Consider the following 144,179-nt stretch of genomic DNA (forward strand, 5'->3'; position numbering starts at 1 on the left):
CAAAATCAGTTTTGGATATTTTTTTTAAAATCCATATCCACTCCAGATTTTAATTGGATCAGGTATCCGAGGGATCGGATAAAATTGTCATTTCTATTCCTTTCTTTCCAACAATCTATACCATTGCTGCAAGGAGCAAGAGAACAATATATAGGTTGTGCTAATTTAGAGAAAATGACCTTCCAAATAGCGAGCTGATATATATTGAAAATTAATTTTTTATGCGCTTAGAATACACAATCGGGTCTATCTAGGTGGTCGAAGTCCAAACCAGACCACACAATCACCACAGATTACCATTTAATACATACAAAGTTTGGTTAAACCATAGAAGAATAACTTTTCATAAGAAGGATAGAAGAGGAACAAAAGTTTTCTTTTTTGATATTATAGAAAGAATAACAAAGATGTTGAAGTGATTCATTGATGCAACTAGGTATATGTAAACATTTTACCATCATGTGATGGACTAGAGGTCATTGTATTTTCTTTTTTCTAACTAATTAAGCTTCATCAGTTCATTTGGTTCATTTCATTAATTGAATCATCAAATATATAAATGGAAAAATTGGATGTCATGCTCGCAACTTCTTGGTAGATTGATGCCTTCTATAGGGTCAAATTAAAACATAATTATAGTTTCTTGCAAAATGTAAATAACTAGCGGCTTTGTAAGTTATTGCAACTCAAAATAATCAAGAACCTCTCTATCCAAAAAAAAAAGAAAAAAAAATATAATTGAGAATCTCATAATTATTGTCAACTATACCTTCATTGTCTCATGAAAGATGAGGCAGTTTCATGAGTTCATTGGTTTGAGAATCTTATTCTTATCGAACATTATTAAAATATTTATAGAAGAAAAAATAAAAGAGATAGATAGAGTGGAAAAAATGTTATTATTTTTATTTTATTTTTATTCGGTACATCTCAAGGGTTATATATATACTAGTGTATAGACTTCATAGAAGTAACAAGAAAAATAATATTAGCTGACATAGAATCATGCTAATTAACAAAGAAAAATTATACAAAAAAAATGCTAACAAAGAAAAATATTTTGGGATCACGTTAACGAAGGAAGATATTATAGATTGTCATGTGATCATTTAAAATCATGCTAAAACTCTTCCTCAAACTCAAGGTAGTACTGTAAGTACCAACTTGACTTTGGAAATTAAATCACAAATGTGCTCAGAAGCCAACATGATAAACTAACGTACGTGCTGGTGTGATTGATTTAGATGATGTGACTATGAGCAGATACAGAAGGTGGCGATCGCAGTAAAACTGATGCTCAAAGAAAAGACAGTCGAAGATCGATGATTTTTGTTGACAAAAATATCATAGAAGAGAAAGCTGGCGTTCAAAGAGTAGATAGTCGAAGGCCAATGATCCTTGCAAACAAAAACACCATAGAAAAGGAGATCGGTGCTTCAAGAGAAGACAACCGAAGGCTGATGAATTTGACAAACAAAAATATCACATGAAAGAAACTTGATGCTTAAAAAGAAAATAGTCAAAGATCGATGATGGAGAGATATTTGTCGAGAGATAATAAGAAGAAACGATCGAATATCTAAAGCTAAGGAGAAAAGCGATGGAGAACAATTGTGAATTCATCTAAAATAACAAAAAGGATCTTCAGATATTAATAGATCAAAACTAGATGATCTACAGATCTACTAAAAATAGAATATCTATAGAAAAATAAAGATTAATAGATTGATAATGATGGCTACAGTAAAGGCAGAAGAGATGATGATAGCATATTAAGAGATTGATAGCTCTGTAACTATATTAAAATATTTACAAAAAAAAAAAGAGACAAAGATCAAGAGGAAAAGAGATTTATTATCTATTTCATTCAGATACGACCCATCTCAAAGGTTATATATATATATTAATGCATAGACTCCATATAAGAAAAATAATATTAGCTGATACAAAATCACACTAACAAAGAAAAATTATACAAAATAATGCTAACAAAAGAAAATGTTATGGGATCACGTTAATGAAGGAAGATAATATGATTATTATATTATTCTAAAAATTATATGATTATCTAAAATCATGCAAATTGACATTGTGTTAAAAGTCAATTACATTAAATAGCTTCCGGCATGCAATGCTAATTAACCTTTTCTATAGAATATATATCAAGTTATACAATATTTCTCAAAAAATATCAAATTATGTGAGATATAGAATAGAAATAATTTGAACAAATTGCAGACCATTTTTCAGGTATAGTTCGTGGAGTTAGCCTAAGGTATCAAAATAAATTAATTGAAACTACATTTTTGTCATCAAAATCTACCCTTTTAAGGAAAACATCTAACATAACCGCTAATCCATCCTAAGATTCAATTTCTTAGTTGCTTATATTCTTTCTACTTGTGATAATTTAAAAGAATATATATAGAAAAAGAAAAATAATCCATTTGCATATAGTGGCACACGTTGCCACTATATGCTCGGAAAGAAAAAAAAATGGAATGAAGCAGTTTAGCTCACAGGTGCTTGCGCTTGCAAAGCAACTGAAATAGACTCGGTGCCATGATAACTCTATAGGATTTTGTTACCATGTCTTCCATTGGATAACTAACTTTGCAGTTCATGAGGTTGCTAAAATTTTGCTATGTAGCCCGCATTGCATAGATTAGCAAAGTATATTTAAGTTTATTTCTAAGAGGTATGTCCCTCTTCCAAATTTAGTACTTCCACCAAAGAGATATAGCCAGATAGGATGATATTGAGATTTAACCTAAAAGACGTTCAACACCTCTCGGCTTTCCTTTAGCTCTCATGACTCCAAAGGCAGCATTCACCTTAGTTAAAGGAGCTGTAACCCGATGCACTTCAGTTAGCCTTTTTTATTTCCCTTCTGTCTTATTTTCTTGCATTGCATCATGCATCGTTTCCTATTCAAGCAATTACTTGCAATTCCTTTGCCAGAGAAAACCACGAGAATGAATTCTACAAGCTTAAATTAGCTATCAATACCATCTAAAAGTATTAGTCCTTTTACTTACAAAAACAGTAAATAAATTAATTAATTAAACGGGTAACACTTGTTCCAAGTAAGTCTATTTTGATAACTGTTAAATGATTCAACGAATTGACCCGAAGGCCCAGTAAAGCGACAACCGTTATCTCATATAAACTTATCTTGTAGTGGGCTCCAAAGTAGAAAGGCCGTGTCAAGCTTTCCTTGTGGATGTACCCAAGAAATGGTCAAGTCCTCCGGCAGAGAAACGCAGTCCAATTGCGCAACTTATCTATAGCAAGTGAACCACCCTCAACGAATCCCACCAACCCACTGTCCCAAAACAACCTTGAGAAAAAGCCTATCCCTCTTTCTTATACCCATTTATAGAAAGAGCGAAACATTCTTCCATAGCCATCAATATTTCATGCTATTTCCTTGTTTATGAATCATTGTTAGTGAGTGTCCCTTCCCTGCAGGTTTTCTTCTGCCTTGGTTTTGGTTAAAATGGTTGCAGGTGAGAAGAAAGAAGTGGTTGTAGAGAAGGAAACGCGCGAGGAAGTGATCACTGCCGTTTACAAACTCCACCTCCATTGCAAGGATTGTGCTCGTCATGTTGAGAAGACAATTATTAGAACACAAGGTGAGTGTAAAGGATCCTGATATCTTGCATCTTCTTCATTGTTATTTTAATTATTGTCTTGATTTTGAGTCATTTGGTGGTAATATTATAAAATAATAGTTCTTAAAGATGTGATAGGCACTTTAACCTCCAAATCTTATTCAACAGGCATTCATAAGGTGGATATCGAAGTTGAGACGGGAAAGGTTTCGGTGAAGGGTGTGTTCGACCCAGTGAAGATTCACAAAAGAATCGAAAAGAAGACCAAGAAGAAAGTTGAGCTGATATCACCCAAGCCGAAGGAAAAGGTGGATAAGCCACCAGAAAAGAAGGAAGAGAAGAAGAAAGAGGTAAACTTTCCGTACGCAACCTTTATTTTCTTGTCATTTTAATTCGAGAACAAGATTCTCATGTAACCTCAACGGAATATTCAATCAAAATAAAATAAGGATCGCACTTCTGAAATTTTCGAATATATTACCTTCATTACCACCATTCTTTTCCAAGTTTTGTAGCCAATTCACATAGTTAATGTTTACACTCATCCCAGGAGGTTGTGAAAACCACAGTCATAAAGGTTCACATGCACTGTAAGAACTGTGAATATGACCTCGAGACAATATTGCTAAAACTCAAAGGTATTGATCTCTGAAAGAAAAAAGTAATTTCTTTTCCAACCTCCTATGATTAGATATCTAATTCCCGTGGTTGACAAAACAGGTGTTCACACGGTTAAAATGAATCGAGATGCGCAGACTTGCACGGTGGTTGGCACCATAGAGGAAAAGAAGTTGATCGAGTACATTCGCAAGAAGGCACACAAGCGTGCAGAGATTGTACCCCAGAAGATCGAGAAGAAGGTGGAAAAAGAAGAGGAAAAAAAGAAAGTTGAAGTGAAGGATGGGAAAGAAAAAGTAGAAGTGGTTAAGGAGAAAGAGGAGGTGAAGAGCAAGGAAATAGTCGTCCCTTACTTCATCCACTGCACGCATGCACCTGATTGGCTTAGTGATGAGAACCCGAATGCTTGTTCTGTGATGTAGATGTTAGGAACATGATAGAACGGAGAATTACTATTTCAGTACCTCAACAGCTAAAATGGGACATTTTCATACTAATTTGGATGAACAGATCGACGGCCTTGTGGTCAAAATCCATATGTATGAAGATATGCAAATGTTTTGAGAAATGGAAACACCATTACCAAATATTCCCCTTAAACTTTTTTCTGTCATGTATAAATGAGATGCATGATGAACAAAAGAAGCGTAGTATTTTTTTCACCGAGGTTGATCCCACTACCAACAACAAGTGAAGGTGATTATCTTTTGCATGGATGATACTGCTCTTTTGGATCTCTATATTTTTCAAAAGACAGTGAGAAATTAAAACAAAAGCATATTGCCAAATATCAAGCCCTCACATGAAAACCCTAAAAGCAAAAATATTGAATTACCTAATAAAAATCACCATAAGTGGATAATCTTAAAATAAAGCTTATCCAACTTCATCACAATCATAATTTATATAAGCTTGCAAAGCTTGTTTAAAATAGCACATGCATCTATAAGCAAATAAATTTAATTGAGTGGGCTACTGTTTAACCGTAATGTGTACTTAATCAATTTTGAATTTAATATAAATAAAGTGAATCACTTATGAATCAATGTAAACTTTCCGTCCCACCAAGCTTTGGCAGTCAAGCTTCATGGTATCCATTCTATCTAGCTTAATGTCTCCTTATGTACTTCAAAGAATTTATACCACAAAAAAACAAATGGATAAATGAACCAAATCCGTTGCCCCAAGAACACATATATAGGTCAAGTCATATGCTTAATTAATTGCAAAATAATTCAGCAGAGGGAGATTGCAATAAAAAGTAAGAGATATGAATTGCTTCCTTTTCTTAGTGATGCAACGTTTAGACTCAAAGGACTTCATGCCGCAAAGGTTAATTACCTAAAATCAAAAAGAACAAAATAGTTTACAAAATACCACTAGATTCATTAACTACTAGAATTTCATTTGGTAAACACCAGCTACTCTAGCGGCGTTTTTTTCATTGCTTACTTGGAACTTTTAAATCTGATCATATCAAAGTTAATTTGAATTAACATGGGACAAACTAGATTAGCTTCAATCTCTGATCTACATCACATCCATGCAAACTGATTCAACGAAAGCTCAACATCTCCTTATACCAAAATACTTGGATGTATATGTTATTGGAGAGACATGAATATCAACTGGAATAAGTTAAATGTTGTACCTCTTAAGGAATAACAGTACACTGCTCTATTTGTTAATTGAACAATTAACAAGATAAAGCAGAAAAAAAAAACATGGTGGAACGATGTATTCCTTAAGATCCCATTCTTACAATCTCTTGTTGAGAATTTTCAAATAGCAGGCATTTAGGTGTCCAGTTTATCTTTTTTTATTTTTTATTGTTCATCTACTTACCTACATTGATATATAATGTTTGCAGGCATCGGGCTTATTTTATCATGAGATTATTTTTAAACAACTAGTGCAAAGCATCAAATATCTACTCAAACCAGTTGTTAAGATGAAATTGATTTATACTTTTCTCTATACCAGTTCATTGACTTCTTTTGGTAAGTAGTTTATCTATGAGGACTTGCATTAATAAATACTAGAACATTGAACTGGTTCTATAAATGCCATAATCATCCTAATACTTACGAGATAGGTGGCAACAATTTATACAATTATTTTAAGAGAACATTTATATAATCCTGAACAACTTGGTTGGGTTTTAGTTATATATGAAGCCCATCGAATGGTTATATTTTTCATGTGATCATGTGAAGACAAGAACTGCTCTTCATTATTAGGACGATTTGTCTGTATATCTATATATCTATGCATGCCTACATATATCCATGCATATTCTTTTTAAAGAAATTGTCACATCCTATTGATCATACATAAAGTTTTGATATCACTTCATAGTCTCAGTGATCTTAAACCTAAGTTCTGATATTATTCTATTATATCCTAATCACTTATATCATAATCCCCAATGATCATAATCTAAGCTCTGATACCATTCTGTTATATCCTAATCACTTATATCATAATTTTCAATGATCATAATCTAAGCTCTGATACCACTCTATCACGCCCAAAATTCGGAACATAACACGGTCATGTTACCGAAGGATGGAGCCTACGATAACACGAAGCCAATCTATCATAATCATCTAAAATTCATCAAATAAAAAGATTCAATTTCTTTATTCATCAGATAATTAAATCAATATTGGTTCAGAGCATCTAAATTCGAAAGTAAATATAAATTCATATCTCAAAATTCATAATTATTTACTATAAGTTCGTGATCATCATATAAAACTTCATCTACAAAATTTTCAAGCTTGCATCACAGATCTCCAAAGCCTGAATTTTTTTTGCCGGTCCTATATAGCCCTATTTCTCTGTATAAGAAAAGAAAAATAAAAAAAATATGAGCTACACTAGTCCAGTAAGTAGAACTTGCACTTCTTTATTGGATCAAACATAAGTTTTTCATGATAATGCAATACTTAGAAAGTAATAGATAATAAAAAATAAAGTATTTCATAGAGCATATAATAAAACAAGTTATAAACTAATCATGCATACATAAAATTATGTATATTTTACAATCATGAATCATAAATCATTCTTGTCATGTATTCATGTCAAATTTCAAAACATTGCTCCCAGATATTCATGCTAAGGTCATTATTATATCCATGACAGGATCATATTTCTTAATCGACAGAGTTCTTGTTTTGTGTGCCAACTTTATACCCGTTGGTGGGGCTATGTTTCATGTGAATGCTAGCTCCGGATGTCGACCTTTCCGAAGAGATTTGTTCATAGCAATCTGAGAGCCTTTAAAATTCTTATTTTTTTTTTTAAAATATACATATACATAGATAGAAAATGATAAAATTTCATGCTTCATAATCATGTAATTTTCATAAAATATATTCATGGAATCAATGTTCATAAATAAACATGCTTTTTCACATCACATATGCCGATCCTTAATTTACGAAAAATATGATTTCATCAATAATAATTCTTTGCATGAAAATATGATTATTTAAAAATAAATAAAAAGTATAAGATCCACTTACCCCAATCATCCTAGATATTTAGTCTTTCTTAAATGAATCAGATAATCCTATTTAAAATATTAAATCAGGATCAATTTTTTATTTCATATATTCAAAAAAATTAAATAATAATAGAAAGTGATTGACTGAATGACCAGTCAGATAAATCTCCTAGGCACTAAATTGATTCGAAATCATAGGTCCCTAGAAGGAGAAAAGATGGCTTGATATGGGATCCATAGATCTTCTTAGAGAGAGAAAGGATGAGAGAAAAAAATTTTAGAGAGAGAAAGTGAAGTGAGAAGAGAGGAAAAAGGGAGGAAGAGGAGAGAGAGAGAAAAAGAGAGAGAGAGAGGAGAAAGAAAATCCTCTCTCTTCTTCTTTTTTTTTTTCTTTTTTCTTTTCTTTTCTTCTTCTTCTTCTTTCTTTTCCCGTTTTCTTCTTTCTTCCTCTTCTTGGCCGAACAGAGGGGGACCAGAGGGAGGCTCGGTGGCTCAGGCTCCGATGAAGGATGATGGCACAGTCGGAGGTCCGACAACAGATGAAGGTGGCGGTGGAGCCAAGGATGGCCGGCGACGAGGTTGGATCGACAGAGATTCGGAAACAATGAAAAATAGAAAACTTTTTTTCTGACAAAATCCGACGGCTCCGGTCACTTGTAATCGTGCTCACAGGCACGGGAAGGAAGGGAGAGAAGAGAGGAAGAGAGATCGCGGCTTACCTCGAGCTCCGATGACCTCTCCGGCGAGAAATCGAGGTAAGCACGATGACGACTTCTACGAGCAAATTCCGACGATCCTCGCCATTTTGCTCCGGGTTCTTTGGTGGGAAGAAGGAAGAAGGGTCTCCCCCTTAAATAGAGCCGAAGGGAGGAGTTTGACTCCTTCCCGGCAGTATTTCTGACTCCGATTAGGAGCTGATCGGGAGGAAGAATGAGACTCCTATAGGGAGTCTTCTTCAATTTTTTTTTTTTTTTTGTTTTGGGCTTTTAATGGGCCTTTGAGCTGGGTTGAAGGGAACAGTATTACAGAAATAGGATGGCTATCTATATCCATATCTTTATATATCTATCTACACACACTGATTATGTGCATGAGTGTGTGAGCATGATTTCTATAATATTTTTGCTTCATAGTTTCTTACTCGAAAACCAAATATGATCAAAGATAAATATAATACACAATGGAGGCAAAATAAACAATCACCTAATATTATACCGTGTTCAAAATTATCTCAGTTGACATTGTTTAAAGAGAACCTGTTCTATTAGTAATATTTACTGTACTTCCAGTATTGAAGTATTCATTCTGTGATCATGATGTGGCCGAATCTTAGATAATAGAAACACTTCTTTTATGTTAGCATATCCTAGAGGCATCGAGAAGGACATGTTTCATAACATTGACAAAAAGTATTTTCTCGGATGGTAGAATTAAAATTCAAATTGATCCAAGTCTGACTAGAGTAGTAAATATCGAAAAGAAACAACTAGATCATAATGAACAACAATACTTAAAATATTTATTAATGGTATCACACATAGTATACTAGCTCAAATATCTGCAATTTTATGATGAAAGAACTATTAAAATTACAAACTACAAGTGTCAAGACATAAGAAGTCATACAAACAAATGAGGATCCATATTAACACCTTGGTTGTTGTCATTGTTTCAAGATCAGAGAATTGTTCATTTGGAAAACATATCAGTAAGAAGACTATGATAACTAATGCTTGGTACAAATCTTATTTTGTAGTTGCTCAGAAGTCTAGATGGCTGGCATGGCTAATTGTGTACAATCCTTTTTCAAGAGCACAATTTTAGTACAATCTAACATTCATAAAAGAACTTCCTCGAAATGTCTTTTTAATTATTCTTTTTTTTTGTTTCATGTCACTGGTTGACTTGCAGTATATGTAGATCAAATCAAAGGGCCACAAGGAAAAAGAAAAGTGTATAAGCCAGGAATTCCTCACATTGTCAAGGATAGGCATAAAAATATCATGAGGTACTTCTTTGTTCTACATCTTAACCTACCCCAATTTCTTGTGACTGTCATTCAATGCTTCTTATGGCTCAAGTTATCTCTATTGAGATTTAAAGATGTCACAAGATATACGGTAAGATGTTTTACGAAATATCGGGACTTTTGTGACGTTCACATTATTTTAAACTTCGTCCAATCTCTTTTGATGGACTTCAGCAAATAGCTTTATAGGATCCTAAATCAAACCTAACAATAAGGCATAGTGTGTATCTTAGAAAATCTCAAAATTGTCCAATTCTATTCCAATTAGCTGATAGAGTCTAATGACTAGTTACTTTAGAAGTGGTACAACTGGTTCTAAACAATTATCAAGAAATCATGCGGCAAAGCACTAGCATAGAGGCCTCTCAAAGAACGGATTGCCTTTTCCCCTGAAATGGTGGTCATCAGCATAAATAGTCCTGCCCATTGCATGAATGTGCAACTATTGAAAACCTTCAAACATTATTTGATTTTGATGATAAAAAGAAATACAAAGATTCAAATGTTCAGAAAATGATAGTAAAAGTATCTTGCATAAAACCCTAAATTTAAAGAAAACAATCAGAATAACCTCATTAGTTTTCAGGGTGAGAAGATGCACAACATTGATAAAGGCAAAAATCAACAATTGTTATAACCTAGTGCAAGTCCTGCCATATATATGACATGCTTGGTGTTATTACTATTAAAAGGTAACTTGAAAATGATCACTTATTGTTTTGTGTTGCAAATGAGGGGTGACATGATAATCCAATTTCTATATATGGGTTTTTCTAGGCTACCATTAGAAATGAACAAAATGAGCTAAACAATAAACATTTTATAAATGTAGGAGCCGACATTTCCTTTTTCTTGACATCATTGCCTTCCATGCACAACTTAAAGGAATCTTTGAATGTGCTTGTTCCAATATTTCATGGAGGCCAACGTTTTAGATTTCAGATGCAAAGACGGAGAGCCAGAGGGTGAAGATTCCCTAGGAGCTTGTTCCAAGAAAGTAAAAGCTCTTTCTATCAAAGACATGCACACGTGAGATTAATTTAAGGTCTCCGTCTCAATTCCCAGGGAAGAAACCCAAGCCCATCATATCCCACCTCTTCTTTTTATTATTTTGGTCTTACTGAAGCAACTCTACGCTGTAAATAAATACCAGTCTACCATTTCCTTATTACTTTGTTTCTTCAGTTCTTATATTTTATTCTTCTATTCTTTTAATAGTAATAAAAGCCTAGATATCACTTGATCACCCTCCAAACTATACCGGAGAGACCCATATCAAACACCAAATAGATAACGTAAAAATATGTGGATATGAAAGTGAAGTAGAACTTCTAGTAGTGGATGATAATGATAGAAAACGGAGAACAACTAGTGGATATACATATACGTGAGATGATAACAGTAATCAACAAGTGTCCAAGAGAGATTTTCCATGAATAACAACAACAAACAAGATCTGAGGGAAATGAAACCTAGAAGAAGAAGAAGTAGAAACAGGAAGCCCAAGAAACCAAAATATGAAAGCAAGGGAAAGCCAATTGTACATGGAAATATCCTCAAATATGCGTGCTAACCTTTGCAGCTGCCAGATCCATCAGATGTCCGGTGCCATCTCCCTCAACCTCAAATATCTAATAGCTAATTTCTTGATGCACAGTTGCACCACCATCAGTACGGGGGCCGCCCAGTCGCACCCCCCGCCCAGCCATGCCCATCCACCGGAAACTGGCAATTGGCCATGTTGAGCGGCAAATTGAAGAAGGGCAGCCCGGATGAAGGGTCCGGGAATCCTCCGCCGCTGCCACCGCCGCCGCCGCCATCGCCGCCTGAACCCTGGGGAGCAGGTGGCTGCATCTGCAGTGGCGGTTCCTCTTCCTCGAGCGGGAGCCGCTCGTACGCGACGTTGGTGAATGAGGCGGCGATGACGATCACCGGGCCGGCGGCGAAGAGGGCACCGACAACGTTCCCTCCGACCACCTGCCCCTGGCCTCCGGCGAGGAAGATGGTGAGGCTGGTGGCGCCCGGGGGAGCTGGGGGAGGGAGGAAGGAACCCGAAAGGGACAGGATCTCGAAGCGGCCGTGAAGGGTGACGACGGAGCCGGTGGCGGAGGGCTGGCGGAGGCTGACGTTGGTGACGGTGCCGCTGCCGCTGAGGACGCAGATGCCGCGCTGGCGGCGGCGGGCGTACGTGGCGACGCAGTCGAATACGTCGCAGCCGCCGCCGACCTCGAGGATGTGGGCCCGGAGGGCGTTAGCGCTCTCCCGGGTGATGATCACGGGGGGCCTGGGCTTGTTCTTGGAACCGGGGGGGCGGCCCCGTGGGCGCCGAGCCACCAAATCCCCCGGCCCGGGAGATGCGACCAGCTCCAGTCCCTGGTTGCCCGACGACGACCCATCACGCTCTGCAGTGCCGGCGAATTGGCCGTTGCCGTTGCCGTTGTTGTTGTGGTCGTCATCCGAGTCAGGGTTGTGGCGCTGCTGGAGGTGAAGGTCGGGGCGTTGGTGGAGCTGGTGAATGAATCTGGAGGCGGTGCCTAGATCCAAGCCAGCCATAGCCTCATCCAAGAAAACCAATAATATGGCACAAAAAAAAAAAAAGAAAAAAAAAAAAACAGGAGAACTGTTTTTAATTAAAAAAAGCAAGAAAAGGGAGGGAAATCATATTTAAACTGAGAGTTTTTTTTTATGTTTATTAAATTTTAAAGAAGAACGAGGGTAGGAGGAAAAAAAAGAAAGAAATAGGAGAGTGGGGAGAGAAAACAAAGGAGGACGCCTGTAGAAGGGAGTGGGAAATATAGAAAAAGAACGAGGATCGAGTGCAGAGAAAGGGAGGTCGAAGGGACAGAGAGAAGAAAGAGGTGCGAGGTTCCCCAGAAGTTGATGAAGACATAAAATAATAGAGTGAGAGGAAGGGGAGCAACGGGGAGGGATGATGATATGTGATATAATGTTGATTGCAATGTCTTTGGGTGGTTTATTAAATGTCTTAAGCTAGGGTTTATTGGGTGTTAACCAAGGGTTTATGGCGGCTTGACCTAGGGTTAGATTAAGAGTGGAAGCAAGGGGGACGGAGGGTGCTGCGGCGGATGGGACCCACTCCCCTCACCCCACCCACAAACTTTTTCTTACACGAGGAACCCAGCTCATTGGCTCGGGCTCCGCTCGGCTCCTTCCTCGACTACTCCAGCTGGGGTCTGGTTTGCAGTTTTTGTAGTGTTGAAATATACACCAAACGCTAGCATAAAAATTTCTGTGCATATCCTTGACCTGTTGTTAGCATTATCATTTGAACAGATCCTTTCCATCAATCCAAGGTGTCACTTTCGTTTGTTAGTTCTCAAGAAAGTAATATCATTGATGAACAATCTGCATACCAAAAAAAAAAATTGGAGAGCAATCTAAATGACTTCGACGTTTTTTATTGATTGGTTCGTATCTAGAAATTTTTATATGACTGCATATAAAAGATAATATTGCTAGCAATTCAGGTCAATTAATTGTTGATGCTGACATGGGCTTCGAAGATGGTAGTGGTTTTTTTTTATGGATATCATATGTATCCTGGGGTTTGTTGGAGGTCAATGGTATGCTCCTATTGCAATAGATGTCAAAATAAGTTCATCTATGAATACAATGAGGCTTGATGAAGATCTAATTATAGAAAAGAGATAGAGAGTTTGACCAAAATATTTTTTTCTTTTTAAAATGATTCATAGTATTTTTTATAGATAAATACTCCTGTTAAATTAAATATTTTCACAACATTTATTTCTACATGCATGTGTTTACCTAATGCAAGAAAACAAATGTAAGTACATCTACCAAATCTGAAGTACCGCCTACGTAACATGTGGAGTAAATTGACATAACAAATAGGCAATCGACTCACATTCTCATATAGGAAGAATTCATTATTTGAGGAACTTAATTGTTTATAACCCCATAGGTTTTATTATATTCAACTAATGATCAATATTTTTTAAAACTAATTATTTATTTATGAGTTGATATTTTTGGCTCCTTTAACCAAGCTTCTCTCACTAGGCAAGAACTAATAAAAATAGCAAACCTGCTGTCCTATAAATGTACGCATTCATGTGGACAAGTATGCTTGCCTCTCACATGATTAGCCACCATTGAGTGATGGCAATTGGCCCAAAAAAAAAAAACCCGCACACACACAATAATGGATCACATGTCAACATGTACATCTAAAAGTATTCAGCACTACAACAAATAAATGACTTATTTTCATAGAACTCATTCAAATTTGGTGTGTGAAACATGTTTTACCAATCAAGAAAAGATTAGACAAACTAATAATGAAATTAAAACTTACCTCACTAATTGTAGAAATTGGATGACTAGACTCACACATGATATTGAGAATGACTCAGTCCAAGAAAAAATAAGACAATAAATTACTTCCAACACTCAAAAAAGTTCATGAGGTTATGCAAAAAGTCCTCATATTTACTGTATTTTTTTTGAAGTAAACATATTTATTGTAAAACTAGAATGTTGAATTGCAAAATAAAGACATCCAAGATGTGGATGGGAGGACATTTCGAGTCTGTCATAGCATTTTGTTCAGGTAAGACAAGTTTTCATCATCCTTTATTTATGTTGAAGTCATAGCGGCAAGGTTCCACAGTTTCTCATACCTATGAAGATAACCAAGCGCTCTACTGCATAACAAGTTCCTGCTCCTTAGATTGGAAACTACTCTAGATTGTTGATTTTGTAGGATGATCTCCATGTTTATCCATTGTTGTTCGTTAGGGTTGTAGTTTCGACATAAGGGACCTAGGGGCTTTGATCTTACAGGGATATATTAAAAAGTAAAATTATAAAAGGATTAAAAAGAGAAAAGAGATTGCATAATATGTAGAGCAGGCATATCTAATTATATAGATGTAAGTGAAGTGGACTACTTGATTTAATGGGTTGCTATGACCCATTTGCTAGCTTCTTAAGTCCTTGGGATTAAGTAGATGTTAACATGATATAAAAGCTAACACTACTAGAGATTAATATTGACTTATGTCCCTTCGAAATACATTATTTATTTTCTTATATACCACTTGCTTTATGTCTTGCTTATATCTCCATATTTGTACTCAAGATCACATTGCACTAGAAATGCTGCACATTACAGATCCATTTCCTTATAGTTTAAAATTTTAGATTTGATTTAGGAGGATCATCAAACTCAATGCCGATCACTTTGGATAAAATTTAACAAGTTCACGAGAAGATCTATTACATTAGAAAACTGAAACATAAACAAAACTTTTAGAGGCCATAATTAGATTATTTATTAAAATGATTTAAAAAAAAATTAGATAATTTTTTAAAATCTATGCCGTGATGCCACTTTATAAAGAGGTGGTGTAACTAACAATTAGGCTTAGATTCCATTATTTATACCCCAAAATGGATTGATTAAAACTTTTTTTTAAAAAAAAATTTAACCACATATACCTTCCAATTTAGAAGGAATTAAGTAAAGCAATAAAAATCAAAGTTGATATAAAAATTGAGATCTATATCTTATAAGATTTTAGCTTTTGATATTTATTTTTACTAATTATGCCTATTTTTGAAAAGCTAGTCTTGTTTAGACTAAAAAAATAATCCAATTTCAATTTTACAAGATAGTGGACCTCATTATTATAAATAAAGTCTATATATCTCAATTTATTAATTATCAATAAAAGAAAATAAGATGTGACCCTACTTTCACCAATCTTTTCCACTTTTCATAGTTATTGAGGGATTTAAGTTGAACAGAATTAAAAACAAAATCTTTCTTCTCTCTAATCAGATTAAGATTCAAATAACTGGATAATTAACTTATTTAAAAGTGTGATAGAACTTATATACTAGTTGGGTTGTGGAGCTCACAACATATGCAATGCATTCTGCCTATTATGGAATGATCAATATCCAAGCAGTAGTCAAAAAATATACAAAGAATAAAGAGATTATTTGGTATCTAATTAATGAAGGGGGTTGAAAAACAGGAATATAAATCACTAGAAGTTCATTAATGCAACGAAGAGAGACTTGTCGTGCTCAAGAAGTAATTTAATGCACTCACTTTTGCAAGACAAGAACTAGGTGTAATTTCAGCATTCTCTTTTAGCCTACAACATAGGTTGTCCTCATTGGTCATAGTAGGTATCACCTGTGTTAGCATTTTGTTGATGTTGGGGCCAGCCTAGCTGCTTCATAATACGTGAAGAATGACTTCAAGAGCAAGCTTACAACCAACACCAACTTTTTCTCAAACTATCATGCCACAGCAGGAGTAGGACATGTTGGTGCTCATTACACTATTTGGCAATTTGATACAGTCTCAATTGCGCATCATGCACCAAGATAATTGAGATGTAATTAATGCATGCATTAATTTTAATGCCCAAGTAACATACATTTCAACATGCTTCTCACATATCTCAATCCTTGATGTGCACTCAATATGATCTTATTTGCAGTCAATAGCCAATATCAAGACCTACTATAGATCCCACGTGCGAACTCTATGAAAAATGCTAGAATGATCATTCGCTGTCCTCAGATGGTAAGGACTAAGGACATCCAACCAACCACTCCGTAGAAAATTTTTCCACACTCTTATCTCAATTCAATGAAAAATTATTGGATAGACTTGACCTACAATAAATACTGTAGACTAAGCACTGACGATATCCTACACTTATGACTGGGGGGAGCACTCACCTCTTTCCCTGCTTCGCCCTAAATTTCTCCGCCTGGGCTGCCACTGGCCCGCAGCAAATTAATTGGAACTGCCATCTGGAGTCGTCTTAATCCAATCTCAAGTTCCCAAGCAACCAAACAATTCCAGTCCAGTTGGTTGCGACAGGCAAATAAAGCATGATCCTTGTCCTAACGTGGGACTAAGTTTTTTTACAGAGAGTTGTAGGAAAACGCTCGTTTTTTCGAATGAAGAAATTTCTTTGAAATCATTATAATTTTCTACTCCACGCATCGCATAGATCGGGTCATGTAAACACATTTTTCCAGAGAAATTTTAACCGCAAGCAAAATCAAAATCAAAATCTAACATCCGCTCAACTGCCTCAAGAACTCTGCCGGCCTCGCCAACTGCCACAAGCAAACGCCGACAGAGACGGATCACGACAAGCCACCTAACCCGGTCCGGAGCCGAGCCGCCGGCTCGACCAGGCCCCGACCCCACGCCTTCCGGGTTAGCCGGCGAGGCGAGGCGAGGCGCGGATCACGTGCGGCCAAGCAAACACCACCCGCCAGAAGCCGCCGCGTGGCTGTCGGCCATGGGCCGGCTGTCGCTTTCCTCGGGAATCCCTCCGCCCGCTGCCCGCGTTCTCCGGGCAGCCGGAGACAACCGCCCATCTACCTGTGGATCCCCCCACCGCCCTGCCCGCCCAGAACCCTAACCCTAGAATAAAGAATAAGGAGAGATAAGAGAAGGAGACCCCCCGGGGTTTTAGGGCTCGGCACGCTCGCCCTCTGACACACCGGGCGGAGCAGGGGATGCGGTCAATCGAATTCGACAGGTCCGTCACGGCATCCTCCAATCAACGTCGACCACGTCACCATCTTATGTACTTCTCCCCACGTGGCGGGGACCGGGTCGTATGGTACGTCTCTCCGCGGTACAACTACCGACCCCAGGCATAAAGCGTCCTCCACGCTCATGTAATCGTGCAAGTTTTTTCTTTTTTCCTTTTGAGCGCAGCTGCAGTCGTGCAAGTTTTCATGCATATATTTATAGCCTGAGTAACACCAGGTTTAGTTATGTAATTGATCTCTTGTCGAAGAGGATAAGATTTGTAGACCTAAAAGATAAAGTAGAAGAAATGGATAGCAAGGTTTGCGTAAAAATAAATTAATGTGCCTCGTACAGCTGCTAAGAAATATATATATATATATATATATATATATATATATATATATATATATATATATGTAGACATGCATAAAAGGATTGATTGATATAGAATAAAGAGTTGAGGTGTTAGTAGTTAGATAAGTGATATTGGATCTGGGAATGGAGTTCCCTTTTTTGTTTTGCTCTTCCTTTTTTTTAAAAAAACTCTTGGATTATAAAACTGTGTTTAAGTGAATAAATAATGAAGATATTAATCATAAGGTGTGGAGTATTTAAACATAAAATATAAATTTAATAATATGCTTCTCTTGAGGGGGTTCATATATATTGTGCAAACTTACCTCCCTCTAATAAATACAACAGCTTACAGTTAACGTAGTTTTCACGAGTGTTTAAGTAATGTGCTTGTGCAAAGGATGTGCTGCTTTGTTTATTCTCATTAGATGTCGATGATACCGCCAACTTCATGAGGGAAATAAAAGATTAGAAATCTCGTCTGATTCGTGGTTGTGGCATTGGAGACAAATAAGCCAGGATGGCTCGAGATCTTAAGCGTGCGTCGTTATACGCTTTTGACTGGTTTCGGAGATGCCTTGAAATCCTGGGCTCTTAATGGTGGTGCCATGGAGGGGGACTTGCACCCATTTGTCACCTTTAGTTTTAAAAAAGTGATTAATATATGTTATCAGTAATCTCTACAATCGATGTCTCTCTCAGTCCACATGAGAAGATTAACCACTATTAATTAACTAGCTGAGTCCGGATAGTCTCATTAGATTGCCCTGAAAACTATCTTGCTACTTCCTAACTTGAGTTCCACTACATCACTTTATTTCCTAGGGTTATTTCTTCCGGTTAATTACTTTCTTTATTCTCTAGCTCCCTCTTCAGCTTCTCATTCCCGTAGGCTCAACAATGATCGGTGTAACAAGACCAACATGGTAGGCATCAAAATAAAAGTCAAAGAAGCACATCCACTTGGAAATCAGTGGATTAATACAGTCCATTGAAAATGGTTGCACCTATATCATTTAATTTATAGTCATCAAGTTTTTTAAAAACACTTCAATGAACCAATGGACATAATTAATCCTAGATTCCGTTTATTAAAAAAATAAAAAAGGCACTTGAAAGGTATCCAAACAAAATTTTTAAATAGGCACTGGATGGTAGTGGTGATTGAAAATTTAAAAGAAAGCTGCTCTCTTTTATAATTGTTGTCCTTTACTTGTTTACCATGCAGTGTGTTATACAATTGAATGACTAAACCTTGAGAAGATTCGCCCATTTATTCAATGATAAGTACTTGCCTATGGCTTCATAGGGAACAACCTCTAGGTAATGGCACACTAACCTTGATGCTGGTGCCAGAAAGTAACTTCTATGTTTGCTTCTTTTTTCCCTAAGCTTCAGCTCTTTATCTGAAAAAAAATTTAATTAGAACTAGGTTACTGTTTTACAAGCATTTTTATATTTATCGAGCGGGAAGCTTATATAATGTTCTAAAACCACGTAGTAAAAATCATTAAGTCAAATAATAGAATATCTCAGGATCCATAAAGAAAGCTTGATAAGATTATCTTAGGAAAATAAAAGATGACTACTTACAAGGCCTGTTTGTTGTCTGACCCTTGGTACATATTTGCGTGATATACTATTCTTTAATTTAAATGTTGTTGATGCTAAGCGAAACAAAAGGGAATCATATAAAACTTTTGAACATTAAATTAGATTATATTCTACCAAAAACATTGTATTTAAAACATATAGATAGACTATATGTGTGTGTGTGTGTGTCTATATATATATATATATATATATATATATATATATATATATATATATATATATATATATATATATATGTATATGTATATGTATATATCAACAACAATTGTATTTAATGTCCAACCGTCAATATCATTCCTTTCTGTTGTTTCTGACGATCTTAAGTTACAAATACTCACCGCTGACAGAATCTCAAATCTATGTTCTTGGCCAAATAAAATGAAACAATATTAAGCTCCCTGAAATTAAATAGCAGCACTAGATCCCCATGTTGACATACTATGTGGAGTGGATACCTTTATGAGCCATGAAAAGATTAATATACGATGCACGGAACAGCCAACTGGCTAGCAAATGAAGGTACATAAGCTTAGGCATCACTACCAAGTAAATCTATGAAATGCCCATCGATTGTAACCTTCCAGAGGGGTTTTGGACCAACCTTGAAAGAGAGAACAATATTGTCGATAATTATTTTGAGAGTCTAAACACTAAAGATTAGGTAGGGGCAGTTCAAATCCATAGAAAATTAAGCAAACTTAGCTAAACTCAAAAAGCTTGGATGTACCCTCCTCGATCACCAAAGATCCACATAAATCACCTTCCGCCATGTCTGGCGGCAGCTCCACCTAATCATGTCGCCACTTCAACCTCAAACAAATCATAAATTTAGCCGACAAACCAAGTCTTTAATTATATTTTAGATCATGTTTGCATCGGCCAGGATGAAAACCCATATATTGCACAATTTAAAGCAAGCTTGCAGTTATATAATGTTCCAATAGGCGATTATTTTATCATGGCATGGGATACTACAATGATTATCATACACGACACCGATGACAACATGGATGTATACAATTTTAATCGACAAAAAGTAAAAAATGAAAACTTTAGATAAGCTGGGATTGGTTGTGATCTTACCTTCGTGATTGATAATGATTGCTTTGTCACCTTATCGCCTTGTTTAAAGGAGCTCCTTGTATAGCTGGCATCTCCCTTCCTCCCTCCCTCTCTCTCTCGTTCTCTTTCTCTCATAAACAAAGCGCAAACCTGGAGTCTTAGCTAGGATGACTACTTCAGCTAACTAGGATGATAGCTAGCTGCAATTAAGCTTAAGTGCTCAGAATTTCTTGCGACTTCGGAAAAGATGGCAGTGCTGGTAAACATTGTGGTTATGTGTTCAGTTTCTTAATTGTCGATAAAAGCTTAATTGAAGTGTATGATGAAGACCGAGGGTTGCAAAAATGATGCTAAAATGACTCCACCGGGCAATAATTTTCCAAGTGCATTTGGTTTGGTCCAAAGCTCAGTTTAAGCAGTATCAATCAGATTTTGGTTAAGAAGAATTTAAACTCACTGTTTGCATGAAAACAAAAACACCAGATTAGCGTTTCGGGATTTTATTCACCTATCAAGTTGATAACTATCTGATGAGTTTTCTTGGTCCATCTTTCCCGGCTGGTATTCCTGCAAAGCTGCAACCATCTACATTGCAAAAAAAAAAAAAAAAAGAAAAAAAAAACAAAAAAAATCTTAGGGGTCTTTTCAACACAACCGACCATGTATGGGATCAAGTTTGGGCCTCAGATATTGTATTAGATGGACCCCAACTACATCATAAATGGTCCCAACCTGATCCGTTTTCAGCTTTATTCTGATGGCTACGGAGCAGAGGAGTAGAGGAAAAAAAGTGGACGGATGCGAGTCGAGGATGGGGATGAAGTCCAAGTGGTGACATGGGTTGCACGCCTTCACGTACCATCTCTCTTACCACCCCCAGGGTCATCCACCTTGAGGCGAACCAACGCCCCAGCAGTCGAAATATTCGATTTCTTGCGCACGTGCGACTCACCAATGCACAAACTTTTATGAGAAAGAGCATGTGCACCCACCCGCTCCATTATGTCTTGCCGGGGCCCACCCACGCTCCCACGTGATGGAACAAGCCAGTGGGTGGAGCCTTGCGTTGCGTTTATTTTTAGTGACATATTCAGGTAGGGCTTAGCAGGATTTGACCATTCGGACCCATCCAAATGTGACCGTTGGATTTTGTTTTGTGAGGACTTGTGCATGGGCCTTACGCATGCTTACCACTGGACTCCATTAAAGGTAAGAGGGTTGTGGGAGTTGCATTATTTAGTATTAGAAAAAAAAAAGGGAACTGAAGACCGACTCTCTTCCTCATGATAATAAAGGAGATGATGCGCAAGAGCTCTATACGTATAGAAAGGAGCTGGTCCCCATCTCATCTAGCATGCACTTTTGTGGCGTTGGGTCAGGTAAAGTTCTGTTTGGAGTGAATTTGAGTTGGATCACAAAAATTGATCTGTTTGTAATTCAGGTGAATGAATAAATAAATATGCAACCCATTTATTTTATATAAAACTGCTAAATTAATTGATGTTTCACTCATCGACCGGATATATGGAAAATATAATAAAATAAGATAAGGTCAAGAAGAGGAGATATAGGTGAAGAAACTAACGTGAAAAATAGCAAATATAAATCTTGAACATGCTGTTTGTTTTGCATTTATTTTTAGCATTTCTTTTCCCTCTTAACAATGAACTATGTAGCTGTTCAAGTTAAAGTCTTGACGAGACCATGACTCATTGTACTATTATCACAATCTTAAGGAGCTAAAGTTAGATTTTTATGGTCTTACTCAACTTACAGTGGCTTGCTAGGTACAAACTAAAACTCAGGCCATTTATATTAATCTCCTTGAATCGATCATAAAATTAAAGACATCCCAAGTGCTCTAGAAATTTGAGTTCAAGTTATAAATTGCCACTGCAAGTCTGCAACTTTCCATTTGAGGCAATGCAGAACGGTGATAGGAAACCAAAGCGTTTATCGAGAACGAACGACCGAGGATATAAGGATTGCATTCAGTTCATGTTCTTGTATCGCAACCTTCCAGCATTCAAATGGCCTTACTTGTAGATGAAGCTGACATTTTGCCATTTAACATTTGCTAGCTTTCAGCACTTGTCAAGCAAAAGAGTAAACCATAGGAGAAGATTAACATGGATGAGAAGGAATTTGTGACCAACGGAAAAGATCGATAACCATGCAAACTTTCTCATATGATAGGAGGATCTGGACTCATGTTATGCGCGGCCCATGGAACAACTGGATGCAGCATATACATAGCGAGCTGTGATTTGAAGCAGGAAGTAACGGGAGTCAGCATCCATCTCTTAGGCCCCGTCATGTGGGCCTTGGGCTGTACAAATTCAAGCTATGCTATGTAAACCTTCTTGTTTTGTTTTGTTTTGTTTTGTTTTTTTTTTTTTTGATGGTTGTAGATTTAAGTATCCAACAGACTAAAAAGAAATCGTGCCCAGCTACATGGGCCACATTGGTCGGACCCAAGTTTTCATGCTCTTTCTGGGTAATAAAGCTCGTATGGGGGATCCACATCACTTGTAAACTAATCTAAATACATTCCCAGTGTTTTGAGTAGCCAAGCTAGTCTCAACACTTGGAAATGGTTTCCAGCCTCAAGAACTTGGTCACTTTTAATGATGATATTGAGAGGTTGAGAAGCATGGAGGATGTTATTAGTATATGACAAGAAAGAGCTGCTTTCGAACCTTATGAACATGCTAACTCTTGTCAAGTCTAAAACTTGCAGAATTAAAATATCAATATTACTCCATTATAGAATCTATAAATTGGTCAAGTTAGCTAAAGCAACACATTGAACTAGCTTGACCTGGATTCTAACTGATTTGAATGTGGGACTTCAGGTTTAGATGTAGGTTGAGGAGCTCATCCATTTACCGTGCAGCTTCTAGCTAGATCCATTTCGAGGCTGGCTTGATGTCGGCTCTAACATTTAAAGCATAGGCCCTACTCTGATCAAATTCTTTTTGGAGTTCTAATTGGTTGATGTAGCTCAGTGATAAGATAACCATACCCAACCTTGATGATTCTAGCCCCCAATTCTGGACCTAATCTGATCCATGGACATGAGACAGGTCTGCTAACACGCACCCCTGAAATATATATTGCCACGTTATTGGAACAGTTTCATTGCTTTTTTTAAAGGTGTTTATTGCTAAAAACATTATGTATGCAAATTATAGAGATACATTATTGGGAAAATGTAGAACGATCATGTTGGTACCCATCAATAAATCTTTCAAGATATGTTCTATATATTTATTTTAAAGACATGTCCATGTGAACAAGTTGAATCGGACCTTCAAGGACAACGGTCGTTACGGTTCAACATCAAAGTGCTGTAGTATCCACCAGCATGCATGCACTTTAGATTGCACGAGGACAAGCAGTTGATCATATATTATAGCACCCAAACACCGATATTGTAGTTCCCTGACCATGCAAAAATCCCTAAAATCAAAACTAAAACAACCTCACTTTTCAAATGTTCCGTGTTTGATACGTATTTTATGCAATACCTTTATCTTTCTTCATTGTCTTGTAGTCCTAATTATCACTTGTCATTAGAACATGCATGTTAGGGCCAAGAATATCCTTTTGGTATGATCGATGATTAGACTAATATAGATTAGTATATCCTAGTAGTTTCACCAATCATGGGAAGAACAAAACTAATCATGTTGTCCAACTAGTCTAAGTTAATTGGAGGATTATTGCACCCACCCACCCGGCCCCTTAATTCCCTCGCATATTATAAGGTGAACAAATTAAAAACTCTTCTTATACCAGTAGGATTTCTTTATGTTGTTATAGATCACTTGGCTCTGAACTAGGACTAGGAGTTGTTCCACCAAGGCAGGCTTGTCTTGGTTGATGGAGGCAAAGAACAGAAGGTCCCAGGAAAGTGAGATTAGGGTTTTGTTGGGTACAGGGAAGGCGAAGGAAGCTAGGTTGGCGAAGCAACTTTTCAATGCATTGTTGGCTAGCACAAGAGTACGATAGCTAAAAGCCATGAAAATGACAACAATGAAAGATGGTAGTACAAATTTATCTTGTAGTACCCATGACCGTCTTCTAGCTCTAACATTTTATAACGGCTATGGAAGACTTCAATATGCACCGTGGAGTCTTAACTTTTTTTGTTTTTTTTTTTGGTAGACCGAGTCTGGCTTTGTGAACAAGAAAAAAGAGAGGGTGGAATTCAATAGAAATGACATGACCGTCTAGCTTTAACATTTTATAGTGAATATAGATGACTTCAATATATATGCACCGTGGAGTCTTGCTATATGAACAAGAAAGAGAGGGTGGAATTCAGTAGAAACACCCAGAATTAGAGGATAGGGCTCTTGCTAATGACAGTCCATGTCCAAGAAGATGGAGAATAGCTCTCTTATTCCATTGGAATTCCCAATATATATAATCGAGATTCCAGCTTTGTCTGGTTACTCCAGGGTATGTTTTTTTGTACGTTTCATATTAACCAAGCGCTAACCGTTCAAGCGGACATGCTGGAACAACTTTATTCCAAGTACAACCTTTGTTATATTTTGGCTACAATAGGATAGTATATATTTTTGTCTCTGAATATTGCTGAAATCCTTCTTTAAGGATTTAATTATATATAACTGAACTAAATAGATTATCTCAAAATGCTATGAGCATAAATTGTCCAACACTTCTCAAGGTTGTACTAATTTTGTCCAACAATCTTTGCATCAATAATCGGTACAACTAGAATTTATTTTCATTTCCAATATTTTTGAGATTTGATTATTGCTTTCCTTCCTAGGTCATTGCATGTTCTCCTTTCATAGTGTCTACGCATATATACGAGTAGGAACTAGCATGGAAATTATTATTTTAATAGCATTATCTTATAAAGGTTATCATAGTTTCAAGAAGTATATATTGATGACAGCGCTAGGGAGAAGAAGAAAGAAGAAGACAAGGGAAGAAAAGAAAAGAGAGCATGCAGAGCGAGCGAGAAATGGAATATCTCAATATTCTACAATCTGAATAATTTAATGTTAATAATACAAATTGTATTCTCAAGTATCATAGCAATGAGTTTATTTAGACAATCCAAACTAACTTCTAATAAAAGTCTGCATAAAAACAAAAATCTCTAATTCTCAAATACAATAAAATTCTCTAATTTCTGAATTTGTGCTCATATATAACAGAAGTGCATCTAGGTTTTTTATTGAGCACTCCTCCATCAATTTTTCATATAGCTTCATTTATTATTTCTTTCTCTAAATGAAAGTTGGATGGATTTTCACTCATTATTTCTTTCAGGAAAGAAAAGATCTTTTGATAAGAAGGAACTTATGTGGGCATTACATTTTTCAAGTTAAAATTTGGTACGGGACCACAATTGGAGCTGCATGGGTAACTTCAGACAGATGTATCAGCCTTGGTTTACTTGGGTATCTACCTCAATGCTGTATTCATAATATCTTTTGAGTTTCCATTGTTTCCATGGTTGACCGACCTTTCAACCCCTCCGAAGAAGATTTCGAATCTTGGGTGTTCCCATGAATACTCTTTTGCCTTTTAGCGGAAGAAGAGAAATACTTCTTCTCGGTCTTTGGCTCTTGCATGTTGCATGGTTAATTTATTACGTGGCATGCCAATTATATCAATAGCCCTCCGAATTCTTCCCATCTGTTTGTTGTATTCCCCAAATGCATTGTCCATGAACAATAACTAAAAATATAAAGCCCAAAAGGATTACAAGGATAAGTTAATACACTGATGCTTCGTTGCACGATAAAATGCATCCCATGTCACACTGACATGGATCTCCAGTGCTGGTCCCACCGGGCATATTTGTTGCCCAATGTTCATGGAACAATAGTCATACTTTGGGATGGTCATCAGTACACACCATGAACCAGTTTAGAGTCAACAAAACCAAGTATATTCTCTCTAAGAGCCTCTTCTTCCAGCTCTCCTTGGTTTCCTGCTTGCCCTCCTGCGAGAGGATAGAGTAGTAAACAAATTAAAGAGAGTGGGCGTTCAAGACAATGCATGGGCTTGTACTGTTGTGGAAGGGAGATATTCCACTTCCGTGTGCCAGTAATCCTGTATTATTTTTAACGAACCAACACCTCCCTTTCCCTCGACTATAGTCCAATTGCTTAGTTCCCAGCCCCGGTGATACACTCCATGCAAGCATTTTCTGTCCCATATCGCACCAAACCGCTCCCTTGGTATATAACCACCCCAACCCGACCCCTTCCGAGCTCATCATCCGCTTCTCCCTCTTGCCATCTTCTTCCTAATCCTACGGTTTCACCAGCCCTCATGGCAGCTGAACTTAGCCTTCCCTCCCTGAACCAACTCCAAAAGCTAGCCATGCAACAGCAGCAGCAATTGAATCCTAGCATGTGGAATTGGCCCGGTCGCCGACCGGCCGAAGACGATGACTCTTGGGAGGTCCGGGCATTCGCCGAGGACACGAGCAGTGCCATGGGCACGACATGGCCGCCACGCTCGTATACCTGCTCTTTCTGCCGTCGCGAGTTCCGGTCAGCCCAAGCATTGGGTGGTCACATGAACGTTCACCGACGTGATCGAGCTCGGCTCCGGCAGTCCCCTCAAGGATCCGACCCGTCTCCTTCGGCAACTCCATCTCCTCCCATTATCTTCCCACCACCAATACCAGAATTTGTTGCCAGTGGTGGCTACTGCCTTCTCTACCCTATCCCGAATGCGGGCACGGTCTTTGCACCGACCGGGGATTCACCCTCCACTCTCCTATCGATTGCTCCGTATTCCGGGAGTGGATTAGTCGCCCCTTGTCCACCAACACTTGACAGCGGGGTTGGCAAAGATGGTGGAAAAGATGGAGCCGTTGTTGAAGAGCTGGATTTAGAGCTTCGACTTGGATGGTGATAAATTTTGAGGTTGGATGGAAAGCGTATGCTGTGATATTTGTAATTTATGTGTTGATTTTATATATATGCTTGTGTTATTCTTCCAAGTGTGGACTAGTCTTCAAGTACTGCAGGTGCTGTAAGATATCAAGCTGTTCCTATGAGGAGAGGATCGAGCCAAACATTATTTTTGATTCTTTCAAATTTGATGATATGATATATTGGGTGTGCAATCGTGAGAGTAAGGGAATTGAATGTAACTGGAGCGGTAGTTGTGGACGCAGAATTCCATGGATATCTATAAAGAGCAAAATGAGGGGGAGAAGAAGAAGTCATTCACGATCATCACCAGGAAAGACATGGAAAAGGACAAGAAAATGATCGGCATTCGTGAGGGAATGTGTCCAGTCATCCAGTTAATTTAGTGTGGCTTTCTATGTAACATTTATTTATAAGCATGTTGTTTTCATGTCGTTGGAGTTTAATTGAAAGCCCTGCTAGGATAAGCGAAGAGATGTGATGTATTCCTCTGCTCTATATTTACACACACACACACAAACACACACACACACACACACACAAAAATAAAAATAAAAAAAAATTAAAAAAAGAAGAAGAAGAAGAAGACGACCCAATTTAACAGAATTTATGGTTTATGTGTCTTCAGAACACCTTTTTTAAGAATTGCTAATGAGTCGATATATCTATGGCTTAAAATAATAGGTTATAAAATGTATTTATTTCATATAAGTGAATAAAAACCATTTATTCGGACATGGTGAATGTAACAAAAAAAATAATTTGGAGATGCATGTATGTTAAAATTAGTAAAGATAGAGTCAAGAATAAGTACAACGATGGGCATTTGATGGACTAAGAATTAAATTACTTGAAAACAATATCATGTGTTAAAGCAACAAATTAAGATGCTATAGCCAATTGCAACAATGAATTATTGGACAAATAAACTTAGGATGCATTGATAGCTGGCAATTTATCTAGATTGCTGATAATTTAATATGGTAACTTGGATTACTGCGTTTGGTATATTTTTTGGACGGTAATTTAGATTAGTTTGGTAATCCAGATTCTCCCATGAGACAATCTGGATTGTCTTGGAGAAGAGTGGCTATCCAAATTATCATTTTGAGATAATCTGAATTGTTTTAGGGAGAGGTGGCTATTCAGATTATCACTTTTTTGATAATGTTGTAATAAAAATTTTGGACAAAATTATCTTTCGAAAAAATCACACAAAATTCATGGCCCAAACCCCCATCCCCTCCGCGTGTGTCCTCGGCCCGCGGCTCCCCCATCTCTCTTTGCCTGCTCGTGGATTTTTTACCCTTGTCCCCCACCATCCCCTCGTGGCTCCTCCACGCTCGTCTCCACCACCTCAATGGCTCCACACGCACCCACCCCCTCTCTATTCGCCCAAGTACCTGTGGTTCTCCACACCTCTCGACCTGTTACTTCTCCGTATCACTTCTGTTACTTCTCACTAAAAAAAAGAGGAGCATCATGGCAAAATTATTGAAAATATTTTGAAAATTTGATTTCATATTATCGATAATCTAATTGTCATATCAAAAATGTCGATCAAGATTTTCAATAATTTTATTGTAACATTATCTGTACGTACCAAATACAGTAATTAATATTATTGATAATTTAATGATGATAATTTATCCTGAAGATAATTCATAATATCTTTCAAGATTGCTAGACAATGCACTAAATGCAACCTTAATATTATATTGTTGAGAGTTGGGATACGGCGCTGGCTGTTGAAAGTCAATTGAATTCTCACATCGACTTGATGTTGAATGTCAAAAAGATATCGATGATTTCAGTCTCTTATGCAACCACCGTAAGGCTTTACCAAGAAGTATAAACTTGCATCTTCATCAGGATCGGGGCGGGGGAGCAATCCTTGTAAGCCATAGACCTTCTACCGAATATAGTTCAAATATGTTACCAAAAGAATTAAATAGATAAAACTCAAATATCTTCTCTATATTTTTTTTATATTTTAAAGTTAGGCACAATTATATATTCTAGTTATGCACGGCTAAGGAAGTACGTGCATTAAATAGAACATGGATAAAAAAGGTGGATGTGCAGAGGGATGCACGTGCTTGCGCATGCATGCATGTGTCTGATGCCAGAGAGAGAGAGAGAGAGAGAGAGGGGGGGGGGGGGGGGTGACAATTCCTCTATAAGAAATGATGGTTGCACCATCTATGGAAATAGAATTATTTGAGCACGAATTTTTCCTTCTTTTTTCGGTGAGCATCAAAGTTGGGTTCAATTCATGAAAATTTTCTAACTCCCGTCATTATCCTCAAAGAAAGTCATAATACTGTTGTTGTATGGCTAATGAGTCCACTTCCCAAATTAATTTATGTAATAACTCAAAGGATTTAATTAAACATTTGTTCGTTAAACCTTATATTGGTAATAACTTTGTCCAGAGTTGGTATTAAACTATGAGTAGAAGTTACTAGCATATATCCTCCAAGCTATTACTTCAAATTATAAAGCTTTCCAATAAATATTAGTGAAAGCTGGCATTTATATATTCTTTGTTAAAAACGAAGGCTCAATTCCAAGGAGGTGATGTAACCCCAAAAAAAAAAAAAAAAAAATCCAAGGAGGGGAATCTGAAAATTGGATTTTGATGCCACCCACTATATGTCATGGCAGTGGTATCTGTGCCTTTGCTCGTATTAGCAAAATTAGAAAAAAATTTTTATAATTTTTGTGGGGACATGAAGGTCACCGAAGGAGGCTACATTTGGTATCTTGGTCTCAGATTTATTTTTCAAAATTTATATGGGGGTTTGGCTTGCAATCCTTAAGTGTTAGGAGGCAAGCTTTGCTCGGCAAACTTGCAGATCTTCTCCTTAATCCTTCTTCCTGATAGGCGCTAGATTAGTGGGTGCTAAATGCAAATTTGAGTCATCCTGGGTCTCTTATAGCAAGCCTTTAAGATGCTCTCTAATTTGATCAGCCATTGCCAAAATGCATCAATATCTTTGGTATCAGTTTATTTAGAAATAGTAAATCTATTTATGCTTTTTATGATTCTTAGATCCAACCAGTTCTCTTTTGTGCTTGGCCGACTTTCATTAATATGGATGTGGAGTGGGATAATATAAGGCTCGATCAATTATTATCTAATGTCTATGGTTGGAATATTAACATATTAACCACCTCGGTTTTGTCTAATATGATGACCATCATTAAAAATATCCCTATTGCTTATAGATCGTGGTCTAACCAGCTTGAGTGGCATGCTTTCAGATCTCCACATATTTCTCTTAGGACTTGTTTGATTGACGAAAAGTGGAGAAAAAAAGAGACACTTTTTGAAAATGGAGAAAGTGCCTCTTATTTGGTTGGAGTTTTGAGAAAAGAAAGAGTGAAAAAAATATTTTCCATGAGAAGTGACTTTTCACATTTTATGGAAAGTAAAAACCCACGGGAGAGGTAGATTTTGACATTTCTCGTGACATGAAAAGTAGTGGTACTTTTTTCTTTCCTAAAATATCCTTTAAGATCCATAACTAAAATTTAGTAAAATATCAATGGATGGTTAGAATGGAATACTGAATAGTAATATAATATTATATTAATATTATCGTAATATTTATATAAGTATAATATTAATATTTATTATATTTTAATATTATTTTAATATTTACATTAACATAATATTTTTATTAATATTAATATATTAGTATTATTAACACAATAAATTATTATGGTCTAATGTTATATTATAATATATTTATATTATATTTATATTAATATAAATATAATATTAATATTTATATAATATTTATGAGTAAAAATGTATGGTTTTATATCTATTAAAGGTATAATAGGTATTTTATATAATTTTTTCAGAAAAATAGATGTTTATCCAAATATAAGCTATTTTATAATAAGTCGCTTCTCATGGTCAACTAAACATATCAAAATCTTATTTTTAAAAAATAATTTTTTGAAAAATTATTTTTTTAAAAAATTATTTTCTAAAAAAAAAATTTTTTTCTACGAACTAAATGGGTATTTAAAGAGAGGTCATGGCAAGCCTCAATTTTGAAACTCCGATTATCTCAAATCTTAAATGTGCCTGGATATGGAAACTTTTGGTTCCCGAAGAGTCGAAACCCTCGGTTGGTAGCTCTTTTTTTGTAAACTTCCATGCAAAAATTTGTTGGTCGACACGGGTGTGCTATCTTCTGAATTTCAATCATATGATTTTCATGCTACTTACTTAGAAGACTGGGAACATGTGATTTTCCAATGCTCATTTGCTGCTAGTTGTTGGGGGCTTTTTGCTAATTAACACGTGTACCAAAGAATCATATCCTCCTTCCTTAACCTGTTTGATTTGACTTCTAATGGGTCAGGGGAGACGGGGTATCAAGCTTTATATATCTATTTAGCTTGGCTTATATTGGAGGCTTATAATACTTGAATATTTTAGAATGTTTCTACTAATTCCCGGGATCTTATGTGTCAGCTAGTAGTGATGTATCATACGGCCCCAAATTTGTCAACCACTGATTGTGCTCCATCAAAAAATTAGGATTGTCCATATTCTATCCCTATGAGCCATTCGACCTCTCCCTGTTGTTTAGCTACCCCCTCTCTTAGGAATATTGAAGTTAAAATTTGGTGGTATTGTACATGTGTCTACAGAAGGTGCTGCAGTAGCATTCATCGTTAGGGATTATCAAGGTCGACTCCTCAAAGTAGCTGGTCACCAACTACCCAGATGTTCGATGCCATATATGGAATTGGTAGGTGTTTGGATGGGTATTCATAAAGTCTTATTTTCCTTGCATGCTGACCAACTTTGGATTAAGGGATACTCTCTCATGGTCATTAACTAGATTACTCAATCCCATACTCATAAAAATTCTTTCTGGCCTTTATTACGGGATATTCTTGCTTAGAAAGCTGCCTTACAACATTGGAAGGTATTGCGGCCAACTCTCCGTCGCCTGTCGTCGGGAACGAACACCTACAAGACAACATTCGCACTGATCGGATTTGTGTCCGGTGGAGACCCTTCGATGCTTAATTTAAAAAGAAAAGTTGGTGAACATATTCAGAATAGCAGAGTTCTGGTCAGAAGTGATTTATCAGCCCTGTTTTTCTTATCCCCTTTTATAGACAAGGTTCTTGTAACCGTCGGATGTGGTCTCATATTTTATGACGCTAAATCATCGGGTCATAATCATGTAATGGGTCATTAATTTTTCAATTATGGCGCCGTAATGTGCGGTCGGTAACCGTTTGTGACGGTTAAGGCATATTGAACAGATTAGTCGACTATATGCCGGTAGTAGGCACGGTCGTGAGTTGGTGATTCTACTGTATCGTCGGTCACCGGTCATAAGTCAGTGATATTTATTTAGTCAGTTGATGAAGAGTCGGAGTCGTCAGTTCGGCAGATGCTCCATTGAAGTTGTGCGTTCGGTTGGTCGGCTATTGTCGAGTCGAAGTCGTGGAGACCAAAATCGAGATCGGTGGTTTTCCCCAACAGTTGCACCCCACTCTCAAGTCTAAAGTGATCCAACATGTAAATTGTCACGTGGTTTATCACATTAGATGAAGAGAGTTCTATCACATCGAGCTCCGATTTTGACGTCGTTTCCTCCGAGATGTGGGTGATCGGCTATTTTATCGTATTGACAGGTACAGTCATCAGTTATACTGATCGGACGATTTGGTATCAGTTGTCAGTATCAGACATCATTTTGGGAAGTCGATTCGGCATCAAATGATGTGATTATGACAAGTAGATTTGTTCCACATGTCTGAATGTTATTGGGTCGAAATTGTTCATGCAGATAGGGGTGACGTAGTTTAATCTGAAATAGGTGCGTCGAACCGTCCGACTAATGATCAGTCTAGATGTTGTCATATGTCGTTATCTGGTGGATCTTCGATTTGACCGCTTTCACCACGACCGTTGAGGGACCCTATATATATAAGATCGCTCTCAGCCAAATTTTTACTTTTTACTATTTTTGGTGGAGCTGGGCTCTATCGGGTTGTTGCTCCAATGCCCAAAATTATCGTTTCCAGCTTTCAGATCAACTTTACCTTTCTTTCAAGTCCTTTCTTCTTTCTTCTAAAGTCTTCTGTCTTCTTTAGAATAATTCTCATGGCTAGAGCTTCTCCTTCTCAGGAAGATCGGTTGGAGAATCCGATTGATGAGTCCCAGTCGAGTCCAGATATGGAGCCCTCTTCACTTTTGGGATCGAATGTCGAATGGCTTTGGGAGCAGTTTTGTATCTCGAAATAGTTTCAACTTTTTACCCCTAGAGCCGATGGTCGGGTGAATAAGCTGTCATTATGTGCTTCATATCCTCATCTAAGCCACACAACCAAGGATGCTAATGATGGTGGACGAAAATCTGAAGCTCTCTTTGTTTCCATACGAGTGGGTTAGGCTGTTGATGTGGTCGGCCAAGTGAGATGGTCGGAGAGTTGTGTCCAGATCTCGATTTGAGCAACATCATCCCTCCAAGATTGGAAGATGGAGTTGCTAAAGAAGAAGCCACTCTAATTCAAGAAGAAGCACCGACTGAGCCCAAAATCGTTTAAGTCGGGGATACTACACCCAAACAAAGGAATGACGACGAAGCTTAGTCGGTGTATTTTGCTTTCTCTTTTTGTAATTTGACACTTGTAGTTGGACTTCGATCCAATTTTATTACTCTTTTTGATAATGAATGAAAGCATCTTCTTCCAAATTTTGTCTCTTGTTTTGCTTGTTGATAATGCCTGCAATATCTGCGATATAGAATAATCACCGAATATTAATCGATTGTCTGATCATTCGATAGCACTTATAGAATATCCATTAGTCGTATAATCATTTTGATGTACTTAACAAAATTAGGATAATGATTGTAGGTCGAATATCCCATGCCCGATGTTTGATCGGGCATATACGTCAAATTATCTGATAATCGATGGTAAGCCAAATATCTTTCGACTGATCGTAGCCTAGTCGGTATAATTCTAATCTGACTTTGATCGTTTTGGCATTTTTCATTCCGCTTAGTTGGGACTAAGTTGGCATATTAGTCTTTCGACTATAGTCAGCTTTTGCAATAGAAAGCTGACATTGAGAATCGAAATATAGTCGGCAATTCAGTTTTTGTAGTGAAGCCTGTAGTCGATGTCGGTTATTGTAGGAGAACCGAGATACAGTTGTCACTGAATCAGTTGATTCTTTGTGTCTAAGTATAAGAAACAACTCGGCTTTGGGAATCAAAGTCGACATTCAGTTAGTAGTTGATAAAACTTGTCAAAGACTTGTGATTCTGAAATTCTGATTGTATTTCAAATAATGTACATATCGATGACTTTATTAATAATATATCTTCAAATTGTCGGCATTCCACATTCAGAGAATCGCCAACTCTTCAAGAGTTTCCAGCCGATATGCACCCAATCTAAGAGTCTCGAATATTCTGTAAGGTTCTTCTTAGTTCGAAGATAGTTTTTCTTGGTCCAAAGGCTTTGATACTTTTACTTTTCTTAAGACCAAATCTCCTGACCGGAAGACCTCCGGCTTGACTCTTGCATTATAATACTGGGCTATCCTTTATCGATATGCAGACATCCGAATTTGAGCTTGCTATCAGAGTTCTGAAAGGAGATCTAGATCGGCTCTCTGACATTCAGAGTTGCTCGGTTCATAGTATTGTTCGACTCTTGTTGATGGCAATCCGATCTCAAGTGGTATCATTGCTTTCATTCCATAAGCTAAATTGAAGGGAGATTCTCCTGTCGGTATGTAGAGAGTTGTCCGATACACCCATAAGATCGGATATAGCTCTTCCATCCAAAGGCCTTTGACTTCATTCAATCGAATTTTCAGCCCGTGCAGGATTGCTCGGTTGGTTACTTCCACTTCACCATTTGACTGTGGATGGCCGACCGAAGTGAGTTTGTGCGTGATATAAAATTTTGTACAAAATTTTTTAAAATTTTGATTGTCAAATTATCGATCATTATCGATGATGATGGTGTGTGGCAAATCAAATCTGTAAATGATAAATTTTTGAATGAAGTCTTCTATCTTACTTTCGGTGATTTGTGCCAGAAGTTTGGCTTCTACCCATTTGGTAAAGTAGTTGATGATGATCACTATGAATTTTTTCTGATCAGATGTCGAGGAAAAAGGAATAAGTATGTCAATCCTCCATTGTACAAAGGACCATGGTACTACAATCGATGTCAGCTAACTAGCCGGCTGATGTTGTATATTCACATACTTTTGACATGGTTCATATTTTCAGATGAGTTCAGCTGTATCTTTTTTCATGGTGGGCTAATAATATTCTTGTCATAGGACTTTATAAGCTAGAGACTTACCCTCCAAGTAATTTCTGCAAATCCCTTTGTGTACTTCTCTAAATACATAGTCGGCATTTGTAGGTCTCAAACACTTCAGCAAGAGGAGAGAGAAGGACCTTTTTGTATAGATGACCACTTATCATCACATATTGAGAGGCTGTCCATTGGAGTCGTTTAGCTTCTGAGGAATCCACAGGAAGGGTCCCATCAGTCAGGTATTGGACGATCGGATCCATCCAGTCCGGTTCGATAGTAAGTTGCAATATTTTTTCGACTTTGTCAATGCTTGGCTGCTCGAGACATTCGACAAATATTCGACCCAACGAGTTGAAAGCAGTAGTGGCTAGTCGTGAAAGTTTGTCGGCCTGAGCATTCTCAGTTCTGAGGATGTGAAAGATCTCGAAGTGTTTCAGGCTCACCGTAACATCTTTCACCTTTTGAAGGTACTTTATCATAGTAGGATCTCGAACTTCAAATTCATCCTTGACTTGTCCAGCAATCAGTTGTGAGTTGGTAAAGACCTTCAAACTATTAATCTCGAGCTCTTTGGTTATCTTCAAGCCGGCCAAAAGTGCTTCATATTCGACTTGGTTATTTGAGGCTTTAAAATTGAATCGAAGGACGTATTCGATGACTACCCCTTTGGAATTTATGAGTATAAGGTCAGCTCCACTACCCTGTGCATTAGATGCTTCATCAATGTGCAGCACGCAGGTCGACCCTAGGTCAGGGTCAGGAGTCGTATTCTCTTTTATTGTGTTGCCATCTATGTCTTCTGGCTTATTATTGGATATGGTACATTCGGCAACAAAATCAGCTAGGACTTGTGCTTTCAAAGACGGTCGTGGGTGATATTGAATGTCGAATTCACCAAGCTTTACTGTCCACTTTGTCATCCGACCTGACGCATCAGGCCAATGTAAAATCACCTTCAGTGGCTGATCTGTCAAAACTACAATTTGATAGGCTTGAAAGTACGGATGAAGTCGTTGTGCTGATATAATCAGGGCGTAGATCATTTTTTCTGTCCTTGAGTATCGAACTTCGGTATTGTGAAGTACTTTGCTGGTGCAGTAGATTGGTCAATGAATTCGATTCTCATCTTTCTGGACAAGCACCGAACTAACGGCTTCTGCTGAAGTTGTCAAGTAGAGATACAATGTCTCTCAGACCCTTGATTTTGTAAGCAAAGGTGGAGAAGCCAAATATTGTTTCAAGTCTTCGAAGAATTGTCGGCATTCATCCAACTATAAGAAATCTTTCGTCTGCTGTAAAGTTTTGAAAAATGGCAAGCATCTTTCGACCGACGTAAAAATAAATCAGCTGCGCATGACAATCCTTCCATTGAGAATTTTTTTTTTTGAACTCGGGTGCTTCATATCGATGATGGCTTTGATCTTTTCGGGATTAGCCTCGATCCCTCATTGTGAAATAAGAAATCCAAAAAAATTTTTGGAGGTTACTCCGAATGCACATTTGATCGGATTTAATTTCATCTGATGCCGTCGAAGTGTGTTGAAAGCTTCCTCCAGATCCCGAACATGATTTGAAATTTGGAGACTCTTCATCAGCATGTCGTCCACATATATTTTCATGTTCCACCCGATTTGCATCTTGAAGATCTTGTTGACAAGTTGTTGATAAGTAGCGCCAGTATTTTTCAGACCGAAAGGCATTACTTTGTAGCAATATATGCCTTTGTCAGTCATAAAAGCTGTGTGCTTCTCATCTTCTGGTGCCATATGGATTTGGTTATATCCGGCAAAGGCCTCCATAAAACTCAGAAATCGGTGGCTGGAAGTCACATCGACCAATTGATCAATCTTTGACAAAGAAAAGCTGTCTTTCGGATAGACTACATTCAGATTAGTATAGTCGATGCAGATCCTCCACTTTTTATTAACTTTTCTCATCATTACCACATTGGCAAGCCAGTCAGGATATGTAGTTTCTCTGATGAAGCCTACTGCAAGCAGTTTGTCGATTTCTTCATCAATGACCTTTTTGTCTTTCAGGAGTAAAATGTTATTTTTTCTGTCTCACCGGCTTAACATTTGGGTTGATGTTAAGTCAGTGAGTTATTATTTCTAGAGAAATTTCGGACATATTGGTGGCCGATCAAGCAAAAATGTCAGCATTGACCCTGAGCAATTTTATTAGTTGTTGCCGCTCTGAGTCGGACAATTGTGATCCGATTCGGACTGTTTTCTTTGGATCTTCTTCTTTTAATGGGATGAAAACCAGTTGTTCCGCCGGTTCACCCCTCTCCTGATTTTCTCTTTGGTCCAATTTGTCAACAGGCAAAGAGTCTTTAGGTTTGTTATTTTGAGTGGAGACAAGGAAGCAACGTTGAGCGAGTTGTTGATCTTCACGTATTTCTCTGTCTCCATGTCTTGTTGAAAATTGAATTAACAAATGGTATGTTGAAACCACTGCTTTCAGGGCGTTAAGCCCAGATCGTCCGAGTATGGTGTTATAAGCCGAAGGTACCCAAACTACTGTGAACATTATGAAAACAGTGCTCTATTGTGGTTCGATCCCAACGGTTAAGGAGAGAGAAATTTTTTCTTCCACTGTGATAGCATCTCCTGTGAAGCCAACCAATGGTGTTGAGACTTTTCTGAGTCGATCATTCAGCAGTCACATTCGAAAGAAAGTCGAATAAAATAAAACATCAGTCGAGCTTTCATTATCTATAAGGATTCTTTTTACATCATAGTTTGTTATTGTTGTTGAAACAATAACAGCATCATCATGAAGAGTCTGAATTCTCCAAATATTTTCTTCCAAAAAAGTTATTACATTATCGAGTCGTAGTCATTTTACCGACTCATCTTCGAAAGTTGCCCCCTTGTCCAGTCGTCCGAAGATCATGTTGATCACCCCTACAGTCGGTTGATTATTTATAGCCTCTCCAGTTTGCAGTTGAGGTCGTTGATCAGTAGGAGGTTGAGTCGGTGGATCTCTTCGGTATTTGCGGAGGTAGCCTCATCGAATCAGGGTTTCTATCTCATCCCTGAGCTAAATACATTGTTTGGTATTGTGTCTGTGATCACGATGGAACCGATAATATTTCTTCTAGTCACGGTTCCTCGGCAATGCTTTCATCGATGGGGGGTGTCATAGATATTCCGCTCCTTCAATTTTCATGAGGATCTACGCACGAGGAGTGAAAAAAAGAGTATAGGAGTCATACCTGCCGTAACTCAGTCTTGGACTCCATCGTCGGGGTGAAGCCCGCTTATTGGATGGTGGCCAACTTGATTCGATTGAAGCTCCTTCCTTCTTTTGCTTCTTTTTCTTCTGACTTTTGTCTTCTATCTAGCGCCAGTCAGAAGCTCCTTCATTTGCGTACATGTATTTGTATGCGCACTCCAGGAGTTCAGCATAAGTTCGAGAGAGAGTTTTGTCCAAAAAATATATAAATCAAGATCCTCTCAGATCTTTTTTATGACCGAGATAGCCATATTTTCATTGAGATCTTTGACCTCAAGCGTGGCCGCATTAAAGCGAGCCATGAAATTCTGAAGTGTTTCAGTCTCTCCTTGTTTAATTGAGAAGATACTATTAGAAGTGCGTGGCAGCCTTCGACTGGTGCTGAAATGAGCCACGAAAGAATGTTCTAATTATCCAAAAGAATATATGCTTTCTGACTGAAGTTCGGAGTACCAGGCTCGAGCAGCTTTTCGAAGAGTTGCCGGAAAGTCGATGCATAAGAGGGCGTTGGTGGGCCCCTAAACTGTCATGAGAGCTTTGTAGCTCTCAAAGTGATCGATCGGATCGGTGGATCCATCGTACGGCTCCACTTGAGGCATCTTGATCCAAGATGGGATCGGTTGGTCCAAGATGTACCGAGAAAGTGGCTGGACGGTGTGGAAGTCGTAGTCGTTGGAGGACTTCCGACCTTCCATTTGAAGCTGAGCAAGTTGACGATTGATCTCTTGAAATTTACGTTCGTAATCATCAAGTCACCATTGAAAAACTCCAGGGGTGGAACCCCCCGATGAGTTAGAGGGGGAAGCAGACGGTGTTCGCAGTCGCTTTCCTTTCCTTGCTTGATCCAATTGAGAAGGAGAAGGATGCCGTGAATGGTGGATGGCGTGTCGAGAGTGCTGCGAGTGCTGCTGCTCATCCCGATAAGAGAGTCGAGATGGTCGCTCTGGTGAAGGAGATTGTGATCGTCGTGGATGATGGCGATTGTGTTTGGATGGCACCGATTGTGCTATCGGTTGCTCCACCGGTGGCTGTGGTGGCTGAGTTTGTTGCTGCTGGAGATTTTTGACCGTCTCTGTGAGAACAGTCATCTGCTGCACGAGTGCAGAGATCTGGATATCCGTGGTGACCACTGGACATGAGGAACTAGGCTTTGCTATTGGAGGAGGGGGAGGAATCTCTTTCCGGTGGGAAGAGTGTCTCGCTGATCCTGTTGTAGTCAAATATTGGGCTCTAGTTTTCACCATGGTGAATATTGTCTCTCTTCGTCCTCCTACCTGACGCGCCAATTTGTTGCAGCTAACTCCCCGTCATCTGTCGTCGGGAATGAACACCTGCAGGACAACGTCCGCACTGATCGGATTTGTATCTGGCAAGGACCCTCCGATGATTAAGTTAAAGAGGAAAGTTGGTGAACAGTGGATGTCAATATTCAGAGTAGCAGAGTTCTGGTCAGAAGTGGCTTACCAGCCCTATTTTTCTTATCCCCTTTTATAGACAAGGTTCTTGTAACCATCGGATGTGGTCCCGTATTTTATGACGCTAAATCATCAAGCCATAATCATGTAGTGGGTCATTAATTTTTTAATTATGACGCCGTGATGTGCGGCCAGTAACCGTTCGTGACGGTTAAGGCATATTGAACAGATTAGCCGACTGTATATCGGTAGTAGGCACAGTCGTGAGTTGGTGATTCTGTTGTATCGTCGATCATCGGCCATAAGTCGGTGACATTTATTCAATCGGTTGATGAAGAGTCGGAGTCGTCAGTTTGGCAGATGTTCTGTTGAAGTTGTGCGTTTGGTCGGTCGGCTATTGCCGAGTCGGAGTCGATCAATTAGAGTCATACGTTCAGTCGGTCGGCTATTGTCGAGTCGAAGTCGTGGAGACCAAAATCGGGATCGGTGGGTTTATTCCAACAGAAGGTCTCTCACATCTTTCGAGAGGTCAACTAGACTGCTGATTGGTTGGCTTCTGGTTTTATTTTTGGAGTATTATATTTCTCACAATATGATGATGATTTACCTGCCTAATTGTGTAGCGTTTTGCAGGCGGACGCTTTTGGTGTCACTTATCTCAGGCAGATTTAAGTTGTACTGATTCTAACTTGAGGGTGATGCAGCTTCGCTTCACTCATTCTGATACTGGTACCCAAGTGATTTGTAGGCTGCTAATAGGGTGGCTTTCACAGTAGGAGGCGACTAAGCTATTCTTAGCTTGGTTTCATCTGCATCCTATGGTTCTCTTTTCATGTACGGGGGCCAAGCTGGCTCAATGCCATTCACCTGATGTATCGTTTTGCTGTGATGCTGCTTTTGTATTGGGAGCTGATTCTGTTGTGCGTATTGTGATGATCTATTGGGCCAGTATCTTCCTCAGTGTTAGCCCCACCATACTTCAAAAGTTATGGAGTTATTCTCTGGGTGTTCCTAATTACTTGTTGCAGGTTCATCTGATGATTATCACTATAAATCTCATTCGAATTAACATGGTTGTCGACAGCAGCAGTCTCTGCGTGTACCCATTTCAGAAAAAGACCTTCTATTTCCCACATTTTCCATGCTGCTGTGATGTTTCGGCTACTGTTTACTGTTTTTATAGTATTCTTGTCCAGGTTTAGTTTACAAGTCAGAGGTCTCAAATGATGCTAGGAGTTTTTCCAAGGTTTCACAGGAATGCCTTCTATCCCAACATTGCAGTTTCTGGATCCGGCTATTTCATGTTTACCTTTGTGGAACTTGGCTCTGTTCATCACATATCATATTTCACTCAGGTGAAGCAGGTTCTGGTTATTCGTTATGATCCTTTATACTTCCTCAACGCAATGCATATATATCCCATATATTTGGTGTCTCTGGCGTTTGAGCTGGAGGAATCTTCTTAAACTACCGCCCCTATGTTGGGTTTAAAGCTCTACATTGTCACACTGGAGGACTGTCACCTTACAACTTTCTCATGGTTACAAAGTACTATTTAAATGTTTATTTGTCAGAATTCTCCTACAGTGGTTTCCTTGAAGGATCATCCTTTTATATTTACAGACCCTGCTTCTTCAGTTTGTTGCTTCAATACATTTACTTACATTGTTGACCAACTTATTTTTCTTACAGTTTCAGCTTCACTACAGTTTCAGCTACAGGGCAACATACTTTGATCACTGGACTCTCGGCACTTCACATCTCTCTCTGTGTTTGTTTATTTTGTATTTACCTTTGTATTAGTGCTGCTTTAACTTTGTTTCTATTTCTGTATGCCCTTCTTTTGGTTGTTTCCCAAATCGGGAGTGGTATATATGTGTTACTTACAGTCTTCTCCTTTTAATGTAGCTTGGGTTTTGTTTTTTTACCCAAAAAAAAAAAAAAAAAAAAGAACAAAGGTCACCAAAAGCAAGATGCCCACACAAATCAATAGCCACAGCTAAAGAGAGGAGAAAGAAATAAAAACGCCAGCAAACCATCCATCAAAGGGGATAAAAAAAATGAAAAGCACTATGACATCAAAGAGGAGCTTGGCACCCTGTTCCTTTAGCCTAGCCAAGTTGAAGGAAGGGCTGCAACATGGGCTTAGCTTAGCCTGGACCCAGGAAAGAGTGCACGCTAGCTTCCACCTGACACGATTTTGATTACCTAATGCCTCAAAATTTTGTCAGACACTGTCCCTTTATAAATTAATTTTTTATAATTTAAGCCAATTCTGATCCAAAAATTTAGGAGGATATTTAGATCGTAATCAAAATTAAAATGAAAATAAAAATTAAAATATTTTGAAATCGAAATGATCAAATTTTTTGAAACATTTGATTCGTGATCGGAATCGAAATTAAAATTAAAATTTAAATTTAAATTTAAATTTATAAAAAAAAATAAAAATTAAATTTCATATAGATTGAATCATTTTTATTTTATTTAAAAATTAAAATTAAAATAATTTTTTTATTAAATAATTAAAATAAAAATTTTTATTTTTATTTCAAAATTTTATTTTTTTTCAATCAAATATTCTTTAAGTATTTATATTTTATATAAAATTTTATCGTGAGATGCACGTGTTTGTTCCTCTCTTTCTTTTCCTAGGGAACCGAACTAGGTTCGACGATCCTATCTCCACTCCATTGTTCCCTTTATTCTCTCTTCTCCCCTCACGCGGAAAAAACCCAATCCAAATCCAATGGCGGCTTCCGTGAAGGATGTGCTGGCCGATCTCGACCGGGACTCGTACGTCTCCCTCCTGACCAAGATCGTGGGCGAGGCCCGCCACGTCCAGAACAACCCCCCCGACCTCATCCCCAAGGAGGACCGCGTCGCCCGCCACGTCCTCGACGCCCTCCTCCCACTCAGCACCACCACCGGCGGCGGCCCTCTCATCGTCTCCCATGTCGTCTACGCCGAAGGCCGCGGCAACGTCATCGTCGAGTACCCCGGCTCCGCCCCCGGTAAAATCCTCTCCTTCGTCGGCTGCCACATGGACGTCGTCACCGCCAACCCCACCGACTGGGTGACCGCCTTTCTTTCCCTATTCTTGTTCTAGTTTTTGATTCCCTATTCTTGTTCCAAGTTTCGATCTTTCTTACCCTTTTTATTTTTGTTGAATGACATGTGTGTAGGACTTTGATCCCTTCTCGCTGAGCGTGGACGGGGACAAGCTCCGGGGCCGGGGGACGACGGATTGCCTCGGGCACGTGGCGCTTGTGACGGAGCTGATGCGGCGGCTGGGGCAGACCAGGCCGGAGCTTAAGAACACCGTTGTCGCGGTGTTCATCGCCAATGAGGAGAACTCGTCGGTGCTGGGGATCGGCATCGATGCCCTGGTCAAGGACGGGTTGCTCGATAAATTAAAGGCAGGACCTTTGTAAGTATTGGCCCATGTGATCTATAGTGTATATTTGTAAAAAACAGAGATTTTTGTGTCTCTAAGTTCCAAGTTGGGCGCTTTTTTCATGGATTTGTATAGATTTTGGATTGATACGGCTGACAAGCAACCGTGTATTGGTACTGGGGGAATGATAGCGTGGAGGCTCCGAGCCACAGGGAAGCTTTTCCACAGCGGTCTTGCCCACAAGGTTTTGTTCCGATTAAATGTGTTTAATTAGAATGTTGCTGCTACTACGAAATATAGATGTTCTGCATGATATGAATTGTTTTCTATTTACATAGCTTTTGGGTCATTAACCATAGACAGGAAGAAATTTATGTCAAACCTTCTCTTTTTTACTCAGAATTTCTAGTTTCTTGCTGAAATGTGGAAGCATGGTCCAGTCCAAATGGTTTCTTTCTTAATTGATTTAAAATTAATTGACATGAAAATATATAAGATTGTTCTACTCAAAATTATATCTTATTACATGGGTCAATGTGGAAAGTTAGCAGATGATGGAATACATAATTCCATTCACGTCAAGTTTCAATGAGTATTTGAACAATTTGTCTTTTAGGTATCGTAGTTTAAGAACAAAGCTTTCCCACTCAACACTGCAGGCTATCAACCCGCTGGAGTTAGCCATGGAAGCACTTAAAGAGATTCAGTCACGATTTTATAGAGACTTCCCTCCACATCCTAAGGAAGAGGTTTATGGCTTTGCCACACCATCAACAATGAAACCAACTCAGTGGAGTTGTAAGTCCTATATTATCCTATGCTATGTTATTTGTGCTTTAAGTAATAGCTAGCTAGAAGTTGAAAGCTGATTGTAGTGAGAAGAACGAGTCTGTTTTTTGATAATATCCTCCATGCATCTGATACATGGTGCATTGCAGATCCTGGAGGTGGTGTCAATCAGATTCCAGCTGAGTGTACTATATCGGGGGATGTAAGGTATCTCTAAGAACAGCCTTTTTTAAAAATCAAATTAGCATTTCACAGATGACATAAAAACCAACTTGACTCCGAAAGTGAAGTTGGTATGCTGTACCAAGCTGTATAAGTATCTCTATATTCCACCATCTTTATTTAAATATGTTGGCATTATTGATCAAATTATTAATTGATCAGATATAGATTCTTGGTGTCATGTGATAATAGCACTTATTTGAATTGAAATTTTCTTAATTAAGGGCAAATATTGAATGCACCCAATGCATAACCTCTTTGGTCATTAGGGTTTTTTGCTAAATGCAATAGACCTACCTAAGGATTTAACAAAGACTTATCTAGTTATATTTCTCAGGCATGTTTTAACTGCGAAACCGGAGATTTTTTTTTGGCATTTAATTGTTTTTTTCCCTTTTTGGCTTGCTATCTTGTTATCTTTGAGATCAGGCTCTTGAAATGCTGCAGCTGGCTTTTATAGTTTAGTTTTGCTGGTGGTGCTTCATCACTACCGGTTGCTTATGATGTTCTTTTAAAAGTTGTGGTTGTGATTTCTGTTGTGCATATGTAATATGTACATGCTACTTTCGCATAATTCTTAAATCTATAATCTTAACTTGTTGAGAGGTTTAATCTGACTCGGTGTTCCTTTTGTTTTGCAGGTTAACTCCTTTCTATAGGTGGGTCTATCCCTCTTGATATTCTAATAATTTTCCTTTTTGGACTCATATTATCTTATATTTCTTGTTTCAATCTTGAGACTTTCTAGGGCTTGAAGGATTTTATTTCCCTTTCTTGTTGCTGCAGCACAACAGATGTGGTCAAGAAATTACAGGAGTATGTAGATGATATAAATGCCAACATAGAGAAGCTAGATTCACGTGGCCTAGTATCAAAATATGTACTTCCAGATGAAAATCTGAGAGGAAGGTGAGAATGCTATTCGAACTTAACACATCTATTGAAAGAAGGTTTTGTCCTAACAAGTTCTGAAAGAAGAGTTTCATTTTCTTTTAGTTTTTGGGATAATAAGATTCCCCTACAATGAACTTGCTTGTATGGTTCTTGTTATGCTTGCAGTTAATATATCATAGACCATACTTTGGTCCCTGTTATGAGATTTTGGTAATGATTTCACCCTCATGAATCATGATGGAAGTGTGCCTAGCAAGTAATGTTTCTGGGAGCAAATGTCAGTTTAAAGGAATTATTTAACACCTCTGGTTCTATTTGTGTGAGGTTCTTAACATACCGGACTAATTAAATTTCTTGATGCTTTTAGGCTTACAATCACTTTTGACGAGGCTGTGATGTCTGGGGTTGCTTGCAATCTTGATTCTCGTGGTTTTCATGTCTTATGTAAAGCAACTGAGGAAGTGGTTGGCTATGTGAAGCCCTACTCGATCACGGGAAGCTTGCCATTGATTCGAGAGTTACAGGTTCATATTTTTCTTTTTGAAGTTGATAGCCTTACAGAATACTTGTTTATGTTTTGACCCTGACTGTCTTTTCATTATGCTAGGATGAGGGTTTTGATGTGCAAACTTCTGGATATGGTAAGTGCATCTTTTTAGTTAACCAGTTTTTATGATAACAATTGTTTTTCTTTATGTGAAGCCTTACTGCTACCAGACAGCTCTAAAACTATTTCATGAGTCACATTTCCTTCTTAGTTGATTGCAATTATGTTGACAAGTTACTCTTTTCCTGTTCTTTCTGGGTGAGCCCACTCTGAAATTTGGGGACAGTTGTACAGAAATTTTAAGTGATGATAATGTGTACCAGCTCAGGGATTAGCATGGAGTTGCCATCTATGTTTCAGAGAAACTCGAGAGGAGAGGTCGCGAATGGTGCTTTACTTGAATCGCCTTCGCAAATGGGTCTTTATTAGCCTTTGGGTTCTTTCAGAATGTATATGAAATTGAGGTGTAATTGGTACATGTCAAGGAAGAAGGCATTCTATGAACAAAGGAAGTGAAGTAGGTAAAGGTGGACAAAGAAATGCTAAGAGAAGTGGCAGTCGGGCTTTCTTGCAACTTGCACACTTATAATTAGGTTTGTCTTCTTGATGTTGGATCTTAGGCAGTTAGGATTATGTCATCCTAAATTAAGTGTCTGAACAAAGGTAACAGTGGATCTTCATTGTTCTTAAGCAACTCTGGATGATGTGAAAGTGTTCAAATAGATGAATTTGATTGGTGGATATTGATTTTCTTTTCAAAGTTTGTATAGGATTTTTGACTATCAGGAATTCGTTTTAAGTTTAGATGATATTTGGTTGTTTTCTTAAAAACAAATGACTTTGTTTCTTACGGGCAAGTTATTTGACTATATTGTGGAAGACCCAAATGTTTAAGCCTTGAAGTAGTGCCTTTTAAGAGGGGGGGAAGTAATGAAGAAAACAAAGCAGGAAAAGAGAAGCAAAGAGAAGAAATGGGGTGGGGGACAGAATGATATGGCAGTGGTGCTTGCTCAAAGTTCGCTATCTTCGATTAACTTCGAACTATTGGGAATGTGTTCACGAATGTGTTCACCATCAGAAATAAGTACTGGGTTTTTAGGTTTGGTATAGTCTGGAACAATTTTAACTGTGATGAAGATAAGAGTTTGGAGTAGGAAAGGAATTATTTGGTTGAAATTAGAGGCTTAGAGCTATTATTAACCTTCTAGGTGGAAGTTTAGTCAATAGTCTTCTTTTGATTTCTTTTGAGAATGCTTATCTAAGTTAAAGATAATCTAAGAGACTTGTTGAAGTTAGGATATAAACTAATTCAACTTGAAAAGGCTCTTGTAAACTCAATCTGATGACTATTCATTAGTTCGTAATAGTATTGGACATATGAATATGCAGAAGTGATTACTTCTGACCTAGATGCTTGGCACAGGTGCCAAGTATCCAGTACTTTAGCCTCCAAAAATCCCAAGTCTGGACACTGCTGTATATAAAAGATATATATGTTGAAATATACTAGGAAGTGGGTACATTTACTTTTTGTGAGACTTTTAAATTGAAAAGTATTTACGTTCATCACATTATGACAATAAATATAAGAACAAATTGGTGTGGCACTGCACCTGAAGAGTTTGGAAACACTAGTATTGTTTCTAGGTAACATAATAAAATGTTTCAAGTGTCGGCAATTTCAATAATGTGTTTTTTGACAGGCCACTCCAAATAAAAGTGTCAAGGTGCTGGCACTTCCAGCTAACGTGTGCAGGAGTGCATGACACTTTGTTTTTGGAGTCTCGTGTCATGCAGTGTTGTTTCCAACCATCCAAAAGTGTGGGCACTTCCCAAAATCTCCAAAAACTGCAGTTCAACGTAAGACAGCACCAAGAGAGCATGTTGTTCGGTGCCCAAACTATAGGTACTTCCCAAATCAGAACTGCCAAACTGCACCCAAACCCTTTAATTACAAAGCACCCTTGTATATTTGACCGTAATCACCTTTGAAACTGTCATGTTTATACGAACCTAGCCAATCACTTCTTAAAGCTATGATCCTTAAACCTTACCAACTTTTGACATGGTCATATTTTAGCTCATTAAGCTAGCTTATATAAATTCACATTTTATAATTCCTAACATAATATTTTCATCATAGACCATGTTGGCAAATTTGTTTGTGTTTTAACATATCAGAAACTCGCAGAATGACTTGAAGATAATAAATTTGGTAAGATAAAATTCATATAGTACAGTGTGTGCTGAAATTGTTTAATTGGATAGAGCGAAGTTTTTGCATCGCATGGTGAAAAGCCATGTAATGTGGGGAGTTGCAAGAAGAGCCTTGCTGGACCTATTGATGATTGACATTTTGCTGGAGTGGTCATTTGGACTGGCTAATTTTTACTTGGCTTTTGCATCATTATGGAGCTTTGAGGAAGTCTGGTATATCACTTAGATCAGATGTAGAAAGAAGAAAGGAGATGGTTGGCTTATGGAGTTGAAGTTTGTAGCTTCATCCATTTATTGAAAAGAAACCTAAGCAATGTTATGGTTGCATCATTTGATTTCTTTATCGGAAAGGCTCTTATCAAAGAATAAAATAGATGAGGCCAATTTGAGCTTTGCACTTGGAAACACTATGATAATCAACAGTTATGACTACTGTCACAGGTACCTAAAACTAAAACACTTGACCTATTGCTCATGGAATGAGAAATATTCAAAACCTGTAGTAGATTTTTGTTGTACATTCTTTTTTGATGGTCTATGAGTTCATCATGGCGATCTTTGCTGACAAACAAGATTTTTTTTTCCCTGATATCCGTAACTCTTACTAATTTAAATCTTATATAATCATAAGATTGATCGATGCCCCGTGCCCTTACTGCAGGCATAATGGCTACATACCATGCAAGGAATGAATACTGCCTATTTTCTGATATGTGCCAAGGTTTCCGTGTGTTCGTGAGCATCATCTCCCAATTGGAAGAGGATAGCAACTGACAGATCCACTTGATTTATTTTCTGATATGTTCCGAGGTTACACCGTTTTTGTCATAGTGAAGTTTTATGATAAACAGATTATTCATTATGTAGGCTGAATCCTTCTTCTATACCATGCATATGGCGAGACTTTTATGATATTGCATTTCATCTGAATTCTGTACAGACAACAGTTCTCGCTGAAAGCATGTCCTAGTTCAAGATCCCATCAAGAAAAGAAAACATTGTATGAAGCACCATAAAGAAATTAATCAACAAATGTACTAATTCGATAAATCGCCTGATGTTTTATTAGAGTAAGACAACCATGATTTTTTTTCTTCTGAGAAATAGAACCGTCAACTTTTGCTAGCTTGAAAAATGTCTTATAGAGACAAATTGAATCAATTTATAGGGGTTATATATTTTAGTGCAGTCCAGATCAAGTCAAAAATGCACCAGGAGTAAATAAAAGCATGATACTTGAACTTCTGGGTGAAAAAGGATAGCTTTCAGAATTATCTCTTGTTTGTTAGTAGATTATTGTTGGTGAGGTGTCAAGATATGTTGTTTGAAGATGCCTCAGTGTATCTTGTGGGATTGGCGTTAGTGCAAGTAGGTTCTAAACCACCGGAAAAAAAATAAAGGGGGATTACATCAATTTATTTCGTATGTGGGTCGTGGAATGCATCTACGCTTCGTAATGTTTTTCCGAAGGACAGCTATAGAGGTGCCGAATCCTCTCCCAGTGTGCTGTGATTCCTTCAATGCCACTACCAGAGAGGAAAATATAAATAAGGTTTTTGTTGATGGCTGTTCTGTTCCTCGTTCGATTCGATAGTCGGCAAGCCTCTATCGTAACACAATTCTTGTGCTGTGAAAAAGTGGGAAGGGCAAGAAGAGTGGTTTTTCCAAAAATCTCAGCCTCTAAGACCAAGCTAGCATCTCCCTTAACCAATCTATTGTTTCTGAGATAGATAGCAGAGTAACTGACATAGGAAAGGTGTAAACAAGTGGGAAGCAGGTGAACTTGCCAACTAGAAACAACTCTCTTGAATGGAGAACGTAAAATCTGTAAGCTGGGGAGAAAAAGGTTTACACCACATAAAAGGCATGAGCTTTTTTCCTTTTTTTTTGGATGCATTTAAAAGACATAAGTTTGCCTTAAGATGGAACCAAGCCCCCTTTTATATCTGATACAGTATCTGTATACAAAATACCTCTCCTTTATACATGTGCTTACGTGATTAAATATTTACAATTGTAAATTAGAGGCTGTTCTTGATATCCGCTCTTTGTTACATAATGTGCAGTCATTCCACTGCAGAGTTCTAGCCCTGGGCTCGTGTCAGTTCAAGTGAAAGCACCCCTTCTTTCTTGCAAACATTGATGATTATCCGTCTTCGTTTATGATTTCTTTGAATTCCTGGCTTCCACCCATACTTGCCGGATTCTTTGGCGCAGCCTACGCCTGTGGTCATGAATTTTCCAAAGTCCATGCCCCAGTACCACAGCAGAGTATATCCCATGTGTGATCATAGGAGCAAGAATATTATCCGTCTATAAACATCAAAAAGATGATAGGTATGTTTATTATTTCATACTCTGGCAGTGATAAGTGAAAATAAGACAGTTGATGAGATGCTAGAATACCTGAATCCACTCAACACCAAGATAAAGAGCCAGTAGTCCTTCCAAAAGGGGAGAGTATATCTTCTTCATTTGTCTCTTTTCATGCCAGACTGCATAACAAAAATTCACAGAGATTCAGTATCATTTGCCAAGTTCATCTTCTTTATTTCTTATCCTATGTCTGTTCACCATAACCATTTGCATCCATCAATAATGGCACTATGCCAAGAACAAAAAATAATGACACCATGCAGCTCATGAGGAATTGCATTCAAAAGCACTTTAGTAACACAGATAAGTGAGGCAAGGCGAAGCCATGTGTAAGTTGTAATTATTGCCAACTCAGCTTCCTAGTGGAAAGCAGAATATATAGAACCCTAGTTGTTTACAGATGAAAACAGACATTCATTTGGATGTGGAACTTCTTTTTAGTGAAATCCATGAAAACTATGCTATCACCAATTCTTAGTCAAATAACTCTTTGTTTAGGGGCCTGAGTGTAAATGAACTTGCTAACCACCTGACAAATGTAGCTTATACCCTTTCTAATTACATACTAAATACATCCTTGCCAATTGCATACTAAAATATGTTAAGAATTGATGCACACAAAAGGACAGCAAACACAGCCACCTATTTCTTATGAGGTATATTTTCCCACAGAACTCTTCAATTTATGACAACTAGTTTAAAAATAGGTGATTTAGGATGCATATTCTATGTACAACAATTGGGTATTCAGGTCGCTAACCTGCAAAAATCTTCTTAAGGTCTTCACGGCCAGAACAAGACTGTAAAACTGGTGCAACCACATAGGTAGGTTCTGCAGCAAAATACCAGAGATATGATTAAACATATAGAGGATGAGACAGGAGCTGTGGTTGCTTGTAAAGAGTCAGTGGAAGCAAAGATACCTTCCGGAGCAGTTGCAACATAGTAAAGTGATCCTGTAAGGGCGGCTGTGATAACAGCTGCAAATGCTTGAGCAAATGGGACAAAGAGAGGCAGCATACCAGTCTACAATGATTTGAAACATTAGAACTGTGAAAGCATCTAGTTCAGAAATCGCATCTGAATTAATGATCTGATGTTTTTACAGGTATTGCCAATGAACTTGGTGCTTACCAGAGATGCGATTCCACGTGCATCTTTCATGAATTCTGTGCTCGCCAAGAACATATCAGCCAATGCCCCCTGTATCCTAGCAGGAATTAGATAGGATTACAAGAAAGATGATATGAGAAGAGAATGTGGGGAAAAAGAGGGCGCTTTTAGGGGTAAACATTTTGTAGTCAGATGTGAATAGGTTTTGTCATCAGGAACATTCACTTGGGAGGCCATAGATTCAAGAGGAAATATGTGCGACTCTTTACCATAGGAGTGTGTTAGATTTGACTAAATGGTTGAGATCATATAAAACAGCACCAATGACTTGGAAATTAGCTCCATATCATCCCTTCTTCCATCCATTAATTATGACCAAAAAAAGGATCGGTATCCAGAGCCTGCCTCTTTTCTGTAGACATGATAGCTATTTTTCTTTTTAGGTGGTGTTTGGTTGCAAGAAAATAGCTGAAGCGAAAAGTGATCACTTTCTGAAAATGGAGCTTTTAGAGAGTGTTTGGTTGCAGGAAAATGGCCGAAGTGAAAAGTCATGACTTTCTGGAAAATGTCTTTTGGTGAAAATGGAGTTTTGCTTTTTTTAATAGCAAAAGAACAAAAAAAGTAGAGTCTCACTGTTTTGATGTCTAGAAAGCATAGAAGTACACCTTCGAAACATTGAATAAATAATATTATTTATTATCAACTTTTTATATATAAATATATATAACATTATTTTTAAAATAAATAAATAATAAATTATATTGTTAAAGTTATTGTTAAGTGAAGTTAATTAAATTAGATTATTAATATCATTCATTATGACTCAATAAAATAGTATTACTTAAATAGTGTTATTAATGTGCGTGTAGGAAAGGTCATTTTGATGCTATTTGTGGCCTTAGATGGTGAAAAAGGAAGAACTGGCTTTTTCTTTTGGGGGGATAGAAGAGAAGCAATAGTCTTAAATCGACCACGTTATTTCCCCAGAGGCCTTACCTGAACAGCAACACGATAGAAAAGCTCCTCTCCCACAGAGCTTGCAATAACCATGAGTATGAACTGCAAAAGCCCACAGGTACCAGATTCTGTTACTCATCACTAGAGGATATCAGAACAATATACATGTAAAAAGCAAATGTTGGAAAATACCTGCCATGGTGACATGCCATAGAAGAAGCTGCGAAGCTCCTCGTCCTCCACATCTCTAATGGCACGAGCATGGGGTGAGTACTTCACCACCTCATCCTGTGTAAAGCTTGTCAGTTCACATCATCACTATGATTTTTCCCTTTCTAGTTTCTACATCTTAACATTTCAGTTCTCAGCCAAATACAGCATATTTTACTAATTTGGCATTAAGATACAATTGCAAGCCATGAGATTGCATCAGTCAATCAGTTAGGACATGTAGAACAACTATTGTTATTCTAAGAATATGAAGCCATGGGTCCCATCGTGTAGAAGTATCCTATCATTTTAACTTTACCATTGGCAAGCCCTGTTGATTGCCCTAGATTAAAACTGCTGATTGTCAGATGGGCAAGTGATTGCAGAATATGTTGGTTTTTTAATAATATATCTAATTCAAAATTTTGATGTTTAAAAATAGTCCCATATTGGGTATAAAACTAAACCAAAAAATCTTTAAATATAAATCCTTATTTTAGATGCCTAAATAAATTGGTCTTTTAAGGACATAAGATTTAATTTTTATGTTTGTTTCTCTCCTCTTTAAAATCCCACAGATGCGCCTCTCTCTCTCTCCTAAGACATCACCAACAGATGCTTTCGCATTGTCAAAATGCCTTGGGAACATGAAAGGATGCCTGATCACCTATTCACATTCACAATTTCACATCTTTAAATAGTGCCTTTGAGCATTTGAGAAAAGAGGATCGTGCCCATATAAAGAGAATAAAGAGAGATTTCTTCAATCTAGTTTGCTGATTTTCACTACATCTAAATTTGGCTGGTTAAGGTTCGCCGTTAATTCTCTTTCATCAAAGTATATTTCAAGAAGAATGCGAAGCAGTTTCTTATATCTTGGGAGTAGACCACCATCAACCGTTTGCATTTGAATAAGATGAATGCTATTCTGAAAGAAATGTCTTCCATAACGTGCCTTGAACCACATAACATCTATAATTTATTTTTATTTTATTCATATTGTATAGAAAACTATTTAATAAATAATCAAAATTAAATATTAATATTGAATTGAGACATTTCCGAATAAGAAGAATTTTTCCAACAAACTAGAGATGTAGCTAAGTAGAATCCTTAGTTCCATCTTAGGCCTAGTCTCCTTTGATCAGAATAACTGATGGGAACACATGGTTGAAAACCATCAAGGATTTTGAACTAGAGGAGAACTCTACTAATAGGAATAATTTCTAAATTAGGTGGCATAAGTTTGTGTAAGAAACTATTAGAAGAAAGATTATGCAGACAGGTCAAGACAGAGAAGAAAACCTTGGTAGGTACTGCACATAACCATCAAACCCGGTCTTTACTTCTTTTTTTTTTTTTTTTTGATAAGTGGTCTAAACTATTTGGTTGAAGTTTCATGAATTCTTGTTGGGCAAGCAATTTAACCAACATTCTTAGAAACAAAATTATACTACTGTTTTAAAACAAATGAGAATAGGATTTCAAAATAAGCCATCGAAAACCAGCATATTGGAGTAACCCAATTTTGAGACAACGAATAGGATTCGGTTAAAAGAATACTTACTAAATTAGGTAGCATAAGTTAATCTGGAGAACTGTTTAAATAAAAGACTAAGCAAACGGGTGAAAAAAGAGGATGGGGACATCAAAGCTGGTCCTACTTGTACGTCTACAGTTTTAGAAAGTAACATGTTAGAGTTCCAATTAGTTCGCAACATAAATTAACAATTCCAAAGAACAAATAAAACAGAGAAAATATGAGAAGAGCAAAAACGTGCATACGTCTAAGATGAAGAGTAGAGCCATGATTGGTGGAGCTGCATAACCCAACCCCTCCACGAAAGCTTGTAGCGACGGATGGAAACCTCCCGTACAATCCACCCCTGTGATCGAACATATAAACTTCCCCGCCAGCGCCATAGCCCCATAAATTCCTGATTTTTTTTCAAAAAAAAATAAAAAAATCAGTTTTTTTTTTTTTTTTGAATTGTAATGCCATCTGATTCGAACTAGAGGAAATTATTCTCTGATTGCAGGCATAAATAATATCAAAATTCCTAAAAAATCAAACTTTTATGTGCTTGTAGAAACCATTAAAATTAAAGATTCTAGAAGTTAGTTTAATGTACTTTTTAGAAGCAAATCACGAACTTGAGTGATTCCAGAAGTAGAATTAAAAGAAAAGGGCTAAGATAAGACTCACCAATTCCGTAGCTGAGTCTTACGATGGCTCCCAGCTTCTCCCAAACGGGGAACTCGGAATCCCCGCCCCCAAAGCTCCAATCGGTGACCGTCGTGCTGCTTGTCGTCGTCGTGGACGAGGAGGAAGGCGAGGCTGAGGTGGAGACCTCCATCGCGGGACGTCCGCCGGCGAACCCCCTCCGCCTGTGCTCACCGCCGTTCCCGCCATCGATCCTTTCCTCGCTCCGCTCCGCCGAGGCCTTAACCCTCGCCCGACCGATCCCCTTCCTCCCCTCCCGGGACCAGAATCCCAAGCCAACGCTCGGAGAAGAGGAAGAAGAAGAACAAGGACAAGGAGATAGAGAAGAGGAGGCGGCTGAAGAGGAGACAAGTAGAGAGAGCGCGCGCGGAGAAACCCAGCTAAGCTCCATGAATGAGAGAGAGAGAACGAGCGGGTGGAGATACAATTTAAGGCATGGGGAAGGCGAGAGCGAGGCGACGCCCGCAGTATCGACAGAGGCTTTGTCGTTTATTCTTTGCACGTTCGCGGGAGAGGCGTCTCCCCCCGCCGTCAGTTTTGTCCCGCGTTTTGTTGCGCGGGCGCTGGCGGTGGGACCCGTCAGGGGCTTAAAAATCGAGGACGCCCGGTGTGGAGCGACCCTGTGGGCGTCGATTGTGGGAAGTGGAAGAGTAAGGGAGACGGTGACTGAAGGACAAGAGTTGTATCTTTCGCGCGAAAGAAGGATTCACCTTCCTTCTCGCGAATCCACCGTTAGATCGCGCACCTGTTGTATGAATGCAGGAGTTCGGAGTGCTTTGATCCGTGCATGACAGGATCCAACGGTCTACGTAGCGAAAGGAAGTCATCGTTCTTTCGTGCGAACGATACAACCCGGACCCGTGACTGCATCACTTGCTTGGAGGCTTCCCTGGCTGGCTGCGAAACGGAACTCTCGCTGTCTGGGAACGGACAGCAGACAGCGTTAGCCATGAACTGATCCAGAGACAGTGCTCGGCTAACTAGATCGGGTTGAGTCCCCATTAGCCTCGGATAAGACTCGAGAGCGACAGCACTAAACCGGAGCAAAAACTAAACTGTCGCTTAATTCAGCGTCTGCAAATATGATGCTAGGAGGAAAAGAATTTGCAAAGGATGATTCAAAAGCTTGGAGAAAATTTCAAAAAATCGACCTGGTGAAATAAGCTGAATGTAGACATAGATTTTTTTTTTTTTAATAAATTCAAATATATCTCTTTTCAATTATCCAAGGCAGCAGTTCCGTGAGACACCTGGCATGAGTATGGCCAGATGAGAGATTACCTCCCCAGAATCTAAACACGCCCGTCTGTCTCTCCCTCACACCATTACGCTGCTTTGTGTTTTCTTGAGACAGCTGATCCCATTATGTTGTATCCTACCCTTAGGATGAGCCCTCTGTCCACGGGAATTCCCCGGGCCAATGGGTTTATGCCAGGTAGGATAGAGATAACAAGAGAATCAGGCAAAGTAGGACCCAGCAGGACGCTCCGACAACTGGGGCATCTGCGGCCCAAAGGTTCGGAGAGCCCCCCCGAATAGGCCGTCCAGTTCCCTTATAAGTCAAAGCCTTTGGATTTTTTGGCTAGTTCTCATAGCCCGTCTCTGTGGCAGCTTGACCTCGATAAAGATATCTATCACCAGCGAAAACCCTACTTGTGGGTGCTCCTCCGACACACATCCATATCACTTGCCGTTCTGGTCTCAACCTTTTGTTTCCCCTAAGAACTAATCTGGTCTGAACTGCATATAAAATTTAGATCACTGAACATTCTCAACTTGTAGCGACCATTTCCCTCGTAATCGATAACGAGAATTTAAATAATGATATTAAGATAACTATTAGTCGGTTACAATGGTTATTCACCCACTTTCATTGTTCATATGAACAAAACAGCATTTTTAAACTAAGTTTTATTTGATAGGTGGTATTTAAATAAATAATGCTATTTTTTGCTGGTGTTCATTGTGTTTTGATGTATAATGACACATATCAGGAATTATGATGGCCACTAGTTTATTTTCCAGCTTGCCCAGCAAAGAATGGAACTGGTTATAACAAGGGTCATTATTTTTGTTATAGTAAAAATAACCTATCCGTAGGGGTTTTATTTGGATATATCAATGTTATTGAAACCCTGTTGTGATGTACATAACAGAACGAATGATGCGGCTTAGGCTTGTCCACCAGGCAATGTGAACATAAAGGCTTCAAAGACTCCCTTCATCGTTGAGATGTTGGCATTTACAACGTAAAAAAATGTGAAGACGGTAGAATATAAATTATACAAGTAACGTACAACTTAGCACTATTACAAAATGAGATATTTGCTGCTATATGCGTATTTATGCATCATTATAATCAATAATATTATAGTGCAGCGAGAAAACAAGGTAAGTATGTTTTAAATATTTGGCAAGAAGTGGTTCATTGTAAGATTACATGGTTATTGATGCTTTTAGGATATAGCTATTGCATAGTCTGCCTATAAAATCATGCTTCACGTGCACTTTCTTAGTTAGATGGAGTGACTCTAGCTTCATAATATCTATTGTTTGCATGAAATCTTTTAAACATTATAAATTATGGACTCGTTTGGTTGATAGTAATGGAAGAGAAGAAGTGTAGCCAACAGAAAAATGAAAGAACCTTTTTGTTTTATTGAAAATTTTAAAAAAAATGGGAAAGTGACATTCATATCGGAGTACACTTTTTATATTTCGTGAAACATAAAAATTCATATTAGACATGAGTTTTAGCCTTTTTAATAAGAAAGAAATTGAAAATTTATTTTTTCAGAAACATCCTTAAAGCCATGAATAGAAATGAGTAATTTTTTTTTTATTTATTAAGGATATAATGGGTATTTTAAATAACTTTCCCAATAAAGTAAATGCTCAATCAAATATGAAACACTCTGAAATATGTTAATTTTTTGTGATCAACCAAATATGTCAAAATCATTTTTCAAAATATCATATTCTTAAGAATCAACTAACTAGAAAAAATATTCTAGTGAAAGAATTTTCTTTGCTGAATCAAAGGAGCCCTATGCTTATTGGTTTCAAAGCATAAAAAACTTCATCCATTTCTTCGTAATAAATACTATGCTGTAGAAGCCTTGCATACCTAGAAATCAGGTTTTTATTTTTATCAGATCTTACTTTCACATCTACTGTTCGCTATTTATAGTGGGAAAAGGTCATTATTCTCACACAATTGGCTTAAGAGTATGAAACCATGCTATGCTTTGTGACGAGTGAGAGGCTTTTCGGGCTACAGTTGCTATCTCTCATCAAGTTGTGAGATTTGCTTACTTTTATGTGTTAGGCATGAATTTAAATTACAGATTTGTGCTGCATGAAGAAATCGGATCGTTTCTTTGATCGATTCTCAAGGAGACCTTCTTAGTGATCCTGAAGCTATTAAGGATTGTATGCTTATCATTTTATTCTTAGATGGATTGAAAAGGCTATCTTACCATCACTTGAATACCCTTGTGTGATATCTTAACTTTCAAAACAGCAGAATAAAGCCCTTATTCAGCCAATGATAGAGGATGAGATCCTTGTGGCATTGAGCATGCATCCTGATAAAGTTCCTGAGCCAGATAGTTTTCCACCATGTTTCTTTCACTAATATTGGCCCTTAATTAAACTAGAGGTAATTTTTTATGTTCAAAATTTTTTCCTCTCAAATACTCTTCTGGCACCTTAGTCTAATACTTATATTACGCTAATACCTAAGAAAATAAATCTTAAGTTTGCATCTGATTATTGACCTATCAGTTTATGCAACACTATCTATAAAATTCTTGCAAAAATTATTATTCTTAGGTTGAAGCCGTTACTTTCTACATTAATATCTGATGAGCAAAGAGTCTTTCTATCTAGTAGACACATAACCTCTTCAATTATGTTAACATAGGAATTTATGCATTCTGTTGCTCGAGCTATACGGTTTAAATGCTTGATGATGTTAAAACTTGGTATGGAGAAAGTTTATAATAGAGTGTGTTGGAATTTTCTTTTGTAGATCCTGTCATAATTTGGATTTCATCCTCCATTGAAATATGTTCAATGATGCATCTCCTCCCTACATGTGGCTTTACTTATCAATGGCTCACTTACTGAACGGTTTCCCACCTTTCATGGGCTTAGGCAAGGCTGCCCATTATCTCCATATTTAGTTATTTTATTTTCTGAGTTTCTCTCAAGGCTTTTACATTATGCAATTCAATATCAACTATTGAAAGTATATAGGCCGTGTAGAGGACTCCATTTCTCACATTTATTTTATGCTGATGACTGTATTTTGCTTGCTCAAACTACCATTTCTAATGCTGCTTGTATTGTTGCACTTATTCATACTTGTTGTTTGTATTTTGGTCCAGCAGTGAATTATGACAAATCATATATCTCATTTAGCCGTGCATAAATGTTAAAGCTTCTATTATTCAACTACTTCATATTCAAGATAAAAAATCAGCTTGGCAATATTTGGGTGTCCCTTTATCTGGATATTTTCTTCGACCATCAGATTTTCAATTTATCTTTAATAAAATTAATACAAGAATTGCTGCTTGAAAGTGAAAGCATCTATCTTTAGTTGGTCGGAGTACTTTTATCCAATCTGTTTTGTCCTTGATCTCCCTTTATGCGCTATCTTCAGTCCCTATTCTTTTGACTATTCTTCAGAAATTAGAAAGAAAATTCTGAGCTTTTCTTTAGGGACATACTTCTGATCATAGGGGTTTTCATCCTTTATCATGGGAAGTTGTATGTATGCCTAAAATGCCAGGTGGATTGGGCCTCTCTTCCTTAATATGTAGAAGGCATAATATATTTTGCAAATTAGCTACCTAGGTGGCCTTGATTCTACCTCGTTATGTGCTAAATTAGTTCAGGCTAAATACCATTTCTATGGGTCTTGGGTGCACTATCACAAACCACAACACTCTTCTACTAGTTGGGCCAAAATTTGTAATGCTGGTCACGAGGTGCAATTTCAATTCCAATGCTTATTGAGATCTGGTGAAAAATTAATGTTTACACTCACCCATGGATATCTACTACTCCCCTCATTGTCTCACCTACTTTTTTGAACATTGATGCACAATCTCTTGATCTAAAAGTGGGACAGCTCATTTCACCATCTCAAACTTGGAGATTGGAACCTGCTTCAACCGTTGTTTTCTACTGAAATGATGACACAGATTCGAAGAATATCCATTCCTCATAGATTCTGATTGGATCAACTGGTTTGGGGACCCACTCAGATGCCTTCTGCTAAATTAAAAGATATTGCTAAATTATTTCCTATTCAGCAACATTTGGTCCCTCCTTTTCCTTGTGCAGCTATTTCGAAAATGCCCCTTCAACCCCGTGTTAAAATATTTTGGTGGCAACTTGGATGGAGAAGGCTTCCATGCAAAGAGGTTCTTGCTCCTTGTAGTGTTGCTTATCTTACTTCTCAAGATTGTGATCTTTGTACATCACAGGTGGAGCACTGCAACCATGTCATTGTCATCTATTGTTTTACCCAAGCATATTGGAATTTGATGTGCCAAACGTGCCAAGTTGGGTTTGTATCGCTGAGTTTGCCGAAATTGTTTGATTTTATGTCAAATTCCATGATGGAGCAGCGGAAGAAACTGCTTGTTGTGCATTTGGGAAGGCTATTATAGCAGTCTAGATGCCATAGAATTTTTAACCAAGTTCAACACTCTGCACAGCAACTCATTTGTAATGCACAGATTTCTACTAATGCTCTACTCACATCTAACCTTTCTCTGAGTGTGCCGGTTAGGCACTGGAGTGGTTGTACTTCTTCTATTCCTTCTATAGCGCCTTCTGCAATTGTGTCCTGGCTACCCCCATCCTATGGCACACTGATAATCAATTTTGATGCCTCGATTTTTCATGATAAAGCTGCGGCAGCCTATGTAATAAGGGACCACAATACTTGTGCTGTTCGAGCTGGAGGTAAATTGTTATCTTCCACTTCTGTGCCTATTGCTGAATTGAATGCAGCTTGGTTAGGTATCTAGGCTGCTGTTCAGGAGCTTCATGCCACCAATATTTGGCTTGAGGGTAGTGATTCGGCCACAGTTATCTCCTGGATTATCAAAGACTCAGCTGCATCTCCCACCCATCATCCACTTCTTAATGACCTTAATTTGGTATTGGAAAAACGCTATTGATTCTTTTCATGCTTTTCGTACATATTGGGAAGCTAATCAGGTGGCTGATCACTTAGCAAATAAAGCAATATTTGCTGATTTTGTGTGGTCCACCATGGATGAATTTGATGCTGTCTGTCTTCATTTACTTATGCAGATGATTATGGCATTGGTTTCTTGAGACATTTATAATCTTGCCGAGTCTCTATCTTCTGTGGCAGTGATTTCCTATAGCTTTTTTTTTTTTTGCTCTACACTCTTTGTTTCAGGAGTGAAGGGCAATTTAGACAACCTAGGAGAGTTGAGGATGTTGACTCATATGCAGGGGGTAAGTGGGGGCTTTGCCATCCGGATACTTCTGCTGTTTTCTTTGAGGCTATCTCCTTTGACTATATTGAGGTGATGCGGCTTTTGAGCACTCAACATCATAAAAACAATATAGAACCTGCTTCTTTGCACGAACACTGCCCATTAGTTCAGCATGGGCACTATCATCTACAAGCTACTTGTTTGTATAGCTATATATTGCCCATGGAATTTTCTTGGGGAAAGAAGGATGCAAATGCTATATCTACCTGTCCGAATTACAAATATCACTTCCCAGGGATAATGATGTTGTTGAGGCATTTCATGTTCAGCTTTGTGCACCAAATGCTGGCCTGCTGGTTCCACTTTGTTATTCATTGGCTCTCTATTGAGTGATTGAGATTTTACCTCAACCTCCTGGTTTCACTTTGGCTGTTATGTTTCTGTCAAATTTCTTGCCTATATCTCAGGCCGCCGCTGATACGGCCAAATAATTCCTTGCATACAGATGTTATGTGTTATATTCTATGGTTTTTCCATTTATGTTGTCTGGGTGCAGCGTATAGCAGTCTGAATCCACCATCTCTCTTTCCCTCTGCTGCTTTGCCACACAGTCTATACTGGGGCCCCGATGTTTATGTTCAGAAGGCTGTTACTTCTTCAGGTTTTTTGGCTCCTGTGATGGATTATTTGAAGAACATTTATAGTTTCTTCTCTATCTATATTACTTCCATATGCTGTTATATCCAAATCTCTGGAGGAGGATCGATGCATTTACTTGATGCTTTATTCTATATTATAAATGTTTTTTGTATAACAGCATTCAACACAGATCTCGGGCCTGTTTTGGGTTTTTCTCTTACTTTGTAGACCTTCTATGGTTCCTCTAATATGATGCTCTACCTTCTTACCAAAAAAAAAAAAAAAAAGCTGGGGTAGCCTCATTACAAGGCCTTCTGGCCAATCAGCCACCATAACAACAGTGACATGGCCGCTCCTCCTAGGGCTGCTGCTAGGTATGTGATTGAAGATCACAGTGGTCCAGTCTAATGGGCTGCCAGTAGGATCTCACCTTTTAAATGTATATCATTTGTTCAGCTTGCAACTGTTTGGGATGGTATCAAATGCGTTGTAGCTCGATTTCAGCCATCACAAGTATAGTTGGAGAGATATTCTTCTACTATTGTTTCTTATATTTTTGTAGGTGGTCATTTACTGGAAGATACTACCCCAAAATTTTTTTTTTTTTTTTTGGGTATGCCGGGGGAGGAGGGGGGGGGGGGGGCCGGGGCGGGGGAACCCGAGAAAAGGAAAAACTTAAAAACGAAAGAAGGATACTCTGGCCAAGTCTGCCAAGACCAGCAAACAAGTGGTGCAGGGAAGAGAGTAGAAAGACCAGAAGGACCCATCGGAGGGACGACCAGCCAAGCTGTCGGCCGGTTGGTTTGCCTCGCGGAAAACATGAGACACCCGGAATGAGTCCAAAGAAGTCGCGTAGAGAATCATACTACCCCATTATTGATGGATATAAGGCAATGGAAATGTGTGTTCTTTGCATTCCAGATATCCCACATCTATCAAGATAGAAATCAGGCTGCCGACTGGGCTGTAGCAAGAGCTCTTGATGCTGAATTACGTATGAACGTTGATATTGCAGTTCCACTGGATTTTGCTTTTGTTTGGGCTTCTGATTGTACTGCTGTAACTCAATATAGTTGCCAGTTTGGCTTAGCTCTCTTGTACCGAGAAATAAAAAAAACTGTTTTAGTTTCGGAGAAAAACACAGTTCCTTTATCAATTTTTTTAGTTGTTCTTTCTAAGAATTAAAATATATTTTTCAAAGGATCAGCTCTTGCCACCCCCGCGGCACCCCCCCCCCCACCCACCCCAACAAAAAAATAAAATAAAATAAAATAAATAATCTCTTACATATGTGCACGTACAAGACTCCAGTCCAATAATAATCCAATAAATAGGGATATAAGTGAGCTCCATTTAAATCAGAATCTATGCAGGATCCAGACTCTAGATAGGTTATATGGTCTGGTTTAGACTCTAGCCGGCCCCAAATCTGATCGGCCGCGGTTTTTCCTGTTGACTAGAAGTATACATTTTTTGAGAATGGGTTCGATTCTGTTACAGCCAACTCCCAATCGTCTGTCGCCGGTATCGAGCACCTGCAAGACAGCGCCCACATAGATCGGATTGATGTCCGACGGAAATTCTCCGATGCTTAAATCAGAGAAAGTTGGTGAACAGTAACTTTGATTATATAAAGTAGCAGAGCTTTGGGCCGAAGTTAGCTTACCCCAACAGTTGTCCCTCACTTTCAAGTCCAAGATGAGCCGACGTGTGAATTGCCACGTGGTTTATCACGTTGGACGAAGAGATTTCTGTCACATCAAGTTCCGATTTTGATGTTGTTTTCTCCGAGATATGGGTGATCGGCTACTTTGTCGTATTGGTAGGTACAATCATCTATCACACTGATCGATCGATCTGGTATCAGTTGTCAGTGTCAAACGTCGTTTCGAAAAGTCGATTCAGCGTCAGACGATATAATTTTGACAAGTAGATTTGTGCCACATGTCCAAATGTTATTGGATCGGAGTTGTTCATACGGATAGAGGTGACGTGGCTTGATCTAGGGCAAGTACGTCGAACCGTCCGATCAATGGTCAGTCCAGATATTGCCATTTATCGTCATCTGATAGATCTTCGATTTGATCGCCTTTATCTCGGCCGTTGAGGAATCCTATATATATAGGATCACTCTCAGCCAAATTTTTACTTTTCACTGTCTTTGGTGCCGGGACTTAGTCGGATTGTTGCCCCAACGTTCGAGATTATTCCTCCCAACTTTCAGGTCAAGTTCGTTTTTCTTTTTAAGTTCTTTCCTCTAGAATCCTCGTCTTCTTTAGAGTCGTTCTTATGGCTAGGACTTCTTCTCGGGATGATCGGTCGGAGAATCCGACTGATGAATTCCAGTCGAGTCTGGATGTAGAGGCCTCTTCACTTTCAAGACCGAATGTTGAACGGCTCCGGGAGCAGTTTTGTATCCCGGAGCAGTTTTAACTTTTCACCCTGGAGCCGATGGTCGGGTGAATAACCCTTCTTCGAGCCAAGTGGTCTTCTATGTCGAAGATCTTCGGACTGATCTTCAATTTTCGATCTCGAAATTTATCCAAAATATTTTGGATTATTACGGACTTTGCCGGCTCAGTTGGCACCGAACTTGATCCGGCTGATAATTAGTTTTGCATTGCTGTGTCGGATATTACCGACCATACCTCGTCCTTCTCTTTTTCGAGCCTTCTTTGTCCTCCGACCTCATCCGAAGGTTCGAGGGTGGTAGTTTTTCAACCTCCGAAAAGGTCTATCCTTTATTATCGATCTTCCATCGTCCATTCATGGATGGAAGAACCAGTTCTTCTTTACTTCTTCTTCCCTTCCTTGGAGTTTTTTTTCTCGTTGGGGCGATCCACGAACCGGTCCCAATGACAATAGCCGAGTAGAGGTCGACGACCAGGGGGACTTTCACCGACTGAAAGATATGACGGTCCTGAAACAGAAAGAGCTTGTAACTAAACAGGCCCTTTATGACGCCGGCCTTAGTTCGGTCCCTCATCTAGGTATAGTATAGTTGATCAGTCATTTCTGACTTTTTTTTTACTTGCTAAATTGTACTGACTTCCATTGTAATTGCAGCCATGCAGTAGAGGGTGCGAGTGTCGAACACCGACATTCGTCAGCATGCTATCAAGAAGAGGACATCGTCTGAGGTCGGACCTTCACGGTCGTCGAAGAGGCATCAAACACCAGCTCCAATCGGCATTTCAACATCGGCTGTGGAACCTTATGCTCCATCGGCATCGGTTCCCAAGCCAGTCCGGGCATTGTCGGTCCCGACAGTGCTCCCTGCTGCATCGTTCGAGGAAATGGCAGCAAGGAGAACTACTGAAACAGCATCGGTAGTCCACCACCTGAGAAGGTTCGGGCTGAGGCAGGAGAGCTCGAACAATTTACGGCTGCATCAGTTGCTCCTTCAGTTGGGGCGCAGCCAAACTCAAGCTTTCCCTCACTTTCAAACATGGGGCCACCGACAACAGACCGGGAGAAAGCTCCGATGACATCGATGGAAGAAATTGCATCGAAGGGCCATATGGTTCACTGCGACCTTCAAGTACCTGTCGATGAATTGACCCTAGTTAATTCTATACTGGCCAAACGATTGTGCCAGGCTATTCTTCTTCCGGCTGATCGGGAGCATCGGAGGAAACGATTGGTGGTCGAGATATTTTTGTCCTTTTATCTGACGATCATCGGTGTAAGTTTCTTTGATAGACTCTTCTTCTTCTTTTTCTTTTTTTAACTCGACTTATCTTCTGTCTGCAGTTGATCCATGACATGTCTGACCTGGAGGCCGACTGTATGAAATTCAACGATATCCATAGTGCGTAGAAGAATAAAGTGGCAGCCGTCGATACTGAGAAAGCGGCTGCACTCGAACAACTTAAGTCGGTGGTGGAATGGGAAGCCAAACTTCAGAAGGAGATTTTCCGACTAACTGATGACTTGGTATTCTCGGGGGCCGAACTTAAGTTAGCTCACGAGGCTATTTTGGCTCTTGAGTCGTAGGTCAAGAGCAAGAAGCACTCTATCCATCGACTTCGACGGGAGCGAGACGGATGCATCAAGAAACTCGAAGCCGAACGTGTACGTCATCGGTCCAGCTTGGAAAGGTTGGCACTGGTCGAAGAAGAATTATCTTCCACTCGAGCTAATACTGACTTGGCAAAGGCAGAAGCAGAGTCGGCAAGAGAGGCATTGAGTCAGACAGTCGAGGATTTTTGAAGTTCGAAAGAATTTAAGGAAAAGATCCTCGAAAGTGGCTTCTACTCATACTGCGTCGGGTATGAAGACGGCCGAAATACGGTCAAAAAATTATACCTGAGCCTCGACTTGAGCAGCATCGTCCCTTCAGGATCGAAGATAGGGTTGCTGAAGAAGAAGCTGCTTCGACTCAAGATGAAGCACCGAGCAGGCATGCAATCGTTCGAGTCGATGATGCTACCCCCGAGTGAAGGAACAAGAACGGTGATGAAGCTTAGTCGGTGTATTTTGCCTCCTTTTTTTTGTAGTCTAATACTTGTAGTCAGACTTCGATCCAATTTGTAACTCTTTGTTGACAATGAATGAAAATATTTCTAAGTTTGAACTCTTATTTTTTGAATTTCTACAATGTAAAGTAACCACCGAATATTGATCGGTGATCCGATCATTCAGTAAGACTCGTAGAATATCCGTTAGTCGCGTAGTCCTTGATGTACTTTGGTGGTAAGTCGAATATCTAATACCCGACACTTGGTCGGGTCGGGTTTATACATCGGATTATTTGATAATCGATGGCAAGCCGAATATCCTTCGACTAGCTATAGCCATGTCGATATAATTTCAATCCGACTTTAATCATTTTGACATTTTCGTTCTGCTTAGTTGGGACTAAGTTGGTATATTAGTCTTTCAACTATAGTCAGCTTTTATAATGGAGAGCCGACATTGAGAACCGAGATATAATCGACAGTACGGTTTTTGCAGTAAAAACATGTATAGTCGATGTCGATTGAGATTATAGTCGGTATGTCGGTTTTTGCAGGAGAACCGAAATACAGTCATCATCGAAGCAGTTGATTCTTTGATTTTTATAGTGGGGGCTGAAATAAACTTCGTGTCAAAGTACAGCAGATAGTTCGGCTTTGGCAATGAAAGCTGACATATAGCCAGTAGTTGATAAAACTTGTCAAAAACTTGTGATTCTAAAATTCTGATTGTATTTTAAATAATGTACATATCAATGATTTTATTGATAATACATCTTCAGATTGTCAGCATTCCATGTTCGGAGAATCGCCGATCCTTCGAGGGTTTCTAGTCAATATGCATCCGATCTAAGAGTTTCAGATATTCCGTAAGGTCCTTCTCTGTTCGGAGATAGTTTTTTTTATCTAAGAATTTGAAGATTTCTGCCTTTCTTAAGACCAAATCTCCTAGTCGGAAGACCTTCGGCTTAACTCTTGCATTATAATAGCGAGCTATCCTTTGCCGATATATAATTATCCGAACTTGAGCTTGCCGTCGGAGTTTTGAAAGGAGATCTAAGTCGGCTCTCCGACATTCAGAGTTGTTCGGTTCACTATATTGTTTCACTCTTGTTGATGACAATCTGATCTCGAGCGGTATCATTGCTTCTGTCCCATAAGCCAAATTGAAGGAAGATTTTTCGATCGATGTGCGGGGAGTCGTTTGATATGTCCATAAGATCAGATATAGTTCTTCCATCCAGAGGTCTTTGACTTCATTCAGTCGGATTTTTAGCCCATGTCGGATTCTTCGGTTGGTTACCTCCACCTCTTCATTTGACTATGGATGGCCGACCGACGTAAGTTTGTGCGTAATATGAAACTTCGCACAGAACTCTCTGAAATTTTGGTTGTCAAATTATCGACCATTGTCAGTGATGATGGTGTGCGGCAAATCAAATCTGTAAATGATAGATTTTTGAATGAAGTCTTCCATCTTGCTTTCAGTGATTTGTGCCAGAGGTTCAGCTTCCACCCATTTGGTAAAGTAATTGATGGCGATCACTATGAATTTCTTCTTGTTGTGGCCAACTCCCCGTTGCCTGTCGTTGGTATCGAGCACCTGCAAGACAGCGTCCACACAGACCGGATTGATGTCCTACGGAGACTCTCCGATGCTTAAGTCAGAGGAAGTTGATGAACAGTAACTTTGATTGTATGAAATAGTAGAGCTTTGGCCCAAAGTTGGCTTATCCCTACTGTTCACTTACCTCCCTTTTTTATAGGTGATTTTGGTGTAATCGTCGAGCACATGGTTCCGCTTTTTATAGCACTAAATTATCGGATCATAAATATAGAATTAGTGGGGTGTTACTTTTCTTTAATAGCCGCAACATAGTCGATAACCATTCGTGACGGTTATGATATGTTGAGCAGATTGCCGACCATATGTCGGTATAACCGACTTTATATCGGCTCATCGGCTATTAGCTCTATCATGCCGATGCATGTCGATGGTCTAAGTCGTCTGCTGTCGATCGGTGGTAGTCGAATACTAGTCGGTCAATCGATCCTAGTTGATTAGCCGACAATAGGTCGGCACAATTAGCTTGATCAGTCGATGAAGAATCAGTACTATCTATTCGATCGATGCATTGTCGGAGTCGTAGTGATCAAAGTCGAGGGTCGGTTGGTTTACCCCAACAGTTGCCCTCCACTTTCAAGTCCAAGGTGAGCCGACGTGTGGATTGTCACGTGGTTTATCACGTTGGATGAAGAGAATTCTATCACATCAAGACCCGATTTTGGTGTCGTTTTCTCCGAGATATGGATGATCGGCTATTTTATCGTATTGGTAGGTACGATCATCTGTCACACTGATCGATCGATCAGATATCAGTTGTCAGTGTCAGGCGTAGTTTTGAAAAGTCGATTGGCATCAAACGATATGATTTTGACAAGTAGATTTGTACCACGTGTTCGAATGTTATTGGGTCAAAATTGTTCATGCGAATAGAGATGACGTGTCTTGATCTGGGGCAAGTATGTCGAACCGTCCAGTCAATGGTCAGTCCAGATGTTACCATTTGTCATCATCTGGTAGATCTTTGATTTGACCGCCTTCATCTTGATCATTGCGGGATCCTATATATATAGGGTCACTCTAAGTCAAATTTTTACTTTTCGCAGTCTTTGGTGCTAGGACTCTGTCGGATTGTTGCCCCAACGTTTGAGATTATTCCTCCCAACTTTCAGGTCAAGTTCGTTTTTCTTTTTGAGTCTTTCCCTAGAATCCTCATCTTCTTTAGAGATGTTCTTATGGCTAGGACTTCTCTTTCTCAGGACGATCGATCGGAGAATCCAACTGATGAATCCCAATCGAGTCCGGATGTGGATGTCTCTTTACTTCGGGACCGAATGTGCGGACAAGAGCTCGGCCTATCATGTGAGGTATTGTCCGCTCTGGCCCATGGGCCTCATGGTTTTGTCCTTTAAAAGGTGCCTCACATGAGAAGAATTTTTTCCTCCTTATAAGTACGAGTCTTCCTTAACTCACAACTGATGTGAGACTATTAGTGCCCTCCATATTATTAAAACTACAACAGAGCCTCTCAGTCAAGGAGGACTCCGATGTGTATAGTCCGAGGAGCCCTACAGTCAGCTAAGGTGGACCTCAGCCCCAGAGAATTGAGGCTGATCTCGACCCCTACCTGACGTGCCATTGTTGCAGACAAGGGCTCGGTCCATCACGTAAGATATTGTCCGCTATGGCCCATGGGCCTCACGATTTTATCCTTTAAAAGGTGCCTCACGTGGGAAAGATTTTTTTCTCCTTATAAGCACGAATTCTCCTTGACTCACAACCGATGTGGGACTATTGGTGCCCTCCACATTATTAGAACCACAACACCTCTGACCAGATGCCGGGGGAAAAGGATCAAGTATGTCGATCCTCCATTGTACGAAGGGCCATGGTGCTACAATTGATATCAGCTGACTAGCCGGTTGATGTTGTATATTTGCATATTTTTGACATTGTTCACACCTTCGAATGATTTTAGTTGCATCTTTTTTCATGGTGGGCCAATAATATCCTCGTCGCAAGACTTTATAAGCTAGAGACTTGTCCCCCAAGTGATTTCCGTAATTTTCTTCATGTACTTCTCTAAGTGCATAGTCGGCATCTGTAGGTCCCAAATACTTTAGCAAGAAAAGAGAGAAGGACCTTTTGTAGAGATGACCATTCATCATCACATATTGAGAGGCTGTCCATTGGAGTCATTTAGCTTCTGAAGAGTCTGCAGGAAGGATCCCATCGGTCAGGTATTGGATGATCGGATACATCCAGCTTGGTTCGATAGTGAGCTACAATACTTCCTCAATTTTATCGATGCTTGACTGTTCGAGGTATTCAACGAATGTCCAACCCAGCGAGTTGAAAGCAGTAGTAGCCAATCGTAAAAGTATGTCAGCCCGAGTATTTTCGATTCTGAAAATATGAAAGATCTCGAAATATTTTAAGCTCGCTGTAATATTTTTCACCTTCTGAAGGTACTTCATCATAGTTGGGTCTCGAACTTCAAATTCACCCTTAACTTGTCCAGCAATCAGTTGTGAGTCGGTGAAGACCTTCAAACTGTCGATCTCAAGCTCCTTGGCTATCTTCAAGCCGGCTAAAAGTGCTTCATATTCGGCTTGATTATTTGAGGCTTTAAAGTTGAATCGAAGGATGTATTTAGTGACTATCCCTTCAAAATTTGTAAGTATAAGGCCGGCTCTACTATCTTGTGCATTAGATGCTCCATCAATATGCAGCACCCAAGTCGACCTTAGGTTGGGGTTGGGAGTCGTAGCCTCCTTTATTGTATTATCATCTGTATCTTCTGGCGTATTGTCGGATATTGTACATTCTGTGACAAAGTTGGCCAGAACTTGTGCCTTCATAGACGGTTGTGGATGATATTGTATGTCGAACTCGCCAAGCTTCACTGCCCACTTCGTCATCCGACCTGACGTATCAGGTCGATGTAAGATCGCCTTCAACGGTGACCACAATTGGATGTGCTTGAAAGTAAGGACGAAGTCGTTGTGCTGATATGATTAGAGCGTAGATCATTTTCTCTGTTCTTGAGTATCGGACTTCGGCATTATGAAGTACTTTGTTGGTGTAGTAGATCAATCGATGGATTCAATTTTCATTCTCCTAGACAAGCACCGAGCTAACCGCTTCTACTGAAGTCGTCAAGTAGAGATACAATGTCTCTCCGTTCTTTGGTTTTGTAAGCAAAAGTGGAGAAGCCAAATAGGTTTTTAAGCCTTCGAAGGACTGTCGGCATTCATCCGATCATGAGAAGTTTTTCATCTGTCGTAAAGTTTTGAAGAATGATAGACATCTCTCGACCGACCTATAAATAAATTGACTGAGTGCGGCAATCCTTCCGTTGAGTTGTTGTATTTCTTTCTTTGAACTTAGATGCTTTATGTCGATAATGGCCTTTATTTTTTTGGGATTAGCCTCCATTCTTCATTGTGAAACAAAAAATCTGAGCAATTTTTTGGAGGTTACTCCAAACACATACTTGGTCGGGTTTAACTTCATCTAATACCGTCGGAGTATGCCGAAGGCTTCCTCCATGTCTCGAACATGATCTGAAGTTTGGAGACTCTTCACCAGCATGTCGTCCACATATACTTCTATATTCTGTCCGATCTGCATCTTGAAAATCTTGTTGACGAACTGTTTGGTAGGTAACGCCGGCATTCTTCAGACCGAAAGGCATTACTTTGTAGCAGTATATGCCTTTGCGGTCACAAAAGTCATGTGTTCTTCATCTTCTGATGCCATGCGGATTTGATTATATCCAGCGAAGGCATCCATGAAGCTCAAAAATTGGTGGTCAGAAGTCGCATCAACCAATTGATCAATCTTCGACAATGAGAAGTTATCCTTCGGACAAGCTTCATTCAGATCGGTATAGTCGATACAGATCCTCTATTTTTCATTGGCTTTTCTTACCATCACCATATTGATGAGCCAGTCGAGATATGTAGCTTATCTGACGAAGCTTGCTGTGAGGAGTTTGTTGACTTCTTCATCAATGATCTCTTGTCTTTCAGGAGCAAAAGATCACTTCTTCTGTCTCACCGGCTTAACATTTGGGTTGATGTTAAGTCGATGAGTTATTATTTCTGAAGGGATCCTGGGCATGTCGGTAGCCAACCAAGCAAAAATATCGGTGTTGGCTTGGAGCAATTTTATTAATTGTTGCTGCTCTAAGTCGGGTAGCTGCGATCTAATTTGGATCGTTTTCTCGAGTTCTTCTTCTTTTAACAGGATAGAAACCAGTTGTTCAGCTGGTTCACCCCTCTTCTGATTCTCTCTTTGGTCTAATTTGTCAACGGACAAAAAGTCTTCAGGTTTATTACTTTGGATGGAGACAAGGAAGCAACATCGGACGAGTTGTTGATCTCCACGTATTTCTCCAACCCTATATCTCATCGGGAAGCAGACTAATAAATGATATGTCGAAACTACTGCTCTGAGAGCATTAAGCCTAGGTCGTCCGAGTACGGCGTTATAAGTTGAAGGTACTCGAAATATCATGAACGTTATGAAAACAGTGCTCTGTTATGGTTCTGTTCCAATGGTTAAGGGGAGAGAGATTTCTCCTTTCCACTGTGACAGCATCTTCTGTGAAGCTGACCAATGGAGTCGAGACTCTTCTAAGTTGGTCAGTCGGCAGTCGCATTCGGAAGAAAGTCGAGTAAAACAGAACATCAGTTGAACTTTATTATCTACAATGATTCTTTTTACATCATAATTTACTATCGTTGTCGAGACAATAACAGCATCATCATGGAGAGTCTGAATTCTCCGAATATCTTCTTCCGAAAAAATTATTACATTGTTGAGTCGTCATCGTTTCGCCGACTCTTCTTCAAAAGTTGCCTCCCAATTCGATCGTCCGGAGATCATGTTGATCACCCCTGCAGTCGGCTGATTATTTACAGCCGTCTCAGTTTGCGGCTGAGGTCGTTGATCGGCAGGAAGTTGTGTCAGCAGATTTCTTCGGTACTTTCCAAAGTAGTCTCGTCAAATCAAGACTTCTATCTCATCCTTGAGTTGAATGCATTGTTCGGTATCGTGACCATGATCATGATGAAACCGACAATACTTCCTTCGATCGCGGTTCCTCGACAAAGCTTTCATCGGTGGAGGGTGTCGTAGGTATTTCGCTTCTTTAATTTTCATAAGGATCTGCGCACGAGGAGTAAAAAGAAGAGTATAGGAGTCATACATACTGTAACTCGGCCTTGGACTCCGTCATCGGGGCGAAGCTTGCTTATTAGAAGATGGCCGACTCGATTCGGTCGGAGCTCCTCTCTTCTTCTGTTTCTTCTTCTTCTGACCTTTGCCTTCTGTCTGGCATCGGTCAGAAGCTCTTTCGTCTGTGCGTATATATTTGTATGCACGCTCCAGAAGTTCGGCATAAGTCCGAGGGAGAGTTTTGTCCAAAAAATATATGAATCGAGATCCCTTCAGATCTCTTTTCATGGTCGATATGGCCATGTTTTCATTGAGATCCTTGACCTCAAGCGTGGCTGCATGAAAACGGACCACAAAATCTCGAAGTATCTCAATCTTTCCTTGTTTGATCGAGAAGAGACTGTCGGAGGTTCGTGGCGGCCTTCGATTGGTGCTGAAGTGAGCCACGAAAGAATGTTCTAGCTGCCCAAAGGAGTATATGCTTTCCGACTGAAGCCTGGAGTACCAGGCTTGAGCAGCTTTTCGAAGAGTTGTCGGAAAATCGATACACAAGAGGGCGTCCGTTGCCCCCTAAATTGTCATGAGAGCCTTGTAGCTCTCAAGGTGGTCAATCGGGTCAGTGAAACCATCATATGGCTCCACTTGCGGCATTTTGAACCGAGATGGGATCGGTTCGTCCAAGATGTGTAGAGGTTGAGCAGTGTGAAAGTCGTAGTCATTGGAAGACTTCCGATCTTCCACCTGAAGTTGGACGAGTCGGCAGTTGATTTTTTGAAGCTTACGCTCATACTCATCGAACTGACGCTGTTGAGAAACTCTGGGGGTAGAACCCTCTGACGAGCTTGAAGGAGAAGTAGAAGGTGTTCGCGACCGTTTTCCTTTCCTAATGCAGTCGAGATGGGAAGAAGAAGAATGCCACGAATGGTGGGCAGTACGGCGAGAGTGCCGAGAATGTCGTCATTCATCTCGGTGAGAGAGCCAAAATGGCCGCTCCAAAGAAGGAGAAGGTGATCACGCGGATGGCGACGGCTGTGCCTGGATAGCACCGAATGTGCCACCGGTTATTCCGCTGGTGGCTACTGCTGCTGCTGGGTCTGCTGTTGTTGGAGGCTTTTGACTGCCTCTATAAGAACATTTATTTGCTGCACGAGTGCAGCAATCTAGACATCCATGGTGATCACAGGATGTGAGGAATTAGGCTCTGCTACTGGAGAAGGGGGAGGAACCTCTTCTCGGTGGAAAGAGTGTCTTGCTGATCCGGTTGCAGTCTAGCATTTCGTCATGATGTAATGTTGTCTTTCTCCCCTATCTGATGCGTCAATCTGTTGCGGCTAACTCTCCGTCGCCTGTTGTCGGTATCGAGTATCTGCAAGACAGCATCCACACAAGCCGAATTGGTGTCCGGCGGAGACTCTTCGATGTTTAAATCAGAGGAAGTTGATAAACAGTAACTTTGATTGTATAAAGTAGTAGAGTTTTGATCCGAAGTTGGCTTATCTCAATAGGTCCTAAACGAGAGATTCACACCCAGGCTTAGTTCAGTGTGGATTTTCTCCCGTTATAATTCTCAGAACCGTGTCTGATATCTATCGTTGAAACGATCCCTAGACATCCATGGCTACATGGTCCTTGTCTCTGTAGAACATCACATCTAGGCGTTCACAAATTTCTACCTCCAAGTTTTGGGTCGTCTAGTGTCTGGATTGAGGTTGGGTCGGTGGCTAAGACTTTACGAGTGGCCCACCACGACTTATCAGGATCCAGCAATGGCCCAAAAATTGACGGGCTTTGGGCCACCCATGGACCATTGAATGTTCTGAAGCAGAACTTCCATGGCTTATTCCTTCCACCTCTAGTCCTAGGGGATATTTTTCCAGTTTAAGTGGCACTCCTAAGACCAGGCTAATGAAATTTCTCTCCTCTATCGGACCCATATTGCAGAAATCAACTTGTGGCAAGGACAATTATACAATTGTTAGACAGTTTGTCCAACTTGATAGCGAGGTTGTATTAATTTGCCATGGTCCACAAGCGGACAGAATGGTGATAAGAAATACCTCAAAAGGCCAGGCTGTTGACGCTTTTCTAAAGCATAGTCTCTCAGACATTTCACGTGCACATCTAAACCATAGTCTTATAGACAGGTGTCGTGCACATAGAATGTTTTAGAGGCCAACAATATATTGCCAGCGTGTTCCCATATTGGAGATGGCGACATGGCATGTAGGAAGCATAAATTTAAAGTCTCGTAGACAATTTCAGAATAAGAAAACCATGTATAAAACATTTACAGTTATTCGTGCATTATGATTACAATAATGACACTATTACAATGCCCATTTTTAAGAATTATATTCCCCTTATATGTGAGAAACATCCATATCCCCATATTAGTTTTAATTAACATGTTTTTATTCATAAAATCCATTTTTCAATATGATGTAAGTTTACTTGAATCTATAGTAGAAAAGCCTTTATATTTTTGATGTGATTAGCTATCATATGCCACTATAAATGCTTGCAATAGCCATCCCATTAAACAAAAGTGCAACATGAAATGAGGTTTACCCCCACGATCAAAACCCTCCATTTGCATCCGCATATTTTAGATTTGAGTATTGTGCAACGATGAGAATTTTAGCAGCCATATTCTTTTTTTATATGCATGTATAGAACTATAACAAGAAGGAATAAAGTTTCTATATAAGAAACATACCATCATAAATGAATAAGAGAATATCGATCTCCAAAGATAATAAATTAATATACTTAAATTGTGGAGCTCTTCAAGCTTCCACCCATTTGGATATGCCAATAAAAATGTCATCCCATTTTTCCAATCACACTATAATATATATTAGCTACCTAGCCAACTACAGAATAAGTGTAAATGGTATATATTATTTGGATGGCTACACAAATACATGGAAAACATTGAAGTCTAAAAGTAGAAAAAGAAAGAGTAATTGAAATAATTCACAAGTCCATCCTAAATCTTTTTTTTTTTCAGAAGGAGCATCGATGATATTTGAGAAAAAAGTATCGACTAACTCTATATCAGTAGTTGCGATAAGATAGAAAATGTAAACATCGTTCTGAATGATTAGACATAAAACATATGTAGATGGCTTTTTAAGTTCACCATCAAATCTCAGGATTCAATTCTAGACGGTTAGTAAAAATTATCAAATCTCAAGATTCAATCCTAGATAGATGATGAAAATTATCAGATCGGAGTAGGATATAGATAAAGAGAATCTACGATAGAGTGTTGAAATATGTAGTGATCGGAAAGAATATCAATCGTCACAGACTCTACTGAGCCGATATTGACATTTAGAGACGGAAATTAAATGAATGGAAACCCCAAAATCTGCTTTGTACCCAAAAACATGTTAATCCTCGAGATGCAATGGACCAAACCATGCCCAATCGCAATGGCACAGCTAAGATGTGCCCAAATTCAATGCACCTTGTGCATGTCCCTTGCAGGCATCATCATCCACATGCTCGGCATTCGCCCTGTAGGAGGGAGTAGCCATTAGGCCACATGGCGACCAACGCCAATGCAGCTTGGGAATCCGGTTTCCATCAAATTATGGTACGTGGAAACTATTCCCCATGTAGCAAACTCCATCATCCTTCCCAATTTTATTTAAATTACTAACTTATAACCCCATGCCATGTATAAAATATATTTTTTTTAAAAAAATATTTTATTTTATTATTTTATTAATATTTATTTTATATATTTTTAAAATAATTAAATTAATTAAAAAATATATTTTGTATCTAGCATGGATTATAAGCTATTTTATTTTTTTTCTAAATTTAGATTTTTTCATGAGCCTCTTTGCCGCCTAGTCCTCCTAAAACGCTCAACCTCTTTCTGTATTAGCATTCATTTTGCTTTATTTTGCTCTTCCTTTTCAGAGCTCGCTCTCTTTTCTCTTTTTTCATTACCATGATAGAGCCCAAGAGACTCTTGGAGAGTCGGGACCTCATCCGAATCGAGCGTATCAATGCCCACTCACACATCCACGGGCCACTTCGCTTTGGAGGCCCGCACCATCTCCAAGGGCATGGGCAGACTGCTAGCCTCATCCTCTAACTCATCCACCACCGACCGCACTATCCTTCTTGCCAGCTAGCCCAGCATCAGCAAGACCGCCATTGCCATGGGCCTCGTCATGTTCCTTGACCAGGACACCCCCCTTTCGCCACCATTTCCAGCTCCGAGCTCTTCTCTCTCGAGATGTCCAAGACTAAGGCCCTTATTGAGACTTTCCATCTACTTTGCTTTTTACTTCTAAAGCTTGTTCTCTCTTCTCCCTTTTCACTGTTATAATAGAGTTCAAGATGTTCTCAAAAAGTCGGGACCTCATATGGATCGAGTGTACCAGAGCCCACTTGTACATCTGTGATCTACGCTTCGACTTCACTCTTGAGGCCCACATCGTCTCCAAGGACATGGTCAATTAGTAGTCCATCCGCAAGGCCACTGGCCTCATCCACCATCGAATTCCATATATATTCCATGAATTAAGAATTGATACGATAGATCATATCTTGCAATTTTCCATTAGAATTTTTAGCATTTTCTTATTAAAAAAATTATAAATTTTCACCTCGAGTTTGTTCTCCACTTAAATAACAAATATAAAATAAAGTTTTATTTTTATTTATCATCAAATAATATTTTTAAACATCAGTTTTAACTTCAAATTAAAAAAATATGCTATTCTTGTTCTTAATAAACATGATATAATTGTACTTACAAAAAAAAAACATAATATGATTATCTTATTATAGTGGGAACAACCCAACGATCTACTGGGGTTGAGTCCCAAAGGTATGGTAAAGATTGAAGGAGATTGAGTCATCTTCACGTTCTACTATCCCAACCCATCCTTTTATCTTCTCTCCATTTCACCACTTGAATCCTTGTGCTTCTCCTTCAGCTCTCCTTCAGCTCTTTTATTTTTCACATCATCTTCATTTTCTTCATTAAATTTTATTTTCACCTCTAAATAGTAAAGAAGATTTTTTTATTAATAAAAAATAATAAAAAAAAATGATAAAGAAAAATCTTTTTTTTTTCAATATCTATTAATAAAAATTTTATTTTTTAAATTCATGTTGGAGATCAAAGTAACAATATTCTTCCTTTTTGCTATATATAAAGGTTTTTGAAGTCTGAGAATTGCTATGAATATGTTTGTTTGTTGTCCCAACCCACCCTCTTGTCCTCTCCACCTCACCACTCGAATCCCTCTTTGCTTCCCTTGGCTCCTGCCCAATCGACCGTTGGGACACGGCATCACCATAGAAGGGAGACTCGTAGGCAAAGCAGGGAGAGAGAGAGATGGTGATCCGTGATGATCTGTGGGACTAACAGGAACGTCCAACGCTGCGGCTAGCTCGAAGGCCCTGCTATGGCAGAAAGTCCAATGCTGGGCCCCCCACCCACCCCCATCGTCGCAGCCACTCCATCTCCGACCACTGACACCCTCGCTCTACCCCTCCCAGTCTTGTTCCTAGAACCCCACCTCCTCCCCTTGTACCAATAAATCCCTTCCTTCCCCTCGCTTCTCTCCTCCACCGCCAAATTTTTTTATTAATAAAAAATAATAAAGAAAAATTTGATAAAGAAAAATCTTCCTTTCCAATATCTATTAATAAAAAATTTATTTTTTAAATCCATGTTGGAGATCAAAGTATCAATATTCTTCTTTTTTGCTATATATATAGGTTTTTGAAGTTTGAGAATTGCTATAAATATATTTGTTTGCTGTCCCAACCCACCCTCTTATCCTCTCCACCTCACCACTCGAATCCTCTTCACTTCCCTTGGCTTCTTTCCAATCGACCGCTGGGACACGGCATCATCGTAGAAGGGGGACTCGTAAGCAGAGTGGGGAGGGAGAGAGATGGTGATCCGTGATGATTTGTGGGACCGACGGGAACGTCCAATTCTGCGGCTAGCTCAAAGGCCCTACAATGACAGAAAGTCCAATGCTGGACCCCCCACCCACCCCCCGTCGCGGCCACTCCATCTTCGACCACTAGCATGCTCGCTCTGCCCCTCCCTGCTTCATTCCTAAAACCCCACCTCCTCTTCCTTGTATGAATAAATCCCTTCCTTCCCCTTGTCTCTCTCCTCCACCACCGTCGGTGGCCGCCCTCTACATCCTCCAAGAGGTAAATGGCCCATTGCCCTCTTCTCCCGCCTTTCTGCCTTCCAAAGGCCTAATCTGCCTCCTCGCCCTATCAAGAGCCCCCCGATCGTCCCTCCATTGTTTCGTCAACCACCTCCAGACCCTCGATCACTCTCGCCATTATCTTCGAACACTCGATCTGAAGGTGGAGGAGGTATTTAGCGCTGCCGATGCCGTTCGATTCATGACAGAGATCAGTACTTTTGGTGGTATTTTTTTTTTTAATCTTCTCGCAATAGAGATGAAGAGAGAAGTGCTATGGATGGAGTGGACACGCAGCATGGCAGATAGTCTCACGAGTAGAACGGACCATGTGGCAAATGAAAGTGACTGATATCTTCATTTTAATATATATATATATATATAGAGAGAGAGAAAGAGAGAGAGAGAGAGATTGACTTGTGCTGGGTACGTGTCGAGGTCTCCGAGAAACTGCTCCACCGCTTGGATCTAGCTGTTTGGGGTATCGTAGCTTGACCTTGACCCGGTTTCGTAACACTTTTGGCCTGGTCCTGCGTTTGCCCCATGAAAGACGTTAGCGGGTCCGGTACGCCATCTCCTGTAATCTCTCGTTGCTATCTTACAAGTGGATGGCTCAGATCCATCGGCCCTAATGCTAGTTCCACACCCCTCCGTACACGTATGGAATGATCGAGAAGCCCGGGGCGTGCTACGCGTGCTTCCGTAGCCCAGAAGATTCCGAAGCATGACGTCACCCTTTCGTCCCCGAAAAATCTCACCCCCTCCTCTTCTGGCCATGGGGAGCGTGCCGCAGAAATTTCCTAAATTACAAATTACGAAACCGAATCCCAGCCATCCGATTGTTACCTTAGCGATGTCCGTCGATCGGACGGTCGAGATCGGGAACCGGCACGAATTCCCGGGCGGGGCGTGTGCCGTTCCGCTGAAGATCTCGTCGTCGTGGGATTCCCTGCACCCCCGACCGCCCAGCGCCAAATTAGGAGGGAGCCGGGTCCACACGTGTGCATTGTCACTCACGTACCACAAGTGCGTGCGAAAAATCAATGTTTTTCTTTTTCCGATTTTTTCGAGTTTCTCCTCCGCCGTTCTGGGCTCAATCTTGATTGTAGAGCGACGGGGCCCTCACTCGACGCATGTTCCGCTCTCTCTTCTTCTCTTCTGCTCTCCTCTTCTCTCTCCGTCATGGATTGATTCCACGGGAAACCCTCGCCGTTCTCCACGCAGACCGTGTCTCCCCCGATCCGTGCTTCCCGGGCGCACGTTAAGCAGACTCTCCGTACTCCCACCGTCGCACGGCAGCTTCCGCGGTTTACCCATTCTTTCTCTATCTGGTCGTCGTCTTCGTGGAGGGACCATATCGTGAGGTGGAAGCCCTAAGTGGGATGGGACGGGAGCCGCGTCAGGCGGTAGCCCGATCGTAGCCGATCTCCCCTCCCCCATGGGAGGAGGATGAGGAAGAGGGCGGAGCCGGCGCTGAAGGAGGTCTACGGTCGCACCGACAGGATCTCGGAACCGGAGGCATGTAAAGATATTACCCTTTTGGAGATTAGGATTTGTTGGCTGTCTCTTTTCTTGATCGATTGCATTTAGTGATCTTTTTTGCATTTATTTTATCTGTTTTTGCTGAATTCAATGATCCATGTGTTTGATGGGATTGGTGCTTTTGTTTTGACGAGGGGTCTGGATATTTGGTCTGTGATTTGTTTTTTCAACTGGATTTGATCAATTGGACTGGGAAACTAGGGTTTTTTTCCTATCTTTGTAGGATAAAGATTGGATTTTTTTTCAATACCCTTTCGCATCAATTCACTGTACTGTGCGGTTTTAAGGGTTTCCGATTGTAGGTGTATGGTGGTGTGTTGTGTTGTTAATGTAAATAGACATGCCTACAATTTTTTGTTAGGCTTATTGCGTCCGTCTTCATTCTCTGTAACATAAGAAGACTGGATTGGAGACCCTTGGACGAGTGATTGTTTTGCGGTTGGTCTGCAGTAATACTTCGTGGGCTCTTATATTTGTTTCTCTTGGTAGTAATTTGCCAAAAAGTTGTACTTTGTATGGTTTCTAATCTGCTTTCTTGATAACACCCGTCCTGGAAGGGACTTGTTGCATCCAAGGACCTGTGGATGAGTCAGACCATGAACTTCAAAGGGTGAACTTGGTAAGAGGGGAACCTAAGTTTGATTTCTTCTTCTTCTTTTTGCCTGGTGTGCGAATCAGTACCAAACATATCTAATACCCGCCATATCTAGTTTCTCTCGTTGCGATGCAAATTTTTAATGATCAATAGTTAAATGCGTAGTGGTTGCACTAGAATCTTTGAGCACATTCTGGAAGTTAAAGGATAAGATTGCACGATGTTCTTGTTGTAAATTATCATGAAAATTAGTTACTAAACATTCAGATGGTCAGCATATACTTAATGAGCTCACAAAACTATAGTTCATAAGGAGATTTAGGTTCTTAGATATTGATGACACTGAATACTCGTTCCCAGTTGGACATGAGACGGTTCAGTCAGAAACTCCATGTAGACAAGATTCAGGATGAGGCAATTTCGTTAGCCATTTCCCAAACTCCTTTTAAGCCTGAGACCTATGCGATTAATTTGAATGATGTTTCTTACCAAGTCTGTGTGATAATAAATGCCTGCTATTGTTTATGATATCTATAGACATCTCTTGGTCTCATAGCCAACTTATTATGCTTTGATCGTGAGGAAGAATTCTTCCTTTTCAATTATTATTTTTATAGTGGTGGGCCCATTGCCTTTTGCTGATCTCTTGTTGATTACAAGACTCATAATACCAGTAGTGGTTTTTCAAGCATTATTTTGTGATATATTTAATATAGTTTAATACATATCATGACCTAATAACATGATAAGATTGTGACTGTAAGGTTGACAGTACAGAAATCCTTCTAATTCTGTTGGTTGTATTTGGGAATTTGTTCATAGATAAGGAAAGATAAAGTTGCATCTCATAAGGATCTCGTGGTTTAGTTGTCATGAGACCATAATCTATTATATCTGATGCATTTTATTGCTTTTGCTAAACCTTGCGTTCGCTAGTATAAGATTGTTATAGGCTATGCTACATGGAACTGTCATATCGCATGGAAAATCTTTTAATCATATGTGTGGGATGCAAATTGGTATTCAATCTGGATGATTATTGTCTCCTTGTGAATCCTGATTTTTTGAGAAGTGTTCTAATGGTTCTGGGTGCAAATGAACTAAGATGCCTCTTATAGACTCTTCATCTTAGAATGGATGTGATCCTATAGATGCGACAGTTGCACCAAGCAAATTCCTTCTGCACATTCAAGGATCTCTATGGAGCACATCATTGAAAATCCTGATGTTGAGAACACTTAGTCATCTTCTTTCTGTCATGAAAAGTTGAACTCTTAGTTCTATCTGCAGCAACAAGTCCATGACTTTGAAAAAAAAAAATATTTTTGAGATCAGTCTTTCTTATTTCTGCATAGAAAATTGGTATTCATTGTGGGTTTTGATTCTGCATGGCTCTATGGCTTTTGATTTGTGCCTCGGAGATGAATGCAATTCTTGTTATTGAACTTTGCCTTCCTTTTCTGTTGTCTAGACATTTTTGTTAGTCTAAGGGGATGTTGGAGGTAGCTCTCTGATTTAGTAAGTTTTGATTTTACAGTAATGAATTAGGCCTTTCTTCCCCTCAAGTGGTCACTCTATCTTTATGTCGGTCCTTTTTCTTTGCTAAAGTTGTCCGGGACAGGATTGCGGCATCAGTTAACTGAGAAGTCAGTTTTTAGTTTTTAAACTGTTTGCTTGGTTAATGCGAAGATACTTATTTTCTTAAGTTACTTGAGATCTAATCCCCTGGAGCAGGTATTTTTGTGGACCTGGTTCATAAAATGCAAAAACTTTACTGAGATTGTTCCCCATTGAAGATATGGATACTTTAAAATCATTTACTTTGTTGCATAAACATCTTCTGGGTAATAAATAGAATGGTCCTTGTGCAATAAATAGAATTGATATTTAATAAATATTACAAAGTTCTTCAATTCTATACTATGTGGTTGGTTTGTTTAATGGAACAATTCATAGACCCCATGTTGGTTTGAGACATCATATCTGCACTTTTTTGCCAACTTTATTGTAATGTGTTGCCCTTTATTCTAATGCTTTAAACATAAGCATGTGCATTTTGTCATCTTTGAATTTACTTCTTATTTTACCATTTTTATGTACTTTCAAGAGCATAATTTATCATTATTTTTATAGACTCGTAGATATGCAATAGATGTTATGATAAATCAAAGTATAAGGGAGGAAGAAAGAAAGAGCTCTTCTCCTTGCATTATGGTGAAAAAAGCAATGTCAAATTCCAAAAGGAGGGCAAGGAAAAGCATAAATGAGAAGAATGAACTTTCAGTGGGGAATGATGTGCATAGAGTTTTAATTTGCGATTTGACTCCTTAAACCAGATTCCTGACCTGCAAAGGAGAAAGCTGCATGGAATAATTTGGGTTCTAAAAGAGGCTGGCTCTTCTTTGCATATTTATTTTCTGAGATAATGATTCTAATCTTATAATAATTTTCATTTTGTAAAAATGTTCAGGAGCATTACTTAGAGTCTCTGTTTTCTGGCGTTCTATCATGCAATGTTTGATATTCAAAATATCTTCTTGCACGCACGCATGTCTGTTTGTGTGTGTTGAAAGCAAAAATCTTCTTGACTGTATGAAAAGCGTAATTTGCTTTCATGATTTCTACCTATGTTTGATTCATGTGTTTGTTCCTTTATAACCTTGGATGTTGTGTTAATTATTTTTTTCCTTTTAATGTAGAAGATAACTCTAGTTGGAAATTTATCAAAGTGCCAAATATGAATTAACATACACACACGTTCATGTGCCTATACACTTTTCATTCATGTTGTTCCAAATCCTTTATGTATCATGTTATACAAGTTTTTTTTTTTTTTTTTTTGAGAGGAAAAGAAAAACAAATATATGATGTTATGCCAGTTTCTGAAATTCTCCATTTACAGTGTTTTTGATAGGGTGTTTTTCAAGCTGAGAAAAGGTATATGTTTATAAACAATAGTCTTCAAATGAAGGCAGAATCTGGGACATGCAACGTTTGCTCTGCTCCTTGCACCTCTTGTGTGCATCGTAACATGTCAGCCTCATTGTCAAAAGTTGAGTGTGGCTGCGAGAGAAAAGAAACGGATAGGTGGTCATTCATTGGGGCCGATGTGTTGCCTCCTCCTAGGAGCAGAGCATGCAATGACCAACAGCATGCAGCTAGTGAAATAAGCAATTTATTAAGCACAAGCTCCAGTCATGATTCGTATTCTGAGAATGTTGAAAGTAAAGCAATAATGAGGGCTTCTGCTACATGTGCATGTGAAGATGTTGACATGCCTCCAAAAGTTTCTTCAGGTGATGCAGCAGTGGAAGATCAGCCTCTTCCTAGAATGGCTACTAGCAACCATCATGGACTAAATCCCTCATGCTGTCACTCTGCACCAAATTTGCACCATGGGCAATTATTACATGAATATGAAGAGCAGCATGGAGTAGAATGCCATGGGGATAATATGTCATGCGTCACTGGAGTCAAAGATGCCAATGTGCCAGCGTGTGATCATAATGCTGACATGGACAAGAAAGATACATCATGTAGTTCTGCATCAACCTGTGATATGCTTGCTAAAAAAAATGAACTGGAGGTACTGGTGGGTGCCCATCATGTATCTCATCATCATGAAATAGAAGCGAGTGAGAGTAAATCAGCAGAACTATATGCCTGCCCTAGGGAATCTTTGAGGAAGAAGAACTCTGGTTCTAGCTCTGTGAATGCTGGCTTTTCTCACAAGTCTGACCTGGCAGAGTTCCCTACCACAAAAAAAGAATCCTCTCCCAAAGTGCCATCTTCGCATTCCCCTTGTCAAAATGCATATGTTGAACTCAGTCCTGATTCGAAGGATTTGGAAGGATATCTGACTTTTCAACATCAAGGAGAACCTACTGAATGCTCGATGAATGATGTGAAATCTTCTTCTGTAAGACCATTGGTTTCCATGAGTATTGATAGACAGAAATCTGCTGCACTACCAAATGATGAAGATTGTAAACTGAGTCAGATCCGAGTTGACTCCTCATCAAGGACTCTAAAGGACCATGATTCATGCTCTGAAGCTGAAATTGCCATGGATGGTGAGAAACCAGCTGTTGAATCTACTAAATGCAGTAACAATGGTGAGCAATTTGGAAAGAATACTTCCTTGTTGGAGGCATCCAATGTGCAAGAGCCTGACATTCAACATCAGCTGATCAAGGAGGGGGAAAATTCTGAATCAGACAGTGGATTATATGATGTAAGTACTTTCTTTTTTTCCTTGTTCAACTTGGCCATCAAAATTATTACAAAAATGCTTGTTCATCCAATTAGGCACTTTTTATACTGTTAACCATTCCTTGGTCACTAAAATTTCTCTTCTCGTAGTTATGTGCTTTGTTTATAAAAATTGAATTGAAGTTATTCTTTGATACACCAATAAATTAAAAAAAAACAAGGTGAGCGATTATTGGAAGGTTGTAACTTAAATATGGTGGGAGTATTTGCCAGAAATATGAAAATGACACTTCTGCTGCTATTTAGGTGTTTAAGAGAGTTTGTTTTGTACCTGTTTGTGCATACACTTTGTATCAGTGGTTGGGCCTTAGAATTGTATGACTATCAAAGTAAGGAAAAACTTTGATAACACTGCTTCTGTGTTTCATGAAACAAAACAATTGTAGTTAAATCAGTTAGTGGTAACTAAAAGATTATTATATTTATCTGTGTAAGACCTTTGTGAGATTGTAATTGTAGTTGAGCTTGAATTTCTTAAAGGAGGATTTCATATGATCGTTGTGTGGACTTTAGTTTATTAACTAATAAATTATTTGTTTGCTTTATTAACTAATAAATTATTTGCTTGCTTTATATGCTAAATTCGTTGCTGGCTTTAGCCTTTCTACCATGCTATCTCAAATTCCAGATAGATGACGTTTTTTTTCTTTGGTAGCTCGAGTTAAGTGCATTGAAGTCTAAGGCCAACTGCCTCCATTATATTAACAATATCACAAATTCTCTGTTGTATGAGAAAATTTATGGCTAAATTTTTGGGTTATATACCTAGATGATCCCACTTCTGATGTCAAGTTCTCATTATATGAATTTTCATAGGAGCTAGTGACGTTTTAAAGTATTTTTAGTGTTAATTCTTGTCTAAATTTGATTATAGCTTCCATGATTTATTGTTTTGGCCAAAACTTCAATATTAGACGTGCCAATTTTGGCTGGCACCTACTTGAAACAAGGTTAGGTTTGTAGTTTAATCTGAAACTAAACTTTAACTAGGTTGTATAAATAAGTAATTTGTACTAATTCCTCATATATCGGTAGCAGTTTCTCCCAACTAGACGAATTTTGCAAGTTCCAAAAAGATTTGGAAGCTCCAGACAGAAGTTTCTAGTGAGATTTAGAGAGTAAGGGAACTTTTACACCCACACTTTGGTATTTTAGAGTTTAGAATCTTATTGATGCTGTAATTTTTAAATGGTAGGTTGTCAAATAAAAAAAGGTATATTGCACTTTTAATCTTTTGAAACACTCTTAACATGATCTTTTGGTACATAATTTTTTTGAAATTTAAGTTTTTAATTATATAACTGTTTGAACTTTTTTTTTTGAGTATTTTTTTTGATTCAGATAGCTTTGAGGATTTTTTTTTTTAAAATTATTTTTTAATTGCAAATGCTTGAGGAATACGTATTCTTTATATTACCAGATATAGATCCTAAAAATATAGTCTTGATATTTTTTTCTTCCAAGGTCTTTTCATTTCCTAAACAAGCAAAATGTTTGTTAAGTAACCTACTGTATGGCTCTATTGGAATGCCATAAATTCTTTACGTATTCTTCAATTATGGGTAATGTGGGAAACCGCTATGAATATAAAGGATATGAATTGAAGGAGTTACCATACACGTGAAGGAGTTAATGTATGATGCACTTTGGTTCAGATGAAGGTTGCAATAACTCTAGTATTTGGGGAGAAATTATAATTTGCCCAAATTATTATCCCATCACTACTAAAACAGTCTGTATTACTTGGTATATATTAGCACCTGACAAGGACAACCATAAGACCTTGTTTTGAAGAAAGGGGGGAAAGGAAATTCAGAATTTTGCAGAAAAGTTTTTCATAGTGTCCCCTTTTATATGAGGAATAAATGAAAGGTACGTTGATGGTAAGATTAAAGGCCTGGTACTGGCCCTTGTCCTGATTTGGTTCTGGGTTGGTACAGTGATCAGACCGACCAAAACAATCGTTAATAACAATAATGAAGAGAGAAGGTGTCTCCATATGCCTACCTGTCTCAAGTGGCAGCATGTAACCATCCCGATCTATCTTGGCCGATGACAACCAGGAAGGTCTGAATGTTCCTGTTGGGAGGTGTCTCCAGTGCATCCGATACATGGTTCTTTCATCAGAATGTCCCTCCCCTCTTACACTTTGTTTAGGAACACAAACTAGCTGCTAATAGGTAATATACCCGAACTGCATTAGTCTCTTTTATAAGGCTTGAGCTTGACCAACTTGCAAGATAGATTGGTGCGCTATGAGGAGACTAAGCTTGAAGAGTTCAATGAAGTGTTCATGTCTGACTTATTTTATATCTGACTCTGTTGCTTCGTACTCACTGGTACAATAAAGGGTTGAGATTGGAGGAAATCAAAATAACAAATATTTATTCTTCATATTATTGCTAGTTATGCAATCAATAAGCTTGGGATTTGGGACAGTAGGATTTGATTGGGCTGCTTTTCCCAATTGTAGAGATATGTTCTGGAGGGTCAGTGGAGTGAGATGTATAGGGGGTTAATGGAAGGTCTATGGAAATTCTATTGTTCGGATGAAACCAGGGAAGGTAAAGGAAGGAAAGAGAGATGAAAGGTAGCATTTGTTGTCATCTGCAAAGAAAATGTTGATTCAACTCACCATTAAGGACCGAGAACAATTATCTCTTTATAACTATTATTGGGTCCATATATAGAACCCTAAGGAAGCAACGTAATCAGAATAAACTAGGATGTGAAACATTATATAAGCTTCACTATTTTGAATAGCTAATCCAAATTTCAGTTCAACGCTTCAGAAGAGTTGTGGTACAGTTCAGTTACCGCTACTAAACTTATGCTCTTTGGTGATAGATGGATGATTAAAACAATTAAGAAATATTTCCATTCACCCTGTTTGATAAGCGCACTCATTAAGTCGGTCAATGGGCCATTGGATTAGGCCTCTTGCACCCACAACCTGGCTTAGTTTTAGCTCAAAACTATGATTACCATGGCAACTGAACTATGATTTTTGCTATTGCTGTTGAATGAATCATTTAACAGACAACAAAATCTAGTCCCATCCCCAACCACATAGTGATTTCTTGAAGGGGCTGATAGGGGAAGCTGGAAGGTTTAATTATCACAATGGTTGGTCTATTGGTTCTTTTAGTAGCAGCATAATTGCAAATAGAGTAAATTATCCTGACCCCTCTCGAGGTTTGGGGTAATTACATGATCCTACCTAACATTTCGGAAATATAGACGTAACTCCCTGATCAAATATAAAAATTTAAAATTTAAAAATAAAAAAAATATCAAAATAAAAATAAAATTTATTTTAGGACTCACATAGGTTAGATAGTGATGATGTTATTAAGATCATTAGTTTATTTAACAAAAAGATATTAGTAAGGGGTTATATGTCATGCATATAGCAAAAGTTATGTAGTAGAATGCATATTTCCAAAACGTTGGGTGGGAATCTATAATTACCTCAAATTTCGAGGGAGGTCATTGTAATTTATTCTTGCAAATATTTAATCTTATTGTTGTCCGGGCTCTGTTGAACTTGGTGTCGAGCATTTGTGCACTAACGTAAATGTTGGGTATGATTGGATTCCTTATCATATTCACTGGAGGTTAATACATATGTATGAAGTTTAGATCAACTAGTTCTGGCTTTTCAACTCTTACTAGAGAAAATATGAGATCAAGTATGTATATGGTTGGTTTAATAATGAGTTTTTCCTTGACACATCCGATTTGGAGACAACAATTGCATTTTTTAAGTTTGTGGCACATGTGATGCCTCTTATGTGAATCTGATTCCATCAATGATGGGTCTATCTAATGATTATGTCATTATTCTTTTGTTAATAACGACTCATCTTATCTATCTGGAAATATTTTGTATATCCTACTCTTTATCAATAAGGGAAAGTTAATAATGAACATGTGTGCTGCCTGCTGGGGCTTAGACATATCTTTCTTTGTTTTCTGGCTTGAACTGACCCTGAGTAGTTGTGTGAAAGTTTCATGCTTATGTATAGCTTTTGGATGGTTTTACATATACGTTATATCATTTGATGTTGCTCTCAACTGTTTGAGTGCGACTAATACATTACATAGTTGAGATTGTATATGACAGCTTTTGCTGTGAAAGTGAAGTAGCTATCACTTTTTTGTCTTGCTCTCCTAACAGCCATGATTGATATTTGATGCTTCGTGTATGGTGAAAGTTCTATAATGTATATTTTCCTCTGATGAAGTGATGGTACCAAAATCTTAGAGTGCAGCTTCATATTTCTTGGCATTTCTTATATTGCAACAAGTCCATTTGATGTATGTTATGTCATTTGTTTCAGGTAAAGGTATGTGATATATGTGGGGATGCAGGTGTGGAGGAACTTCTGGCCATATGTAGTAGATGCAGTGATGGTGCAGAGCACACGTAAGCCCTTATTGATTTTCAGATCTATCTCTTAGAATGATTTCATTCGAGGCTAACACTTGAAAATTGTTTGCTATTAACCAGTTACTGCATGCATATTAAGTTGGACAAAATTCCAGAAGGTGAATGGCTTTGTGAAGAATGCCACCTCAAGGAGGATGCTGAAAATAAAAAAGTTGATAAATCTGATTCAATTTCTGGAACATCAAAAGCAGACAACTTGAAAGAAAAAAGTCAGGATTTTGGAAGTAATTACAACCCTACAAATATAGCTAAGTTGGATATTGGAGCTACTGGTACAGAAGTAAGAGGGCCTACCAAAGGAATACGAAGTCCACAAAAATCAGGCAATATGCATGCAGACAGTCAGGAGGTTAATTCAATGAACAGCAAAAAGATTTCTGAGATGGATGGTGGGTCCATAGGAACAACCAGTCCAAGGAAAAATGCTGTCTTGTCTCGAGAAAGTTCATTTAAGGGCCTGGATATGGGAAAGGTAAAGCCAACCAACCTGGCTTCATCCCCCAGATGTCCGTTGGCAAATACTTTCCCGGCCATCTCCCGCTCACATATGTCAAGCTCTAACCCATCAAGAGTTGAAGCGCAACTTCATTCACCTCGAGGTAAATTGGCATGCGTTTATATTTTTCATATAATATATACAGACAATTTTCGTTTGAATCAGGGTCCGGGGATGTTTTAAAATTTTTAAATATTTTCTTTTCATAGGGCCTCTCTCCAAGCAGCTGTCATTTAATAACTCAAACATGAAGCCAAAAGTCAGACAGTTGATTGATAATTTACCTCAGAAGCAAAAGATGACAAGAGAATATGTTTCCAGCAACAGTAGGAAGGATGGAGTAGTTAAAACAATGATGAAATCTGCATCATTTAAAAGTGTGAGCTCAGGCCGCTCCAATGTTGAATCAGTAAATAAAATGCAATCGCTTAATTCACCTCGAGCTGCTGAACCTAAAGGTTGGAAACCAGTGAAAGAAAGGAATATGATGGAAAGGAAGAATTCTTTTGTGCTAGATCGTCCTGTTGTTAGTCCATCACCATCAGCTGGCACATCTGTCCCAAAGATGGATCTGAAGAGTTCACAGCATAATGGAAATTTAAGTAATAAGTCTGAAAAAGGATCAGAAAATGTGAAGGATTCAGGTAAATTGTATCTTTCTAGGGGACTTGTAACTGGCATTCCTTTTATTTGGCTACATTATGATGCTGTTTAGATATTAATTATGTTCATTCCTATTTTGCTGTTGTAGTAGGGCATAATGAAGTGAAGAAGCAAACATCAAATACATTTAAAAGATATGAATTGTGCAATGCTGAGGAAGATTCTCATGCAAATCCATCTGCTATTGATAGATCATGCTGTGATGCTGACTCAGTTTTGCAACGCAGTGTGACTCAGGTTCCAGAATCCTCCCCTAGAGAACATAAAATCAAGGACTCTTCCCATTCTAGCACTTCAAGGCAGGTGTCTTCAAGTGGCAGCCGAGTATTACGTTGTCATAAATGTAATGAAACAGGCCACACAACGCAGTTCTGCCCAATTGACAAACTTAGCATATCTGCTCTTAAACCTTCTACTGACCGAAATTTAAGGGAAGGCAGTAATAATAGCAATAAGTGCAGAGATGCAATGGAAGCTGCAAAAATGAGAACAAAGAAGAGCAATAAATTGCCAGACCAGTCTGCATGTTCAATGCCAAGTACTGAAGTGAGTTATGAAGTGGCTTCCAAAGATTTCCAGTCTAGTTCTAGTGGTCTGAAGAGCTTGCCTCAGGAAGGGACATCTGATGGACAAGTTATTTTGCGATGCTCTGATGCTGATTTGGGCCGAAGAGAACCTGCTATTGATGCACAGCAAGCAAAACACGCAGTTGAAGCCTCATTTCTTCCTAAAGAATGTGATTCAAATGCCATTCCTACCAATTCTGATAGTTTGAATGCGAATTCTTCTACTCAAATTTTGCCTGATCAATCTTCTTTACTTGCAAATCCATTTAGACCTTCAATAATCCCAGAAATTGAATATATATGGCAGTATGATATCTTTCTCTCTTGACTTTTTATTTCAGATGGTTTGTTTGAGAGTTTAAATTTGTTTCTCATAATTAACTGAACTTTGTTGATGTATAATAATTCATATCCTTTATTCTCTGCAGAGGTGGTTTTGAGGTGCTTAGGACCGGAAAACTTCCTGAATTTTTTGATGGGATTCAAGCTCACTTGTCAACCTGTGCATCACCTAAAGTGCTTGAAGTGGTCAGCCATTTTCCTGGCAAACTGCAATTGGATGAAGTTCCTTGCCTTAGGTTGTGGCCAGTGCAGTTTCAGGGAATGAGCCCCAAGGAAGATAATATTGCCCTTTTATTCTTTGCTAAAGACATCGAGAGGTTTGATTGATGTTTTTCCCTTTTTTATATATTATTATTCTTTGAGATCTAGAATTTTATGGATGCTTCTTTTGTTGGTTTTGATACAGTTATGAAAGTGCTTATGGGAAGCTGTTGGAAAATATGCTTAAAAATGATTTAGCCCTTCGAGGGAACATCAATGAGTTGGAGCTACTTATTTTCCCGTCAAATAAGCTACCAGAAAACTGCCAACGTAAGAAACAGGATTTATGTAATCAACTGTTGTAAGGGCATTTGTTTCGTATACCTGTGATAGATTGTTGCATGAAAACATGCTTTTATATATTTTCCTCCCTCTATCCGGTTCTGCTAACTAAATTTAAAAATATCGTCTCAGTGATAAGATGCTGTATGTTCTTTTCAGGTTGGAACATGTTATTCTTCCTCTGGGGTGTCTTTAGAGGAAGGACGGAATGCTCAAAAGTTCTGCCAGATTTACAGAAGCAGCCTTGTCGGCCAAAGTTAAGCACAGATCCTTTGGCTCAAGAAATTTCTTTCCCTTTCTTTGAAGCTTCTACCTCTCAGAAAATAAATTCCCATGAGAGTTCAGATAAGGAATTTTCTAGGAGTGATAGATTGCTGAAGGTGAAGGCAATAAAATCCAGTATTCAGGTGGATTGTCTGCCTATTTCTTCTTCCGGTATCCAGGATAGGATCTGCAACACACATGAGTCTTCTTTTGTTCAAAATACTTCATGTCAGCTAGCTGCTGAGAGTCAACAGCCATCACAGCTTGCTTCATCATTTCCTGTAAGCTGCTTGTCGGATAGACTATGCCAGCCACGCAGCTCGCTTGGTGCTTGTCATGTGCCTGACCTTCAAATGAGTGCTACGGAATTGTGCCCTGCTTTGGAAAGGGAGGCTACTTTCCTGGTAAAGGTTTATTTTCCTGAGGGATAGAAGTCTACAATGCCCTTTGCTTCTTGATTGTAATTGCTGCATATAATGTCTTCATTGTCGGTATAGCTTACAACTGCTGGTGGAATATTTTGCATCTTTATTTTTGGATGCTGCATGTGCTATATTGCTTATTGTGCATCATATGATTGCTGAAATGTACATGATTTTGTTACTTTACATCATCATTGTCATTTTTATTTATTTATTTATTTTTACCCTTTTATGGGAAGGGGGTTGCAGCTATTTTCATAACTGCATTAGCATGTTTATATCAGCATACCTGTATGGTTGTTTTCCATGGGCTGTTTACATGTTTTTTGAGATTAACATATTTTTTCATGTCATTGACTCCAGTTGCAAAAAATGTTGCTGCATATCGAAACACACGCATACATACCAACATATTAGTATATACGCATTGATATTGGAAAGCAATCTAGAGGCATCAGGTTTACTATTGTTATGGACCTCTGAATGAGTAAACCTGAACAGGATTTTTGAACATCCTGGACCAACTTATCTAAAAATTGGAACTGTCTTCGTTCACCAGTTCTTATGAACAAAATCTTGTATGGCTCCCAGCTTATGTTTCTGATAATCCAACTTGGACTTGCAAGTGCCTACTTGTGCCATCTTTATTTTACATCCCATGTATCTAAATAACAACCTCATTTGTGGGTGTTTTTTAAGGTATGGAGAACGCTGACCTGAGCAAACATGACTTCACCAATAACCCCTTGTCACCTGTAGATACATCCAGAGCAAGCTAGAACTATCACTAGTAGGTTCATAGTTGTCAAAAGTGTTTTGATGGTTTTTGTGTAGTAGGGATCTATGGCGTTCATAGGTGTCGCGGTTGTGTATAAATAGCTGAGGATGAGGGGAATGCCTGGCTTCTTAGACGGTGAACAATGCAAATTGTAGGGGAAATTCAGGTATGGCCCTTGGCTAACCTCCATCTGATGTTTAGGCATTGTTCACTGGGTTTTATTCCTGGCTCTTGGTTTGGATGGCTTTTTAAGTTTAGGTTCCATGCATCTATCCGTACAAGTGTGTATAGAGCAGGCACAACTGTTTATGACAGCGTCAATCATGCAAAACCATAGTCATAAGTTCAGTGTTTGGGAACAATTCAGCTGAATGTAATGATTTAGAAGTCTGGAAAAATCCAGAAATTTTGTCAAAATTTTGGATAACAAAGAAATAGAAAAAATAACAAAACTTAACAAAATATAGGCTACATAAATTATTCTTAGTCCTTTCTTGGATTATAGGAGATGCAGATATAACAAATAATAGCAAGCAACATCACCACTAGCAATCATATATGGTATGATTACTTTTTTAATACACAAAAAAGTCTTAAAATCATAACATTTTGTATAATTCAAGAGTAATTGAATAGTCTGACTGACATACAAGTGAACATTTTAAAAATTTTTAAGCAATAGAGTAATTTATGAAAATTTTTAAATCATAACATACAATTGGATGATGCAAGTGATGTAACATCTAACTCATAAACTGATGTAAAATAGAGCTTAATCTAATTACGTAAGTTAAACATTATGAACTAAAGACAGAGACTAACACTTGTGTGTTAACAATGTCTAAAATCATTACCAACAATTCCTATTCTGAGAACAAAAAAAACGTAGCCCTTGTCCAGGCAATACACCTTGTCCACATGCTTACAATTCTTTCTGCATTGTCTTGACAATGCAAGATGAATTGATTTAGGTTGAATTGAAATTTTCCCCTTTCAGTGTGAACTACTCAAAGCAGTAGAACATTAAGATTAATGCGAATTACTGACAATGATGTCACTTTGTTTATCATTTATATTTCACATTTTTTATTATGCTGTAATGCATGTGAGTCATTTCCAGATATCTGGGTGTGCACTTTAAGATCAGAGTTACTGTTAAGTGTGTTTGTGACTTTCTAGGATTAGTATTTCTATTCCCAACAAGTTAAAAGAAAGTTTTCTCCTGATTTTATCTTTTGGTCTTGTAAGTCAAAGGCACATATGCAACATAATTTTCGAGCATATTGCTTGTAATATTTGGATTTATTGTTTTGGTCTTTCTAGGCTGAAAGCCTGAAGGTGTGAAACAATATAAAACTCATTTACAAAGTAACAAAAAATCTTAAGAAAATTACATTCAAAAAATTGTCAACAATCTAATTGTTGAACACCAACAATGTAGATATTTATAGAAGTATGATTGCTATCATATCAACTTCCAATATATAAATTTTGATTTATGTTTATTGAAAATTTGGAAAAGGATGCCGGTAGATATATTTCACCTAAATGCCTATAGTAAATTATAGCAAATCTGAACTTAAATCTTGCAAATCCAATATCTAGGGAACTTATCTGGTACATGATGTATAGAGATCCTTTTATCCTTACAAAAATGACATCTCAGAGACCTAAAAGGTTGTCTACCAAAAAAAAAAAAAAGCCTGAGAGGTCATCTTTAGGAAAAACTTCCTTTCACTTGAACTTCTCCAATTAAAAAGTCCCAAAATTCCATGTTTAGACGTGGGAAAATGCTTCCAAGAGGTAATGTTGATCATCCATGAGTAAATGTGTCCTTTTATTAGAGAAAGAGGGATGGCTTAAGAATTGATAGAATCTAGCCTAATGTGTTTAATGGCTCATTTTGGTCTTTGCAGTCAAAATTGGATGAGAACGGTTAGTTTTGGTCACATGTAACTGAAACTGAGATCTGAGGACACTTGATGGGTGGCTGAGGGGTTTGGATTTTGTGATTACATATGTGTTTATCCTGCAGTTCTATTTAAAATACTTTCTATCAGAAGGGGAAGAAAGGGAAGAATCGGGCAATACATTTATATATGGTTCGAGTGCACATTGTTGTCCAAGTGTCATCCAATTGTCACTTTTTTCAAACTGTCTGACAACTTTAAAAGCCCTTATGCAGTTTGGCATTAGGAGATCTGATTGTCATTGTTGTCAAGGATATGTTTGATGATGCTTTTTCCTATGAGCCTTGAGACATATGTTTGATGATGCTTTTCCTACGGGCCTTGAGCATTCACCAATTAATGTGTGAATGTGGAATGCCATTTGAGTGCAGTTTGATCAGAAGCTCTTGTCATTGGTGAATTTGTGCATACATGTACCATGTCACAAAATATCTTAGTGCATGTTTAGGATATAGTGTTGGTTCAAGGACAGGTAAATTAGCTTTCCCAAATTTAATTCATCTGTGACCATTTCTCTCTCAAAATAACTGGTGTTTGTGGAGTCTTTGATTGAAAGAGGTTAATAATTTTTTTTGGTTGATCAACATCTGAATTGGCTATGAGTCCATGCTAGCTAAATATTTGTTGTTTCTCATCACCACTGGTGTTAATCTCTGGTATTTATGCATGCTTGTATTATCTCACATGAATTAATTGCAATTAATTTATACCCGTCTTTCATCATGCTTAGATTGTAGTTGCTTTTGTGGCATGTGGCATGAGATTCTCATAGCTTACCCATCTGCATGCAGTGGAACTCTGGCAGTGATATTGACGGCAAAACTCCAGTTCACATTCATGCAACTACAATAGAAAATCTGAACAGAGCTTTGCCTGCACGATCAACACACTCAATTTCTTCATATTTTGGGCAAGGTGCTTTTTCTTTCAGTAGTATTTGCATGATTTGTCCAGGATATTTCTGCTCAAGTTCTTTTTGCTTGCTCAATGAACAGGTGGTGAAGGCAGCAGAAATTGTGATACAATGAGGGAGAAAGAAAGATTAATGAAAGATGAAGCTGGGTCAGATAATGAGCAACAGGAACATCATATGGAGATTGATAAGCTCAGCTGGGAGTCAAGGCCTAGAAAGAAACGTGCATACTCGCCTTCCATAGAGACAGTTACACACACTTTTTGTGAATCCTCAAAGAGTACTGATGAAATGATGCTTTGGAGTGAGAGAGCAAACTTCAGTTCTCTTAAAAATGAAAAAGAATACAAGAAGATTAGGAGTTGCAGCGAGAGACATGCTTCTAGGGATGCAAATGGATCTAGTAGTTTATTGTTATGTCCTTTGCTACCTAGCTACATCAATGAGAAGCAGCACATGGATGGTTTCTGCAATGGAACAGAAATGGCTGAGAACACAAGGAGTGCTGAAAGATACTTCTTTCCTGTGGATCCGGGTTCTGTGAGAAATGTTGTATCAGAGAACATGCATGTTCTTTCTTTGGACAATGAAGCATTCCCAGAATCCAGTGCTCCAGATCTTGAACTTGCACTAGGAGGCAAGAAAAAATCATCAGAAAACGGAGTCTTGTCATTGCTTTTCCCTTTGGTTGACAGAAAAGGCAGTTTAGGCAGCCGGGATAAACTGCTGGGTCCTGCAATGGATGATGAAGATGATATGTCAGCATCACTCTCTCTATCTCTGGCTTTTCCTGGCACAGAAAGGAAACAAACAGACAAATCCATTAATAAGAACCGAGCAACTTTTGCTGGAGAGGCCTTGCGTTAACACTTCTTTACTTCTATTTGGCAGATTTACTGATACTTGAATCTAATTGCGAGTGTATATGCCCTGTAAATTTTCACCTCAGTATACTTAGAGGATCAGAAGGGAAGCATCGATCTTGCCCATATGATCATGACCATAAAATCCATTTCTTTTTTCTACCTTTTAACTTTTTTCCTTTTTTTTTTTATCCCCCTCGTTTCAATCACTACTTGTTTTTAAAGTACAGAGTTACGGCTGTCTGTATAGGAGAAAGAAAGCCACAATCTTAAAATTATGCGGGAACCCTGTGGATATGTTTCTGTAAGTCCTTACTTGTTTTCTTTGTTTTATCATGTTTTTCAAAAATATGAATATTTTGAGTGGTTTTAGCAGTGGTCTAAATTTGATTATTAGTGAAATGCTCGTGATGGCACCTAAGAAGGTAGCCAAAGCTCGTCGTAGGGATAAGCTGTATACTATGGTTGTCTTTGTTTTATCATGTTTTTCAAAAATATGAATATTTTGAGTGGTTTTAGCAGTGGTCTAAATTTGATTATTAGTGAAATGCTCGTGATGGCACCGAAGAAGGTAGCCAAAGCTTGTCGTAGGGATAAGCTGTATACTATGGTTGGGTTGGCAGTGATAAATCTTGTATTGCGCCTGTGGCTTGCTGTAGTGTGCTGGCTTCCAAAGCTGATGGTTTTATGCCTCTCTCGTGCTGGTCCCTGGTATTCCTTTTGACACGCCAATGTTCACAGCTTTTACGGCGATATATATGTTAGGTATCGTTAGCTTAGCTTATCTGCCTGAGAACCGCTGGAGGAGCTAGCAAATCTTTTGGACTACAAATTAGCTCTTATGACCCTCGTTACCTTAGTTATTATGGAACGTCTCTTGCAATGCAGCAGTGCATAAGCTAAAATTTTAGAGGGAGGCTTCTGGCCGATGTAATGCTAGCTGGTGCCCTGAAGGTAACTTGCATGGCATCTGCATACTTTGAATTCTATCCCCTCTGTGAAGTAACTTCCATGGCGTCTGCATGCCTGGCTTACAGAAGGGGATATGTTTGTTTTCTTTTGTGGAGGCTAAATTAAATTTGCTTTTGCAAGGTTAAACTTCGGTATGAACTTGGGATGGGTTTAGGATGCATTTTATTAAATGATCAAGGGGGGAACTTTCCATAAAAAGGTTTTCAAGCATACGATACGAGCCCAATTTCATGTTCAGCTTAATTTAGAATCTTTATATGGGAGGTCTTATGCTCCTATTTCAGGTCTGGTGTACTTTTTTTTTCTTAATTTATTTGAGCTTTTCAGGAACGTCTCTAATTAAGATACTTCAACCGGTACCCAGAATTCAATTTGCGAGAAAGGAAATGGCTCCTTCTTGCACAGCATAAAAATGACATGGCTTTAAAACAGCTTCAAAATTTATAAATCCAAGTATCAAGAAAGCAACATGTAGAAGTACTCGAGTGCATATCCATATTGTCAACTAGATATGGTCAGCATGAGCGGAGACAGAAAATAAAAGATGACTTCATGAATTAAAGTGCAGATTCTACATTGTTGCTTCTACTTCTGATTCAGCCTCAGTAGCTTCTGTCGTGATGTTTCTCCCACCTCTTAAACCCCGCAACCTTGAAGAAACATTGTCGATTGCAGAATTCAGCTGGCTTATCTTATCATTCAGTGTTTGACGAGTTTTCTGTTTTAAGATCCACATGTGAAATTTCAATTAGGAACAAAGAATGCCATCTGATTATTAAATGCACGAAATGAAAAGGTGGAGAGACACCTCAAGGCCATCATCATAATATATAGGTTGCTTCGCCTTTCGAAAGCCATATTCATCTTCATTTAGTATTGACCTTCTGATCTATGGAAGAAATTGGGCATTGTGATTAGGCAGCATGCTAAATAGAAAAAAGCTGGGGTTGGACCTCATATTTAGTAAATATGATCAAAAGTCATGTCGCAGTGCATCTGATAATATAAATAATTGTGTTTGAATTGTTTTCAAATAAAAGACAAACTTACACTTTGACCCCTCAACTTTCAACCATTTGCACAGCCGCCACCACCTCTTCTTTAAAAAGTTTCAATTACATTACTCAATTTAAGTCTTGTTGCAATCTTTCCCTTTCATCCATCTCCCTTAAACATAGCAAAACAACACATGCGATTAAATTTCCTAATATACCCTTGTTCCAATAAGAAACCCCACCTGTCTGGGTGTTGATAGAACCACCCATTTCTCTGAAGAATTTGGGACCAGAAATTCATCTGCTCCGAATGCCTCCATCCAAATGAAAGGCTAATGAGAAGGTCATTAGCTAAAGCGACATCATCCTCCACAAGTGCATCATCTCCTTCCCTTATCTTGCCCCACCAACTAATCCGCATCCTACAATACATCTCCTTCTCGCTCTCCAACAGCCCCAACCCTGTCTCCCTCTCTAAAGTCACCACCTCTCTCAAACTACACCAAAAAGATCTCATCCTCTCCACTATCAACAATAACACAATGTTAGCCGGCATCGTGTCAACAATAGCCTATATCAATCAAAGCCATCCATTAGGTACTCAGCCATCATTACTTCGCTCCACTCCCTCACACTCCTTTCTTCCCCCTTCACTCCCTCTTTCCATCCATTTGGACATGGTTCGCTGAACCACTCCGAATCGAACAGTTTGGGGCGTGCCAAACCATACCGATGGCTAACCCATATGGTTCGAACATGCGATTCAGAATGCCGACAGAAATGGAGCTAAGAAAAAGAAAAGGAAGAGAGAGAGAGAAAAGAAGAGAGAAAGGCTGGCAGTGGCCTGTCAAGCCGTCGGAGAGCCGCTGAGGCCTCTAGAGCTCCATGATCCTTTGTGAGATATAAGAAAAGAGAGGGGGGGAAGAGAAGCAGAATGAAGAGAAGACAATGGGAAGACTGTCGTATGGCTGCTATGGCTGTCGGATGGCCCAAAACCATCTTGCGAGCGTCGCAGATTCGAAACAGGGCCAAAACCCTTATTCATTATTTTTTTAAAAAAATATGATAAACAATGAAGCCGTTGTGAAATCTATTGCCGGCTTCACTATTTATTGTATTTTTTAAAATATATGATAAAACAGAGACTTTGCTCTTGTTTCGAAACCACGATGGTCATGGGGTGGTTTTGAGCCGTCCGACGGTCTCCCCACCATCTTTCCCTCACTCCTTTTCTCTCCCTTCCCCTCTCTTTCTTTCTTCTTATTTCCTCTCCTAGAGGACCATGGAGCCTAAGAGGCCTCGATAGTCCTTCGGTGGCCATCATCGGCGTCTCCACCGTTCTTCCTTTCCCTCCCTCCCTTCTCTCTCTCTCTTTCCTCTCCAGTTTATCCCTCATTTTCATATTAGTTTGGGTCCAGTACGGTTCAGTATGGGGGCGTACCAACTCATATCGCTGGCCGGCTAATACGGAATCCGATTCTAAGTTGGTGATCCTTAGCCAATGACTGAGGTGGAGGTGTAGCCCATGGATGAAGGGCAGTATGAGGACGGTGAGAGCGAGAAAGAGAAATTTTAGATAATGAAAAATGAGGGGAAAGGCAATTTGGTCGTTTGTGGATCTCGTTAACAGCGTCATAGGCAACAAGGGGTAGGGCAACATTGACTCAAATTAAAAGTTGGAGCAAATAGAAACTTGTTAAAGGAGAGGGAAGTTTGTGCAAATGGCTGAAAGTTGAGGAGGTCAAGTGTCATTTTCCCAAAAATCTGTCTGTATAGTCTATTCCAGAAGTAATTTATTTTACAAGCCCTAAGAAGATTGAGGAACAGCCAAGACCTGAAAACATGCATGAGATGAAAATTAACAACAACAACTCATTTCTGCTCAGTACCTAATACCTTTATAACAGGAAAAGGTCATGACAGATGCAAGAAATGCACATTCAAACATTTGAACATTAGCATGGTGGGCAATAGTTGGAGCATAATGTGAACAAGCAAACAAGTTGTATTACAGTTGGCTCCATGTACAAGTGTTACCGCATGGAGGGTGGTAACAGTGTGTTAGTGGAAGTTGTCATGTGGCGTCTAGGAGATGCTGAAGATCATATCTATATGCTTCTACAAAAGGCAGAAGTACCTGAGGAGCAAAAACATATGCTAGTGTTCCAAAGACTGCTCCACCTAAAAGGAAGCCAGCAAGAAAATCACCACCTCCACCTCTAGAATTATTACTGCATATACAAGTAAAAACACTATCCCGTCATCTGTTTCATAAAAGTTTAAAAATCCCAAGCAACAAGATGCAAGAAAAGTGGAAATGAAACAACATAACTCAATATATAATAGCAGCATTCATATCAGCATCAAGTATTCAAGATAATAGCAGATGCACATCGTGATACAGCAATTGGACACAATAACCATAAAATGACTCAAGGAGATGCAACAAATGATTCAATTTCAAGTGTTCAAAAGCTTGATTTTCTAAGAATCCCAATGTCAAATTAGCAAGCACACTATTACTTGATTTAAGACTGAAAATGTTGATATTAGGTAATAACAAAGGAGCTTAACAGAGGAAAAATATCTGGTGGTGGGTTGTGGATAGGGTGTGGCATTGGAGGATTGGACGGTTAACATATATTGTGCTCTTCCTTTTGTGAGAATGATCTTTCTACATTTGTCGCTTTAAATTTTCTATTGATGTGCTGAATTTATTAACAGCTTAAAGGTGAATTTGGAAAAAGCTTTCCGGATTCGCATGGATAGGAGGTGGTAGAATTAAGCACAAATCACATTGAAAATTCTGATGCTTCCCCTCCAAAGGATGTCTGTTGGAGAATAGGTACACTGGGTTGTCATGCTCCGAGGAAAGTAATGGCCAAGGGTGCTTACATGCAATACCCAGAGAATGACGGGTAACAATTGGAAAACAAGGAGCATCAAATCTGCTCTTTGTCCAAAAGTTAGTATCTCTTCTTCACTTAAGTCTTATATCAGTTAATACACCCCATGAATTCATGAAGAAGAAATGAAGGGGAAAAAGTGCACAAATCTTAAAGGCTTCTATAAGAAGCAAATTGGCTTTTGAGATAATTTTAGGCCTAACTGAAGCTCAAAAATGTGCCTTTAATATTAATCAAGTAGTGCTCTTTTCAATTAAGGATCTTTTTATGAGAAACAGAAAAGACCTAGTGTTTTGATACCTCTAATGCCAAAGGGCTTCAACCTTTGTCCCCATTTGAATGATCCCTATAAATGAGATCTTGATGTCCTTATTAGTTATTACAATTACCCTCAAAACATCCTTGGTTTTGGATAATATCAAATAATATTGTCACAAGATGCTTCAGAATGTGAAGTCTCCAAACTCAATTGTAATAATGATCTGACCAGAAGTGAAAAACTTTTCACAAGATCCATAGCTCTGAAGGACCTGCACCATTAGCAGGCTAAAGGTTCCGGATGCTATTAAGCCACACAAATTTCTTTGAATCCAAATATGAACATTTATAACTTGAAGAATCGATTAACAAACGAATCTGATTCACCATTCGTGGCCCAAGCTTTAATAGGCAGGTTCCTAGAAACTAGTCACTCAAACATCTTTTTGTCAGATACTTTTCTTCCCAAGTTTGGGTTTGCTCTCTTCTACACCATTTGCAAAAGTAATAGCCTACCGGCTACACACGGTAACATTCCTTAATGTCAAAGAGAAAGAAATTCTAATTGTAATGCCAGCTAACTCAAAAATGACGTAATAAAGAAAGCTTGCTTCTTAGAGATGACCTTGAGAAAGCAAATAGGTCTGTTGAATATGCACTAGTTCTTTTCTCAGAGATTGCCAACCAGATTATCTCCTGTATTTATGAAAAGATTGAGTCCAGAGATAAAGAAGCAACATTGACTCCTCTTTATCAGATCTTATCATTAGAGGTGGACAGAATACAAGGATGGTGAAGTGTTCATATGTGCTGCAACAAGTGAACATCCTATTGTTTATTTTACACCCATATATGTTACCACTAACACTAAAAGTCTAAGACCATAGATATTTTAATTATAAAGACAAGGTAACATCATCTTTAAGGAGATTTCAAAGTGTGACAATCATATGGTTACTGCTAACAAAAACATGGGATGGACTTAAATTTACTGAAATGCCGTTCTATTTCTTTAATGATTCTCACAAGTCACTGACAGATGGTGTATATATGTTCTTATTTGTATAACATGTGAAAGCATCACTCATGTGAATACCACCATAAACTGGTGAAAGTGCATGGCACGCCAAATGACCACACAGGAAATGTCCACAGGACACAGAAGCTGACATACATTGATATCATTTTGAATATACTATACCTATTTCATACAGAGGATTGAAAGTTATAAAATTAAACTAACACCAATGGAACTTCTTTCTAAATAATCTGCGGAATCAAGACATACTTTGTACTCAATGATGAGAGATAAGGATAACATCATTGTAACTACAAAGACTAGATAAAGATTCTATAACATCTGACAAAGAATACTTTCATAAAGTAATATATCAATCTAAATATACTAAATACCTGTATTCAGCACAGATAGAAAAGTTCCGATGATGATTTACTCGCTTGTTCTGACCAACTGCCAACTGAGTTTGATATCGTGCCAACATCTTCAGCTTGTTGGACTGCAGGCTACATGTCTTCAAATAAGATCCACCTAAAATTCCCCAAGAAGAAGAAGAAAGAAGATCAATTCCTTTTAATGACAAAATAATGTCTACTATGTGAAACTTTGAACTCAAACGAGAATAATCTTCTAATTATTTCAAATGACTATAAAAGATCACACCTTCCAATCTTTTGATTAGACTAATTAAGTTCCAAATTCATGCTACATACCACTTGTTAGACTTTCTGTATAATGGAGCAGAAGATTTGGTTACAAATTATATAGGTTGATCTTCTGGTTTCACCGTATACAAGGCAATCTTTTGATATGTTAACACCGAAAAATACAAATAAATCGGTCCATGGCAACATAAAGATGAACTTTTGGAAAATTAACATCTCAAATCTGATAACAACGGATCTAATTATGGTACATGAGCAGTGTTGATCTGATAAGCGAAGCAAATGAAGCCACGGGGCCAACAACGAGCATCCACAAAGATGAAGGGCCGGTTAAGGGGGGAAGTTCCAATATCAAATACCTGATAACCGTGGACATGTCCCACTGGCTCACGAGATTATTGTTTCAGCTCATGAGAAGAATGCGAGGGAAGCAAGGTTTTGACATAATTCGACTATCTAAACACACGAAAGGTGGAAAATCCAGGATATATAAATTCATATAAACTATTTTGCTTCCGTAATTTCTAGGGAATGACGGCAGCCTGGAGATTGCAAGAAGAATTTGGTGGAAGGGTGTTCCATTGCGAAGCTTCCACAGGCTATGGGAAGATTCCCACGACTCTCAGGCCGAATCAAGAAGACGTTAAGATTCAATGTAACGGTTTGACATCTACGATAAGGTAATTTTGTTGCAGACGTTCTGCGGTTTCGGCCACCACAATTCTCAAAACCGGATCGATGACAAGGCGATTTTGATCGGGTTCCAGTGGAACAACATTTAAATCTGAAGGAGCTTTTAGATAAGAGAACGAGAAACTCGACTCACCTACGAGAGAAGGTGTAGCAGACGAAGTCGCCATGACCATCGAAGGGGAGGAGAACGACAAAAATGGAGTGGAAATCTACAACCGCAGGGCCTCGTCCTGGAGATAATGACGCACGCTAGCGCGTCCCTCGGCCCGAACTCCGGTTTTCCGTCGGTCCGGTCTTTTTTCGAAGGCCTGGACCCAGGCGTTAACTCGAACCCGGACGGTGCCCGGCAGGAATCAAACCGGTTTTCCATTCACTGCCTGATTAAACCCTAACCATCTTTCGCCTCGCCCTCCTCATTGTTGTTGGTTCTTCTCCCACCGGAACCTGATGGATCCTCGTCCCTGAACCCTAACCATCTTTCGCCTCGCCGTCGACTGCGGCGTGGCGATGGCCCCCAACCCGGCCAACATGTGCGTGCGCTGCCTCCGCTCCCACGTGCCCCGAGTGCCGCAGCTACCTCCACCCCCACGCACCTGGGTCCGACCCCGAGTCGAAGGAGCTCCTCGCCTTCTGCCTCCGTTGCCCCGAGCCCCTCACGGCTCACACGCCGAGTTCGTCTGGACCGAGCCCCACTCCAAGCGCCTCCGTCTCAAGCTCCGCGTCTAGCGCGAGGCCCTCCACGGCGCCATCCTCGAGCAGTCCCCCCTCGTCGAGCTCACCGTCCACGACCACCTCTGCCCCGCCTGCTGCCGCGCCCAGGCCAACCCCGATCAATCGTCCGCCTCCGTCCAGCTCGGCCAGCACGACGCCCACCGCCGCACCTTCTTCTTGCTCGAGCAGCTCATCCTCCACCACGGCGCCGCCGCCGCCGCCCGCGCCATCCGCATCGCCGAGGCCGACCACAGCCTTGACTTCTTCTTCACCAGCCGCTCCCACGTCATCGTCAAGTTCGTCGAGTTCATCTCCGTCTGTCTTACATATATATTCTAAGCATTTGCTCCCAAAGTTTAGGTTGTCGAGTTTAGCTTCTAGTTGTTTCGAAGCTCAACATTACTTCAATTTTGTTTCTAATTCTCTACTTTAGATAGATTGGTTATGTTTGGTCGCAGCCATGTTTCTCCTTTTGTTTGAGCTAATAATTATGTTTAACATGGGAGGGTCGCTCTCTCTTTGTTGCACAAGGAGGTCGTAATTTATGAAACGCACAAGGAGGTCGTAATTTATGAAAAAAAGTCTTATTTATTGATAAGATTTGCAGGAAATTTCAGTGTGTTTTGACTTTTCGCTTTCATAATATGATGATTACATCTTCTAAAAGGGGGTCTGCGAGAGAGAGAGAGGCTTCAATGGATGTTTCCTTGTACCCTTAGTTGATGGAGGTGCTAGGGAACAAATGCCATTCCAAAGACAGAGTCAGCTCTGATCTGTATTTTCTTTGTTCCTCAAGTTGATGGTGTTTATTAATTTTTGGCATTGTTAGACTATATATGACAAGCGAAATTCTTTGTGCACCGCGCGCGACAATGGTGCGAGCGAACGATGTATGCCATAGGAACATGTGTTTGGGCCAAGAGAACCATCTAAATAAGTTTGGGCTAGGCCTGTCTTTATAAATTATGCCTAGATAACCATTGTAGCAGGTTGGCCCAAATGTCTTTTTTTTCTTTTTATGAGATTGGGATTGGCTCATTACATTGCTTTTCTGGGTACTTATAAAAACAAGCTGAGCTAGACCTCATTTAGATGATCGTATTGGTCCAAACCCAGGATTCCTATGGAATTTGGGGCCCAATCATTTAAACAGACTCTAAGTATTTTGTATGTCAGATTATATATATATGGTACTTTGTTTATTCTTGAATATGTTGCTTATACATTTGCAGAAGGAATTTTCATTATTATCAAACTTTAGGCAATATTTGTGATAGGTTATGCCAACAGTTTCTTCACGACATTGTTGGGAAGAAGAGATTTAAATGACGTTCAGGACTTCAGTGTAGGATTTCATACCTTTCATGGTCAGTGATGGTCTGAGAGATGATTTTTTTGAGATTTTTGTATTAATTGAATTTGAACATCAAATGGATTTTGTGGTCGCTTAGACGCTATTTTGGGTACCTTTAACTCCCACTTACCTCTAATGCATTATATGGGAGTGGAACTATTGGATATGGAGTCACAAATCTAATGTTTGGTTTGCGAGGACTGCAATTGCAACAACCTGCCTTCTTCTTTAGTTATAATTAGAAGTTGCAAGTACATCTAAAACGTCTGGTCGATGCAGTTGGTGGAAGTCATTAGGGTATCTCGCCTGCTGCAGTTTGTTTGTTTATAAGTTATAAGGTAGAAAGATCCACTTGTGAATAGGGGTGGAGCTGGGCGAGGCTGGATTGGGTCTTGCCTCCACCCGAGCTGGATCTAAAAATTATTTTTGAACTTTGGTCCGGCCTTAGGCCCGATTATTTTATAAAAACCCAGGCATGACCCCAACCCAACTGAGGCTTGAGTCCGGCCTGAATCCATTTGGGCCAACTCGAGATCTTGCTTGGCCTGAGTTTGGCCCGAGCCCGACCCAAGGTAGAGAAACCCATTGGCTGTTTATTTCCTTTTTTTTTTTTTTCGATGGAATTAGGGTTCATGTGGTTCACGAGTTATGACCAAAATCAGGAATCGAGGATTGAGGAAGGGAGATTCGATAGGAGTAGGAGCCGTATTTGAAACGACGAACGACGATAGCGACGGACGAAGATAAGAAGATGGAAAACTGGCATCGCCGCATCGGTGATGGCAGATGGCGGAAGACCGAAGATAGGAGTTGGTGATGGCGAAAGACAGAAGATGATGAGGGCATCCCACTTGCCGAAGTCTACCTCCCAAAAGTGCCGCTTCCAGTAGAAGTCTGTTAGACATAACGATAGCTCGAAATTGAGGCCATAGATGTCCACATCGCCGTCGACCATCCGGTCGAACGGTGTCTCGTCGCCGCCATACTGGAGCTCCGACGTCGGCAAGGGGTGAGGGTCTTCGGAGGAATCGCCGCTGCTCCCGATGCTCTTGTTCGGCTCCCCATCGATGGCCACCGCCTTCACCACTGCGGCGGGGGTTGGTAATGCTTTCTCGATAAGGAAGTTGGTCACTGCCTTGGCCCCCTTGAGCCAAACGGTGGCACTGTCGTACACGAAAGCAGGCTCCTCCGCAATGTCAAAGGTCCCAAGCCATACCTGCTTTCGCTGCATCGGGTCACAGATGTCCACTGCCTAGTGGCCCCACAAGCGCCCCTGCATGCCACAGAACCTCTTCCCACCCTCCGGCCACTCCGATTTCTTCTCCACCTGCTTCAGCAATGGTGGAAGATGAAAGACAGCATCCTCCAATGGATGGATACAGACCACGGCCGGGGCATTGAATTGGAGGAATGGGAAGATGGAAGTCTAGAACTAGGCTGTTTGGCTCAGGCTGTCGGGCTATTTCGATTTAAGAGGAGAAATCAAGTATAATTAAGAACTAGGTTCGAGTCTTGGGCTGAAAATCTTGATTGAACTTCAGGCTGATATTCGGGCCGAACTCAGGTTGGGCCCTGGCTGGACTAAAAATATAGCTGAGCTCGGTCCGAAATATAAACGGACTTTATACGTAGATTCAAATCTGATCTGAACTCTTTCGGGCCGAGCTTGAAGCTCAACCTAATGTCGGTCTGATCCGATGGGCCTCAAGCTGGCCCGAACTCAATTCCAGTCCTATTTATGAATATATTATAACCTATGAAGCCCAGTGCTTGCCTAAACATTTGGTTCCATATCGATACTTGTCTTCTTATTGGCCCCTTGCATCATGAACCACCATATCTCATTAACATCTTTGCATTATAAATAAGTGTCATCTATTATATATAGATTCTTCATTAATAAGATTAATTTTTCTATTGTGCAAATCTTTTATTAATTCAAACATTTTCGGAGTCTAATTACACCGATCTAGGTTCATAGTTTGTATTACTCTAAAGTGAACATGGTTTGAGAGAGCCATCACTCTCGTATCTTCTAAAAGAGAGGGCTATCCATAGGTTTGCACGCATCTAAATATGAGATTAATGGATGGCCTCATGTTGCCGTTCTTTTCTTCCTAACAAGCCCCTCTTTTTTCCACAATTCTACATCATTTGTATAAATAATTAAATATATCTAAATATATATACTAAAGCAGGAAGAAAGTTATATTAGAAATTCTCATAAAGTGGACTTCTGTTGATTATAGATCGATTTTTTATTCTAATTTATTATAAAAATATGCACTAAATTATCATTTATATAAATGATTAAAGAGCTCATGATTATCTGTGATCATATTATATTAGATTCTATTATCTTAGTCATGTGATGTAGCACATATCGGTATAGATCTAATTCATCTAATGAGCTTTGTGATGAATGAACCCATTAGTATTACTAACTGGACTAAATTCATACTCCACTTCTATATATATTTATCTGTAGAAAAATTTTAGGACATCAAGATCTGAGATGGATCTATCCTATTGAGGAGATAAACATAAAATGAAGATAGAGAAAAAGATCTACTGCATTATTGTTGATTTTTTTTTCGCAGAATGCTAGTCCAGTGATCGTTAATGATCACTCAAAAATTCTACATTGATTATTATTATTATCGTTTTTTTAAAAACTGTTATTGTTGAATAATTTATTTTTATATTTTAATTTTTTATATAAAATTTATAAAAAAATATTTTTTAATAAATTTTTAACGATTGATATCAGAGCTCGAATTTCGCAGGGGATTACAGTCAAAATATAGAATCCAAAAATTTATTTTTTGGGATTCAAATAAACAAAAAAATAACAATAAAAGAAGGAAAAAAAAGGGGAGAAGAAGAGGGATGGATCTCTCTGTGGCCGTCCCTCTTCTCTTCTTCTTGTCACCAATGTGACGAGACCACAGTTCGGCGGCGATCGGGATGAGCCGATGGTGAGGGGTCGGTAGTTCCCGCTGGATCCAAAGATCAAAAAAAAAAAAGAAAGAAACAAAGCAAAGGGAGGGGTGGCGGTTCCCACCACTGTGCCCTCCTCCTCCACCCTTCTGGTGGCCGTTAAGCATAGGACAGCGGCAATCTTGGCGGGTGGTGGCGCCAGACACCGGCCCAACCTCTCCCTTCCACCCGCTTACAAGTAGTTTCAAATAAAAAAAAAAATTAAAGAAAATGGAAGCGCCAGATCTTCGGTCATCGGGGGTCTCGCCTTAATCACCGGCAGATATGGGCGGCGGATGGTTGGGAGACGGTGGTGGTCCACTGACTGGTCCTTTTCCAACAGCCACTAGTCGGATTCTTGGGCGGAAGGGGTGTTGGTTTTGGCCCCCTTCTCCACCGCATATGGTCGTGAGGAGGAAGAAGGAAACCACTATGGGTTTCGGATTTGGGTTTTGGGTTTGATTTGAATCCGTACCCGATTTGCTTGTCTAACTATATAGAAATTTTGCTTTTCGGTCTCTATAGAAGTACATATTTTGTTATCAATACTTAGAAGAATTACATTTTAGTCCCTACGATGGAATTTGTTATATAAAAATTCCTATATTATTGTTTTCCCTTAAAAGGTTTTTTTTTATAACAATCCTCCGAAAATTAACTTTTAGTCCCTAAGATGAAATTTGATTATTATTTAATCCCTGTTCTAAAGTTTATTATATATTTATGATTTAAAAATTATGTTATGACCCTTGCAATACTGTTTAATTGCATAAATATCTTTAAATATACTATTATAAATTTTATACTCTCATATTTAGTTTGCATAATAACATATTTTTGTGTTGATCTTTTATTTAGAAGGTTGTAGGTTTTAATGTGCGGTGACCACCAAAGTGACTCATTCATTAAGATTTGTAAAATTTTTTTATTTGGTATTTAAGAGGATTAGACATGTTAAATTTTGATAGATTGCTTGATGGTATATCAAGATGAATGAATATATTTATGGGCATTATGATTGGTTGTTCTATGATCTAGAGGATTGTAGATTTCATGTAGATGATGATCACCAAAGTGGATGATTTATTGAGATTTACAGGATCTCTCTATCTGATATTTCATGAAATTAAATATATTAATTTTATTAATTACTGCTATTGATGCATTAAGTGGAATAAATGGATCCATCGACATACTATTGATCTCTGATTTGAAGATTTATGGATTTCATTGGATGGTGACTATCAAAGTGGCCATCAAAGTGACCCATTCACTGATATTTGCAAGATCTTCTATATGATACTTAAAAAGATTGAAAAGCATTGCGAAATTATTGCATACAATCATCTCCCCAAAGAGAGCTTATTATGTGTTATAATTTTGAAGTAGAATATTTTGTGACTAGTGAGTGTGCATGATCTAGAAATTCATTCTATCAAAGTAGATAGACCTCTGAAAACTGATGATATTTTACTAAGTTGATTCCACTGAACGCTTGAGAGATACTTTATGTAGGTCACTTTCTTTTCAAAAAAAGTTTGTGGCATTATACCAAGGGCTCTCATTAAAATAATGCTTATAAAAATTTTCAAGCATATATGTTATCTATATTTGTCCGTTGATTAACTACATAAGAATTATTTTGGCAGTTAACAAATTTGTATTGAATAATATTATTTATTGAGAGAGACACTTTATGTAGGTCACCTTCTTTCCAAAAAAAATTTGTGACATTGCACAAGGACTCTCATTGAGATAATGATTATAAAATTTTTTGAGCATATATATTGATTATATTTACTTATTGATTAACTGTATAAAGATTATTTAGCAGTTAGTACTCTGCGTTGAGTAACATTAATGCTTTCATTAAGACTCTGATTGGAATAAATTATCAAATATAAAAATGTGAAATTGAGCTAGCATTATGTTAGATAAAATTTAGATGTTGTAATAATCCTCTATCTTATATCATTAGTGAGAGTACTTTAGAATATTAATTGCATACAAAAGGTGATAGAGAGTGAATCATTTTAGCCTGAAAATCATGAAGAAATCCATTTCTGATACTATTTTGGATCTTATACTTAAGAATGGTGACTATAAGTAATTCTTTAACCTCATTAGTAAGAGATATGTAGAATCTGATAAGATAAAGACTGGATAGCTAATAGATAAGTTAATTAACATGAGATATGATGGCATGATAGTATTATGGCTTACATTATGAAACTCGAAAGCATTGCACCTAAGCTTAATAGGTTGAGATCCCTATTTTTAATGCTTCTCTTGCTCATTAAGCTCTTAATTCTCTCTGTGTGTAATTTGGTTAGCTTAAAACCATATATAATGCACAAAAAGATAAATAGAATGCGAATAAATTTATTTCTATTTTTTGTTCAAGAGTTTTAATATTTTAGGGGAAAGAACGAGAATGCTAATATGGTGTATCGGTCACAACCTAAGGTTTTATACATAATAAGAAAAGGATAATGGTTCCAAAAGAGATAGTTGCTCAATACATTATGCCTGAAACTCCTGAGCAAGATGGTATGGTTGAAAGACATAATTACACTCATAAAATATAATTAAAAGCATAATGAATGGATGCAATATGATATCTCTAGAGTGAGGCCCTAAAGACTGTCATTAATATCTTAAATAGAGTTTTTAATAAGATAGTTTACAAGATATCTTTTGAGTTATCGATTGATAGGAAGCTAGTACTAATCTTTCTCATGTCTGGGGCTACCCTATAAAAGTTAAAATGTATAATCTGATAATAAAATTTTGGATTAGAACTATTTGTTGTTATTTAATTGGCTATGTAGATAATTTTAAAGAATATAGATTCTACTATCCTAACAGAGGTATAAAGATTGTTGAGTCTAATCATGTCAGATTTTTAAAGTCTGATATGGATGATTACAGATATTCTCCTACTGAAGATATGATATTAAAGAAAAAAATAAGTCATTGTTCTTATTTCAGTTGTCCAAAAAAATATCATATTTCATCATAAAAAGATAGTGGAAGAGCAATATTAGATATATGAATCGATTATAATACCTTCATAGCCAGTTAATGAAATATCAGTAAATAAATCACATAAAAGAAAAAAAATTATCATTTTTAATGATTATTTGGTTTATTTAGATGAGAATGACTGTGATATTGGCCATATAGTTAATTCAGTCTCATATAATCAGACTATTACATATTTTTAGTCAGCTAAATAGCTTGAAGCTATGTATGATGCGATACAATCTATGGCTGAAAATAAAATATGGGATCTGACAAGATTACCTAAAGAGTTTGAGCCTATAAGATGTAAGTAAGTGTTTAAATTAAGAAAGACTAAAGATAATATTAAATACTTTAATGCTAGATTGGTTGCATAAGGATTTATAGAAAGAGGCATAAATTACAATGAAATTTTTTCTTTAGTTATTTGTGAGGATTTTTTTAATGTAATCATGGCACTGGTAACCCATTTTGACCTAGAGCTTCATTGGAAGAATTTTATATAAATTAACCATAGGATTTTGTTCAGAGTGAAAAAAATATATGGTATACAGGCCTAAGGGGTATACTTATGGTCTTCAGCAGTCATCAAGAAAATGATATCTTAACTTTGATGACATTATGTTGGGAATAGTGTCCCAAAGCCAATCGTTAGCCTGTTGACGGTTGTGCTCCTTTTGTATTAGTACATGAATTATAAACAAATAAAAGTTATTTTGACATTTTTTCATTATAAATGTTTCATCTTCTAATGAACTCCTATGTTATGATGAAGTCCTTAGGACTATTTAGACTCGACAAAGGAGGATTTATCGCTTAGTCCTTAAACCTGTTCGCGATCAAATGATACGTTGTTCCAAGGACGACAACATTTATCGAGCATAGGTCATTGTGTGCCATATGGGTTGGTTGTCCTCATAACCAAGGAGTGTGGAGACACTGGTATGGAATACAGGTGAGATATAATAGTACATCTGCACTGAACGTGACCGACTCCGGAGCTATTTCTGCTATCAAGATTTACTCCGATGGGATATGGGTATAAATGTCCCTCCGACCTGAGACCGCCACGGTGACTTGCAAGCAACTCACTGCACTTAGGCACTGGACTACCTAAATTTTTAATTCAGTGACGGAAGGCTGCTGGGTGTAGTCAAGTACTTGACTTGTCGGTGCGTGTGTCAAGATGGGATTGACCACTCCAGTTTAGGAGCTGTGTACAGTCGTGTTTCAATTTAGCAAAATCTTGACCAGGGTAGTCCTAGTGAGGAGTCACAGGACTAATTGAGTTGAGCACGATTCGGATGATCTCATCAGGGTTGACAGTTTAACCCTGAGTCGTCCTAAACACAGGGGTCAAAAGGGATGAATTATATGGTAACCATATTCACGTAGGTTCTGAATATTGCGATTGCGACTATTCGACCTATCTGATCATCGGGTACTATTGCTAGATGGTCACTTCAATTAGTACAGGAATTGGTTCCTGTGCTACCGGCTTAGGTTCGAACCTGCGGGGTCACACACATTAGAGGTTCATTTCTGATTTAATGGCTGATTATGAGTCTTATGTGTCTGGGACTCTATGATTGAGAATTAGGATTCTCTGATCATGAGTTCCATACATTTTGGGTACCGGGGTCAAAATTTTGAATTTCAAATTTTGAATTTGAAATTTGAATTCTTTGATCAGGATTTCATATCGATGGTCTCTAATGTCTAATTGCCCATCGGATTTGGACTCAATATTTATGAGAGGTTTAATTAGTGATTTGATCGCTAATTAACTCAATTTGATTGAGTAATTATTTTTAGATCAAGTTCAATTGAATTAGATTCAGTTTGGATTGACCCGATTAGGTTAAGTATTGATCTAATCGCTAAGGTGGTTTAGTCCCTGATTTGATCAGGGGTTAGGCTTAGTTAATTCCTGATTTGATTAGGATTTTATTGAGCCTAATTAAGCCTAATTATGTTGGATTTAATTTGGTCTAATTGTGCTTAACCTATTTTAATTAGGTTGGCTCAATTTGAATCAAACCACCTTATTTTAAATTTCCTGCGCCACCCAACTTCCTTAAGCCCATTTGAATTCACGACAAGAAATTTTTTCGTGAATTTTCTCCCACGCAAAGCTCTCTCACGCCCATATTTCTGTGCGCCAATTATTTGGATTAACTTGGTTTGTTACCCATCCAAATTCAAAGGGGTTTTGAATTTGAATGGATAACCAAATAACCATGCGCCAGCTTATTCTTTTTTGTGCGCCCCATATTCCACACGAGAAATAGTTTCTCATGAAAGTCTCCACGCACAAAAGAAAAAAAGAAAAAAAAGGGCCACGCCATCTCTTCTTTCTCGCATAAATGATTGAGGATAAGATTGGTTGACACTTGAATTCAAATTTGATTTGAATTTAAGTGAGCAACCACCTCTTCTTATCCACTCACACGCTTTCAACATCTCTTACGATGTTTTATAAAATGAGAAAGGAGGGGGCATGGGCAATGAAAGAAAGAAGAGATAAGGGGTGTGGGGAGGTTCTGAAAAAAATTTGAAGTGTTCAAAATTTATCGAGAGGAGAGAAAAAGGAGAGAGAAGTGGGTGCAGGATTTTTGGTGTGTACCCTAGGATTTCTACCTAGGGTTCGGGAAGTGAGATTGGTGTGCCACGAGTGTCGTGAGTCTACTAAATTTCAAGAAGAGATCCATCAGCCTCTCAACCAACCGTGCAGACGATCCGGAGCGTCCGAGGAGTCGGCACACATCGATCGAAGGAGTTCGATCAACATCAGTCATCAAAAGGGTGAAATCACGAACTAGCATTCGTGAGGAGCCGATCAGACGGGAGCTTCGTGTGGACGATCCGCAGAGGTCAGATACTAGTGTGGCTGCGACGTGACGATCAGAGTCCTCCGATAGTGATCAGATTGCGGTGATCGACTACCCGCAAAAGGTGATGTGTTCTGAACACAGTACAGTAAAAAGTTTACTATTTTAAATTTGAATTTTAAATTTAAATGCATGCTGTTGTATCATATTTAGATCCTAGTGTAGGGTTAATTAGTATTAATTAATGAGATTAATTAATAATTTCATTATAAAATAGTAATTTTGAAAAAATTTTAAAATTACCATTTTGCCCCTGCACTGAATTTTTGCTTCAAATGGTATCAGAGTAAGGTTCTAGAATATGATATACATATGCATGCATAGATTAAGGTGTAATCTATAATTTTAAATTTGAAATTTAAAATTTAAAATTTAAAATTTGAAATTTGTTAGAAGTTTCAAATTTGAAATTCAAAATTTGAAATTTGAATTTTGAAATTTGAATTTTAAAATTTGAAATTTATTTGAAATTTAAAATTTGAAATTTGAAATTTGAAATTTAAAATTTAAAATTCAAAGATTGAAAATTTGAAATTTAAAATTTGGTTGAAATCTCAAATTTAAAATTTGAAATTTAAAATTTAAAATTTGAAATTCAAAATTTAAATTTTAAAATTGGTATATTTAGATATACTTGATCCAAGTAGCAAGTAATCTAATTGGGTTGGTTGCCATGGCCGTCCGGTCATAGGAGAAAAATAGGATTTAAAAGTCCTCTCTTCCCATTCGATGGGTCTCCTATGGCGGTAGGGGTGCCGATGTAATTATATCTCATACCGATGAAGCAGCGAAAGGACTTAATTATAAAATTTATCATGAATGTGTTAGATTAGACCTAAAAGAAAATTCATGATTTATTTTGAGTTATTTTCTGTTATGAAATGAGCAATAGGATTGCTGTTTATGAATTGTGCTGATCCGTTTGTGAAATGAGTCAACACATTTGGTGAACAGAAAATAAAATCTTTCAAAATTTAAAAATTATTTTTGAAATGCCAAACCCTGACCCATCAGCCCAAGTACTTAATTAAAAGAATTAAGTGTTGTCTAGTAGGTCTAGAATTGTGAATTAAGACCTAAGACAATTGCATAAACTTGTGGGTCAATGTGTTAGATGAATTAGGTCCATAATTGGGTTAGACCTAAGGTTAGCTTAAAAATGGACTAAATGGAGTAATTGGTCAAATCTAATCAAAAGTTGAATTAGATTAGGTCAAAGATACTCTAGACTCAACTTCAATAGTTGTAGTTGAATGGGTCCATGTCTTTAACTAGACCAAGATGGACTTAATTCATGGCTACGCGGTGGAACCCTATTTACTAAGTTGATCAAAATTAAAACTAATGAACCAGTTGGTGTCTAAGGTAAGTTCGGCAGTTTTGACCAGTGGTTCTTAAGCGGGAGCTACTCGCATTGATTCGATCATTGACGAGTTAATGGCAAATTTCACCACTGATCTCACTTACCTGGCCAATCTGGTAAGTTAGATTTTTGATTAGATCACTTGGTGATTAGAGCTCACCCATGTCATGAGGTAAATCAGTGTGACTGATTTAGGTGCTCCTAATGCCAGCTTTAATTAAATCCTTTTTAATCTGACTTGGTGAAGTCAGTGGGAGGATTGAAACTGGCTGGATGATTTCTTCTCTACTATCCTTTAATAAAATCCTCAAAAATTATTAGGTCCCTAAAATGATTAAGTTATAATGATAACTAAGTCAATGCCTCCCATTAAGTGAGTGATAATGAGTCCATTAGTTCAATGATCATTGGAGGCCCAAAGGTCTGGTGCTCATTAGCTAATGGAATTATCATTCATAATATGATAATTTGGTTGAGTCTTTCTGATGGTGGTTAGGTTGGCCAGCCAAAGTAGGGCCTGATCATTTATTGGTCTGATTCACCAAATTAAGTCATGTTAATGGTTGGACCTAACCAGATCTTTTCAGTGGAAGCCAAAGCCTACTGATTAGGTTCTGGGGCAAAATCAATTACTAGAAGTTGTTTAGAGAAATAACTGGTTAAGAACCTACCCATAGATGCACATGGATTGACCAACCAAAGTTGGGCTCGTGTGTAGTCTGTGTGGATTCTAGTACCCATTAAGGAATTAAAGTAATTCCTCGAATTGGAGGTTGAGGTTACCAGTTTGTAAAAATATTGAAAAAAACTTTAGACTAAAATCCAAGTCTTTAGTATTAATTTATGTACTAATAGAGGTCTGATTTTTCTTTATACAGCTATGGCCACTACCCTGTCGCTCCGGTCATTATTAGATAATGACAAGCTCATGGGACCTAATTTCGATAGCTGATATCGAAAATTGAAAATCGTCCTTGAATATGAGCGGATCCTTTATGTAGTAACGGATCCAGCACCTGAGGAGCCAGCTCCGAACGCTAGTAAGGCGATTCGAGACACTTACCAGAAGTGGCTCAATGACCACACCACCGTCCGATGTATTATGCTGGCAGCAATGAATGATGAGTTCAGTCGCAGGTTTGAGAACGCCCAGCCACAGGAGATACTTCAAATGTTGAACGACTCCTTTGGCACGCCTGACGACGTTGAAAGGCATAAAACTAGTTGTGCCATTTTCAATGCTCGGATGAGGGATGGGGCCTCAGTCACTGATCATGTACTGTACATGATCGAGATGATTGAGTGCCTAAGCAAATTGGGTTTTCCTCTGCACGAGCAGCTCGGTAAGGATGCGATCCTTAATTCTTTGCCCAAGTTCTTCCTCCCATTCCTTACTCATTTTCGAATGACAAAGCCTGCAGTAAACTACCACGGGTTGTTGGGGTTGCTGCAGAACTTTTAGAAGGATCACCAGCTCCATAAGGAGTCGGTGAATGTAGTGGGAGGGTCTTCTTCTCGTCGTCGACCCTTAGAGAAGGGGAAGAAGAACAAGAAGAAGAAGAACAAGAAGGTGTAGCCTCATGCTGGGAAGGTTGCACAGGGTCAGACCAAGAAGTGCAAGCCCGACCAGAGCCAGGCGGAGTGCTTCTTTTGCAAGAAGCAGGGGCATTGGAAGAGGAACTGTCCTCAATTCATTGTCTCCCTGGACCCGAACAGGCCGAAGAAGAAGCAAAGTAATTATATGATAACTCCTTGCAACTTTTTCATTTGTGATACTACTGCCTGGGTATTGGATACCGGAAGCCCTTATCATATTTGTAATTCGATGCAGGGTCTGCAAGTCAGTAGGAGATTTGATGAAGGCGAGAGGTTCCTGAACGTTGGAGATGGAAGCAAAGTTCTAGTTCTAGCTTTAGGAATCATGAGTCTTGTAATCAATTCTCGTAATGTAATTCTGAGTGAATGTCACTATTATCCAAGCTTTTTATTAAATATTATTTCTATAGGCCTTTTGGCCATGTACGGTTATGATTTTTTAATAAAAAAAATATTTGTAATATCATTTTGAATGGTGTTACAATATTTGTTGGACAATTAAATAATAGAATTTACTTACTATCACAGCCTGTTAATGTGGTTCAAAACTTCGGTAAGCACCTAGAATAGATAATGTGTCAGAAGTCTACCTTTGGCACTGTAGGCTAGATCATATCAATAAGAATAGGATAAACAGGTTGGCTCAAGAAGAAATTCTTGAACTTGGTGATTGTGAATCACTTCCAACCTATGAGTCTTGTCTTCTTGAAAAGATGACCAAGTTACCTTTTACTGAAAAAGATGAGCGAGCCAGTGAACTCTTGGGTCTGGTACATTCTGATGTATGTGGACCTATAGACTCAAGTGCAAGAGGTGGATATTTCTACTTCATAACCTTCACAGACGACCTATCGAGGTATGGGTATGTCTACTTAATGAAGCATAAGTCAGAATCGTTTGAAATGTTTAAACTATTCCGAAATGAGGTAGAAAAATAAACTGGGAAGTGTATTAAAATTTTCGATCTGATTGAGGAGGTAAATACCTTTCCAATGAGTTTCTGACGTATTTAGGGGAGAATGGGATTCTCTCTCAGTGGATTCCTCCTGGAACACCACAACATAATGGTGTGTCTGAAAGGAGGAATCGGACCTTATTGGACATGGTTCGATCTATGATGGGGTTTGCTGGTCTGCCGATATCCCTCTGGAGATATGCACTCGAATCGGCTTGTTACCTTCTAAATAGAGTTCTGAGTAAGTCTGTAGCCAAAACGCCATATGAGATATGGATAGGACGTAAGCCAGTACTCTCGCACCTTAGGATTTGGGGGTGTCTGACTTATGTTAAACGTTTAATTACAGACAAGCTTGGATCTAGGTCTGACAAATGTAATTTTATAGCGTACCCAAAAGAGACCAAAGGGTATTATTTCTACCTTGCTAATGAGCAAAAGGTGTTTGTCAGCCTTAAGGCAATCTTTTTAGAAAAGGAGTTCCTTAGCGAAGGAACTGTTGCCTCTAAGGTTGAACTTGACAAAGTTCGACAGGTGAAAAAATCGACACATGTTACTGAATCTGAGCCAGATTTGATTAGATCAGATCTGGAGCCCATTGATTATGCACCCTTAAGACGGTCTGATAGAGTACCACATCAACCGGATAGATACTATGGTTTCTTGGTCCGGAATGGCGATCCTGTCGAACTTGATGAAAACGATAAAGATCCGATCACCTACATGGATGCAATGCAGAGACCTGACTCTGAGAAATGACTATAGGCCATGAAATCCGAAATGGAGTCCATGAAGGTCAACGATGTGTGGACATTGGTTGACTCACCCGAAGGAGTGAAACCAATAGGGTGTAAGTGGATCTTCAAGAGGAAGAGGGGTGCAGACGGAAAGGTGGAGACCTATAAAGCCCGTCTGGTTGCCAAGGGATATCGTCAACGTTATGGTATAGACTATGATGAGACGTTTTCTCCTGTGGCAATGCTCAAATCTATTCGGATTATGCTTGCGATAGCTGCCCATCTAGACTATGAAATCTGACAGATGGATGTGAAGACAGCTTTCCTAAATGGAGAGCTGGACGAAGAGGTGTATATGATACAACCTGAAGGGTTCACATCCACAAATGAGTCTAAGGTATGCAAGCTATAAAGGTCCATTTATGGACTTAAGTAGGCATCTCGGAGTTGGAACATACGTTTTGATAGGACGATCAAAACGTATGGCTTCGTTAAGAACAGAGAAGAGCCCTGCATTTATAAGTGGGCTAATGGTCCAGTAGTAGTATTTCTTGTATTGTATGTGGATGACATTCTCTTAATCAGAAATGATGTCCCTGCATTACAGGGAATAAAGATTTGGCTATCGTCACAGTTCTCTATGAAGGATCTGGAAGAAGCTTCCTACATCCTAGGGATGAGGATCTATAGAGATAGATCCAAAAGGTTGCTTGGCTTATCCCAGTCCATGTACATTGATACTATGCTGAAAAGGTTCAGCATGGAGAATTTCAAGAAAGGCTATCTACCGATAGGCCATGGAATTTCTCTCTCGAAAAAGGATTGTCCGACAACACCTCAAGAGAGAGAGCGTATGGGTAGGATTTCATATGCTTCGACAGTGGGATCTATCATGTACGCCATGACATGTACACGACCAGATGTGGCATACTCACTAGGGGTAGTGAGTAGATACCAATCTGATCCAGGGGAGAATCACTGGAAGGTTGTTAAAACCATCCTAAAGTATTTAAGAAATACTAAGGACCAGTGGCTTGTATATAGTGAATTGGACTTGAGACTTATAGGGTTTACATACTCTAGTTTCCAATCTGATCGTGATGACAGCAAGAGTGTGTCAGGATTTATTTTTACCATTAATGGTGGGGCTGTCTGCTGGAAGAGTTTCAAGCAGCATACTGTGGCTGATTCAGTATGCGAGGCGGAGTATATTACTACATCAAATGCTGCCAAAGAAGCGGTGTGGCTGAAAAAATTCATCACCGAGCTCGGAGTAGCACCCTCCCTTGTTGGTCTAGTTTTGCTCTACTGTGACAGCTCTAGAGCCATTGCTCAGGCGAAGGAATCGAAGGCACACCAACGGACGAAGCATATTCTGCGCCGCTACCATCTCATCCAGGAGATCGTGGATCGAGGTGACATCGACCTTCAGAAGATCGACGGAAAGGAGAACCTGGCCGACCCATTCACTAAAGCCATTGCGGTGAAGGAGTTCAACGACTACAAGTCGAAGATGGGTATTAGATATTGCACCGATTGGCTTTAGGCCAAGTGGGAGATTGTTGGAAATAGTGTCTCAAAGCCAATCGTCAGCCTGTTGATGGTTGTGCTCCTTTTGTATTAGTACATGAATTATAAATAAATAAAAGTTATTTTAGTATTTTTTCATCACAAATATTTTATCTTCTAATGAACTCCTGTGTTGTAGTGAAGTCCTTAGGACTATTTAGACTCGACAAAGGAGGATTTATCGCTTAGTCCTTAAACCTGTTCGCGACCAAATGATACGTTGTTACCAAGGACGACAACGTTTATCGAGCATAGGTCGTTGTGTGTCATATGGGTTGGTTGTCCTCATAACCAAGGAGTGTGGAGACACTGGTATGGCATACAGGTGAGATGTAATGGTACATCTGCACTGAACGTGACCGACTCCGGAGCTATTTCTGCTGTCAAGATTTGCTCCGATGGGATATGGGTATAAATGTCTCTCCGACCTGAGACCGCCACGGTGACTTGCAAGCAACTCACTACACTTAGGCACTGGACTACCTGAATTTCTAATTCAGTGACGAAAGGCTGCTGGGTGTAGTCAAGTACTTGACTTGTCGGTACGTGTGTCAAGATGGGATTGACCACTCCAGTTTAGGAGCTATGTACAGTCGTGTTTCAATTTAGCAAAATCTTGACCAGGGTAGTCCTAGTGAGGAGTCACAGGACTAATTGAGTTGAGCACGATTCGGATGATCTCATCAGGGTTGACAGTTTAACCCTGAGTCGTCCTAAACACAGGGGTCAAAAGGGATGAATTATACGGTAACCATATTCACGTAGGTTCTGAATGTTGCGATTGCGACTATTCGACCTATCCGGTCGTCGGGTACCATTGCTAGATGGTCACTTCGATTAGTACAGGAATTGGTTCCTGTGCTACCGGCTTAGGTTCGAACCTGCGGGGTCACACACATTAGAGGTTCCTTTCTGATTTAATGGCTGATTATGAGTCTTATGTATCTGGGACTCTATGATTGAGAATTAGGATTCTCTGATCATGAGTTCCACATATTTTGGGTATCGGGGTCAAAATTTTGAATTTCAAATTTTGAATTTGAAATTTGAACTCTTTGATCAGGGTTTCATATCGATGGTCTCTGATGCCTAATTAACCATCGGATTTGGACTCAATATTTATGAGAGATTTAATTAGTGATTTGATCGCTAATTAACTCAATTTGATTGAGTAATTATTTTTAGATCAAGTCCAATTGAATTAGATTCAGTTTGGATTGACCCGATTATGTTAAGTGTTGATCTAATCGCTAAGGTAGTTTAGTCCCTGATTTGATCAGGGGTTAGGCTTAGTTAATTCCTGATTTGATTAAGATTTTATTGAGCCTAATTAAGCCTAATTATGTTGGGTTTTATCTGGTCTAATTGTGCTTAACCTATTTTAATTAAGTTGGCTCAATTTGAATCAAATCACCTTATTTTAAATTCCCTACGCCACCCAACTTCCTTGCGCCCATTTGAATTCACGAGAAGAAATTTTCTCGTGAATTTTCTCCCACGCAAAGCTCTCTCACGCCCATATTTCTGTGCGCCAATTATTTGGATTAACTTGGTTTGTTACCCATCTAAATTCAAAGGGGTTTTGAATTTAAATGGATAACCAAATAACCATGCGCCAGCTTATTCTTTTTTGTGCGCCCCATATTCCACACGAGAAATAGTTTCTCGTGAAAGTCTCCATGCACAAAAAAAAAAGAAAAAAAGGGCCACGCCATCTCTTCTTTCTCGCACAAATGGATGAGGATAAGATTGGTTGACACTTGAATTCAAATTTGATTTGAATTTAAGTGAGCAACCACCTCTTCTTATCCACTCACACGCTTTCAACATCTCTTGCGATGTTTTATAAAATAAGAAAGAGAGGGGGCATGGGCAATGAAAGAAAGAAGAGATAAGAGGCGTGGGGAGGTTCTGAAAAAATTTTGAAGTGTTCAAAATTTATCGAGAGGAGAGAAAAAGGAGAGAGAAGTGGGCGCAGGATTTTTGGTGTGTACCCTAGGATTTCTACCTAGGGTTCGAGAAGTGAGATTGGTGTGCCACGAGTGTCGTGAGTCCACCAAATTTTAGGGAGAGATCCATTAGCCTCTCAACCAATCGTGCAGATGCTCCGGAGCATCCGAAGAGTCGGCACACATCGATCGAAGGAGTTCGATCAACATCAGCCATCAAAAGGGTGAAATCACGAACTAGCATTCGTGAGGAGCCGATCAGACGGGAGCTTCGTGTGGACGATCCGCAGAGGTCAGACACTAGTGTGGCTGCGACGTGACGATCAGAGTCCCCCGACGGTGATCAGATTGCGGTGATCGACTACCCACAAAAGGTGATGTATTCTGAACACAGTACAGTGAAAAGTTTACTGTTTCAAATTTGAATTTCAAATTTAAATGCATGCTGTTGTATTATATTTAGATCCTAGTGTAGGGTTAATTAGTATTAATTAATGAGATTAATTAATAATTTCGCTGTAAAATAATAATTTTGAAAAAATTTTAAAATTACCATTTTGTCCTTGCACTGAATTTTCGCTTCACATTAAGTATTCTTTGAGATTTAAAGATAATAAAGTAGATCAATATACATATATATTAAGGTCAATGAGAGTAAATTTATTTTTTATCTTATATAAGGATGCTATTTTGTTTGTCAGTAGTAATTCTATTATTGCGTGAGACTAAACTTTGCTATCTAAGATTTTTTATATGCAGAATCTTAGAGAAACTTTATTTATACTCTATATTAAGATTCACAGGAATAGTCTGTAATATATTAGGGTGGTTTTATAGAGCTCACATTGATTATATACTGAATAGATTTAGTATGCATAATTACAAATCTAAAGGTGTGTATGTAGTCAAGAAAGATAAATTCAGGAGAAACCAGTGTCCTAAGAATAATGTAGAAAAGAATTCATGAATAATGTGCCTTATTAAATTACTGTGTAGTTTAATACATGTACATATTTGCGACAGATCGGACCTAGCATATATCATAAGTATACTTGATAGATATATGATAAATTTGCATGTGAGGTATTTAGAATATAGCTGGTATTTATAGAAAACCATAACAGAAGGTATGCTGACTTTATAAAGTCTGATCATCTTGAGGTGATTGGATATTATGATTATGAATTTTACTGATTGCATGGATAATATAAAATTTGATTTTATTATATTTTGATGGTGGCTAGATGAGCTTTATCTTAAAAAAAAAGTTCAAAACAGATTCTTATGGCATTTTATACTATGCTAGTAGAGTTTGTGGCATGTTAGGAGCTGCAACTCATACTGTTGATTGAGGGACTTCATCCTAGAAATTATGATTGTTGATTCTATTTTGACATCATTTTTGGATTTACTATGGTAATAGTATAGCTATGTTTTTTTTAAAGAATAATAAAAATTTTCAGTGCCTCTATCCATATGAAGATAAAATATTTGACAGTCAGAAATTTGATTAAAAGGGAGACATTGTAATTGAATACATAGAGATTGATGCAATGCTGACAGACCCATTGATCAAAGAATTTAGATTCATTATATTTATTAAATATATAAAAAATATAGATTTATTAGAATCTTTTGATATGCTTGGTTAGTGGGAGCATTGTTTATGTTGAACATCATATAGATATCTTAAAGCTTTTATTTTTCATTATTTTCATAATGAAATATTGTATTTGCATTTGTGCATATATGGTTGTTTGTAAATGCAATTTAAATGATAGTTTTAAGCATAAAGATATTGCTTATATGATTATTGATATCATTAATATCATAGTTCGTCTTGAGACATAAAGAATTCGTCTTGAGACATATGATGAAATTATGGCATAAGCTTAAAATTATTGTAACTTTTATTGAAAAGCATAAAGGAGTTTTATTTGAAACCATAAAATGGATTGATGATGAGCTTTATATATTTTGATCATATGGTTATAAAGTTCACACTACACGTACAACATCACTGAGATTTATGTTGATAAGGTTACTAACATTTATAACCATAGAGGGAGTTTTATCAATAAATGATATAAAAACTGTTGTAATTCAATATTAGTAATTTTAGCAAACTAGATTTTTAACTAAAAATATTATTCATTCAGCACATTTGCATATGTGGCTATATGAGGTGCATTTAGCCTGAGAGTGATTTTCGAACTATATATATATCATAAATATATTTTTTTGAATAAAAAAAGAAAGATCTTAATTAATCTCGTCCAAGTGAGAGAATATTGAAAATTCTCATAAGATGGGCTTCTATTGATTATAGACTGATTTTTTATTTTTATTTCTTACAAAAATATAGACTAAGTTGTCATCTAAATGAATAATTAAAGAGCCTATGATTATCTGTGATCATATTATTTTGGATTCTATTATCTTAGTTATGCAATGTAGCAGTTATCTGTATAGGCCTAACTCGTCTAATGGGCTCTATGATGGGTGGATCCATTAGCATTACTAACTAGGCTAGGTTCCTATTTCATTCTTCTATACATCTGTCCGTACAAAAATTTTAGGGCATCAAAATCTCTAAATTTTTAGGATGGACCTATCCTATTGAGGAGACAGACATAAAGTGGAGATGGAGAGGAAGATATACTCCGTTATTATTGATTTCTTATTCACAGGATACTGGTACAGCAATCGCTAATGATCATTTAAAAATTTCATGATTTGATTGATTGATTATTATTATTATTATTATTTTAGGATCAATTATTGTTGAATAATTATTTTTATGTTCTAATCTTATTTATGGGATCTCCAATAAATTTTCAATAAGCTATTTGCCAAAATAAATAAATAAATAAATAAAATAAAAATAAAATAAAAAAGAAAGAAAGCAAGCTAATAAGCTGATGAGTTAACTCGCCACCAACCTTTTCCAGTTCTCGACATGCACGTCTGCATAGAAAAAGAGATCTCCCTTGTGTTGCTGTTCCTTTCTAAGTTTCAAGCATTTTTTCCTTATTTTGTCCTGCGAAGCAGAAGAACCCGGAAAGGATGCTGACGCTTTTGTCCTCGACGAACACCACCTTCTCAAGGTGACCTCACCCTACCCATTTTCAAATACTTAATTGTCCAACTTGGCCAACTTGAGCTGGGACGTCTTTTTCACTGTCATGTGGGAAAGCAACCGCTTGTGCTTTTTAAAAATAGGACCACCAACGGCCACCATCTTTACATAGATCTATGATGATAAAATTTGGTGTCCAATGAATGTATGATTCGATAATTTCAAATTATTGTCTTCTATCACTTGATAATATTGTATATTGAGCAAGAGAAGGAAGGAATGTGAATAAAGAAAAAGAGTAAATTGAATTGAGTGGGTGATAATACCGGTGGTTAGCATATGAAAAGATGACTACCATATAATTCATTTTAAATACCAGTGGCTATGGAATATAGTACTTCATTATCAGTTACAGGGTTCATATAATTTTGCAGGACTCCCAAATGTAGCTAATTCAGCTAAATATGTGATGTATATTAAACAAAGAGGACACCACCGGAACTTTTTTTATACATACACACTATATATATATATATATATATTTTTTAATTAGTATTTCATAATGTATAATCTTAACTAATGCAAATCCTCTGTTGAAAAGTAAAACTTCTTATTAAGGTCACCTTGTTGTCTGAAACAAAGAGAAAAGAAGAGGATAGCCAAATACATTATATTATCTAGATCCAAATGCTTTGAGATGTACTATCTAAGACTGGAATCAGAATCTTAAAAAAAATAATAATAATAAAAAAGAAAAGAAGAAAAGTCGGTGCGGTCCCTAAGGCATCACCTGATTCTCCTTATCGGATAAAATTAAATAAGGCTACTATATTAGCTATCTAGAAACTACATGTTTGAAATTCATGCAACTATAAAAACCGTTGAGGTTTCCTTCAAACTTAAAATATCGGGACTATAAGGAGGAAAAGAAAGCATGATATAAAAAATTGTATCCATTTAAAAGAGAACTGTAATCCACATTTGAGTGCAAGTTATAACAATTTTGGACCTCTAGTTCTTCATTCTTGTAAAATGTACCACCATACTTGTTTTAAAAATAGTATTGGCTTTTTCTAAGATTAAAGAGACCTCTTTGTATTGTATATGATAATTTGACCATGAATTTGATTGGGGCTTGACAAACTGGGGAATAATATGAAGAAAAGATTTAATAAATCATGCAGGTTAAGCCATCATGGAGTATTTGAGCATTTACTGAATTAACAATTTTCTGATATGAAGATAAACGTATGAGTCTTATTACTATTAATGGGATTTAAGTAAACAAAGATACGACCAACGGCTTGGTTATGGGAAAAAAACTAAAAGCATATATTTTCTAAAAGATTATGTGTTGTTGCGATACCTCCAAATTTATTTTTAAGGTAGGATAAGTCTGGAATAAATTCATGAGTGCAGCTTTTGAATTAAACAAGAAATGCATTTTTATTTACTATGTACATCATCAAGATAGCATGATCTCTGGTCCCTTGTGCTTACTTTTTTACATCACTTTCTTTCAAGTGTTTTGCTCATCAAAAGCAAGGAAGGCACACTCAGAACGCTGCCAACCTCCCCTTCCAACGAGCTTCTATGCATTTCACCGAACGAATATTTTTAGCCCTTTTTAAAATAGGCAGAGAGATTAGGAGCTCTGATTGAAAAGGCTGCAAATGGGATAAAAGGGTATTGTCTTTTAATTTGCTAGTGCAACACCACTGACGGAAAGTGAATGGCCTTCATATGGCTTAGATTCAGTGATTCAGAGAACTTTTTGAGTCATCTGCCAATGCCATGTTTTATTTATAATATCAATGATATGCCCTCACATTATGGAAATCCAAATGCTGCGCCCACCTCTAGATTCTCACTTCTGTAGAAACCAACTCCATCTACAAGTTATTGGGGCTGAGAAATTGCATGGACTACGGCTCTACAATCTAAGAAGTTAAAATGGAGGTTTTTGAAGCGTTTTCTCTTATTTTATATAATGGGTAAATTGACGGCTATTTACACTCCAGGATAGAGACCTCCAAGAGTCACCATGCAGAGATAGGCTAAAAAGGAGGCTCACACTTCTCTTTTTTTTTTTTTGGGTATAAATGGGCAGTCACACCAATCTAGTAAGTGCAGTCCAAAAAATCAGAGTACAAAATATCACGTAGGGTCTTTGGACAATTGTCATCTTAACGTCAAATTCAGTTTCCACATTATTCGTCTCGCAGAATATGTGTCAAACAGTCGTCACATTAGAATGATTGAGGGACTTCCAGATATTATGGAGCAACGGATGAACATCAAAATGCTTCGTCTCATTATGAATCCAACCAATGACCGTGGCAGAATCGTCCTCAATGAAGATCCTTTCTGTTCGCAGCTCTTGATGTACGTAGATAATGCCTACTCAGGTAGCATGGAGCTTTGCATCGGAGACCTATGGCTCAAAAAGGAGTAAGCTCTTGGGAGCCAATAATCTAGCATCTTGGTCTCGGATGACGTAGTTCGCACCATTTTTGCCATCCCTAACGCTTCCATCAAAATTGATCTTGACAAACCCCAAGGATGCGAGCTCCCAGAAAATCAAAAGAATCTTTCGGATCGCTACATATGCAGTAAAGAAGTTTCAGAAACTCGGAACGATAAGAGACTGGCCAGCAGCATCAAAACGCGCGGCTATACTCCTCAGCAAGATAGCAAGCTCTCTTCATTATTCAATGTACAAGCACCACCTCGACGTCGAAGACTAAGTTGTTCCTGAACAACCAAATCTGAAATGCAACGTACGCCATCTTACCACCTAAGAGCTAGCCCTCAACTTGAGCTTTTAACAAGAACTTTTTCTGCCTGATATAAGATGCGCACCAAAGAAGGAAATATAGAGCAGATTGCATATTTTGCTATATATCTCTAATGTTTAGAATTTCAAAAGTTAGAAACAATTTCTACGACGGAGTAGTTGGTTCCATGATTAAAAAAATAAATAAAGAAATAAAATTGCATAGGGCATCCTCTTTTTTCATCATTTTTAGAGTATGCCTTTTACTGGTATATACTATATGGCTATGTGATATACACTAAATAAATTAATTATTTTGGAAACCAATACAAATAAATCAATACATATTTTATAGAATATGACGTTAGAATATGATGTTTATCAATATCCAGTTTACAGCTAGATAATATATATTTAGCAAATAAATTACTTAACAACCCAATATACAACTCTAAGTAAATTAAAACACTGCTTTTAGAACGTCACGTTTACTAGTACACATTAATTATATAATTTAGATGATACACACTCGTTAACTTCTTGATATATATTATATATTTTTTTGATACACACACAATAATGATTCAACATATACCTCTAAGTAAATCAATATATAGTTTTCAAAATATATTTTTTATCAGTACACATTATATAGTTAGTTAATACATACTAAGCAAATTAAATCATTTAATAAGTCACCTCTTGGTAAATCGATATTTATCTTTCAGAATATGACATTCACTAATACATAGTACATAATCATATGATATACACTTAGTAAATTAGCTATCCAGTAATCTAATATACAGCTCTAAATAAATTGATATATAGTTTTTAAAACATCATATTCACTAGTACATATTACATAGTTAGATAATATATGTCCATCAATTTTTTGATATATAGTGTATACTTTTTGATACACATCCAATAATTATTCAATATACACCTTCAAGTAAATCAATGTATAGTCTCCAAAACATACTTTTTATCAATATATACTGTATAACCAGATGATACACATCAAGCAAATCAAATCATACAGCAAGCTGATACATACCTCTAGATAAATCAATCTACAAATTCTAAAATATGGTATTCATCAGTACCAATATACAGTTTATAGTTTCTAGCTTTATCTAACATAAGAAGTTATATGCTTTCATTTCTTAGATTTTATGAATTCTTAAATGTGAAGATCTTGAAAAAAAAAAAGAAGAGTGATTTAGAGGAGAAGAAAGAGACTCGGAAAGGAGAAAAAGATCTCATGGATGGGAAAGATAGCTTAACAAAAAAGAAGACGTATGGAGAGACTTGACGAGAAAGAAAGAGGATATCATGCATGATTTCATTTCATTTTTTTTTTTTTAATGACATGATAGATATCTCTGTTAGTAAAAAAAAATTTTGACTTTTGAGCTTTAAGAAATGGAAAATATAGTAAAATAGGAATTCCGTCCCATATTTTCTTCTCCAATGCCGTCACATTTGATTTTTGTTCGGTGCTACCGTTCATGATCCACAAACAAAACTTTATTACATAATAGCCAATATACGGCTATTTTTAGAAACAAAATGTGCAAATAATTAATTAATTCAAAGCCTCATCTTCACGCAGCCGGTCGGATTTGTATAAGGTCCCAAATCCTTTCTCCTTAATGTAATTAGCAAACTTATTTTCTCCCTATCTTCTCTAACAGTTTTATCCACCTCCAATCTTTATCTTACTTTTTAACTTTTATTTTGTATTCTATTTTTATGTACTTAACATTATTTATTAATTTTTATGTAATCCTTCTTTTTTTTTCCTATTAGAAATATGTAATCCTTTTTTTTACTAAACAGATACAGCGCATAGGGTGCTATCCTAAACAAAATCGGCTACTAAATAAGCAATCCTTCAAACGGCCAGGAGAAACTGTAGCAATCGGACCCACTGATAAGCAAGCAAAATAAAGCACTCGAGTGTTTACCAAAAAAAAATAATAATAAAGCACTCGAGATGTTCGCATTTACTGCCAACCTAAAATTCTGACCATCAAAAAGACAATCAATTGTCATATTCTATATTTTTATCTCAAGTAACCGAGCACCTATTTATAGCAGTCACAGAAATGGAAAGATAACCCTAGCCACAATATGCCAGAGAAGAGTCCCCCGTGCACCCGCACCCTAGTTCAGTTGGCTGTTCGGTCTAAAGACACTCCTAGTCCTAGCAGAAGGTATTCCTCGGAAGAGATCCGAAGAAATGGAAAGAAGTAGCGTGGAAGGGTAAGTCTTGCTCCGTTCTCACTATTTCCTTTGTTCTGAGAACAGGAAATGGGAGAACCTCCCGTTTTTTCAACCACCAGACAAGTACCATTCCAAACGCCCATGGCAGCACAACAGCGACTGCATAAAGCCCCACGAACAGCTCCTCCACAAACACTTCGATTTTCTCTTGGGAAAATGAAAAAAGTTAGTATCTTATAAAAGAAAGTATGGAACAAATTGGCATCTCCTCCGCCGCTGTTTCCACCTTCATCCATGTATTCGAATCTGACGTGGGCTTCGAGTAAAAAAATTAATTCGCATAAAAGAAAGAAAACTGAAGAGAAAAAGCGAAATTACCAAAACCTCCCCAATTCTAGACAAGATAGACGTCTGCCCTGGCAGAAACGGAAGGTTTGTCTCCGTGGTTAACGAGAGATATCAGGGAACTGCCAGTAATTTCACCCACTGAATTACGACGTTATTACATCACAAACCCCGAAAACAAAAGCTAGAAAGCGATCTTAATTTCTTTTTTTTTCTTAAAAAAAAAACGGGTTGGGGGGAGAGATCTGGGATCACTTCCCTTTCTCCGGATCGACGGTCGACGCCGAGGCCGACGCCTTGGCCGCCATCGCCTCCGTGACGGAGGCGAGCTTCTGGAGGTTGAGGCGGACGAAGGTGTCGGCGAAGAGCCGGGTGTCGTCCACGGTGTTCCCCTCCGGCACGTCCACGACGTACGATTCGAGCACCACCGTCCAGATCTCGCCTCCCGGCCGGAACTCGGTAACCGTCGTCACCGACCGGTAGTTCCGGAGGCGGTGCTCGCCACCGATGATGCTGAACCCGGCGACCCGGCGGTCCTCGTCGAGCACGTCGAGCCGCTCGGTGCTGGTGCTCGCTGGGAGGCCGGATATGACGCTGACCTCGCGGAGGCAGCCGACTCGGACCTCGCCGCCGCCCTTGATGGCGCAGCTCCGGATGAAGTGTTTGTAGATCTGGGGGCGGTCGAAGCTGCGGACGACCGACCAGACGGTGGCGGCCGGGGCGCGGATCCTTTGGGACAGCAGCGAGGAGCATTGCCCCGGTCCCACCCTGTAGCGGTGATACTCCTCGATCGTCGGCCGGACCTCCTCCTGCTCCTCCGCCGTGAGCCCCGCCGGCACCCCTGCCGCCGCCGATCTCGATTCCTCCTCCTGGGATCCTCCTCCCTCCATGGCTTCGTCCTCGTCCTTCTCCTCCTCCCCGGGGGGAAGAGAAGCGGATCCCGGTTACCTTTTATACCGCCGAATTAGGGGATAAAAAATGGAACGCAGGTATGCCATTGGGAGGGTAGGTTCTATTATTCTATTTTATTTTATTTTTCAATAATTATTTTCCCGTCTATTTTATTCTAATAATTGGACCGTACTGTCATTTTGGGGTTTTCATATTTATTTTGTCGATAATATGATTAAGATATTTTATTTTACTTTATCTGCGGTGGATGGGGACTCATGGGTGCCGGCTGGTCGGCCCGCAGCTGACCGGTTCGGTTATAACTCGCTTTCTTTGCTTCGCCCAGCGATTGTCAGCTATAAAAACTCGTGGCGTCGTTAAATTAACGTCACCGCGAGTGTCGATAACTCATCGCGTTAGAATTTTTTCCGATCCCACGCGCCTAGGGTCCGGGAGATTTACACGAATCTTTAATCGAGACCGTTGGATTGACGTTTGAATCCGGGTGCCCCGAACTAGGACCATTTTGAGGTATCACCGCTTTAAGGTTGATCAAGCTGGACCGTTCATGAACGCTGGAGGTTTACGCGATGCGAGTCGACGGCTTGATGCTGGCTTGAAGCCAGTTGGCGCCGGCTGGCCAAGTGGGAGAGGGGCAGGTGATGCTGACCTGGAGCTCACGTAGACCGTGACGTGTGAGGAAAGCGAGTACTGCGGCTTGCAAGCAAGCACCAACTTGATCTAACGGTCAAAGCATTAAGTTTGTTTGTTGGTATCGCCAGGTCCACGTGAATAAAGACCAGCTATACATGAAGATTGAGGAGAACAAAAATTAAATTTGAACTAATTAAGTTGATAGTATCGGACGAAATTATAGATTTGATTTAGTTTAAAATTTTATTTAATTTGATTTGATTAATTTTTGATATATAAAAAATATATTTGAATTGATTCAAATTTATTAATAAATAAAATTATTCTCAAATCAAATCAGATCGACTATAATAAAATAATATAATTTTGATTAAGATATTATTTATATTAAAATATTAATATATTAAAAAATTATTTTAGATTTATAGTATTATTTATCAATTTTATTTTGTATTGATTAGATTTAAATTTTAAATGACTTATTTATTGAATTATTTATTTTTATTGTAATATATATATATATATATATGCGCTCTTGAAATAATTGCCAAGGGTATACTCTGTTTGGATCCTCGGTGCACCACTCTCTATGCAGCATGAAGGGTGCCGTTAATATGATAATCTAGGTCTAGTGCAGGACCTGCTTCTTCATCACCCTATATAATCACCACCTCGACCAATATAATATAATGACTACGAGATGCTTCCTTTGATCATGAGAGTTGTAGGCATGGATTTTTCCTTCCTCAATGAGAGCATGCTCCGGAAGCTTCGTGGAAATAGCAACGAAAAGAAATAAAAGACGAAAAATTAGGCTACAAGGTCTAATAAGATGGTCGATGCATGATTTTGGAGAAATCAGTATGATGTAAACAACACATATATACATGGACAGAAAATGTGGAGGAGGAAATGGAGGTTGAGATACTCTCTCCTTCCACGAAAAAAATCTTAACAAAAAGAGAATAGATAGGTTGAATGTATTCAAAAACAGGTGGGAAGAAGAGAGAAAGAGAGAGAGAGCAAAGAATAGAGAGAGGAGATAAAAAAGAGAAACCTTCCGTCACTTAAGAATTGAAATAGAAAATAAGTGACTGACCACCATGTCGAATGGGGAGGAGTCGAGGGCTGTTTATAGAGGCCCTGAGGGTGGATGAGGAGGCTTTGACACCAAAAAAGTAGACGCCTGAAGGATCGGATGCTAAAATCCCAGCATCCGAATATCCGGATGTCCAGAAACTAGCATCTGAGAGCCATTAAATTTTTCATGAGATCATGGACGACTCAAGTACATCAGAATTCAAAAATTGAATCCACGATCAGATGTTAAACTGCAAGCATTGGAAACTCCAGACACGTAACTTCTGGTGTTAGAGCAACAAAAACCTTATCAGCCCATTCCACGGCATCGCAAACAATTATGAAGATACCAAATTTGGATATTTGATGCAGATGCAGTGTCGGAGTCTCCAGGTGCCAAAAACTTGGCGTTAGAGCTAGAACAAGAATATCAAATTTCTTGATCCAGAGCCTTAGGATATCGATGCCTTGGAGTCGAAGGTTCTAAGCCCTAGAAAACTAGTGTTCAAACTCCCAACGGAATGCAACAGTCTCATGTGTAGGGACATCACACCAGATGACACCCGTGGATGGCATGTGCTCGGGTCGAAAGAGGGTGCCTACATTCTTGGGAAGGACCTGAACCCAGGATATTCCATTTAAATATCGGAAGGAATGATCACTAAGCTAACGCTCAAAGTCATGCAAACATTATAATAAATAAATAAATAAAAATATTTTTTTAAAAAAATCAGTGCATGTGCCTCGATCGGGTTTATCAGTGATTATGTATCTATTTGCTCATGGACGCACTACTCCTGAATGTTTCTTTCTTTTGGCCTGATACAATACATGAGAAAATATGATTTAGCTACAGATACCAGCACATATCTTGGCAAAGAAATTCTTAAATGCACTTGTAGATTTGACCCTTACTAAATGCGATGTAAAGCATTATCACTACTTAGTAGAGGATAAAATTTTTCTAATCCAATATCCGACAATCGGAAAAAGTAATTCTGATTTAGAATTCTAAGATTCTTCGGCACTTAGTGGCAGCAAATTAGGATTAGTGATACCTCTTCCAAAGTCAATAAGCGGCCTCATGAGATTCTTTTTCTTTGTAGTTACTAGTTAGGATGTTGTTGAGTCAAATCACAGTCATTTAAAGCTAAGCATGTCACATAATTGCGAACTAGAAGATGCCCTTAATTATGCTTACATCTTTTCTCGTTTTGAAATATTCCAGTGACCTAAATATTTTACTTTGGATAGCTTCTGGATCATTTCATTCCTTCCCTATATGGGAAAGAGAAAAAAAAAAAAGATAAAAATGTTAAATAGATCAAATAAATGGCACTTTTTCATGTGTTCTAAGGTAGAGTCAAGTGATACAGGACTGTATGGACACAAGACTGCAGTTCCTAAGCTACCATCATATTAGCAAGAATGAGAAATTATGATTGGTTCATCTATGTAGTCAACATCAAAGCGAATACAGATGGATAAGGAAATAAATGAGAATGATATTGAAATGGGGGGGCAATTTGAGAACTGAACTCGTTCGCTCTATCAAGTGATAACTCCAACATCAAGATTTAAGACAGTTTATTTGGTATAGGACAACGCCATTCAATCAAAGTCTTATTCAACTTTCCATTATCATATCCTTAAGTATCTACGATCTTTTGAAAGATTTACTTCCTTTAATTTATATTCCAAAGGTTAAATCATATTTACTATACTAATTTTTCTTAATCTTAACAGAACTCATTATATTCTGATAATGATGAATATAGTCGCCCATTAGTTAGCCCATTTATTATTCCTTGCAAGTTGAAAACGTCCATGATACTAAGGTTGTCATGTATGCATGTTTCATATATCGCATGAGTCATGTATTGTGATTTTCTACAGGAGTTAATGGGCTATAAGCTTTTCAAAAGAAGAAGAAGGAAAAAAAAAAAAAGGAAATTCCCAACCCGGGCCCTTGCATTCTTCTCTCCATATATGAAAGAAAAATTAGAGCTTGAGGCCTCGACTTTTCACCTTCGGGTCCCAGACTTTTTGGTATAATTTCTTCTGCTTTTCTTGCAAGTATCTACAACAATTGGATACTAGCTTGCAAGTCCACAAGGAGTGGGAATTATTCTCCAACAAAATATGGTGGCCATTGGACAAGCTTTAGTTCTATGAGCATGTGCGCTATCATATATTTGGTGCAACTTGCATTCAAAAAAAAGACGTCTCAGAGGCATCAGTACGTTGTTTGATGCTAACAAAATAATATAAAAAGGGAACGCGATGCATGCGTGCTCTCTGCCTTCCCCTTTCTCTCTCGCTCTCCTCTCTCCAAAAGAAATGAAATCGTTTCAAGTCGTCGACCCCCACTTTCCAACCGAAAGCGGTCCCGACTCCCATTCCAGCTGCAATACTATGCTATCATCCGTTATCCTCTCCATTATATACGTATTATATTTTATAGGAACTAATCATACCAAAAATTCTAATTTTTTTGTGATTTTTATTTTCATCCAAAACTTCAATTTAGTATAATCAGATAATCCAACTTGTGAAACAGTGCAATTGATACTGACAATGACATCCATTAGATGGTCTTGATGATGGAGATGATGACATGTTATTACGTGCCATCAAAAGAATTCTAACACAGGCAAGATCGCGGATGTGGATATTTTTCTATCTTATTTTTGCCCTGTTCAGCTATCATATTTTCCACCTTCCTTCCTTATCTCCTCATCACGGCTACCTTCTTACTCTTCCTCTGTTTCCGCCGCTGCTACCGGCACGTCCTCCCCTCCATTGCCATTGATAATGGTGGCCACCTCTTCGATATGGTGGAGATTTGACGTCCACCACGTACGTCCATACCCATCATCCATCTCGACAAGCCTAGAATCCACTCCATCGCCATCTGAACTTATAAGGCTGACGACCACCTCTTCAGCACCACCGATAATGGCTGCCCCGTCTGCCTTACCTATTTCACTACGTACGTACTTCACCGATTGATAGAGGTGTGAATGTGATGGACCACCACGAATTTTTCCGTCAGGCCTCGAGCACCACAAGTTGGCGGGGACCCGTAGGGAGGACCCCAAATTAAAAGGAAAATGGGGCATGAAACTTATTTAGGGGTCCTCACTGTCCTACCTGCACCCGATATCGGGTGCAAAACGAAAGTTGACTTGGTTAAAGAACGTGGACGGGAGGCAACCGCACCCTTCACTCCGAGATGGGGCATGACAATTATTAGAGCGACCGCGGTTTGAGAGGTAAGGAGTATGGTACGACCACTATATATATGGATTATGAGATGAGTTATCCTGAACTTTTTGAATGAATTAGTGGAGATAATTTGGCTTGCAATTACCCGTGAATGCAAGCAGCCCCACAAAGTACACCATGTGATATGTGGTACCGCATCCGATGGTCCTCAAGGAGTGGGCATGTGATGCCGACCTGTTACCCATGCAATGTGCGACAGCTAGGACATTACGATTCGTGCGAGGCTGTTGTTTGCGCTATCAGACGAGTTTGTGACAAATTGGGCTAAACAAGGGCGTAACTCGATCGGAGGTTTGTGTTTGGATCGGAGAAGGAAGCCACCCGGCCCATGGTTTTGATGCTGATCGGTGTCATCTTTTGGTCGAGCTGGAGAGAGAAACTCATGCATTTTCTAAAGAAACAAACATCTATTAGGTCGGTTGCTGCAGAATGTATGTAGATGATTTTCTCATTTTGGTCCAATCTCTGTAGTGCAAAGTTACTCACAACATGCAAAAAATCTGACACAAGATCGGTTGATTACAAGACCTGTTGAGTGGCAGCTGACTTTGCCGAATCTTACCTAAATGGATGAATTCGTTTCACTTCATTGTCGTCATTCAAGTGGTTTGTTGGTTTCAACTGTTTGGAAGCGTCACCTTTTTATCCTGCGGATAACTTCACTGTGAATGATGCCTCAGTTATCTTTGTTAATCCGTGTTTTGCTCCTAGCTGATAGCAAATTGGGCTTCTATTTTCTATGTTTTTAATCTGTTGTAAATTTTATCTCTGTCAATCTCTGCTCTTTATATCTCTCTCTCTCTTCTTGTAAATACTTTGATTATCAATAAAAGATGGGTGGCTGCTATTCCAATCTCCTTTCTCATCATCATCATCATAATAATAATAATCGGAGGAACGAAGAAGCTGCTATAAAAGATATTGAACACACATCGTCTTTTTCTTCAACCATGTATTTCTCGAAAAATAAAGAAATATGAGATTAAAACGTAGGATCCATCGAGGCTTGGTTATTTCACGAGAGAGCTAGAGAAAGCAGAGAGAATGGCAGAATGGCCATGGATAAAACATAGATTTTAGTTAGATAAATCTTAAAATATCTCTCATTGGTTAGAAAACAGAGAGAGGGTTGAGGATATGGATATACAAGGAGCTAGAGAGAAGATGGGGGAAGCCCATGGGATTAAATCTCTTGATTTATAACATTTGCTTGAGACTTCTTGGTTACTAAGGACATAAATCCCCGAGGGTGGTGCGGACATGTGCATGGTTTATCCATGGCTCATTCAAGCTTGAACTAAAAATTGATTAAGGTGAGCTCAGGCACAACCTAAGCCTCCATCAACAAAATCCAACCCTCCATCCTACATTACATATAAATAACATATAAATCATCCTTGATAAATTGTGATTAATTACAGTTTGATATTAACTTCAAAATCTGGCGTGATTTCACTGTAAGGTAATTAGTTCCAGGCCTGGTTAAAACTAGCCCAACCCAGCAACCCCGCTGAGCTAGCGTTACACAACCATGGTTTTGAAATGGCTTGAGTAATTACACATGATGTATCGAACCTTTGGGTATGTATTGACCAAATCTCCAACCCAATCTACGTTTGTTTCTCAATAGAATTGCGGAGGAAACAAATATGGGAAACCCTTTAGACGGGCATGTTAGTATAGGAAAACACATTGATAAATGTGCATATACGGATACCTTTTCCCATTTGGCCTCTATGTACATTTTTTTTGTCTCCTTCATGGGAAGTCGTTAGATATTTGATAATTGCCTTTAAATTTGTACTCATTTTGGTCGCTACTTTTTGTGGATTGCTGGTGCATAGAGTGCTTTGTAGGTAGAAAGAATTTTCACTTTATAATATGCTTTTACTTTGATATTAAGTTAAATACTGTAAAACTTCATGAAATATAAATTTAATATTGCAGTAATAGAAAAAACAAAAACAAAAAAGTGGAACGAGCCTAAAGAAAAAGCTTAGGATTGTTCACTTAGTAAACATCATTAAATTATACAAAGTAATTTTAAATTGTTCCTAATACTATCGGATAATTGAAGAAAATTAATCAAATCCTAGTAAATAAGATGATAAAATTCTTTAATGCTTGCAAAATAATTTCATGTTGCATTATAGATATTTTTTTTATAAAATAAAATTAAAATATAATAGCACTAGACTTGTGAATAGGGTGACAAGAGATTCGATCAAGTTCTAAGTCAAAAGCTTCCTCACCCACACTTGCCTTATTTATAATTGGGTTGGGAAAAAAACCCATACCCAACTCATTAATTTTATATGGATCCATACATAATATGCCCAATTGATTAATATTTTGTTTCTCAATTATATAGTTCAGTAGATGGAGAATTTTTTTTTATTATTTTATAAAAGAGAGTTTTGAAATCTTATAATATTCTATTGAGACTATGTTACTTATACATTAACTCTTGACCGTATAACAATTTTTTAAAAATTTTACTTTGAGGCAAATAAAAAATTATCATCTAATTATAAAACATGAAAAGAAATAAATAAATAAAATATTGAAAAAATTAAAAAATTAAACTAGTTACAATTATATGAGAAAAAGGTCATAGTGAAAAAAATACAATAGAGTAGTTCCCTGTTGGTGAGCCATAAACGAATAAAAAAGAAAATCTTTTTGTTACTCTTTCATCACTACTTTTTGAGAAAAATAATCAATAAAAATAAATAAATAAATATAAAATATGTTACAAACCAATTATTGGGTATAAAATATCCCCCAGCCAAAGTTCATAATGGGAGTGACCCTCTGGGGTCCAACTGACTTTCGACCTCTGCCATACTCTCAAGTTTTGCCGATGGACAGGATCTCGCCCACGACTTCATTCACAGGCTCCGCCCGGGCTCCTACGGGAGTCGGACTCCACCGACAACTCCAGCTGCAGGAAAACTCCGTCCGGACTCCTACGAGAGTCGGACCTCGCCCACGACTTCACCTGCAGGCTCCGCCCGGGCTCCTACGGGAGTCAGACTCCACCGACAACTCCAGCTGCAGAAAAACTCCGTCCGAACTCCTACGGGAGCCGAACCTCGCCCACGACTTCACCTGCAGGCTCCGCCCGGGCTCCTACGGGAGTCGGACTCCACCGACAACTCCAGCTGCAGAAAAACTCCGTCCGGACTCCTACGGGAGCCGGACCTCGCCCACGACTTCACCTACAGGCTCCGCCCGGGCTCCTACGGGAGCCGGACTCCACCGACAACTCCAGCTGCAGGAAAACTCCGTTCGGACTCCTACGGGAGCCGGATCTCGCCCACGACTTCACCTGCAAGCTCCGCCCGGGCTCCTACGGGAGCCGGACTCCATCGATGACTCCAGCTGCAGGTAAACTTCGTCCGGACTCCTACGGGAGCCGAACTTCATCCCTAACTCTAATTGCAGGTAGACTCCATCCGGACTCCTATGAGAGCCGGACCTCGCCCATGACTTTACCTGCAGGCTCCGCCCGGGCTCCTACGGGAGCCGGACTCCGCTCACGACTCCAGCTGCAGGTAAACTTCGTCCGGACTCCTACGGGAGTCGGACTTCGTCCCTGACTCTAATTACAAGTAGACTCCATCCGGACTCCTACGGGAGTCGGACCTCGCCCACGACTTCACCTGCAGGCTCCGCCCGGGCTCCTATGGGAGCCGGACTCCGCTCACGACTCCAGCTGCAGGTAAACTTCGTCCGGACTCCTACGGGAGTCGGACTTCGTCCCTGACTCTAATTGCATGTAAACTTCGTCCGAACTCCCACGGGAGCCGGACCTCGCCCACGACTTCACCTGCAAGTTCCGCCCGGGCTCCTACGGGAGCCGGACTCCACCGACAACTCCAGCTGCAGGAAAACTCCATCTGGACTCCTACGGGAGCCGGACCTCGCCCACGACTTCACTTGTAGGCTTCGCCCAGGCTCCTACGGGAGCCGGACTCCGCTCACGACTCCAGCTGCAGGTAAACTTCGTCCGAACTCCTACGGGAGTCGGACTTCGTCCCTGACTCTGATTGCAGGTAAACTTCGTTCGGACTCCCACGGGAGCCGGACCTCGCCCACGACTTCACCTGCAAGTTCCGTCCGGGCTCCTACGGGAGCCGGACTCCACCGACGACTCCAGCTGCAGGTAAACTTCGTCCGGACTCCTACGGGAGCCGGACTTCGTCCCTGACTCTAATTGCAAGTAAACTCCATCCGAACTCCTACGGGAGCCGGACCTCGCCCACAACTACACCTGCAGGCTCCGCCCGGACTCCTGCGAGAGCCGGATTCCAAGCTCCTCTCAGACGGATAGCTGGCCGCCTCTCTCCAGCTACAGACTCCAACCGAACTTCAGCCGACAAATCTGGACTCCCTGGCAGGCCGTAGTAACGGTCACAATTCTGTTCCACTCCCTTCGGCAAATCCTACGCGATTCCATTACTCCCTGTGGCGGATCCTATGCGGCTCCATTACTCCCTGGCAGGCCGCAGCAACGGCCACGACTCTGCTCCACCTCCTGCGACGGATTCCGCGCGACTCCATCACCCCCTGGCAGGCCGCAGCAACGGCCACGACTCTGCTCCACCTCCTGCGACAGACTCCACGCGGCCCCATCACCCCCTGACAGGTCGTAGCAACGGCCACAACTCTGCTCCACCTCCTGCGACGGACTCCACGCGACCCCATCACCCCCTGGCAGGCCGCAGCAACGGCCACGACTCTGCTCCACCT

At 38.8% G+C, this 144,179-nt stretch overlaps 9 protein-coding genes and 1 pseudogene across 12 annotated transcripts; 5 read left to right on the forward strand and 5 right to left on the reverse strand.

Moving 5' to 3' along the window:
- The first annotated feature begins 2,093 nt into the window (after nt 1–2,093).
- Nucleotides 2,094–6,954, forward strand: LOC105054315 (heavy metal-associated isoprenylated plant protein 4). Its single transcript, XM_019853713.3, has 4 exons — nt 2,094–3,635; nt 3,783–3,964; nt 4,165–4,252; nt 4,335–6,954. The coding sequence occupies exons 1-4, from the start codon at nt 3,500–3,502 to the stop codon at nt 4,652–4,654; spliced, it is 726 nt and encodes a 241-aa protein (XP_019709272.1). The 5' UTR covers nt 2,094–3,499; the 3' UTR covers nt 4,655–6,954.
- A 4,137-nt stretch (nt 6,955–11,091) lies between these two features.
- On the reverse strand, nt 11,092–12,728 carry LOC105053870 (AT-hook motif nuclear-localized protein 23). The gene has a single exon (XM_010935188.4). It carries the CDS (start codon nt 12,326–12,328, stop codon nt 11,444–11,446), a length of 885 nt encoding a protein of 294 aa, XP_010933490.1. The 5' UTR covers nt 12,329–12,728; the 3' UTR covers nt 11,092–11,443.
- Nucleotides 12,729–26,629: 13,901 nt separating this feature from the next.
- Nucleotides 26,630–27,830, forward strand: LOC109506417 (uncharacterized). The gene has a single exon (XM_019853710.3). It carries the CDS (start codon nt 26,688–26,690, stop codon nt 27,276–27,278), a length of 591 nt encoding a protein of 196 aa, XP_019709269.1. The 5' UTR covers nt 26,630–26,687; the 3' UTR covers nt 27,279–27,830.
- A 15,106-nt stretch (nt 27,831–42,936) lies between these two features.
- LOC105053869 (acetylornithine deacetylase) lies at nt 42,937–49,274 on the forward strand. 2 transcript variants are annotated; one of them, XM_010935185.4, is made up of 10 exons: nt 42,937–43,360; nt 43,470–43,714; nt 43,817–43,925; nt 44,341–44,479; nt 44,620–44,677; nt 45,334–45,351; nt 45,479–45,601; nt 45,954–46,110; nt 46,194–46,227; nt 46,457–46,807. In XM_010935185.4, exons 1-10 carry the CDS (start codon nt 43,034–43,036, stop codon nt 46,588–46,590), a joined length of 1,344 nt encoding a protein of 447 aa, XP_010933487.1. In that variant the 5' UTR covers nt 42,937–43,033; the 3' UTR covers nt 46,591–46,807. The 2 variants fall into 2 exon arrangements, with proteins under 2 accessions (XP_010933487.1, XP_010933488.1); XM_010935186.4 differs by lacking the exon at nt 46,457–46,807 and adding an exon at nt 49,012–49,274 and having other exon boundaries at nt 42,940–43,360.
- Nucleotides 49,275–50,261: 987 nt separating this feature from the next.
- LOC105053868 (uncharacterized) lies at nt 50,262–55,716 on the reverse strand. The gene is made up of 9 exons (XM_010935184.4): nt 55,213–55,716; nt 54,792–54,943; nt 52,989–53,084; nt 52,836–52,898; nt 51,861–51,929; nt 51,650–51,752; nt 51,487–51,558; nt 50,757–50,845; nt 50,262–50,663 (listed from the first exon to the last, which is right to left on the reverse strand). Exons 1-9 carry the CDS (start codon nt 55,619–55,621, stop codon nt 50,511–50,513), a joined length of 1,206 nt encoding a protein of 401 aa, XP_010933486.1. The 5' UTR covers nt 55,622–55,716; the 3' UTR covers nt 50,262–50,510.
- Nucleotides 55,717–80,890: 25,174 nt separating this feature from the next.
- LOC105053867 (protein PARALOG OF AIPP2) lies at nt 80,891–98,816 on the forward strand. 3 transcript variants are annotated; one of them, XM_073245639.1, is made up of 11 exons: nt 80,891–81,280; nt 84,802–86,133; nt 90,515–90,600; nt 90,685–91,223; nt 91,330–91,764; nt 91,872–92,655; nt 92,778–93,008; nt 93,098–93,222; nt 93,394–93,902; nt 97,460–97,583; nt 97,664–98,816. In XM_073245639.1, exons 2-11 carry the CDS (start codon nt 84,841–84,843, stop codon nt 98,446–98,448), a joined length of 4,911 nt encoding a protein of 1,636 aa, XP_073101740.1. In that variant the 5' UTR covers nt 80,891–81,280; nt 84,802–84,840; the 3' UTR covers nt 98,449–98,816. The 3 variants fall into 3 exon arrangements, with proteins under 3 accessions (XP_073101740.1, XP_073101739.1, XP_073101738.1); XM_073245638.1 differs by having other exon boundaries at nt 81,102–81,280; nt 91,875–92,655; nt 97,664–98,633; XM_073245637.1 differs by having other exon boundaries at nt 81,114–81,284; nt 97,664–98,633.
- Nucleotides 98,817–99,834: 1,018 nt separating this feature from the next.
- On the reverse strand, nt 99,835–106,239 carry LOC105053865 (uncharacterized). Its single transcript, XM_010935181.4, has 5 exons — nt 106,085–106,239; nt 104,989–105,124; nt 102,549–102,642; nt 100,225–100,305; nt 99,835–100,134 (listed from the first exon to the last, which is right to left on the reverse strand). The coding sequence occupies exons 1-5, from the start codon at nt 106,122–106,124 to the stop codon at nt 99,988–99,990; spliced, it is 498 nt and encodes a 165-aa protein (XP_010933483.1). The 5' UTR covers nt 106,125–106,239; the 3' UTR covers nt 99,835–99,987.
- Nucleotides 106,240–106,341: 102 nt separating this feature from the next.
- LOC109506399 (uncharacterized) lies at nt 106,342–107,260 on the forward strand (annotated as a pseudogene).
- Nucleotides 107,261–107,662: 402 nt separating this feature from the next.
- On the reverse strand, nt 107,663–130,947 carry LOC109506409 (pathogenesis-related genes transcriptional activator PTI6). The gene is given in 2 exon segments (XM_073245366.1): nt 107,663–109,343; nt 130,879–130,947. Coding segments are annotated over 2 exon segments (738 nt in total). The 3' UTR covers nt 107,663–108,674.
- Nucleotides 130,948–133,522: 2,575 nt separating this feature from the next.
- LOC105053864 (abscisic acid receptor PYR1) lies at nt 133,523–134,499 on the reverse strand. The gene has a single exon (XM_010935180.4). The coding sequence runs from the start codon at nt 134,399–134,401 to the stop codon at nt 133,763–133,765; it is 639 nt and encodes a 212-aa protein (XP_010933482.1). The 5' UTR covers nt 134,402–134,499; the 3' UTR covers nt 133,523–133,762.
- Nucleotides 134,500–144,179: the final 9,680 nt, after the last annotated feature.

The sequence above is a fragment of the Elaeis guineensis genome, chromosome 11, assembly GCF_000442705.2.
Source record: "Elaeis guineensis isolate ETL-2024a chromosome 11, EG11, whole genome shotgun sequence".
Lineage (NCBI taxonomy): Eukaryota > Viridiplantae > Streptophyta > Magnoliopsida > Arecales > Arecaceae > Elaeis > Elaeis guineensis.

Coding starts and splice junctions, on each gene's coding strand:
- LOC105053864 (XM_010935180.4), bottom strand. CDS start 134,401: ATGGAGGGAGGAGGATCCCAGGAGGAGGAATCGAGATCGGCGGCGGCA.
- LOC105053865 (XM_010935181.4), bottom strand. CDS start 106,124: ATGGTCATGGCGACTTCGTCTGCTACACCTTCTCTCGTAG. Junction 100,306..102,548: donor CATATGTTTTTGCTCCTCAG/GTACTTCTGCCT, acceptor TTTCTTCCATAG/ATCAGAAGGTCAATACTAAA. Junction 100,135..100,224: donor ATTATGATGATGGCCTTGAG/GTGTCTCTCCAC, acceptor ATCTTAAAACAG/AAAACTCGTCAAACACTGAA.
- LOC105053870 (XM_010935188.4), bottom strand. CDS start 12,328: ATGGCTGGCTTGGATCTAGGCACCGCCTCCAGATTCATTCACCAGCTC.
- LOC105053868 (XM_010935184.4), bottom strand. CDS start 55,621: ATGGAGCTTAGCTGGGTTTCTCCGCGCGCGCTCTCTCTACTTGTCTCC. Junction 54,944..55,212: donor AAGACTCAGCTACGGAATTG/GTGAGTCTTATC, acceptor AAAAAAAATCAG/GAATTTATGGGGCTATGGCG. Junction 51,559..51,649: donor TGTTGCAACTGCTCCGGAAG/GTATCTTTGCTT, acceptor ATTTTGCTGCAG/AACCTACCTATGTGGTTGCA.
- LOC105054315 (XM_019853713.3), top strand. CDS start 3,500: ATGGTTGCAGGTGAGAAGAAAGAAGTGGTTGTAGAGAAGGAAACGCGC. Junction 3,965..4,164: donor AGGAAGAGAAGAAGAAAGAG/GTAAACTTTCCG, acceptor CACTCATCCCAG/GAGGTTGTGAAAACCACAGT. Junction 4,253..4,334: donor AATATTGCTAAAACTCAAAG/GTATTGATCTCT, acceptor TTGACAAAACAG/GTGTTCACACGGTTAAAATG.
- LOC105053869 (XM_010935185.4), top strand. CDS start 43,034: ATGGCGGCTTCCGTGAAGGATGTGCTGGCCGATCTCGACCGGGACTCG. Junction 43,361..43,469: donor CCGCCAACCCCACCGACTGG/GTGACCGCCTTT, acceptor ACATGTGTGTAG/GACTTTGATCCCTTCTCGCT. Junction 45,602..45,953: donor GATGAAAATCTGAGAGGAAG/GTGAGAATGCTA, acceptor TGATGCTTTTAG/GCTTACAATCACTTTTGACG.
- LOC109506417 (XM_019853710.3), top strand. CDS start 26,688: ATGGCAGCTGAACTTAGCCTTCCCTCCCTGAACCAACTCCAAAAGCTA.
- LOC105053867 (XM_073245639.1), top strand. CDS start 84,841: ATGTTTATAAACAATAGTCTTCAAATGAAGGCAGAATCTGGGACATGC. Junction 92,656..92,777: donor GAAATTGAATATATATGGCA/GTATGATATCTT, acceptor TATTCTCTGCAG/AGGTGGTTTTGAGGTGCTTA. Junction 93,009..93,097: donor TTTGCTAAAGACATCGAGAG/GTTTGATTGATG, acceptor GTTTTGATACAG/TTATGAAAGTGCTTATGGGA.